At 41.1% G+C, this 134,144-nt stretch overlaps 2 protein-coding genes across 2 annotated transcripts; both read right to left on the bottom strand.

Annotated features, from left to right (window-relative positions):
* Positions 1 to 9,440: 9,440 nt before the first annotated feature.
* Positions 9,441 to 14,768, bottom strand: CTSL (cathepsin L). Its single transcript, XM_080363078.1, has 8 exons — positions 14,747 to 14,768; positions 14,163 to 14,298; positions 13,686 to 13,808; positions 13,445 to 13,600; positions 12,891 to 13,115; positions 11,190 to 11,358; positions 10,713 to 10,830; positions 9,441 to 9,882 (listed from the first exon to the last, which is right to left on the bottom strand). The coding sequence occupies exons 2-8, from the start codon at positions 14,286 to 14,288 to the stop codon at positions 9,783 to 9,785; spliced, it is 1,017 nt and encodes a 338-aa protein (XP_080219204.1). The 5' UTR covers positions 14,289 to 14,298; positions 14,747 to 14,768; the 3' UTR covers positions 9,441 to 9,782.
* A 28,781-nt stretch (positions 14,769 to 43,549) lies between these two features.
* DAPK1 (death associated protein kinase 1) lies at positions 43,550 to 132,801 on the bottom strand (the record flags this gene model as incomplete). The annotated part of the gene is made up of 25 exons (XM_080362361.1): positions 43,550 to 44,782; positions 45,408 to 45,596; positions 47,105 to 47,225; positions 49,560 to 49,695; positions 51,919 to 52,116; positions 53,898 to 54,086; positions 56,021 to 56,243; positions 59,005 to 59,082; positions 62,881 to 62,979; positions 66,199 to 66,396; positions 67,349 to 67,546; positions 69,062 to 69,160; positions 70,322 to 70,420; positions 71,224 to 71,322; positions 72,698 to 72,817; positions 74,349 to 74,441; positions 75,651 to 75,740; positions 77,308 to 77,353; positions 77,498 to 77,650; positions 78,073 to 78,099; positions 78,245 to 78,293; positions 78,565 to 78,694; positions 79,922 to 80,060; positions 89,771 to 89,992; positions 132,740 to 132,801. The coding sequence occupies 25 exons, from the start codon at positions 132,799 to 132,801 to the stop codon at positions 43,550 to 43,552; spliced, it is 4,290 nt and encodes a 1,429-aa protein (XP_080218487.1).
* Between the last annotated feature and the right edge of the window lie 1,343 nt (positions 132,802 to 134,144).

Below are 134,144 nucleotides of genomic sequence, written 5' to 3'. Positions count from 1 at the left end.
GGATCAGAAAGTACAGTGTGTACTTGCTTATTCTGTTCCTTGTCATGTGCTTCCCCAGTCTCTGCAATCAACAGCAAAACACAAGCAATGCTTAAATACTGGAGAATGAAGAGGAAGCAGAAAAAACTGTGAGGTTTTAGGTAATAGGCAATGTTATGCTGGAGAATGCAATTGTGCACTCTATGAAAGCTAGTACATCAGTTTTCCTGCAAACAAAATATATACACAGTGTATGTGTGCATATATATATATATTTATATATATATTTTATACATATATAGTCACTCTCTCTCTCTCCCACAATCTCCATATAAGAACACAAGCAGTTGCTGTCACCAATTTATTGAGAAACTCTATTGCACTTTTAAAATCAGAAACCTAAAAACTAGCATAATTTGAGGCTAGTCTAGTAAGCTAACTATACCAGTACTATATCAGAAGAAATATCTCTTGTAACCTGGTCCTGTTGCCAAAGGGCCAATGGAGATGATTAAGAACAGAGCAACAACCGGCACTTGGTACTCCCCAGTGTAACTACAGGGCCTCTAAAAACAACCACTTTATAGGGACATGTGGAAAGAAAGTTTGCATTGTGGTGGGTATACACCCTAGCGACTAAGACCTGTGTTCCTGTGCTGGCAGTTCTATATCTGTGTACTGCAATGTGTCAGTCACTCACTGCCCTACTGCCAGCACAACAGCACCTTATTCGCTTCCATTTAAGTATGATTTCACAGCAAAACCTGCATATAAACCCAGCTGCTACTTTTCCCATGGTGTGGTTTAGGGTGCAGTGGTGTTTCTTTTATGTTTTTGCTTTTGTGGTGTTTTTTTTGTGTGTGGTGGGTTTTTTTGTTTTGTTTTGTTTGGTGGTTGGTTTTGGTTTTGTTTTGTTTGATCGGTTGGTTGGGTTGGGTTGGGTTTTTTTTGTTTTGGTTTGGTTCAGTACGTTGTTTGTTTTGGTTTTTTTCACCAGAAGTATCTGTTAAAGGAGCTGGTGCTGGGTCACCAACCTCACAAACAACTGCAGTTTGGGTGCCCATTGATGCTTAAATGATAACACCCACAGTCTGTGGGCTGCTGGGTGTCTGGTATCTACAAAGGGGTCACTATCTTCCCTGTATAAACAACCCATGCAAACCCCCAACACAGATTAAGAAAGCAGTGACTTTCACCGGTGTGAACACTGGATGTTCTTTGGCAGAGTCCCATTTTGAACTGCTGTGCTTACACTGTTTTCCTACGTACTTAAATGTCCTCTGCTACATTTAGCACAATCCTGCGACCAGACTGCTCTACAAAGTGCTTCTTAAACCCTCGGGACAGAGTCTAAACTTTCCCTTCCCAGAGTGATACCAGTTCAGACGACATCTTGAGAGCTCTCTGACACAAACCACAGGGTGTCTGTGGTGGAGTGGTGACCACCTATGAAGTCCTCATGATACCAGGCCACAATTTCCATCCACTGTCAGCTGCCAGGGCATCTGAGGGCATTCAGACAGCTGAGAAAAGAAGATGTAGTAGTTGTTTTTGTTTGTTTGTGGTTTTTTTTTATTTTTTTTTAAGAATCCAGAGGCTGTAATTAGTGGTTGGAGTGACAAGGAAGGGGACACACCACGAGGTGCTGTCAGTGCCACTGGGAGGAGCAGGGAAGCTGGTGTGGACCAGCACTCACGACAGACTCTGCCTCCACTTACAGAAGAAGGTGATGCCTGATACTGTTCCTCAGATACTCATCAGCATGATACAAAATTGCAAATACCTGGAAACATCAAGTACATGAAGGAAAGGATATGTGTTCAAATATTAGTTCACATGTGTGCCTTTGTATCAGTATTTACTGGTTTCTTGACATAAAATTATATATAAACCAACGTGAGCTTGATTTCCTATTACTTGTAGAGAAGGATGTGGAAAGGAAAGCGTACCAGTTGTATTGTACCAGGTATATAACAAACATGACTGTTCCTAAAGCACTGGTTTCCCACTTGTTGCGAAACCTAATTCTTATTTCCTATCTCAAGGCACCTTAGCACCTATTTCAGAAGTAAAATAAAAGCAAACTACCTAAACCTGTTGGTACCCAACAACACAAGAACACACAGAAACCCCACCAGTCTCTAATAAACAAGGAGCTGCTCGCTAATTACCTTGTCTGGAAATGAAGTTAGGCTGAAGAGCCAGTCGCAGAGAGCTGGCCTTGTGACTGCAGTCACAAGACGAGGGATGGGAGAACAGGTTGGGGCTGGCAGGCTGCCCAGCAGCCCCGCGGGGAGCTGGTCCCGGGCCCTCTGCCGCGGGAGCTCACCCTGCCCTGACATGCTGGCGCGGAGATGCTGTTCCAAGTGTCGGGTCAAATGTGTCTTTGAGCGTTCAAATCCAAAGTCTGTACTTCATTTTGTTTTCCGCAAAATGTACACACAGGGAGTTTTGTTAGTTTCTTAATAAAGCCAACTCGTATTTCTGGAAAAATCAGGCAAGACTTTTCTTAATTTGTAACATGGAAGCAGTACCCTCCAGGCTAATTACAGACAGAGTAAAAGAAAGAGCTCTTAGTTTACATGGATTATACTACAGTTAGGCTCCTTGTGACAAAAGGGTGGTTGGTAGCGAGGGGAACAGAGCAGAGAGATTAACAAAAGGAAAGATGATAAAATCATTAAGTCCTGCAAGACTCCAAAGATAAATGTATCAATTTTCCAGATATGGAAGGCCCAGATATGAGTAAAGCAATGAACAAAATGAACACAGAGAGGATCTGCACACAAACAGTTACCCAGAAGTACAGAGCCCCACAAGTTTTGAGGAGACGGTCCCTACTATTGAGGCTTCATGTCATCATGGACAATACACACAAACCTCAAGCACTGCTACTGAAAACACTTTCAGGTTTTGTTACCAGCTTTCTGCAAATACAGATGTGGTTTCAGACAACAAAAATTAAACACTCAAACCAAGCATGTGATCTGATGCCACTGAACTGATTTTAATACTTTGTGGAGAGAGATGACAGATAGGTTTCCCACTGAGATCTGCCTGGGGCAGCGCGGGAGGGTTGCTCTCAATTGGTGCAATTATTTGCATCGTGGTTTTGCAGGATCCTGCTCATCAGGAGCTGAGCAGGTTTCTGGAGGCAGCTTTTGCCATTCTGGCCACTACAACTGATGAAGGGAGTTTGGTGTTGCAGCTTGCAGCGGGTGTTGGCCAGGACAGCTACGTACTCACACATCAATAAATGGAGCTTGGCGTAAGCGTTCTTGTCAGCTGCTGAGCAGATCACCCTGTGAATATTTTATCACTTTTGAAGAGAAGCCTCCACAGAGGAGACAACACATCTGCTCAGTCACCTGGTCAGCTCTGCTCGGGCTAAACGTGTGAGGCCAGCCAAATCCCAGCCCAGGGCACAACCGTTCGTGACGTCTCATCAATCCAGCGTTACACCCAAATGCGCTGTCAGCACCTGCCCAGGAAAGAAATAAATCACCTTGTCCCCACACCCAGCTGCTGCAGCACCGGCCTCGAGATCACGTGCTGCCAAAAGCACAACTGGGAGAGACTGGTGTGCCCAGCACTTACGCACCTGGTGATGCATCATCTGGACTTTGCCCTTCCGATCGCCCGGTTTCCTGTTTTGCTCCTGCATGGTCAATTTTCTCTGTTTTTTAACAACCCGGTGTGATTTATTATTCCAGCACAGGAAGAGAAAAAGGAGACAGCTCAAACGAAAAGAAAGCAGGGAGGGTAAATGGAATGGAAAGGGCCATGCAGGCAAATGCAGACCTGAAATTTAAACTCAATGGAAGGAAAAAAGCAGGGATGTTCACCTTTCAGCTCTGTTGGAGCTACACTGGGAGAAAACAAAGCCAGAGGAGGAGGCCAGCCCTCTCTCAGACCTACGCGCACAGCTGCTCATCAGCTGCACAGCCTCTGGCAGGCAGCCTTGCTGCTCTCGCGTTTTTTCCTCTCCCGCTCCTCAGCTGTCTGTCAGTTCAGATTAAAAACCTCTTGCTTTTTGGTTTACACAGCACCTAACAAAAGGGGACTACAGAGTTTGTTCAAATACCTGGAAATACTGCAACCACTTCATAATAATCCTGGTGACCACAAGTTTGCTTTTGAAATGCTCTATTATGTTGTGAGAGAAATGTGATCAGATCTCACAGAAGCACTGAATCAGAAAACACAGATCCCCTTCAATTTTTCCTGTGACTAGCGAGCAACTAATAGCAAAACAGCAGCAGTATTTATTCTTAACCTTTGCACAAGGCATTTTATTTTCTATACAAACACTGAAGTTTCTTTCAAGTACAGGATAGTATTATGATAAATATCCAAAAGCCAATGCAATTTCACATCACAGTTGATGTTTTCAGTATATATTTCCTATGCCAAAAAAATCCCCTGCTCTCAGCCAGCGCTTCATGCTTGAATGAGGAAAGCAAAGTGCAATCCTAGTGAACACGGCTGAGCAGAAGGAATGTTAAGAGGGCTATTGAGAAGAGCCGGCATTCACAATGCTTGCATTGCTGTGCTGTTGTGGTAAAAGCTTGTGGTATGCGCTTGGTCATATGCGTATCTTGCAAAACTGGGCACCTGTATATGCAGCAATGAACTGTTCAGAGAGCTCTGTGGGCAACACTATCTAGGTTTTTTTTTCTGTGACTTGTTACCAGCCTCATAAACCAATATATTACAGAGATACCATTTAGATATGTACTTCCTTTCTAAGTGGGAAAAACCACCTGTGACTCAGTAGCTCTGAAGCCACATTTATTTAATTTGATTTTTGGATTTTAAGCAAAAGGAAGTGTGTTCCAAGATGTGCTACAGCCTCAAGGAGTTCTCAACATCCTGTTTCAGCACCAGCTTCCCAGACACCCTAAGCTGGTTTGTGTCTAACAGCCCAGCGTTTATTTTAATCAGTTCTATGCCACTGCATTCATGCTGTGCAGGAAGATTTCATTAGTAATTAAAACAAAAAAAAAGGAAAAAAAAAAGGACTTCATCATTAAAATCAGAATTTAGGACATTTTTGCTAGCAGACACATAAAGTAATAGCTGTAATAGCTTCAGAGGACCCTTGGTGGCACCCCAGGAGAGAACACCTAAGCCATGCTCACCCTGGAGGAACACACATTAACATAGACTTTGAAATACAAAGCTACTTCCAAATGAATGTCCAAAGTGGGTCAGATGTCACTAAGCATATGCACAATCCTCACTAGGCTGGAAAATCACCTCCTCCTTGCCCAGATCTCAGCCCAACCAATCTTGCCCTGCAGGCCCTCACAAAGCCAGCCTTGCCCAGAACCATCTTCTGAAGGTGGCTGGGGAAGGGAACAGCTCATTCTTTGACTTACTCCATCTTTGACCCCTTCTTCCCAAACCAGAAGGACTGCAGAAGGTAAGGGAGCTGCAGCACTACACCTGACAACACACATTGATACTTCTAAAATGTGTTTCCCAGGATCACGTTATGGGAAAATGCTATTAGATTTTACTTGGGAGCAGGTTTTGGATCTCATGGAGATGATGAGAACTGTAAATGAATATAACGAGGAAGAAGCATTTTAAAAAGAACCCAGTATATATTTCATAAATGCCTGCTTTCATGTTTTCTTTACCCTTTTACTCATAAAGGCTGGCAGTAGCTCTTCAACAGACACTAGCATGATGGAAATAAAAACTGCTGCACTGCAGGAGTCAAATTTTAAAAATACCAGACACTAAATTTTCATGCACCTTAGCATGAAAAAAAAAAGAAATACAGCATAGTCACGTTCCCTGTGAATGCAAATGAAGGCGGCTTCATCTGAGGCCTCTAATACATTTAATCAGTCCATGGATCAGGTCTGCACCATGTGGCCAAGTCTTCTCCACCCCAAAGTGAAGTTTTAAATTGGGTTCCTTTGCTGTTTTCAGATGAGCCTTACTGAATGTCATCTGGGTTTGGTTTTGTAAACTGAATTATTTTTTAATGAAATTTTGCATCTGATGATAGCCTTTCTTCCAAATGCTTTAAGTTCCCCTGTACTTGCCCGAAATTTCACTAATGATTCGATAAAGCCTTGATTACAGTATGACAAAAACTATCTCCATTAGTAATTCATCTTAAACAATCCTCCCTTCAAAACAGTATATTATTTAAGTCTTAGTGTCTCCTGCTATGACCTCCCAACAAGAGGGAAGGGTATTGGGATGGACTGCAATTAAAAATGGACTCTCAATCTGTCATATACACCTTCATAAACTGCAAAGAGAACTAGAAAGCAGAAGTATCAATGTACATTATCACAGACATTGGGGTATGCTCAATTCCTTGGTTAACAGCCAGAAATTACAGTTAATCTCTAATATGTAAAAACTGGTTAATTCATTTAAGCTTAAGAGATACACAGCAGGCCTTTTTATTTCATCAAGAAGATTAATTAAATAGTTAATACTGCATAACTGATGTTCTGAAGCTAGTCTTTATTGTCTTGTTTTTTTGAAGTGGATATTCCCACTTTCCTATACCTCCAGTTGTCTCAGAATTATGTGTTTGCTGGGTGCCCTTATGCAAACTACCAGTTAATCTTTCACTTTAGTAAAACTTCACTGATGCAACTTGTCATGTTTGCTTCCCTGTAAGGTTTCAACAGAGTAGGATGACAAATATTTTGTCACTGTAGCCCTTCAAAATATTTTGAAAATTACTTTCCTGCATGGATTGTGTAGGGGGATAATAAGCTTATTATTCCAGTGTTAATCTTCAGAAACTGATTTAACATTAGCAAAGATGACAAATACCACACATTAAAAAACAAACACAAAAAATTCCATTCTACTTTGCAGTCACAGATAGGATGAGAAAATTAATTTTTAAAGGGAAAAGAAAGTTTCCTACATGACAGTTAAATTAATTTCTCACTGGAGTTTAAAAAGGAAGTGCTTCATGTTTAAGTGGAATAATTTCATTTCATGGTTTTCCTTGCCTCCAGAGTACTTGTCTTTAGAAACTCATGACAACTACTGATAAATAGCATTATTCATCAGGCAGGTCGAAGAAACAGTTATTCTTAAGAGACCTTTAGGACAACCACAGCCAATTTAAGAAGCACCAGCACATACAAACCAAACGCAAAACCTTTTTCTTCCTAAATTTAAATAAACTGCTCATTTTCACAATGAAAGCAAGCAATGACTGCAGAGCGTTATCACTGTACAGAACTGCCATATACCATGTGTATAACATAGTGCCCAAATCACATATTTAGATATGCATAAGCCCCATTAACAAGACCAGTAGCTGTAATTTAGGCAGGGCCTAAACACGGCAGTATAGATCGGATATTTACTGAAAATACATGTGCACTAGTATCTTTAAAAATAATACATCTTGTAATAAGTGCAACATCAGCTATGAGCAGGAATGTAAAACCAAAGAACGCTTGGAAAAAAATACTGGAATGCAGTCATGAAGAGCTTTAATTACCCACAGCTTTCCTGGGAATTACTCAGGAGCTTTTTGTGTGCACATGCATAATATACATTTGCTCTGTCTTCACAAAGGAACAGCTTCAGAGATGACGCTTCCCACAACAGGACATTTACCACTGTGGAATAATTCAATACTTACTAGTAGTATTTCTAAAGTAAAGAAGAAACAGCTCTATAGAAGATAGGGCTGCTGCAGTAGAATCACAGAACCAGATTTAATATAATTCTTGAAGTGTAACAGGTTTTAAATTTCTACTGGTGTGCCTAGCTGCAACTTGCACAAAATTTTAATGTTTACAGTATCATGTAAGGCAATTCAGGGTGAAGCTGTTACTTAAGAAGACTGTGTAAATACTGAGTTATCTGCATGACCTGACTTACCCTATCCCCTTCTTGATATTTCACTCAGAGAGGATGTTCAGCCAGAACAGTCAGTAAGTTTTACCACACACAAACAGCTGTGTTATCACATCTTATTTCTGAAAAAGTCAGAGGCTTGTATCTCTTTTGTGAGCTACATTCCCATTCATAGGCATTGGAAAGTTATTTCCTATCTGTTCATAAAAAGTATCTTGTTTTCCCAGCAACTTTTATTAACCTTGGCCTTAGTCACCAAACACCCTTCCCAGCTGCCCATTTTTTGCTGCAGTTCAAGTCCCAGCAGGCTTCGTACCAGTCTGACCCTGCACTGGATATTCTCACTGTCTTGTTTGAATCAATACAGAAAACCAGCAACACCTTAAGTGCTGCTAAGCTCACAGTAATGTCATCTTCCAGGATTCAAAACTGTTTAGAGAGACAGGTCTCTCCCTTGGGCAGCGAGAACAAAAAGCAGCTATGGCACAAGGAGCTTATGTAGTCATTTCCCTGGCAGCAGTATCACCTTGCCTTCCATTTTGAACGTACAGACCACTGTCACTTCCTTCTGAACATATGCCTTTAGAGGACCACCAGTTGAGCTCCACATTCACTTCCTCCAAGCAGTGTGGATGCTCTCCATAACAGCCTTAGCAAGTCAGCTTAATAGCTAAATTCTAACCAGTATTTCTGCTTTGTGGCTTGTGAAATGGCCACTGGAATGAGTGAGGCGCTTCCTTTAGAAAAAGAGTTTGTCAGGAAATTCAAGTTAAAAGAATTTACCTATAAGCAGCACATGAACAGACTCACAACTGAACTATAGTTAAGTTTTGGTTATTCTAGCAACCTCATCTTGTTTTTCTTTCAAAAAAGCGTTTATGAAATGCAAGCTTAGACTTATCTCCAACAAGAAAATCCAGCTTCTGTAACTTCTAGTCAAAGTGTTCCCTTGCATGTATGGCTATCAGACTCAGAAAGATACTGTGCATAAAAACTTATGTGTCTATAAACTCTGAGCCAGTGCTAGTTCAGCTGCAGAACTACCTTCCTATCCCTCCAGCCCAAATGCAAGGGTGGGGGGTAGGGGGGTGCGTAAAGTACAGTCAGCCATCAAGTATCCAGGGATTAACAGACTGACCCAACTTCACTTTCCACAGGAAGAGCATTCCTTTATTTCTCCAGCAAAGGCTAGTATAGGAGGAAAACATTAAGTGGGCTATGCTGAGTAGAGATCAGATGCTGCATGTAGCACATGGAAAGACTAAAGATCTTTGTTATGGAGTACAAAGCAGCAGAGAGGGTATTGCCCCTGGGTCACAGGACTAAGCCAAAAATTCACTTACAGACACATTCTGGGGAGCAAGTAGCTTTAAAGAACGAAGGTCAGATTTTCAGTCACTTCTACTTCAGCCAATAAACACACCTTTACACTTCTCATTTTAAATTAGTTGTGTCACAAACACTACATTTCATTTTGTAACAGATCTTAGTCATTCCCAGGTAGAGTTGCATTTTAGCAACTAATGAAAAGAGGCATACATATTAAGCTTCAATTAGTAATATAATTTAGGATGCCTATTTGATAAAATTTTCAAGTGGAAAAAACAGACCAAAAAGCCAAGTCATCTATACACACTAGAATTCAGGTGTTTATTTAAAAAGTAAACCTTTGGGCACATTGCAATTTAAAAAAGGAAAAAATACAAAGAAGAATCTATTAGATTAAGCAGTCATAAGATAGCAATATTACAAGCTGTTTACATACCAACATTTACATTAATTTAAAGCAAGTGGCATGTCACCAATATGTAAAACATACTTCAAAAGTTTAAAAAAAAAAAAAATCAAGTTGGCTTTTAAAGGATATAAGTCTACCACATGTGTGGACATCGGTTTGGTCATTCAGTTTAAATCCCCATCTTGTACTGAAATGTTCAGTCTTCAAATTATACGAGTGGATAGCTAGCAGCTGTTGCTATTCCACAGTGGTTCTTCCTGTCCTTGGCCATGTAGATATATCCTTTGTCACCCCACTTCTCGCCCCAGCTGAAAACAGAAGTAAAGGGCTTGTTTCCATATTCAGAAGATACTTATTTATCCCTGAAAGAACTGTTTGCATTGAAAACTGCTGCCTTCCACATTTGTGGAGAGAAACCAAGATAGCTGCAGCCAAACTGAAGTGCTTTCCAGTAATTACATGCATGTTACAGAAAAGGAACCCCAAGCCTACAGAAATAAAGGGTGCAGCCATCCTCTCACTCTGAAGATCTTGATGTGCAACCCTGGATTATAGGTGCCTGAAGCTCAGACACTGCTCCCAGCCAACTTTAAGGGAGGACTAAAACTTCAAAGCATTTAAGGGTGGTTCCCCAGTAATGCAGCAAACATGAGACAAACTCATGTGATGTGCCCTTTGGCATTAATTTATTATTTTCCCTCCAGCATAGGAGGCAATACCATGTTTAGAACTCTAGTGTTACCCTATTTCACACAAGTGAACAGCACTCTGCTTCCAAAAAAACAAAAAAAACCCCATTACAGTCCCACAAGCTGGCTTCCCTGGTTTCCTTTCCCCTCTGCCCCACCACTTTAACATCTACTATCTTCATGGGCTGCTCCAGTACAAACCTCCCTTGAATTAACTAAAAAAAAAAAAAAAGCATCATCTAGTGTTCACTGCTCTGGGCCTCGTCTATTAAGCTGCCAGCAGCATGAGTTGGGTTTAACTTTTGTCATACAATACAATCGGAGAACAGTCTCCATATTTTCCATCAAAAGACTTCACTTACTCTTGTCTCCCCACCCCCCACTACAGGTGACAAACTACCTTCCTTTCTCCCTGCCCTCAAAAGCTACAAGGCAAAGAGAAATCTTACCTGTTCTTAACAATCCAGTATTTCTTCCCATCTACATCTTCCCCCTCAAAGCCATAACCCACAACCAGAACACCATGGTCCAGGTCTTCGCTGCTGCAGTCTGGCTCATAGTAGATACCTGCAGAAGCAAAAGTTCATACGTGAACACACTTATCTGCAGGAAACCATCCTCCCCCACCAAAACCTTTGTGTCAAATTAAATTTTGCACAGCTTCCTGAAAGTCAGAGAAAGGAATCATAAGTGAAGTGTAACATGGCAGAAACTGAAGAACAAATACATACATATGCAAGAGTACTAAATGTGAAGAACCTGGACTAAAATTAAAAGGACTCCTGGTTATATTCTATATCACACAGTTTTTTGTTTATTTGTTTTTTTGTTTTGTGCTCATTTTTCGTGGGTTTTTTCCACCTATTAAACTGAAGGCTAATGAATAATGAGTATTCCAAAAAAAAAAGAAAGTTATCAATCCCCACCTGACTGATAGAACTGAAACGAAGAGTGACCTGCATCAATAGCAACTGACACAGGACCCACAGCTGCCACTGCCTTCATGAGTGCTCTTTCATGTCCTTGAGGGATGTCAACAAAGCCAGTATCATTAGCAGCATTGTACTCTGCCTTGTAGCGACAGTCTTCATCATCCTAGGCAAAGGAAACTGCAGTTATTACCTAGTTTTCCACTTAACACACAGGTGAGCACAGGAACTACCAGGCATTGTCACTTTGCTGCCTTAAAAGCAAGGGTCTGAGGAGGATCCAATTGCTTCAGCTGTGCTTTGAAAGGAAAAGAGCTGAGGGAGATCACAGAGCCTGCTTTTGAGTTTCTTAAAGGTACAGAAAAAGCAACCGAGAGTGGGGCCCAAAAGGAAAGCTTTACTGGGATGCAAAGGACTACCACATCCTGGGACCCTGCCTTCTTTGGTGAGCAGGACAAGTCTCTTTTCAGGGAGGAAAGAAGCCCAGAATGCATTAACAGGCAATGGAAGAGAGCCAAGTATTCATTAATTACAAAGCAATCCAGAAACTTCCCAGTGAGCAAGCACTTGAAATCTAGAAGTTTAGCCTCCCATAGTTTGAAAAACTGTACAGAATGACTTGGAAGTTAATATTTTGTATTATATGACTTTACATATCACATTAACGTATTTTGTGCTTCTTCACATTATACTTTTTTTTGTGCCACAGGCATTAACCTCAGGAGAGAGGCCTAGTTTCAAAGTCAGGACATGTCAAACTGAAACAGACCTAAGTAAGCTCATCCTTCCCTTACCTCTGTAGATGAGTGCAGTACTGAAGTTGCCTCCCCCCAACTAAAAGAGCACAGAGCATACCTCAGCTGCTTACTTTGTGTACTCAACACGTTTGGCACTTTCTACAACCAACCTAGATCTTCCGAAGACCCAAGATTTGAAAAAAATGAATTTACAGGGATGCAGTTGAACAGGAACCCCAAACCAAAGGCTTCTGCATTGCTCACAACAAATGGCATTGCTATTGCACATTCCATCAACACAAAATAAGCTGCAAGGAAAGATACTCTATAGCCAACAGAACTTCAAGTGGTGAAAAACACAAACCATAGGCTCTCAAATGATACCACAGTAATCACTGCTGTTTTGTCCTCTTATGCCTGTTAACTTCTTATAGATTATTGGAGGTATTTTAGAAAGCTGCCCATTATCTGCATTTATGCACATTTAGTCAAGAAATAGAACTTAGAAGCACTGCTGCCAACTACCATTAAAAAAAAAAATCATCACACTAGCTGCAAGAATTAGCTGGTCTATGGGTAGCAAGTCCATAACAGCTCAGTTACAGGAAGCTGAATGGCACCCCTATAACTAAGTAGCACTGTTGACAAGGGCTGGGTCCTCATTTGCTGAGTCAAGCAAGATGAGGCATGACATATGACAGGAGGGCAGCAATGACATGGAGGAATAAAAATATTTGCTCAAGTTTTTCCAACTGGTCCGGTAAGATTTTGACCTCAAACACCAGTGCAGTATGCAACTTCTACTGGGCCTAGCAGTCATTCCAGTTTTCTTAAGAAAGATGCAACAGGAAGAACAGACTTACTGATCACTGCTTATACATTTTCCTTTCTAGGTATCCGTTTCCCAACACATAGGTTAGTCCACACAGAAGACATGACACCTGCAATACAAGTTCAGTACCTTTGCAGTGTATGGGTACGATTCCTCTGAGTCAATTCCCCCATTATCCTGCACATACTGGAATGCCTGGTCCATGAGACCACCATTGCAGCCTTGATTCCCTTCTGGGCGAGAGCAGTCCACCAAATTCTGTTCACTCAGCGAAACAAGTTTGCCAGTTTTTCTGAAGTGCTGCCCTTCGAGAGCTCCCGTTGTGCTGAAAGCCCAGCATGAGCCACACTGACCCTGAAGAAACAAAATCACAAGTTACAAATCCAGACGGATGAGGCAATTATAGCTCCCTTACCACCGACCTAAACAAGTAAAACACAAAAGCCACAAGACCAACTTCAGTTCCACACTCGAAGCATGTACAAGTGAAGGTACTACAGTATTTTGAGTTCTTAGGAGTTCTGTACTAAATGTCTAAAAAATCCTAAAGTGGTACAGATATTTTATCAAACTAGCACTAGGCTTTACTAAACAAATCCACAGTGTTTCTCCTATGCGGAACTGCAGGTAGCCTTCAAGAAACTGGACCTATAACTGGATAAAAATCCACTATCAGAGAATACCTGGTCTTTAACTGGAGTTACATATCCCTTCTCTCTCCAGTCTACTGATCGCGGTGCTTCCAGGAAGCTGGGCTCAAGAAACTGGGATCCTCTGTATTTCCTTTCTGACTTCTTGTGCGCATAGCCATTCATCAGCTGTCTGAACTCCTCAGTCGTCTGAAAAAAAAAAATTAAAGACATGCAGTCTCCATCTATTACACACCGCTGTTTAGAGCAGCATGTTTCAGGTCTCTTTACATACCATGTCACCAAACTGATTCATTCCCAACTTGTAGCTGTGTTTTCCTAATGTGTGGTCCAGATTATGAAGTTCAATCATTTTCAGATTTTTCTCCCACACCACTCTCCTCCAGCTTTCCTCTCTCTGAAGAACCAGAAAAAAAACATACTTCAAGGAGGCAGATCAAACAAACTACACTTGCAGGATAATGCGCTTTGTTAAGACTTGTATAGTCAGGAAAACGTAGGCTACTCAAATGGGAAGTATGAGCACGGTTCAAGAGTGGTCTTTCTGCTGCCCCTTTAACAAAACCAAGGAGCACAGTACAGCCCAGTCGATGCAAAAGGGCAGGAAAGGGACCACGGGAGAGGGGGTGATTATCCTTTCCAAGTGCAGACCATAGCCAGCATTAAAGCAAGCAGACATGACTCAGCTGGCAGGGCCCAGCCGAGTGCGCTCAGCGCTTGCTGAGCCCAGCACGTATCGCGGGCAGCTCACCTCATGGTAGTCCTTGTTGTGCCACGACTTCCACAGCTGCCAGTGCCCGTCCAGCTCGGGATCCACGCTGGGAGCGCCGCAGGCCAGCCCCAGGCAGAGGCACAGCGCGGTCAGACGCAGGCTCATGCTGGCGGATCTGCCGGGAGCGGAGCAGCGGGGTCAGGCGGCGCCGGGCGCGGGCAGGCCGCCCCGCGCCCTGACAGACTCCAAACGAGCTCGTCTGCCGAGACACGGCTCGTATCCCCGCTCCTCCACAAGCCGATCGCAAGAGAGAAAGGCGAGCCGCACGCCCCTAAGCCCCCGGGGCGACTGAGCGCCCCCAGTCCCGCAGAGCCCTTCCCGGCGGGGCCCACGGACCGACCCGGCCCCTGCCCGTCCCCCTCCGCGGAGCGGGGCCTCCAGCCGCCGATGTAAACAAGCTCGAGTGGCGGGGCGAGGGCGGCCAGCAGCCTCTCGGGAAAGCGGCTGGAATGGCGGCGCCTTCCCGGCGGGAGCCGCTCCGGCACACGGCAAGGACGGAGCCGAGGCTGGCCCGCCCGCCCCCGCGCTCTCCCGCCTCGCAGCCCCCGCCGTGCCGCGCTCACCTCGCTAAGACCTCTCCAAACCTCCTCCGTCTCCCCGACTCGACGGCGCTCCGTCCCCGCGGCCCCTCTTATAGCCGCCGCGGCCGTGCCCGCCTCGCCGCCGCGATTGGCCGCCGCGATTGGCGGCCGCGCACCCCGGGCCGCGCCTCCCGCCAGCGCCCGGGCCGCGGCGGAGGGCGGGGGTCTGGCGGGGCCGCTCCGCGCCCTGCGGCTGCCAGCGCCCACCGGGGGGGCGTCGGGATCGCCGCCCCACGGTCCAGCCCCCGCAGCGCCGGCGGCCGCAGCGCCCGAAGACGATGTGGGGCCGCCCTGGGGGCATCCCGCACCGGCGGAGCCGCTATGTTGGGCAATGTTTGTCTAAATGTTTATTGTGAGTGCAGGCAGGTTGGAGATAGTGGCAGCGCGCTAAGCCGGCTGGAATTTAACCTAGAGAGAACTTAAAGCTGGCAACTGGCAGACTAAAGGAAAACAAAATCTGGAGCAAAAAGAGGGCTCTCGCTCAGGCCGGGTCGGGGCCGAGGGAGCATCTCCCACTGGGCAGGGTCATGATGCTTTCACTGGGACAAGAAACATTTCCACGATGGTCTCTCTTATTCCCCTGTAATTTAATATCTGAAAACTGCTTTTTCCTGCGTTTGGACCTGAACCTGGTAAGAGTAGCAGATTTTACCACCAGTGTGGCTAGTGTCTTTATGCATAGCATCCTGTAGTATCTACTGGAAAACAGTGTTTGTGACACCAAGAGCTGCAGCACAGGTGAGATATTAAAAGATTTACACACAGACTTGGTCTGCATCTGACCAGGAGTAGACAGACTTTGATTTTTAACAGAGAACTTGCCTCCAGTAGTAGGATAACTTTAAGACCTAGGTAAGGTTCCTCTTAAACTCTTTAACTCTTAACTCTAAAGCCAGCATCACTAATGGCTTTAGCTTGCAAACGTGAAAGCACATATTTAGAGTAAAAAACAGGGTTTGTAGACTGTTGCACAACAGTAAAAAGGAAGAAATCATATGATACGTGCTTCTCCCTTTTTTGATGTCTTAAGACACACAGTGTGTCGTTAAAACAAGCAAGACATGTTTGCTTACCCAGATTATCCCAGGAGCAGTCTTTGGCCTGAGGAAGCCCCACAGAGCCAAATACATAAAGAGAAGTCAGATGGGTTGTCTTGTCTTTTCGAAGTACCTGTGCAAATCTCCTGCCACTGAACTAGTGTACTGCTTTCAGAAAAACTCTGTAAATACACACAACAATGGTGCTCCTTGGTTAGTCAATAATCATAAGCAAGCTTTGTAAACCTCTTAGAAAATAAGGCATTTTAAAGCAAAACTACTTTAGTAAAAGCTTGCATATGAACACCTAGGACTGATCTATCAGGATAGTTTATACATGTGCAGCCTTGCCAGTTTGTGCAGGAATGTAAAACATGTAAAGGACTTCTTCAAAACAGGACTGCAGCAAAAGCACACTGGATGCATTACAAATTTTAGGAATTACTTGCTTAACATTTTAATATTTAGTTCCGTTTTGTGTGTGTGTGTGTGTTGTTTTTTTGTTTTGTTTTGTTTTGTTTTTTAATGGTGGTGTTTGTGGCTGAAGTTTCTGGAAGTTCTTCTTTTGCCTTAAGTTGTTATATGGCTAGTGGCTGACCGACTGTACATACACCATCATGGAAACACCTTCTGAAAGGAAGAAGAGTGTGAAAGAGTGTGACATGCACTGCAACAATCAACACTACGTGTGTATGTGTACATTTGAAAAATGAAGCTAGATAGCCTTGTACTTTCTGTTCAATCGTTTATACTTCCAGTTGTCAAACAACAGTTCCAAACCCAGCCTTTTCCAAGGGAAAGAAGTCATTTCCTTATTTGTAAATGAAAATGAAAATGCATGCACTGAGTAAGACTACACATTTGTATCCTTCCACCATGAAACTTTTCACTACCTAAACAACTCACATAGAAATACCTCATGAGAGTTAGATGAACTTCATATAGTTTGACGATATAGTTGGTTTTGTTTGGTTGGTTTTGTGGTTTTTTTTGGGGGGTGGGTGTGGTTTTTTTGAGTTCTGTGGGATTTGGAAAGTTTTTACTTAGCAGCTTTTTCCTGATACTTTCTGTGCAATGGGACATCCCAGTACTATTTATGTTAGTTTTGTTTCTGTAACTGTATCTAGTATCAGCTGAGCATTGAGAGGCTACAATTAAGTTCTCAATGAATTATGGATGAGAACTTCTATATTAAAAGGGCAAGATGTTAAGCTGGCTTGACAGGAGTTAAGGTCAAAATTACAGAAGATCTTGCACCATAAATCACGTCTGCTGCTCTGTAATGCGCCCTGAGATGCACGAAGACAAACCAATGCTTTTCTAAATGGTCTGAGGTCCTATCTCTTTGGGGAAGTCACCATGTAGTCAGCTAGCATGTGCTACCACCGTGTTACTTCTGCTCGTGAATAGTCTTGGTGCATATACACACACAGAAACACCAGGTGCCATTTTTACTAAGAAGATCAATTCACCCTACAAGTTTATTTAATTACTGTACATAGGGAAATGTTAACTGAGAATTTGTTGAAATTCTTGAAGGACACCAGAATACTTTCACCTTCAGCACATTGACTTTTTGCTTGCACTGAGTCATGACTGTTATGTGGACATTATCAGCTTCCCAGTATTTGGGGAAGGAAGTCTAGGAGCCCAGGTGCAGAAACATAAACATGTGCAAGAGAGATCAACTATGGTCAAAACCTGGTCATCACAAGAGTGCCATTTAGAAACCTGTGATAGGAGACTGGCCTAGGACTACCTCCAACTCCTGGATGAAAATTTCCTTTTCAAGAGCTGTATTATATTGACGTCACTGTGAAGACTGCCGGTTGTGCTGCAGAGACTATTAGCGACCTTGGTCAAGGTAAAAATGCCATACTGCACAGCCACGAGACACCCCTCTGTCCCAGGACTGTTCCTACTGCTCCTGTGTTCACACCATGATGTATTCACATGCCAAACTGCGAGCCCAACGTGGTGGTGGCATGCTGAAGTGAAGAGGTTCAGCGGCAAAAGTTAGCGGTAATGCCTGGGCAGATACTGCTAGAAATAATTTTCCATCAAACTGTAGAACTTTGTGATGCCCTGCTGCAGCCACACCAGTCTTGACTCTGTTGAAGACATCTCTGGGGGGACTAGAAACTGTGTGGGGGTCTTGTGTGCAGAGAATTCCTTCAAGGTTAGCAGAGAGAAAAGGTGAAATCAAGAGCTCCTTCAGTTCCTTCCTCTGCTTAAAAGCTCAACTGAAGCCATGCCATTCAGTCCAGAAGAGATCTAGATAGCCTTACTAACTTAAGTAACCTAAAGATCAGAACTTTGATGGAAGAAAACCCTTGTCCATTAATACCTCATTTTTGGAGGGTAACTTCCCAAATTGCTTTGGAAAAAACAGCTTTTGAGGAACTCTAAATATGCAAAACTCCAACTGTTTTGCCAAAGGCATAGCACTCTTCTAAGACATGGGAACAACAACTTTTAATAAGTGGTCATGTTTCCATTGCAACAGCCAAAAGTTTGCCAACCACCCTGTAGCTATCTGGCCCTACAAGTTTCCAGGTGACAGAGGCCAAGCATTTCTCAATAGTCCCAAGAACTTGCATAGCAGTATGTTGCCTCTGCAGTTGGAGGAGTGAACTCAGCATTGATCTCCAGAGAAGCGTCTCATCAATATGAAAATCACCTGCCGCTGCACAGACCAGGAGATATGCAGCACAATCCTGCCCCTCCGAAACCACTCTACTTAATTGAATCCTGAATTTCTGAAACTTTTTTTTGTACTTTTAAATCCTTTTTCTCATTTGATCTCCTGGTAAAAATGCACAGAGGAAAGGGCCAACCTGTATCTGCCAGACAAAAAGACACATAAATCAGAAAAGCAAAGCTCCTTTTTAATTGTAGTTGACTTGCAAAGCTACAGCAAGCTGGCAATGTACCAGAAACATCTGTGCAATGTAAACAGAATAAGCTCTGTCAAGTTTAACTGTGACAAGGGTGTGGCACAAGCAGATCAGCTGTCTCAGGGTAACCCACATGCTGTGATGCTTCCTGAAGTAAAACCAAGCAATTTGTTTGGGTGCCATTTCTCAAAACAGCAAAGGAAGGACATTTTATTTAGCCAAACATTGATTTTTGCATAACTATGAAGACTAAATTCAGAATCTTTGTTCCTGGAATAGAAAGAGCTGAGCTGGCTTCCTTAAAAGGGCCTGGCTGTGAACATGTTTATGCTGTGTTAAAGTCCTCTGGCTTAAATCTGGTTTTTATGTTACTATACCATGGCTTAAGACTGGGCTTCTATAGCAGCATGGTCTTAGTCAAGGAGTATCTTAAAGTGTCATCTACCCTCGAATGCAAATTACTGCATTTCATAGCAGATTTTCACTGACCAACTTTTATTAAATGGTACAAAAAAAAAAGTCACATATGAATTTCTCTTCAGCCAAACATTGATCCAGTTCAGAAAAGCACATGTATATTCAGAGAGCACTATGCTGATTTTACACGCCAGAGTCTGATTTATGTGTCAGAAATGCCAGAGCCATTTGCATGTAGGAAAAGGAAACTTAAAAAAAAAAAACTAGGTCAACTTTCTTTTTATTTTGTTTTTCAGAAAAATAATCATGTTTTTCTTCTGGTTTGTGGTAAAGATTCTCCTTACAGAAAAAAGGCACACTAAATTTCCGACACCGGAGTGACTGTGTCAGAAAGCTACAAGGTTGTGAAAAGACAATTATAGAATGGATATCCCTATTTCATCTTAAGAAATGCTACTCACTTCAATGCTAAGTTGATTGTCAGTTTCAGAAAAGTTTTAGGAACTGCAGATAATTTTAACCTAACTTGATTTGAATGTGGCTGGTAAAAAGGCTACCAAAAATCCATGAGCCATTTCTCTTCTTCCTTGCAGCTCCATGAAAAGTAACCAGACTTGCTCCACAACCTGGCTATTCTTCACCAAAGACCTGAGGTGGCTCTGGAATTCATGATGTCCTTCTGAAATTAACGACATTTGTAAGTACCCACTTAAGAATCTTTGTTTTGGATTCTCCCTAGTAAAATATCAGATTCAAACCGTGCTTCAGCTGGAGCACCCACACTGAAGTTAGTTGCCTTATTATTAGTTTAGAAAAGGAAGCAGCATCTGCTCCAAGGGAACACAGACAGTGTTCTGTGAGTTTTCTGAAGACTTGGGAAATGGCTGGGGAGCAGTGATACAAGCTTTCTGAAACATCTCTTTGTTTTCAGCAGTCTTGTGATCTCCCAGAACCATCATTTCCTCACCCAAATGTCTGATAAGAAACTGCATTCCAGCTTCTCTGCTGACCCACAAAGCAAAGGCAACTTCGTTTGCATCTCAATGTCTCACCTGGTCACAGGAGCTGGGGATGATGCAAGGGGTTGCTTGCTTTGCAAGAAAGACAGGGGTGGGGGTCCTCCTATCACTGCTACTTCAGGGTTAGGTTTTCCAAAAAGCAATATTATTTTCCTGTGAGGTTTTCTGATGAGGTGGGTTTTTTTGTTTGTTTTTGTTTTGGTTTGGTTTTATTTATACGCATGGAAAAAATGAGTTGTTTTGATTTCTTTTTTTCTTTTACCTTAACTTGTATTTTATTTTTTTTTTAGAGAGGCTAAGAACTGAGTCATACTTGAAGTCAGCTTTGAAGCTTTGATCATGGTCTAACTCACGTCCTTAACATTTAAAGCCTCAATTTGATAGATTCCTCATTCTTTACTCAGTGTCTCCTCCTGATTTCTGGTGGATAGTAATTTCTGAGTTTTGGGAGATTTGTGATTTTAAAAGCTAACTTGGGGAAATGTGGGTGGACATGGGGAAGTATCATGTTAAATTGCTGATGCAGATATTCATGAATATAGAATAATTTCCACATTATATTGATGTTTCTCTAAAATTTAAATGACATTGGTGGTGTTTTTCCTCATACTAAAAAGGATTTTTTTTTCATTTTTTACACAAAAGTAGTTACTATTTCCTGAATCTCTTAATTTAACATTCTGTTGTAACAAGTTGGAAGTTGCAAATCCTGCCTGCATTGTGACGTTCCTCTGACCAAGGCCAATTTTTTCACTGCCCATCTCTACCCCAGAGATCACTGTGAAGGTATTTTAACAGAACTAAAAAAAGGCTTTGGGGAGTATTCAATATATTATTTGATATTTGAAATCACATTTTGATTTAAAAAAACAATGACCCAACATTTCTGTTTTGAAACGGAAACCGTAACAAAGTTCAGAGAAGTATAAATCTCAAAGTGCTTGAGTGCAATGTTGGTGCTTGTTCAAGCTGTTGTAAACAGTTGCAGAGCATGAAAGAAAAACCTGTTTGTCTGTCTCCTGTTGTTCTTGGAGCAGTGGTGTCTAAAGGGCAAGCTGACATGCTGGAAAGCATTTCCTATGATAAAGTTAGAGTCTGAGAGTGATATGAGGAATTATTTTTAAACCTTAAAGTCACAGGCTGGGCTTCATTAACAGATCATGTGAGGGAAGGTTAAACAAAAGCTGCTTGCAGAAGAGGAGAGAGGCAATTGAAACAATCACATACTGGTTTAAAGTTTGTTTTCCTGGAAATCAGGTAAGAGGAAAAAGAGAGGAGTGCATGTGCTTTTTGGATAAGAACAGTGGTGGCTCACAGCTGCTGTTATTCCTGCTTTACAAATGAGAAGACTGAAGCAAAAAGAGGCAGTACTATGCTGTTGTGGCCATTGAAATCAAATGAATCACCTGGGGATATATCACTCTAGGCTCTTCCAAAACAGAGGCTAGTCGTGGTAAATCACAATGCATCTTTTTTCTTCTGCTGCTAATCAAAATAAATGCAAAGATTAGCTCGTTTTGGGAATAAGAGCAGATGTGGCATAAATAAGTGCAATATGCATTGCCTGGCCTGTCTCTGAGAGCCAGTTGGAGCACACTCACCCATTGAACACGAGGATGCTGGTAATTGCTGTCAGATTTACATAATGATTTCAAATGTTTTAATAACTCTTTAATCACTGTGGCAGACACACACTACAGCAGGTCTTTTGTAGGACCTTTCTGGCCACCAAGGAGCTGCTTGTTTGGAATCTTCTCACCATCAGTAGAGCAGAATTTCTTTTGATCTTTTCCTCTTTGATCACCCTCAACCCATGGAGCACCCTAATTGTGCACACTGAAGCTTCAGGACAGCACAGCAGAAGGAAAAGGGCTTCTGTGCTGGCTCCTCATGGGGCACTGGCAGTGAGCGTGCACAAGGGGACAGTTGTCTGGATGCGAGATGAAGCTGGTTCAGTCAGTGGCCAGCATCAAACAAGATATTTTAGGAAACTGTTTCACATTGCTGCAGTGTCTTGGACTCCACAACAAGGCCAGACATAGCACAGCAGCTGCAGAGCTGAGAACCAAGTGCTGCTTCTCAGACTTGTCCCATGAGCAGCTATAAGCTTGTGCAACTTCCTCTTGCACCATATGGGAACATCCACAGGGATTTTGCTAGGCCTTACCCTTAGACTTGCAGAAGTGCACAGTGTGTGACTGACACAACGTTCATACAATCATTTCTCATCCTTATCACCTGTGTCTCTGTCTGCTTTTACAGTGGGTGATCTGCTGATTTGTGGTCACGTAGTGCTAGCAAAGCAGGTTGGAGTGGGGTGATCGCTGTGGTGCCCGCGGTGGCATGCAGCTGTGCTGGACTGTGGCCAGGCTGCATAAGATTCGGACCTGCTCAAGTTCAAGTCTCACCATGCACATGTCAGTGTCCTTTACTTGCAGATTCCTCTTTCCCTGAGCAGTATTGCTGCAAGTCAGAGACTCAGGCGTCAGCCAAGTAAGCTATACCTTGCACACTGGCTTGCAAACAACTGATTTGCTACAATAACCCACGATTTAATGCAAAAATATGACCTTTTCCCACTTCTGGAAAGTTGGTGTTGAAACCCCATTGCCCTGTGTGCCTGGGTTGGCTTCTGCCCCCTGACACGGATCCCAAATGCCTGCCATGAGCAGGAGGAGCAGACAGCTGAGCACATGCTGGAATCCACACACAGCACTGGCTCTTTCCTCTCCAACAGTTAACTTTTTTTTTTTTTTTAAATTTTGAAATGATTTTGTATTTGACTAAGCAAATACCTGTTCAAAACATAGTTTTGGCTCTTTTTGTCTTGCTTTATTTGGCCATGGCTGGGGCAGACATGCTGGAGAGGCACAGGAGCTGCTGGCTGAAGTGTCCCTCCTCTGCTCCGTGGGAACTGGTTTGCCTGGGTGAATGCAGGAGGCTCCAGCTGCCATCTCTGCTGACAGAGGCTTTCCTTGCTGCAGGTTTCAGTGCAAATGTACACAGGTCCTCAGTCCTACCACTCAGATCTACAACTAGGTACATTCACAGCCTGGCTGCGAAAGGTTAATTCCCAAATAGTGTGATGGAGACAGACAGAAGGGAAGAAAGAGAGAAAGAAAGGAAGAAACATATGAAAGATTGAACACACTAGCAGTCTAGAGTTTACCTCTAAAACCTTACTTTGTGACTATTTTGACTGTATATACAGTGGCAAATGTCAACATATTAATAAATGTTAAAATATTTTTCTAATTATTCTTTTTTTCCTAGCAAGAAGAGTATTTTTAGGTTTTTTATTACCAATAATTGTTTCATGAAATAACATATCTGTAACAAATATAACATCACACAGTTTTGTGTATTGTATACAATGTTCTGCATTTAGTATGCTACAATCATTTCCATTAAAATGCTCCTTAAAATACTAGATTAGAATTAGTTGGGCTGGCTAGAAAGATTTCTCATTCCACCTAGAAAGCTGATTTCCCCTCCTCTTCTTTGCTTCTCACTGAAAGGAAAGCCAAGCAGAACTGACAAAGTCAAGCTGAGATTGGACCTTTCAGTGTTTGGCTACATTTAAAAACTACATAAAACACTGCTCATTGCCCAGTATTCAAGTCTTCAGTTGCCTGGTTTGTCTGAAGGAGACTGAAAACACTAAATCAACTTCTAAAGACCTATCAAAAAAAGGCTGGTAGGTTCAGATTTTCTTTAAAAAATAGTTTAGAAACTTCAGACTCAGATAACTGGCTGGCTTTCCGTGCTTGCTTTTCAACAGGAATTGGTATGCACATGTTTTGAAATGATACCAGAATGGCTAGCACAACATGCATGTGTTAGCTCTGGCCAGAACATGCCGTCTTCACTCGGTCTTGGGGAGGATTTTGTGGCTTGCAGATGATCCCGTACATCCCCAGCGCCGCCAAGGTTGTTTGCTCCTTCTATGGTAACCTTGGCTAGGCAGAAGTCCTCTTCCTCAGCCAGAGGCCCCTCTGCCGCCAGTTATCTGTCCCTTAACCTTTCCTCATGTGACAAGTTGTGTGCTGAGGGCTTCTCTTGCAGAGTGAAAATGAAGACAAACAAAGGACAGAGTTGCCAGAAGTGACTAGTAGTTGGCTTAAGTAGAATCCGTGAGAGTTCTCAACATTTTCCCTGGCTTTTTCTCTTCCACCCATCAGGTCAGTTGGTAGTCCTTTATAGCAGTCTTTTATACCTCAACTTCCTCAAAACAAAAAAGAGCAAAACTAAGTTCTTTCTCCCTCCTGCACCCAACCTTTATCAGCAAGACCATTCACTCTGTAAAACTCAGTTTCATTAATTGTCAGCCTTACCTTATCGCTACTGTTTGAGAGAAGCAGAGGGCAGCAACCACTCTAGATAGTGTGTTAATGCACATTGTATGTTTTTGGCTAAATCTTGATTGAAGATAAACAGAACAAAGAAAAAGGAGATAATAAAATACCTCACTGTAGTAGTATCACTACTAAATATAATGCCTTGCATTGATTGAATTATAGAATCATAGAATCACAGAATCATTGAATTACAGAATCATAGAATGGTTTGGGTTGGAATGGACCTGATCTAGTCCAACCCCCTTGCCATGGTCAGGGAAATGTTCCACTAGACCAGGTTGCTAAAAGCCCCATCCAGCCTGGTCTTGAACACTTACAGTGATGGGGCATCCACAGCTTCTCTGGGCAGCCTGTTCCAGTGCCTCACCACCCTCATGGTGAAGAATTTATTCCTAATATCTAATCTCAATCTACTGTCTTTCAGTTTAAAGCCATTACCCCTTGTCCTATCACTACATGCCATTGTAAAAAGTCCCTCTCCATCTTCCTTGTAGGTCCTCTTTAGGTACTGGATAGCTGTTATAAGGTCTCCCTGGAGTGTTCTCCTATCCAGCCCGAACAAGCCCAACTGTCTTGACCTGTCTTCACAGGAGAGGTGCTTCAGCTCCTGATCATCTTTGTGGCCCTTCTATGGATCCTCTCCAACAGGTGAATGTCTTTTTCTGCATTGATGACTCCAGAGCTGGATGCACTACTCCAGGTGGACTCTCATGGAAGCAGAGCAGAGGAGGAGAGTCACTTCCCTCGACCTGCTGATCCTGCTTCTTTTGATGCAGCCCAGGATCGGGTTGGCTTTCTGGGCTGCAAGTGCACATTGACAGGTCATGTTGAGCTTCTCATCAACCAACACCCCCAAATCCTTCTCCTCAGAGCTGCTCTCAATCCATTCTCTGCCCAGCTTGTATTTGTGCTTGGGATTGCCCTGACTCATATGCAGGACCTTGCACTTGGCCTTGTTGAACTGGATGAGGGTTGCATAGGCCAACTTATCAAATCTGTCAAGGTCCCTCTGGATGGCACCCAGTGTGGCGACTGCACCACACAGCTTGGTGTCATTGGCACACTTGCTGAGGGTGCACATGATCCCACTGTCCATGTCACTGAGAAAGATGTTAAAACAGTGCTGGTGCCAATACCGACCCCTGAGGAACGCCACTCATCACTGATCTCTGCTTGGACATCAAGCCATTGACAAGTCTTTGAGTGCAACCATCCAGGCAATTCCATATCCACAGAGTGGTTCATCAAGCAAATCCATGTCTCTCTAATATAGAGACAAGGATGTTGTGCAGGACAGTGTCAAATGCTTTGCACAAGTCCACATAAAATGCCTTCCTCTTCCATGAACATTAACTAACAGTGCTTTGTTAATTAAGTTCTGTGGAGAATTAGGGGATCAATCGTGAAAATAATTTGGGACTTGTGTCTCTATAAAATCTCCACTCAGCTTTACTATCTATTGTCCTAGCTAAAGCCTGGATGCAGAAACAAATACCTTGTGCTGCGAAGTTGGCTTATGTGTCACTGCAAGGTTGGCTAAACTTTAGGGGCAGAAGATGAAAGCCAATTAAGCTGATTTTTCTTTTTTTTTTTTCTATTTTTTTTTTAAGGTAAAATGTTAACATGTTATTTGAAAAAGTCCCAGAACCGTTTGTTTCATGCAAAATATTGGAAAGACTACAAGAAATTAGCTCAGATGGAATTCTGCATCCTGAATTCACTGCAGGCCAGGAGGAGGAAACAACAGAATGGAAATATCACAGTCCAGTGAGGTCTTGGCTGTGCCATTGCTGTTCTCCTCCTCAAGCAGAGGAAATCAGAAGGATGCTTGTTACCTGTTCTCACATTCAACAGCAAAGGTACATTCCTAGAAACCCAGCTGCAGTGTTCAGTGTTTTTTACTTCTGATAAGACTGCAGATAGTGGGGCTGTGGCTGGCTCTTTTTGAATGCTGAGTAGGTGAGACATATCATAGGAGAACAGTTTATCCTCAAGTTCCTGGACAACCTTCTCCTCACCTTTGGTTTTGTACTTGCAGTCGTGCACCTGCATCATTCACCTGCCTGTTGCCCGTTGTTTTTCCCCCAAGTTTCCATTTTGTTCCTCCCTCCCACTGGTTCTGGGAACAGTCAGGGTTACCTCATTTCTCCAACAGCTTTTTAAGGTTACAAACCCCACTGTTTTTCTCACTAAATTGCTGAGTGCGACACAAAGCAGGATCTTCTTATGAACAGAGGGTGCGAACAGAAATTCAACACAACTAGTTTTTTCCATTTTCCTGTTTCAGAAAGACAAGAAAATAAGCAGTTTTGTGTCAACCACAGCAAAGTGCACAGTGCCTTATTCTGCATCCTTACGTAGGCTGAACTTGAAGAGCATCTGTAAGAATTTTACTAGGTAGGCAATGCAGACATTCTCCCTTAGTCAGACCATCGGTACCTTTTGTGCTTTTTCCCCCTAAGAGTATGAGACCTAGGGCATCACATCATCCGTGTGTCTGTTTCCCTGCTCCTGTATCTTTTGAGCACATTGGTCATTGCAAGTGAGGTGTGAAAGGGAAGAGAAATCTCTGACCTGCCTGGAAGGCGGCAGTTTGGTAGGAGAGAAGAAAAGCAAAGCAAGCCTCCACTGGGGGAAAGCTAGGCAGACCACAGCTACTAGAAAACAGTGCTCGGCAGCTGCTGGTGCTCCCCCATCCGAGCAGGCACAGCTCCAGACTGTCTGTGGCACACCTCTCTCTTCCTCATTGGGGATGGGAAGAGTTATGAAGAAGAAAGGAGGAAAAGGAGACAAAAGAGAGATCCAGCGATAATGAGAATCTATGTTGACCAGCTGTCTCCACAGCTAGTTCTCTCATTTGCTTGCAGAAGATCCTAGTGCTGCCTTTGTGTCGTTACTGAAGGCAGACAGATTATTGAAATGATGAATTGTAGCTATAAAGAACCAGAGGGAACACATTTCTACCTGTGCTTATTTTGTAAAGAAACTGAAGCATCTTGAAGGAAAAGAGCAGTGCAGTTTTCTTGGCTAGGAAGACCAAGCCTTGTCATGGCAAGCAGGCAGATTGCAGACAAAGGAGGAGGCAAAGGCAGGATGAGTTTTGGTTTTCCATTTGACTGGTTTTGATTATGTGAAGTCTTGGGGTAAGTGAAATCACTGTAAAGGTTGAACACCCTCTGAGTGCCAAGGGTGATTTGACAATGTAGCAGAAACCAACAATGCGAACAATGAGAATAAACATCAATAATTTTTCTAACCAAACATCTTAGAAAAGCAGTTGCACTGGAAGGATTAGCACTAAAGCTCAACATATTACATTAAGAATCCATTATTTAATATGAATTTTAAAAACAGACCACTGCCACTTCTAAAACACTTGACAGGAACATCCAGCCATCCCAGTTCCTAAGAGAGTGAAAAAACATGCCATGTAATATTATCCACAAAGGTGATTTCATAAAATTCTGTGAATTCACTCACATGAATAAACTACACACGTATTTAAATGTTTGCAGGGTTGAGCCCTAAATACCTAACTGTCTGCTTCTGTGGGATGGCGAAATGAATTCTTTTTGCTCAGGGAATAGCTGACAACACTAAGTCTTTTGTCCACTAGTAATGCAGTGCCTCTGTTTTTTTTTTTTCAGCACTGTAGTTCTAAATTTTATGAAGACTGCAAAGTAAAAACTAATTACAGGGCACATATACTCAGCCTCACTGAAGAATGAGTGTTTTGAACAGCATGTAATATAAGATGGTATTTTTCAGACGACTAGATGGAGAGTAACCTGACTTTTTTTTTTTGCTGTGGAAACACCTAACTTGAGAAATTAGCAACTTCCTACGAGTTGTGTAAGCATATTGTATGCTATGGAGGCCAAGTGGAACTAGTGAGAAGAAATTTTCTCCCTGCCCCAAAGCCGCTGTTGAGTTTGTGCAGCAGTTTTTGCAGGTGTTACTCTCTGCAATACAGAGTATAAGAATCGCTAGTGTTTTTTTTCCAACCTGTACAAGTGTTACAACAATATTTAATAGTTACAAACATCCAAAGAGTCCAAAGTGAGGGCTTGAATGTGGTGAATCAATGTTGGTGGCGTTGCTGTTTGTGGACAACGTGTTTTATGCTGGAGGGATGCTCCTCACTCTGTGTTCCAAACCCTCCTGGTTTTCTTCCCTCAGAACTTATTTGCAGGGAGGAGAAGGCTCTGAGCATTATGAACTGAGCATTTTCTTTAGGTAGAATTGATGAAGCAATGCCACTTACAGAACGGGTTAGTGCTCGCTCACATTACATGGAGGTAGGCAAGGTGAGAACAGAAGATCAGAGTTGCTGTTTTACATGGACCTTGTTACAGCCTTTTTTCACTTGTCTTTGAGCCTTACTTTATGTGCTATCTTCTTCTATAGCCTCCGTAGGGTTTTCTTTTGTCAGTGGAAGGACTTGTTTTCTTCTGAGCTTCCTCAGGCTGGAATAGATGTTTCATTTTTTTTTCTTTTTCTCTATTTGACTAAATAAGTCACCTGCTGTGCTGCAAACATCCTTGCAAACTCTTGTTTTCTTACATTTCAAGTTGTTTCCCCTGTCAGAAAAGCCCAGCTGTCTATCGACATGGAGAGACTAACTGAAAGGACAGCATGAGGCAGCAAATAGTGTGGAGGACAAGACTTCTCTATAGGGCTGCCTTCAGCATGGACCCTGAGCAGAACAGGGTAAATTCACACCCACTAGCACGAGTGCTGGAGAAAGTAAGGCATTATGCTTTCCCTTTGAAAGACAGAACAACTCCCAGACTCTTTGTAGTACTCTGCAGGAGTACCATGTGCCTAAGTACAGTCCCGTCAAGCCAGGCATTTTACAGACATACACAGAGTGTGTTGAGTAGGGCCCTACTAGCTTGGTGACTTCAAACTCCAGTGTCCACACATGACTTATGTGGCTAGCAGCTATAGCAATTAAACAAGTTCTGGCAGTAGCTTGGGTTGACATGGTCTTTTTCCCATTAAATAGGTCACAAGGTACATAATTTTTTGATTTGTGCTCCTGTTTACCAGATTCTTACCCTGGCCGACATAGGCTGAAGACATCATGTTGCAAAGGGACAGTGAGATGACTGTAGGTCCTCTGATGAGAGAGATACGTCCCTCCTGCTGAGGCACAGAACTCCTGCAGCAATGCCCTTCGTACTTCTACAGGAGCCCCTACACAGACAGACAGAGGTCAGTGAGGGGAGGACAAGGGGTCTGGGCACATTGTGGTCTGTGTTTTGATGGTTGTGCAATGCAATGTCCCCAGGCAGAGACTTAGGTCAATGCAGCAGTGCATTCGAGTGTCTCCCTGCACCTGATACCTCCCCTTATTTTACCACAATGCATCACATACAGGCTGTGCAGGAAATTGGATGTAATAGATATGTGGTTATGTTGCGAAAAAACCTGACCATGTGAAATCACCACAGTTGTTTATCTTGCAGAATGGTCAGATGAGAGACCCCTCACCTTCTTTTACAGGTGAATTGAACAGATTGTGCCTACAAGGGTGACCAGGGGTGAGATGAGACCCTCTCTCTCACCTCCCAGAGACAAGTGTGCTGACAGGAGTTGAGGAAGGATTGTAAAACAACCAAACAAAGCAGGAATGTTGCAACAGTCATTTTGAAATAAACCACCTTGTGGTGAGCAGTGACTGTGGTGATATTTATGCTATGATTCACACTGAAATGCAGCACCTGCAGTTTTAGTCTGTGTGACTTTTAGGATAAAAGCAACGCCAAATACTATTCTAACATTTAAGAATGAGAAAACAAGCAATGGGGGTGCTCCTGGCTCTGGGACTGCATTAACCTAGAGTAGGGTTTGTGTAAGAGGTGGCTGGAGCATCTTACCTCTGCAAGGTGCAGCTTGCTTATAATTGAATAACGACGAACAGGGGTTTGCATAGTTGTACTCTTGCAGCCTTTCTTCTCTTTAATGTGCTAATGACAATTACATTGCACTCTTACCTGGTGTATATTATGTCACATGAGAGCTCTTTGAGGATGCCCTCAGAAAGTCCCTTACACCACCTCCTGCTCCTTCTTGTTGACAAGTCTGAACTTTCTTATCTGTGTCTGTGCTAGATTGCCGGCCACAGCGTCTGCCTCTGTGTCTGTAGGCTGCAGGCACCTCCTTACAGCAGTCCTTGCTGAGAGACATGCCTGTTATTCTCTCAGCGCTACTGATAAGCAAACTCTTACAGCTGGGAAGAGGCCAGAGGTGGTCACTGCTTTGTTGTTGATGGTCACTGCCTGGTTGTTGATGCTGTCAGAAGGCAGCTTGGGTATCTGCTTTTAGAAACTCATGATATTCCTGTGAGCACCTTAAAGGCCTGCATGTGATAACACTGGAAAAACAGCTCTTCTCAGGGAACCAAAAAAATCAGGGTCCCATTTCTCTACAGAAACACAGCATGGAGGCTTCAGAGTATGGGACTGCACTCCCACTCCTTCATTCACACCCCTGCTAAATATCACGTTAGTGAAAATGTCTGTCTCACTGCCTATATTACCAAGAGAAAATGAGATTGGGAAGGGAAGTGTCCAAAGATTATTTCCTCTAAGAAGATCTTTGCTTCCAACAAAATTCCCAATGCACACACTTCTCAGATCAGTCCTCAAGGGTATTCAGTGTTTTTTTTTTTCCCTACAAGTGCTTAAAATACTTGAAAGTGCAGTGAAAAATCTTTATACAGGTTGAGTGGATGACTCCTCTTTTTACCACTACACATGTTCTCTTGTTGGTTTTTTCCTTGTACTCAACTACCAGAGCTAGTTTTGAACAGCTTAAACAAAACAACCTTAAACACTTAGGAAAAAAAAAGGAAAAAATAATAAAAACCCACCAGTTTGTTCAAATACTAAAGCCTGGAAGAACTACTTCCCGTGGGAAAACTTCTTGCTGACATTTTGCCCTTCTCACCTGATTTTCTCACTTGAAGGAGTTTTTGTTTCTTTTTATTTCCACTTCAGACAAGGTAGATGAATTTCAGTCTCCTAAGTCTAGGAAGATGTATCTCAGATCCTAGCCAGTGTATTTTTTTTTTTCCTGCTGAAAAGGTGAGGTTTGTACCTCTGCACTTTGGAACCCAGTGTGTGAAAGCCAGTGTTATCCACACCTGAAGCAATGACAGATTCATTGCTTGTCCTAAACTAAACTCTGTAGCAGTAGTCCTTCCTACTTATTTATTTTCATGGGTTCTTACATTTGCTTTCTAAGTGAAGAGGAAAATAATTTGCAAATACAGATTCCCAAAGCCCTGCTAAATTAATTACTTTTTCCACACCTAATAAACAAAAGACAAAACCTACAGGTAAATAGAACCAGAAACAGCTTTCTGTACTCCCTTTTATTACATATACAGGCTACTTAGAGACAGGTAGACTCTGGAAGTTGCACAAAGGGACATCCTCTCCCGTTCACAGGCAGTGCGACCTTCCCAATCTGCAAACCTTTACAATCATTGAGAGCCAATGCAGAAAACACCACAGGTCAAGGAGAGCCGAGAGGAAGCTGCATGATTGGCGTATATTCAGCTGATGCTGTAACACAAGGAAAACTCTCTTCCCTACAAGCAGGATTGGGGGGCGAGAGACACTGTAACTTCTTTACTGAGAAAACACGGACCACTTGGGGAAAACTCACCCAAATCTATGGAATGGTTTAGCTGTGATGCTGTCCAGAGTCTGGTATCCAACTGCAATACCTGGGGAACTCACTGTCCAAAAGCAATACCCTAATCCTTAGTCACAGCTGACCTGGCACTGGGGACCAAGTTATCCCCTGCTCTAGCCCTTGGGGTGGTGCCATCCTAGGAAGGCTGGTCCGGGACTGTGGCCCCTGTGCACAACCTGTGCCATGTGTCAGGCACAGTGCTGCAGTCTCTGCTGCTTTGAGGGTGCAGAATGGATTAAATGAATGCTGATCTTCAGAAGCAGGATCATAGACCATCCTGTAAATTTGTCAGTGCTTGTTGAACTATTAGGCAAAGTGCTTCACAATTAATTTACAGAATCAGCATTGTTTGTTGGTTTGTTTTTTTAGTGCTTTCCCAGGCAGAGTGATCTAGACTCAGGTCCTGGACTCAATGGTAATATTTGGTGTGCAAGAAACAGAACATTGAGCCTTGTTTTGTAACAGTGTTTTGATTTTTAATTCAATTTGCTCATTATGTTGTTTATGAAGCAGCATTTACAGTACCTGCTGCGTATCTGTAAAACCATTTTTTTAAATCTCTTCTGACTGAAAGGAAAACAACACATCAGAATTCCAGTAGACTAAAAATGTCTGCTGGGTATAATGCAAGAAATTAAAGGGGTCAGATGACACACAAATGGGTTTTACTCATAAATGTTTAATGGCAAGTAGTACTGTATTTTTTCTTCATGTCCTATGTTTTACCATCCACATCTCCAGCTAGCCTCTCTCCTCCTAGCATTTGTTTAGTTATGGCATGTAACGCCCAGGTCCCAATGAGCCAGGGTGGTACAGCCCACCTCTGCGTCTCTGTGACAGCGCTGTGGGACTGCAGTATGCCCTGCACAGCTCTAAGGAGTTTAGCAAAACCAATGGCGATCTGCAGGCATGCAGCTCCTGCAGCACTGAGACATCAGCCGCTTTCAGGAACATGCCCTGTGCTGAGCCCCAGCCCAGCACTCGCAGGCAGGGCAGCGCTATGCTCTGCTTGCACACCGCAGGGGGCTGAGTCAAGGATAAACTCTGTGACTTCAGCTGTGCCACAGGAATCCCTTTTGCATGATTCAGTACTAACCTTGCCTTCATCACCAGATGCATTAGAATTAGTTGAACTCTAAGGGAAGCTGAGGAGAGAAGGAAAGGGCTACGGTTAGCATTCTTCATTCACTCACAGGAGTAAAACAAATGGCAATTGTCAGTACTTCAGGGATGGCCATTGGTGAGGAGTGCTCACTCCATCCCACAGCATTGCGTTTGCAGTACTGGCCTCACCTCCACAGAAGAGCAGCTGTGGTCATTCCTCAGGGCTGGCTTTCCTGGTTAAACACCCCCCAGGGCAGAGGCTCTGACCTCTCCTGTTTGCTGGTGTTTTGGCCTTTGGGATCCTTGCTTATTCTGTAGAAGCGGGTAAACTACTATTTTAGCTTAGTGCAATCTTTTAAAAGCATCTTTTCTGCCAAGGGCCACTGATATCTGTCCAGAGTTTTATCAGAGCTTGAAAATGCTTTTAACTAAAACAAATAATGAAGTCAAATCTTTACAGTGTTTGAAACTACTTATGGGTGTGGTTTCTCAAGTAGCTGAGGTAGATTTGAATAAGCATTACTGGTGAAAAAAGGCAGCCTGGCCCTTCCCCTCACCTGTGACTACTCATTCCTGCTCTAAGCCATAGCAGCAAGCTCCTAAGGCTGCAAAGCCTACAACACATAGTGATAGCTTCCCGCTGGATGAGTGAGCTGAACTGTCTGAGCATACAACCACATGGGTACCAGTGCAAGCCCAGAAGGCTGCAGTGCAAGGGTGGAGAGGGCAGAACTTCCCCTTTCAGAGGAACACAGCTTTAGATTAGCTTATAATAATACTTAGGAAAATGCATCATCAAATCTTGCATTGTCAAGACCAGAGTGCTGATTTGAGACATAGCAGAACTTGGTTACCACGTCTCTTCTGTGTCAAACTGAGCAGGGGTGCAGACCAGCCAGCATCAAATTCACCTACCTTATGTACACAAATTCTTTGTTTATATCTCTCTCCATTGTTGCAAAAATATTCTAGATTAAAGATAAAAAGAAGACAAAGCAAAACACAGAAGTTGTTGCAGCAGCTCATCTAACTCCCATCAGCTGTCCTGGGTGCGGTTACATACGCACCACCTGCATGCACCAACTACCCATAAATAAGAGATGTCAGCCTTGGACAGATTTGGTTAACAGTTGCCAGCAGCCTCCTGACCAAAATACTTGGATTAAGGCTTTGAGCTGTGGCCATCAGCCAGGAGAGCACCTGCTCGTCTCTCTCTGCCCCAAACACGTGGTTACATTAGCTGCTGCACATGGAGTTTGTTTACTGTTTCCCACTAACCTCTACTGTGTTTCTTTTCCAATACAGTTTAGATAAAGCTGAACACGGCACTTAGGAAGCTGGCAGAATTGGACTCCCTCTCGCAATTTATGCAAATGGGCTCTGGCAGAACTGGACGTACAGGGCTCTCCAGGAACATGTACCAGAACATGGACTGGCTTTTGAAAGTGTTTAATCTTATTTCTGAGGTGCATTCTTGTTTACTATGACTACGGATGAACCAGGACCTCTCTCTCCTATGACCCTGTTTGTGTCACGGGGGGTAATGCAGAGGATTTGTCATTGTCTCCTGCTGCTGTTTTAAAAAACTGTTTCTGCTCCCTACAGCAAGCAGTGTAGATGTTTTGCAAAGGTGAATGCCATCAATAGACTTTCTAATCTGTCTTTTTAAACACTTAATTATTACATTCCCATTCCTTCTAATATTTAATTTACTTGGCTCCTCAGAGCTGGCAGTGACAGATAGGTTCGAGGTAGCAGAGGTTAGGAGGACCACATCTGGCTTGTCATACCTGCAGTAGTCCCTGAAGTTTGTTGCCTCAGTGGACTAAGAAAGGACTGTAGCTATTCGTGATACCACAAAGCCAGATAGCTTGTGCAACTTGTTCCTTGTGCAAGAACACCAACCTTTTTTTGACTCTAGCCTCTATTTTCAGTCCCTGGCTTTTGAACACTGCATCTTAAATCAACAGCTGTACTTAACATCCACAACCATAGGGCAAGGTCAAGAAGCCACTGATTTCACAGATGTCATTATTTTTTACATTTCTATTCTACTCTCATCACCAGTCCCCTTTCATATAATTAATAGAAATAGCCCAAGGTGACAATACTCAGTAAAGTCTCTCTCACTCATGGCTTACACTGCAGGCCTCATCTCTTCGCAGGGGAGTCCAGGACAGTCCCTAGGCCACAACAACTACCACATCTCTTCCCATCAGGAAAAAGATGGTGCCACCTCTGGCTAACGCTGGGAAACATGAGGAGACAACGTGTCAAGAATCTGAACCTGGCTCTACCATAACACTATGGCTGTAAATAACTTTTACTGTAACATAATTTGAACAACATCCCTCATCAACAGTAGGACTGATTCAAAGGCCAAGAGGAAGGACATCCTCATAATTAAGCATGTGTCAGATGAAAACTAAGTGGCAGAGGCAGTTTAATAACCTACCACCACACCCTGCCTGATGGCAACATCAAGAAGTTGCTGTTGTTGGTAGTGCTAATGGAGGCCTTGTCTGAATGACAAAAATGTGCACCTGCACAGTATGTCTCTGGCTGAGATTTTTAAGTATTGGGGAGCACCCTCAGGCATTGATAGTGACCCAGAGCCACATGTGATAATAATATTTGTGAAGAGATAAATGTATCTGCTGGTTATGCTGTTGACAGTTGTCCAATGTAGAGACCCTTCTGCTGGGCAAAGACAAGAAACATTTCTACCAAGCAGAGGAGAGAGACATCAGACTCCTGCTTCGAGAGAGACAGTGCTCTTGGATGTTTCCAGTGAGCAATTTCAGGTCAATTTATTAACAGTCGTATTTCAGAATATAGCCCATATCTCTTACACTACAAACTTTATAGAGTTTGCAACGTTCCCTATATTAAAAAAAGACCAATTATTTTACTTGGCAGTTGCAAAAAGAGAATTAAACCATCTTGGATTTGCAACTGAAATGACTTTACTGGTCTTATAGCTGATCTTAAAGCTTCTCAAAATCATTGCTTGTGCTGTTTGCACACCTTATGTTTTGAGGCTTACCTCAGATGGATAAACACGTAGAGTTGCAGGCAGATAACAGGAGTAAAAGGATAAGCAGAGACATGCAAGCCCTTGAGTAAGACTGAGACCAGGTCTGCAGGTCAGTTCCTCCAAGCTATAAAGGAAAATCTTAATTTCAGTTTAGACAAAATGTGGCTCTAGGCCTGATGGATATTAACAATATGGTTGCAATGGTGTAAGTGGTGCTTGTAGGTCTGACCACCAATAGAAAGAACCACAAGTTTCTCTATTAGTAGCTTCAATGAATAGAAAATTGCTGCCAAAGGGTTTGTTTCTCCGTCAAGGAAATTTTTTCTTTTAGAAGTTTCATTGAAACCATATCCTAGAAACAATGTGGACCAGACATGGAGATGATAAATGCTTGCTGAAAACAAGTGTGTTCCAGCACTTGTATAGAAACCAGCTTCACTTTTGAGAATAAAAATGTGGAGCTGAACAAACAGGGCACGAGGCAAGAATGTCCTTACCGCTTAATGCAGTGGTGCAGTGCTTTGTACAAACACACACAAATGTCAAACCTGAGTTTCGGGTGCCCACAATGCCTCTTCCTGAGATTGCAGGTGGAATATTAATGATGCTTCAAGTCAGTCACACCATAAAGAAAAGAGTAAGACAGTCTCCCCACTGTTCTTCTTAATACATGTGTTTGCTGCTAATGCCACAAGAAATTCAGAGAGATCACCATCCACACCGCACAGCTGAATTGTGGTGTAGTCAGGAACACGGTGTTACTGACAGTCAAGACACGCCCTGTGACTATAACAAAAATACAGATCTATCTGGGCAGCGAGAGGAGCCACCACGTCCACTGGCTTTGACCTGTGCTCTTCCTCCACAAACAGCCGGCGTGCCTGGCGCTGCAGACAGCATTTCAGGTCAGGGATGCAGCACTTTGTGCTGATATGAGTGATTTAAAGCAGAAAGGTGTGTCTGGTAGGGGAGTTATGAAACTACTGCACTACTATGGAAGACTGGACTATTTAAATTACTGAATATCCTTAGTGGAGTAAAATATACAAAGCAAGCCACAATTTCTCCTTATGACTCACACCTTTCTTTGGTGGCTACCGCAGTTCCTGCAGAGCTTTCCTAGCCATGATAGTAAGAAATAAGATAACTGTGTAGCACGAAATCACAGCTGGGGAAGTGGTTCATCCTGTAACATACGCTGACCTTCTGCCACTCTTGGGAAGATGCTCTCCCTATTTCATTGAGTACAAACAAACATTGGTCCTTGGAGAATGAATGGCAAATGGGGAGGTCACTTGGTGGCTTTGTGCTCATTCTTTACACCCATTCTGTACATCCAAACTGACACACCAGTGGATTAGGTTCCTTCTTGTAGTTTCCTGAGAAGGCAGCAAAGCATTTCTCACAAAGAATTTCTCAGCCAGCTAATAGTACCTGGGACAAAAAGGTCAGAAAGTCTCCTCGGTAGAACTTTCAAGCTCTGGGCCTCGATTCACTTCCTGAAGCACACATGGAAACTGTATTAATCCATCAGCTTAAACGCTCTATAAGCAGACAGGTACTGCAGGTGTGCTGCAGGCCTCAGGCTTCCTCCAAGACCTTAGCTGGCCCTTGACTGCCAGGTCTGACAGCTGCAAACGATATTTCCTTCTGACTGTGAGCAACCCAGGAATTTTAGCCCATCCTATCTGTTGCTAATTTGGTTACGGTGACTCACCACCTTCCATGATTTCCAGGCTCACTGCTACAACATTCTCCAGCTGTCAACACAATCCCCAGGGGTCTGCAGAAAGTTTTGATTCGAAGTGTTCTGGTTGTAGAGGATGATGGTTTAACTCCTCATATATAACCAAATCAACAAATCTAACCCTAACTAGGAAAGCCTGTAGTGGGTGGGAACACCTCCAAAGTAATCTCTTTCCTGCTTCTTCTGCCAATATGTACTTTAGGAATGACGAAATAATACACACTATAGGCTCAAGAAAGTAGGACCTGGTTCTGTCCCGCAACTCATCTGGGTTTGGCTCTGGCTTTCATGTGCAATGACACATTGCCTTCAGCACAAAATTCAAGACCACCTGTTTTCCATAGTACTGAGAGCTTTGGGTTAGCAGCACTTGGTTGCACTCAGCACTCTGCAGATTTTTTTTTCCACATTTGCAACCAACAGAAAGAACTAAAAAAAGATGTCAGTGCTACAAAGTCGTAGTGCTTTGTAAGTAAATTTAGTGATAGCAGGATTTGCTGTTGTTATCCCAATGTTCCCAGCAGATAACTCTTTTCTCTGCACACCCTTTGCTTAGCTGATTCACTCTGCTACATGTATTTTGGCTTATAAGCAGTCCTGTGTAGGGGTGTGCAGATGAGTCTACTTAATTTCTAGGGAAAACCAGAATCTAATGATAAAAGTATGCTTATTTGTGGCCAGGCTTAAGTTGCAGATTTTACAACGCAATGGCCAGCTCAAAAAGTGAAGCCCACAGTGACTCAAAGGAGTCACACACATGTGATCTTTTAGCAGCACATCAGCAGTCTAACCCCCCTGATGCAAGAGCCCTGCCTTCTCTCCCATGTTCCTCTGAGAACAGTTTTGCAAAGCACAACTTTACTATCCCCTCTCCGTGCACCATGTGCTGATGTCTCTCCCACCCAGCCCTTACGCACTCATGCCCATGTGCAGGTGACCTCCACTTAGTGGCAGCAGGACCCAGAGTTTTGGCAAGAGAGGCTAAGTTTGCCATGTCTCAGGGCAGGGCTGTGAATTTTGAGGCATATCCAGCTGACTCAGCAGCCTAGTTGGATCCTGAAGAACGATCTTTAAATATGCACATTTTGGATCTGGGCCTCACCCAGGGTATTCTGGCTAGTGCAGATATGCTAAATCAATTTGGTTAATGCAAACCTGAAGCGGCTCCACTGAGATCCTCACCTGGCTTTGAGGCAGCATCATCTGCTCGCCCCACTGTTCCTGTAAAGCTTGTTATGATAAACAGCATAGCTACACAAAGGAATACCATCAGTCCTCTTCTATCTACAGCTCACTGGACTTTTGGAGACCCAAACACTTCTACCTGCAAAGTCCCAGTGGCTTGACTGTAACCAAGTACCTCGGGCATTGTTAAAACTGATTTTCTTCCTCTTTTCTACCCACTTCCTTGTTTTGCAAGTCAGACAAAGACTGAAAGGATGGGAGTGAATCTGTGGTTCTGTTTAATGCTGTGACCCACTGGACAGAATTTAACAAACAAAAAGACAAATAGAAATAAATTTTAATATTCTACATAGTGCTTTAAGGCCACCTTCAAAGAAGACGCTGCACTGCTCCATCTCTTCTGGCCTAAAGAGAGGTTTCAGCCAACAGCACGCTTGATTTGTTTGGAGTTACGACTTGGGTAGGACTCCTCTGTTTCATTAGCAAAGCTGGAACAGTGATGTGATTGAAATCGAGGTGACTTTTAAACAATGGAATGGAATACAAAGGTTGCAATGCACTAACAGGCGACTTCTCCTTGGAGTGGGCCACACACCCAGCACAGGTTTAGGCCCTGGGGCTGGCTCCAGCACAGCCAGCTCTGACAGCTTCACCGCTGCTCTCTCTAGAAACCTGACCATTTAGGAGACGGTGCTCTGGCTCCTTTCTAGGCCTCTTTGCACTGTCAGTCTTTTGACACTTGGGAGTTGCTAAACCCTTGTAGTTTCATAACTGTTTCTCAATCTCCTGAATAACAAGGATCCGCAAACCTGTGGCTGTCTCCAGTTTACATCCTCTTAAGGCAAGAAGAATCACATAGATACACCTCCACCTAAGGTCACCTCTGGATGTCCTTCTTGTACCATCCTCAAAATCATTTGCACGTAGCCACTGATCTCTTGTGCCTTTCCAAACTCACCAGTCAGGTCAGAAGCAAAACTTCCACAGAGAGTAAAACCAGTAAAACCTCATACAAAGAGCGTATGAAGCACTTTCCCATCCCATGGATGCTGCTGCATGCCAGAGAGAAAAGACTTGGAAAAATGGTTTGCACTAAATTGTTTGCTTCCTCCCTATCTTTTTCAGAAAATTTCTCCAGAGTTTGAGTCCAGGTGTCTGTAATGTAACATTTTTAAACTCATCTGTAATGCACCTTGGCCTTGAGCAACTGTGCTGCAAGCTTCAGTTTGTCTGCATTATGGATTTTGAGGACAAAATGAACGCTGGGGCTAATCTGAGTTATCCTCAAAATGATGTTTCAGAAGGTCTGCTCTGAAGCTACAAGAAGCACAACGAAGAGTCTCCTAATGGTTAGTATCCAGCTCCACTTATTTCAAAGGCAGGAGCTGAGCTTAGCGTGTTTCTTGCACCAACTGTACATGATTTACATTTATGGCTAAACTTCTTTGATCTTGCAAAGACTTGGCATTTCCTCAGTTTCTGGAGTGAGTCAGGCAGGATCAGTGCATTTTAAACACAGTTCTAAGAAAGTGGAATAAAGCTCTGATCCTAGTTACATTCACAAAACAAAACAGAAAATCAATAGAAGTGAAGCAACTGAAGTGATGCCCGCTTGTATCACTTTGCTAACCATTTTTGGGTCAAAATTGTCATTTAGGACAACCTTTTGGTTTGCTTTGTTTTTCAGTGGCATATGATTTATAGGAAAGCAATCCAAGACTATCCTATGACTGTGATTCACTTTCCTGAACCTATTGCCATGAAAACTGTAAACGATACAATAGGCTGTGACTGCCAAAGATCCGTCATAGTATCTGCTAAGTAATTTGTACACCCAGGGCTGTATTTTACAGTAAATGGGAGTAGAGAATTGTCAGGAACATGCTCTTGGGAGTAAAAAAGAAAAAAAGAAGAAAAAAAAGAGAAAAAAACAAGAGAACCACCCCCCCCAAACCTCAAACCAACACCAAGCCAAACCAAAACAAACACAAAAAAAGCCAAAGAAAAATACTGTTACATCAATGTTGGTTAAGTGAATGATGCATCTTGAGCACACATAAAGCATTTGAGGAGGCAGGCCCGGGAGGAGCTACCTGGTATCTCCAAATCTTGCCACTCCACCACAAGCAGCACCCTGGTGAATTAAATCCCAGACAGACACCACTGACAGCCCTGCATGGGAAAAGCACCTCACAGGACTTGTGATACCAAGTCCCTCTCCACTGCAGTTGCACAAACTGAGTGAAGGTGACTCCAAGTTTGATGCCTGAGGAACAGGCCTGAAGAAACCAGCTAGAAAACCAGAAAGTTTCACCTCCACGGCTTAGAGGGTGAGCAACTTCAAGCAGCAGTGGGAGACACAGAACTTGGATCATCAGAGGCAGAATATCAGAGCAGAGACACGTCAGGGTAGGACCGCTCATCAACCACACTTCTCACTAAGGACTAGACTTCTGAAAAATATTTAACAAAGGAGCCCAGCGATGCCCAGGGAAAGATTTAATAAAACAAGGGTAAAATATGCAAAGAAAGAGAGCGGGAAAAGGCAACTGGCATTTTAGAGAAGAGTCTGCTTAATTCTTTTGCAGCACACACACAGAGAGGAGGCACTGAGCAGCGCTGCCTGCATGGAGTGCTGTGCAGAGGCTGTGCAGCCATCTGTGAGGGACACTGGGGCTTCAAACAAGCAGCAGTAACAACAGCAGCAGCACAGTCCTCGTGTGACGAGGGGAGGGGATTGTCAACGCAAAGGACCATTACCCAGCACCGGCTCTAAGGCAGCGTTCTCCCCTCTGCAGCACAGCATCATCTGGAGGATTCCCAATGGCAGTCTTGCATCTGCTGTGGAAAAAAACATGTAGAAAACTGCTTTGGCTCGCCAGTTGTGAATGAATGCAAATCCCTCTGCCGCAGGGGGACCACCTCTGCAGTAAACAGATAAATATTCTTGCAGCATACTGAGAAATCCTCCTGAAGTGAAACAGGAGGTTCCCAGAACTTCAGAAGCCAGGCACTGCCTCTCCATGATTGCAACCATACGGAAAAAGGAAGTTTTGGTGTTTTTCAGGTATAGAATATTAATGACAAGGATGCAACAAGCAACAGTTTATTTGTAGAAAAATTGTTTAAAATTTTACTACATTGTAAGATTAAGGAAAAAAAATAGTATTAATATATGTACATACAATATATATAAACAAACACACATCGCACCATTAAAATTACATGCTTTTTTTTTTTTTTTAAACAGAGAAAGGGTCATATTCCCTCATATCAATTTCAAAATTATCACTGCAAGAAACCTTGCTTCCTTTTTGTTTTTATCCCCATCAAAGTTTTCAAGTACAGGAAGTAAGTAATGCAGGATCTAATAGTAGAAAACCTTTGTTATACACAAATTACAACTGACAGCTATACAATATTATTCTGCAGTATTCAACACTTGTTTTTTGAACTCTATAATGATATGAACTTTTACCTGAGGTGCATGGAAATAATGAAGCATGATAATTGGCAAGTTTAAGAGATTTTTCACATTATGATTTGACTGTAATTGAAGCTGATTAGGTATCACATGTCTATACCCATATTACTGGCACAAGAATGCTCTGCGTGAGTCATCACCAATGTCTTAGAAGTGCAGGAAAAATTAAAAGGCAAGCACCACTTGCAATAAGCATGCAGACAATTTAAGTGAAACAGAGGTAGCATGTTCTTGTAACTCCAGCAGGGTCATTCAAATCAGCTGCACCCTCCCTTCTGCAAAAGGCACTCGCTTTTTCAGCTATAAACTGGGTTTAAATTCAGTCAGGTTGACCACAAATGGTGGGTTTCTCTCCTTACAAATATATTTTAAAAAAAATTAACCAGAGGACACAATGCAAAGAAAAAAAAATAGGTGTAAGAAACACACATTTCAGGTAATATGTGCTACTCCTCTCCCCCTACCTTTTATAGAGAGAATCTAAATATTTTATAAAACAGTTGCAGTATGTAATCCAAAAGTTAAGACTTTCCAGTTAAAATGGCATTATTAAGCAGCACATTATGTATCAGGAATAATTTTAAAACACTAGAAGTACACCAGCCTTTTTAATAGATAAAGAGCAACAATTCACAGTTAGAAGTAGAAAGTTTATGCACAAAAAGGTGGTGCTGGAGAAGGATAAAGATCCCTTGGTGTAAAACCCCATATGTGAAAACGCACAGAAACTCCTGTATGGTATTGTTTTATCGTTTCTGCAGTTTGAAAAGACGTCCATGCAAAACACCTGCTCTTACCGTGACACTACAGAGCTAATGGAGTTGTAAGATGTGCCACTGTTGCAACTGGAAGCATATGCCTCTTGACCATTAGCATCTAAATTTATTTTGAATACAGAAGATGCTTTCAGTAAAAAGTCTGCTGCGTCTCTGCGACCCAGTTCCCTCAGCTTAGACATTAGGATACCTACAGTGCTCTCAGGAGCATTACTCCACTCCTGCAGAAGAGCATGGACTGGGCTTGAGACAAAGTCATTTTGTGTTCCATTATTTGTATTGTACTTTGCAACAAGATCAGGGAGGCCCAGGTTCATGGCCAGAAGGCACCAATCTTTGCCCATAGGATCAGGTGGATCCAGAAGTCGACTTAGTTTTCTTCTGGTAAGCAGATTCAGATCAGAAACATGAATATCCATCCCTAGGCTTCCCTGGGAGTAGACATCAAGACACCCAAAACACAGTATACTGCTAAAGCTCTCTTTATATCCCCCCATAGTGTTGGTCAGTGATGTCTCCTTTTGACTCTGTGCACGGAAAAAGTCTCTAGGCTGGTAGACCATCACTGGTTCATGATGTTCCCTCAGCTGCTGAGGACTAAGGTAGTATTTCCCAGTCAGAAGGCCTGGTAAGGTTGTGGCCATTAAATTATCGATAGTGCTGCATACAGAATCCAGGAGTAAGCAGCACTTGATCCTCTCTGTTTCCAGTCCTCTAACTTGAACCTCTATACCCTGACCATGGTTGACCAGCAGCACTAAAAGCTCAGTTCCACGATTCATAATCTTTGATCCATTTACCCACAGACGTATATCAGCATCTCCCTCTGTGCTTTGCTGATGAATCCACCTGCAGAGATTCACCTGAACTTTATGAAAAATTCCACAAGGAAATGGGGTAAGATGTTCCACAGGAACGATTCTAACGCCACCATAAATCATCACCTCATCCTCCTCATCTGTCCAAGACCTGTGGAGATTGTCAGTCTTTATGAGAGCAGGAATATCCACCATTGCTCCACTGCTAAGGTCCCTTGCACAAATATCCATGGCATCCAAAATCTGTATCAGTTCTTCCACATCACTATCTGTCACCAGACGCTGGATGTCGTCTATGGTGTAGCGACCTCTATAGTGATGCAGGGCTTTTGGGTTCTCTACAGACAGGATTTTTCCAAGGACATTTGAACAGAGCCAGCGAGGATCCAGAAGCACAACATCTTGGACAGTTTCACTCTGCATAATGTTAATCTGTTTATAAATAAGAAAGTTACTATTTACATCTCATGAAGTACATAATGACATCCCATTTTCTCTCCTTCCTAACTTACCAACATAATCATTTAATTAGCACTGCTGACAAGAGAAAAAACAAACAGTGCATTTTGATTTGCAAGTATTCAGAACAAAGAACAGATCTTGTTCTTGATTTCCACTGCTAACAAAGCCATTAAAGCCCAACAGCTGTAAAGCCCAGCCATGCCCTGCAAGCTATTTAGCAAGCTATTTATGCAAAGGTGTTATTCTATGATTCCATTTCTGATGAATACACACAAATTTCTGTGTGAATACACACAAATTTCTCATATGAAGATGATAGCATACTTATCCTTTCTGGGTATCTTATATTCCTACAAGTATAGCAATAAACTAATTCTTCCTGTCTCAAAGAAATAATCTTGAATGAAATAGGAGCCACAAGACAATAAAGATAACAAAAAACTTTATTAATCAGTCCTTTCTTCTTATGATAAAACTACGAGGGAGGAGAAAAAAAAGTAACTGCAGGCACTTGCTTAAATCCCCAATTAAGCAATACTCTATGAAAGCAGTGCCTTGGTAATAAAGGTATGCAAATTCAGATAGAAACACTTACTTCTCCTATGCTATGCAACTGCTGTGCAATATGCCGTAGATCATCTTCACTTGCTAGGGGATTAAGCTGTTCCTGTACATCGTACACAAACTGCTGCAAGGACATCAGCTGGTTGGGTCCATTCATTTTTCTCCATGAAGGCAGTGTGGAGATTATTTTTTCACACAGGTGAGTCATAGCTGGGCAAGTCTTAAAAAAACCACAGAAAACATTCATTTGTAATTCTGCTCTGCTGAGAATAATGGCACTGTTGCGTTTTTTGGTTGGTTTGTTTGAATGGAGATTACAAGGTCTAATGCATTCATGATGTACATCCACATGTAAAGAGTTTCACATGTGACGGACCCTTAATCTTCTATCTAGCATTTACTCGCTGTAAGATCTAACTTTTCTTCATGAAGTGAATTCCAGAAACAATTTTTTCACTGAAATAAGCAGATTTTCCAAAGATCGACATGATTAGCAAGGGAATCCTGACATGCGGAACAAATCTGGGTTTATATAATCCTGCCTTGTCAAATGTGTTGACCACCTGAAACAGTGACTGCAAGACATATCAATTGACTTCATGCATCTAGAAATTAAACTTTATTTCAGATATTATCAACATTTAATTAAAATCTGTACTCATCACTATCTGTACAGGACCAATTTACTTCAACAAGTGAGACAGCAGAGTACCAGAGAAGAGGTAAAGATGGTACTTTCATCTGTTGATTGTCTTGGACATCACTGATGTCTTCATCCTAAACTCTCAAGCCACAACACACAATTCTTATGCAGCAAGGCCCTCTAAATTTTGAGCTGGTGACCACAGCTATGACAGTTTTGACAGAGAAGAAAAGCTTATTCAATCAGGAGACCATTTGGAATGTAAAATAGGCTGAATTTTGTATAAAACCAAAACATTTTCCTCATTCTACAGAATGAACTCAGTAATAAATTCACTTTTAATTAATTAAAGGAAAAAAACAGTAGCTGCAGAAAGCCTTGCTGGTGTGCCACACAAGTAAGAGGGCCTTTGGTATGAAGAAATGTAAATCTATTTCGCACAGGCTACAAAACAACTTGACTTGGGTCACCCCCAGTATGGAAGTCTTGTAGATTGATGCTGATGACATCAAAACATGCCTGTTTTACCTTTAGTCTCATATACATATACCTACACACATAAATGCAACTCCAAGCATATATTTCTCAGTAAAAAACTGCAATAAAAAGTGAACAGATATTCAGTTCACAGATCTATATCGGGAATTATCTTTCTAACAGTTGAGGGAACTGTTCTAACTCCGGTGTTCCTTCAACGAAAAACTTATTTGCCTGAAATATATTCTGTTTCTCTGTAATAATACATTGATAAAAAAGGATTAAAAATAAAAAAAAAAATGAAGGGTCAACACGAGAATTCAATTACTGTCAATTCAAAATACAAAACTGTACCTTTGAACTGAAATTCTCAAAGTGTTTCCTTTCAAGAGAGATCATTTTGGTGACCTGTGCGACATTTTGAAAATGCTGACTGAATCTTTGATGTCAGGAGTTTGTTTATCACCAGGTCTGTCATGCATGCTCCCATGCACTAATAGCACTAATTTCTTTATGTTTCACAACGTAAGTGCTTAATTTACAGTAAATTATTACATACAATTTTCAGATTTTTGCTGGCCCAAACCAGACCATTGGACATTACTTACAGAAATTATCTGGCCTCTTATTTCTTGCAAGTGATTTCGGAGAAGCTTCATATCTTTAGACCCAGATGCTCCAGCATCCAAGACAAATAACTTGTCTGAAATCTGCAGATCATTTCCAAACCTAAAAGAGAAAAGGTAAACAATTATTTACTTGGTCCCAAATTCAGTCTTATTTCTTAATCCAGCTGTACTTCAGTCTTATATAACACAAGAGGTATTTTTCTTCAAAGAATAATGAAAAAATTTTGATTATGCTATGAAATTCAGTCTTATTTCTTAATCCAGCTGTACTTCAGTCTTAAATAACACAAGAGGTATTTTTCTTCAAAGAATAATGAAAAAATTTTGATTATGCTATGATGTTTTACTATGATAGACAGTACAGAATCACAGAATCATAGAACAGTTTGGGTTAGAAGGGACCTTCAAAGTTCATCTCATCCAACCCCCGTGCCATGAGTAGGGCCATCTTCAACTAGATCAGGTTGCTCAGAGCTCCATCCAGCCTGGCCTTGGATGTTTCCAGGAATGGGGCACCTACCACCTCTCTGGGCAACCTGGGCCAGTGTTTCATCACCCTTATAGTAAAAAACTTCTTCCTCATGTCTAGCCTGAATCTCCCCTCCTTTAGTTTAAAACCATCACTCCTTGTCCTGTCGTAACAGGCCCTGCTAAAAAGTCTGTCCCCATCTTTCTCATAGGCACCTTTCAAGTACTGAAAGGCCACAACAAGGTCTCCCTGGAGCCTTTTCTTCTGCAGGCCGCACAACCACAACTCTCTCAGCCTGTCCTCATAGGAGGGAGGCAGAATCACCTCCCTTGACCTGCTGGTCACACTACTTTTGATGCAGCCCAGGATACAACTGGCCTTCTGGGTTGCAAGTGCACATTGCTGGCTCACGTTCAATTTTTCATCTACTAGTGCCCCCCAAGTCCTTCTCTGCAGGGCTGCTCTCAATCCCTTCATCCCCCAGCCTGTATTGATACTGGGGGTTCCCCCAACCCAGGTACAGGACCTTGCACTTGGCCTTGTTGAACCTCATGAGGTTCCATCGGCCCACTTCTTGAGCTTGTCCAGGTCCCTCTGGATGGCACCCTGTTCCTCGGGCACGTCAACTACACCCCTCAGCTTCGTGTCATCCACAAACTTGCTGAGGGTTCACTTGATCCCACTGTCTGTGTCATTGATCAAGATATTAAACAGTACTCATCCCAGTATGGAGTCCTGAGGGACACCCCTTGTCACTGGTGTCCATTCAGACATTTTGCAATTGACTGCTACTCTCTGGGTGTGACGAATCAGCCAGTTCCTCAACCACTAAACATTCCACCCATCAAATCCATACCTCTCCAATTTAGAGAGAAGGATGTTGTGGGGGACCATGTCAAAGGCTTTACAGAAGTCCAGACAGACATCAGCCATAGCTCTTCCTTTGTCCACTGATGTAGCTACTCCACTGTAGAAGGCCACTAGGTTGGTCAGGCAGGACTTGCCCTTGGTGAAGCCATCATGGCTGTCTCAAATCACCTCCCTGCCCTCCATGTGCCTTAGCACAGCTTCTAGGAGGATCTGTTCCATGATCTTCCCAGGCACGGAGTGGGGTGGACAGGTCAGTAGATCCCAATGTCCTCCTTTCTACCCTTTTTAAAAATAGTTGCTATGTTTCCCTCTTTCCAGTCACCAGGGACTTCACCTGACTGCCGTGGCTTCTCAAATATCATGGAGAGTGGCTTGGCAGCTACATCAGCCAATTGCCTCAGGACTCTGTTGTTACCAGTTTTCCAGTCTTGCTCATCTTGGGGGGTTACGTCTCCTTTGACCTTTTCTGGTTGACACACTTGTAGGAGCCCTTCTTGCTATTCTTGTTCAGCTCCAGCTGCACCTTGGCCTTCCCGACCCCATCTCTGCACAACCAGGCAGTGTCTCTATGTTCTTCCCAGGACAGCTGTCCCTGCTTCCACCGCCTCTGCATTTCCTTCTTGCTCTTTAGTTTGACCAGCAGGTCTCCACTCAGCCACGTTGGCCTCTTGCCCTCCTTACCCCATTCCTTACACCTGGGGATCGAGAGCTCTTGTGCTGGATGGAAAACATGTTTTTATATCTGCCAGATCTGCTTCTTTGTCTCTTTCCTAGGGGGTCGTACTGACTAACTCCTTGAAGAGATGGAAGTTTGTTTTCTTAAAATTCAGGGTCTTGACTTTACTCTTTGCCTGTCCCATATCCCTCAGTGTAGCTGCTCTCAAATTTAGCTTGCTTAAGGCAGCTTGCTAACTGTAATATTTGTAATTTTTTGCAATTCTTCCATAATATAAGCTTGCTGAACATACTCAATGTATCACAATATCATAAAACTTAAGCCACATAAAAACCTTTTACTTGTTTCTATGTCTTTTAGCACTTCCTCTTTCCAACTGACATGTTTAAACACTACGTATAAATAAACTCCCCACTCACCTGTTCCTGATTTCTTTCAACAAGGACATGTCCTTGTCATACCAAAACTCTCCAACAGGGCGAGGAAGATTCACTATGTCAGCATGTGTGGCGACCAAAACGACACGCAGGGGACTTTTCAGCTTTCCACCAAATGCTAGAAGAGAAACAAGAGCACTCCATCACTAAGAGACAAGCCTGCGGAGATGGCTGTCTTACCGAGCCAGGAAAGCAGCAGTACATTTTACATTCTTCATACCAATTCCTTTTGCAGTGCATTTACCAACTCTAAGCATAGCCATACTGTGCTTATACACCTGGTGGTTTGGCTGTCTGCCTATAGCCTTATCTATATCATGTCCAATTTGAACAGCTAGATTCTTTGATTATTATCAGATACATCGATATTATATCACTTCATTGTTTTAACAAAAAATTAATCAGGAACACTAATGATATATCTATTAACTACAAACTATAATAGTGCAAATAACAGCATCTTAAAAGGGTTTCTCATTATCTTTGGATGGTCCTTAATACTACAGGTGCAAAGCAGAGGATTATAAGGGGAACACAAAATGTCTACAACATTCATATGTTGGTATGAATGCTATTTTGCCGTACTTACACAAACAATGACCTCTCACTTAGGTGAGAGTTAAGTAGGAAAGCCTGGCAGAAACCATGAAAAAGAATGAGAAAAAAAGATACAAATGGCATGAATGAGGTGACAGTATGGAACACACACTTTTCAATCTTTTCTCAAACTGCTCTTCTAGAAAAGAGGAGACATTGTCAAACTGTTTTTTAAGAAGACAGTACATATAATCTTGCTGGTTTTGCCTGACGAAACGTCACATGGGTGAAATATGCTTACGTCACTGAAGTTATCAACAATTAAGAGCTAAAGAATCTTGATTCATTCATAAAATGCCACATCTTCCCAAATCTCTGCATAGCACTTCAAGATAAATATTTCAAGGTAGTAATATTTTTTTTTTTTGGCAGCTGAAGGACTTAAAACAAAATGACTGGAAATTCCAAAAGTTTAAGTTTTCTGCTAAATAAGTTACTACGTATTACTTGAGATATTTGTAATAGTACAAAACTGAGCTGAGCAGTATATACACTAATTTAAGCAAATCATTTAAATAATGCTGATAATTAGATCAGCAAGAACAATTAACTCAAATTCTAACTTGGTCAAATCAAGAACTAAGTTTCCTTGCTTGACTGAGGAGCCATGAAATGCTTTCAGCAATTGCAAATCAGCCTGATTTTCAGCCTTGATACTTTAATGCAAATTTCTGTGCTTTTACTTCCAGAAGAAATTTCATGTTGGTTAGATCCAAATGCTCATATTGTTAACCTTGTGATTTGACCTAAAATGGAAAATGAAAGACATGCAGATGCTTTAAGTGCAAACTGAAAGCCTTGGCTCATCATTATCTGGCTGAGATAAGGCATATAGAATCGAGCAGACAAAAAGAGAGGGAAAATACTCCATGCACTATGTAAGTATTTGATATGCTCGTCTGCGGAGTCCTTAGCAGCATTATAAATGTCCATGAATGCTGAGTTAGATCCACTGGCTGGAATAACATTTCAGTTGATAGCACCAAGATGTGTCAGAGCGTGGTTCACCCATGAAAGAGTCACCGTCTGCAGACCAAGGCTCAGCTACAAACACGAACAAGTTACATGGTATCTACACCTAGATCTACAGATCTTTTAATGAAAAACAAGGTATGTAATTTGTTTGCCTGCCAAGTAACTTTCAGTTAGAAAGCTTGAATATAAAACAAGTAAACTTACTTAAAACCTGTGCAAAATCTGAGAATATACAAAGTGAAATTTACTAATTTTTTTGTGCACCCTGATGCACCGAAGGTTAATATGTCTGAAGTTCAAATACAGCTCTGGTTAAACATATTGAAGTGGCATGCACTGAGAGGTAATGTCGCTGCACAAAATCATTCTGTCCTGTTCTTACTGACAAGACTAATTTATGCTGGCAAACTGTTAACTGGGGTTAGACATAGCACAATTTAAGCAGTGTGTCTAAACTTGTTTTTAAATGCATCCAACCCTCTGAAACATTTTTCCACGCAGCTTATCTGACAAAAAACCTTCATCTGCCATTTACAGATGTAAATCCCAGTGCCACAAGGATGCACTGTACATCATGACCCTTTCCAGTTTGACTAAGTGGTGTGTACAGCTCTTCAGACTTGTTCCACAGATAAAATTCCCTTTCTCTAAGAAACGCTGTGTAGTTTGTTTGAATGCATGAGGATGAAGACACATAACAGCACTCAACACAGGGGCTGTACGAAGTTGAGAGAGAAACACAAGAACATTAATAGGCAGAAGAACATACCTATTGGATCCTCAACTGGCACTAATGATTTCAGGAAACTAAGCCAAAAGGTCACTTGGTTTAACTGGATTTCATAAGGCTCCTCAAGACTAAAAAGTACTATGTGAATTGCAGTGGGATCATTCGCAGCAAAATAATCGTAACAGCAGAAATATACAGGATTCCCAGAGAATTCCCAGATGCTGAAATCACCAACTCCTGAAAAACAGACAAACAGATTAAGAGATCACACTTTGTCAGTAAGCACAAAGCATCTTTCCACCACGGAAAGACAAACAAAGAAGTTAATTTGATTTAAACTTCACAAAAATAACCTTTATGCATAGGAGAAAACAAGACTGAAAATGCAATCATGAATAAAGAGAAGTTGGGTCCTCAGAATCTGTTGTTCCTCTCTCACATTCACTTCTCTAGGACATCCAGGTGGATGCCACAAGGAAGCACCTGTGTGTCAAATGCATGCAGCTTCACAGATTAAATTGGCCTTTGCCTTGCACAAGAGCAACAGATCTTCTAATTTCCTTGAAAAACAACAATAACGTCCCCCATTCTTTTCCTGCTTACCTGTAAAACCTCAACATTTTTCAAAATTTTTCTCCTTAACTTGCCACCACTGGTATTAAAAACAGCTGAAGGGTGTTCTCAAAGAAGCCACTTTGCTTTACAGAATTGTAGCATTCACATTACATTGTCAAATCAGGACTGAAGAATCAGCACGTTAATGATCCCAACAGCACCATGCTGCTTTTTGCCATCTCCTTTAGCTTCAGGTGAGAAGAGTATGAGTGTGTTGCACTGTATGGCACTTCCCAGACTCACCATCTGATTAGGGCAAGTCTGATGTACTTGTACTACCTCTATTTAAATGAATGCTGATTAAGATGCATCTCAGACTTCTAGAAGAAAAGAAGCCAGAAACCTCAAATTTGCTGTTACGAGTACAGCTATTTAGAGTATATGCACACTTTCCTTCTGTATTGAGACAGGACAGAAAAGAAACCTCTCCTGACAGTCTGTTGCACAACTCTGTTTCACTGCAGAATCTGACTTGGTTTCAAATTACACTAAAAGAGGAAATAAGCCTGGAGAAACAAGCAGCTTTAGCTACATGCCAAACCCTTCAGCATCTAGGACAAATGGTTGTCACTGCATGTGCTAGTGTGCATATACTGCATTCATAAACAGGTTTTTCTCTATAAAGTAAAATCTTGATTAATCCTAACTTGGCCTCAAAATTGCAGCGAAGGCATGCAAAACATTTTCTGTATTAAGACGGGATCCTACTAGGAGAGACCTTAAAATCTGTATAACTATTAGGATGCCTGGTGGTGTATATACACCATTTTATATGGTCTTCATAGTCAAACACCACATACGTACTTGTGACAACTTCTCCTGACTGACCTTTCTTACTGCTAACTTGTTTCAAGTGCAAAGCAGTTAGCTTCCTTGCAAAAAGAAAAAACTAAATCAGAAGTTCCACTCATGATGTTTGGTGAGCTCCAGGACTCATCAAACATGCTCCAGCCATGTCATGGGGTGAGAATGGTAGGTCCTTCATACAGCTGGGAACCACTTACATGGTGCGGACACTTGGGTATAGGAGAATAGATTAAATCTGATAAGACTGCCAAACAACATACGGTATAGGTGAAGGAGCCTTCATGCTAGCAGCCAGTCTGCCAACTCACTCCTATTACACCAAATCCCTCTTTCCTCCTGTCCCGCTTACTCATCTCAAGAGCATTTATATGTGATATTGTAAGGATCTGACACGTGATTCCTATGTGTATTACAGGTACAGAACCTCATGCAGATTTACTTTCTGCTCAAACAAACTAAACCCCACCAGTGCTGGATTCTCAACAACAGTCACTACCATATTAAGTCAGATTTTTAAAAATTTATTTTTAGAAACAAGCAACATGGCATTAACTGTCCCGCAGCATTAAGGCATGCCGTCCCAGGGCTCTGCTTACCGTGCAAGTAGGCATTTTGAATGTCAATGGCCTTGGTGGACTGGTCATCAGCAGAGAAGTGAGAGTGATGAGCAGGTGAAACGAAAGCTTCTAACACCCCTTTGGTCAGGCCTGGCTCAAACATCATACTACGGCTTCTCACGCTGACATTCTCACAACCAGGATAAAGATTCGTAATGCTCACTGAAACTGGGTCAGCGAAAGGAAAATGAGATTACAAACCATATGAAAATCACAACCCGGTCACTTCAAAATAAGTATGCAAGGCGTTAAAGCTGATTAAGAAAACCAAAGTGCTTTCAAAGAAAGGAGATGATTACCAAGCTGTGAGCATACACAACTACATCCTTATTCTGAATGATGAAAACGAAAATTAATTAGAGTGACCCCATCTAGCACTTCTTGCCTTTTAGCAGATATATCTCAGGGTCAGAAGCCGAGAAGATAAATGCATTATTTGAGAATGAAAGCTTTCATTAGTTAAAGTTCTTCAATGTGGCAAAGATATACTGCTTTTTTAGCTAAGAGCTGTGTTTTTATAACATGGTTATTTTTATTGGCATGGAAATACTACATTTTCATACAATTGATTCTTGTACGTAAGGATAAAAACATCACTGTGAAACAATTGTTTCTCATGAGGTGGGGGAGAAGAGCAGGCCCATAACCAAAACGATTTTTCTAATAAGCAATCTGTTTAGTTCACGTGTGATTCAGATTCCCTAAAAGCGAAATGAAAGGGTTTTTAATGCACTTGCACCATCTAGTGGAGAAAGTAAACACTTCTTTCCTTCACTGGAAGCCGAAGTCCAATATTTCGGTTCTAATACACAAAGAAACTACCTGTCAGCTGTAAAACTATCATGTTTGATCTTCTAGTGCAACATTTAAATTTTTAGGCTCTTCTAAATAAATACATGGTGACTTGACACACTTGTTTTTACAAAATTTAAACAATCCTCAGCACATAATCAAGTTTAGACCAAACTGTACTGGTTTAATGTTTATCTGATTATGTCATTCAACTCCCAACAGTATTTACATGTTATATGCTGATTTTCATCCAAAAAGAACAGATACTGAAACAAATAAAAACAAAAAAATTCAAACATTAAAACAATGCCATACTGGCTTTGTTTGCATAGAACTGCACAAGTTTCTGGCTTTATATCTAGGTAAGCTGCATGCTTCAAAATCACCATTATTTCTATAATTATTTGCCAATATGACTGGCAGTCCTGTTTGATTTTATGATGGTATGAACACATTACACCTATCCTCTGGTTATAGTACCAACCAATATATATTAAAAAAACCCCAAACCTGTCTTTAGTCAAAACTTTCTTGCACCTGCCTCCAGGAAGTGCCTTGAGTGACTTATCTCCCCTTGTGTGGCACAGTAATGTAAGATAAATAAATCAATGGCTCATGTAGTAAATTTCTTTATTCTTTTGTCACAGATGTGAGCCCCTTGTTCTAGGTGAAGAGCAACTGCAAAAACAATCCCTGTGCCAGCTATCTCTTGTCAAGTCACTCCCCAAGTATCTTGTACCTTTGTAAGGTGACATGAATTCTACTACTAGCCATGTTCTGACATTACTAAAAAATGAAGGACACCTAAACCTGCAAGTACTATCCAAATGTTTCTAAGTAACGAGGTAATCCTGACCCCACCTAAAACTGAAGTAGTAAGGCTACTTCTAAACATCAGTTTAAAGTTGAGCTTCTGAAAGCGATAAGTTAGCTTGTGTGACAAAACAATCCCCAAAATCATGATAGTAGAATCTGACGACAGTGGCATTTCTAGCCTAAGACTTCTTGTGAAAAATAAACGACACTGTTCAGAAGTCCTGTCCTCCACTGTTCAAGTTCACTTACGCAGCATATGAGTAAACAAAACCTTAACTACTCCTACACCCCTCCACACCCATGTTTTTCTTTGCTCTTATTTTAGGTACGAGCCTGCACACAGAGAAGTCAATACCCTCTCTGCTTTGCCTCGTTTTCTTACAAACTAAGCCTGTCCTGCCTTTTGTAGCGTACCAAACAGCTCTTCCTTAGGAGCTACACAGATTAAGAGGAAAATGTTTCCTCATTCAAATGTTACATCTTTGAAGATATACCTGAAGGTTTGGAAGACAAAGGAGATGGGGGAAATCTCGTTGAGTTTGTTGAGGAAAGTCTAGGCCTACGTCTTCGGAAAAAGCTTCGTATCAAGCCACACTTGAGAGACTCCACAAGGGTTGTCTTCCCAGCACCAGAGTATCCGAACAGCTTCAGTTTGATCCGAGGCTGTGGATTCTGCGTGTGCCGCAGCTGCTGGATGAAAAGCCCCCGGTGCGTATCCTAAAATTCAAAGTGAAGAAGAAATTAACATGTGACAGGGAACTTCTGCCTCACAGCAAACTCAAAACCTAAGGTTTAGATAACTCTTTCTTGCCAGGCTGGTGTTCATCTGGATTAGTTCCTTCATCTGCCTCATCATTCAAGTTATCAGCTACTGGCAGAAGGGAATGGACAGGCAGACAAGGCACAGCTGACTGCTTGCTCTCTAGAGTCACCTTGAGTCTCATGGAAGTCACATGTGACTTCAGGCTCAATATCAGCGAATGGGATCATTTTGACCTCTGATGGAGAGAGCAAAGGTAGAAAAGCTAGCCTTTTTCAGCAGCAATTCTCCTTACCTGTCAGTCACAGTAGCATAAGCAATATCCAGAATTCTATATAATATACATGAAGCATTTAAGAATTTTGCAGTCATGGCTACCACCTGAGCAATCTGAAAACTCAATGTGCATTTCCCTCCTTCATGTTAACCTTTCTGTAATTCTTCTATTTAGGAGAATTGTACTCTTCCCATTCCCTCCACCAAGTTCTCTTTATTTCCACTTCAGTTCTTTGCAAGATAAATACTGCTTTTCCCAAATCACTCTTGCCTCTCCTTTCCCCACACGATTACTCTTTTTTACCTTAAAATACTTCTCGCGTACTATCCACTTTCCATTTTTCTACCCCTCTACTACAAGTGTACACCCTCCAGGCTGGTTTCCCTCTTTACTCTCAGGCCTAAATAGATCTGCCTCCCTACTTATTTTTCCTCTCACATTTCACCCTATGTGCATTCACTGTCTCTTCCACAGCTGCAGTCTCACCCTCCTACACGGGCCTTCCTCAAACCCAATCACATCTCCTACAGAAAAGCTTTCCACTTTGGGCTCCCACATTACCCCTCTGTATCTTGTCTTGTGGTATCTGAAGGATACTCCTTCTCTTCCAGCTGGAAACAGAATTGAAGATGAACAAATAAAATCTGTCGTTACTCTTTGCCCAATAAGAAGCAATCAGACATGGATGCTCTTATTTCCCATACAAGCTGAGTTTGGAAGATCAACTCAACAAAGGGATGCAGTGCTGGACAGTGAACTATCAAGTGTCTCTCACCACAGAAAGACCTGTTTTAAGGAAACATGAAAATAGCAGAAAGGTGGAAGGGCAAAGGCATCATCCTTCATTCCCTCATTTGGAGATGAGAGAGTAGATGTGTTCTACATTTGTACTGAGTTTAAACTGTAGGATGAGTCATTGAATGAGCACCTACAGTCCCCCCAAATTATAAGCATGCAGCAATTAAGCTGAGAAATTTGACACAAATAGTAGCGCATATAATTTAGTTCCTTCCTCACTAACAGGCATTTATTAAATAAGTTAGTCACAATGTAAATACTGCACACCCTCATAGCTCATACTGAATCCTTTCCAAGAGTCACTGTGACAGGACATTCTTCATGTGTGTCCTATAAGGGACAAAACCCTCCACAGATATTGAAAATAAAACAAGCGTCAGGTACATTCTCTACTAGATGATATTGACTAATTTGAGCTGTACTACAATATTTTCAATGGTTCGATGTAGTTTATTAATTCCAAGTCATCAGATTCTCAGTTGCAAACTATACTCTGATGAAGTATATAATTGTCATACAGTTTTCCCACATATATAGGTCTTCAATAATTAAGTAGACTCTGCTATCAAGAAGACAGCTACATCTACTAACGTCTCTTTCAGAAGAGATTTATCTGATCTCCTCCCTTTTGTTCTAGGTCAATTCATATTAATTCCGTATTTATATAATGACTAAAACACAAACTTATCCACCTGCGTGCAGGAACAGGCAAGGGTTTGGTATAGGGATAATTGTGCAAACAGAACCTGTTACAACAAACATTTATAAAAGATACCATTGCAAAGGAAATCAGAACTCTGGCACTTTCTGACACTTCACCAATACATTTCACAATCTTACAATTATAGATTCACTGAATGACTAAAGGACATGATTCTACTTTACCTTGGAAACGTCTGGTACACACCATATTCTATTGCAGCTCCTAAGTGGTCATTTATTTCAGTTTTCCACAGACCCATTAGCATAGTTAAAACAAGACTGTTTTAATTTATCTGCTTGCTACCTGGATTCTCCAGGCAAGTGGTTCCTGAACCTTCGTGGCAGGAGTGATGCTGCCTATCCAAAATAATCAATGCATATCAGATGTGTCAGATTTGCTGCCTTACAACAAGACCAGATCAGCTTTGTGTTCTGGTTGTAAGGGGATTTGGAGATACTGAAACAGCAGAATTAGAAAAAGACACTGAGAACTTAGGTAACTATGCCACATGGTATTACAGTTTCCAGAAGGGGCACAAATCCCTCATACTTCATAAACCCAGTCTAAATAAAATGGTGATGGTGAGGACATAAGTCCTCTTGTGGGATGCACTAATTCTTACTAATTTACTTTCAAGTTTCTTCTAAATACTTTGCTAGGCATTGTCAGAGACAGGATAAAATAAATCAAAGGTGCAGACAGGATTAGCCATTTTTCCTAATATGTACATAATAGCTTTAACTGAGGGCATTATTTCATCCTAAAAATGAAGAGGGGGGGACAGGGATGGGGAAAGACATCATTCCAGCATTCCACTACTTTTGCTACAGCTATTTAAAATGGCTTTGATGAACATCTTATTGTACGATTTTCCATGGTCAAACTTTTCTTGGCACCTCAGAAACACAAACACATCAGTTATAATTAATGTATTCCCAACCTTTTTAAGTCTTGCAAGCAGACTGGCTACATGTTCATGCTGCTCTGCTCTGGCGAGATCTTCTGCTGTTTTCCCATCCTGTTAAAACACAAATTTTTAGCAGCAGTTCCTTCCTTTTGCCCACAATAAAAAAAATCATGTGCAACACAGCTCAGCTGCTCAAGGCAGTAACAGAATTGCCGTCAGATGCAAGTAATTGCTAGCTATTACATGCTGAACAGATCTAGAAGTTTAAACAGTTCACAGAAAGGGGACACATCAGCATATTCACTCACATGAATAACAGGTAACTGTTGTTTATTAATGGATAAAGAATGGCAGTGGCGTGCGAGCCACTGGAGGTTTCCAGAAAGCAAGAACATTGTAAGGGATGTGGTTTAAATTGCATCAGCAAATATAAAAGAAGCAAAGCTGCCTTCAGCATTCTGGTCTTGCCATTCAATTACCCATGTTTCAAAGGTCAGCAGTTTACTATTAAACAGTCTGAAAGAAAAATTGCTCACTACTTTCACTCTTACAACATTAATGCTATTGTTATATATTTTGGTAACAGGCAACTAATTTATGAACGCTTTGCTTCTTTTGCTCCCTCAGATAAGAGCTTTCTCTTATTAAGAAGTAGTACTGGAAAACTAATATATTTTTCTTGAGTTTCTATCTTTGATTTTACTAGCTTTTCATGTGAAACCTGAAGTCTTAAGTAGTCCCTGAGGTTTCTGTAATTATTATCTCTACATATGAAATTATTATCTTTGACAATGGAGTGTCCACCTACAGAAGCACTAGAAGTATTCCAGCAGTTCCCCTGATGGCATGCTAGCTGCCCAGCCAGGAGACCACTCTTCTCATACAGCAGGAACCTGGGATTAAATGGGATTGGGAGGTTAGGGTCAGCACATCTACTTTGTCCTTGGTCCTCACCTGAGCAATATTACAGCTACATGCCTCAATATGGCCATGTATCCCACTGAACAGGTCCCTGACTTCCTTTAATCTGTTTCTTCACTATGGACTTGACTCATGATCACTATACTCTTGGCTGATCATGGTCAGCGAGCCCAATTCCTGACTTTGACTTAACCTCAGACCTGCTTAATTGTTATGGAGTTGTCTGGTGACCCAGACTCTTGGCTGAAGCTGGTGGCCATCACTGGATCTGCCCTGCTTGCCTTGCTTGGGTACTGTGGGACCAGGCCCTTGTTGGTGAGGACAATGTCACTGCTTGTCTTCTTGTCTGCTCCCCGCTCCGAGCTCACCTTCCCTGATGGAGCAATACCATAGCAAGGGTGTTGCCTGACAAGCATCATTTTTGAAGTCCATGGTCATCAGACCACACAGTAAACATGACAGGCAGAAAGGCCTGTGAGTAGGTGAAGGATACCCCAGAGCATTAGCAACAAGCACCAAGTACAGCAGAAAGAACTCTAGGTCAATCTACCCCCAAAAAAGCATTTTGAAATGTTGACAATTGACACATGCTAGCAGCTCAGCTCACATGTCTGTTGAAAATTAGGCTCAGATCTGGAAGATCAATTTATTGATTGAGAGAACAAGTAGAAAATGCATTTGCTTCCATGAAAAAGATATTAACAGAACAAAGTTCCCTTTTTTGTCCAAAACTGTGAAGAAGATGAGGCTTTTTAATTCTCTGGATGTCCACTGCAGAACTGTAGAGCACAAGTAATATAATTTGTATACACAAGCAATATAGAAAATGAGTTTCAGTAAGTTATTTTCCTATTCAAGCCTTCTTGAAAAGTACACGGTATCTATACACTGGAATGGCAGTGTGCAAGCATAGCTGGTATTTATTTGAAAAGGGCTTGGTTATAGGATCCATGAAAGCATATTTCACACCTGGTGGTAATATTTTGTTGCAATTGCTGACTGGATCCTTTGTTGCAAATCAGACAGCTGTGCCTGCAAGAGCTGGTCATGAGTTTAACTGGCCATTTGCAAGCATCATCATTCAACATTTTTAAGCAATCTGACAATTTTGAACTTGGTACAATTTTAGAAACTTCTGTGAGGAGAAGCCAAGAATGTGATGCCAGGTAGCATGTGAGCACAACATAATTTTTAGGGAATATGGAACACTGGAAATGATTGTATACGCCCAGAACACAAGGCTTCCTAAGGTCACTTAATAACATTCGTCCAATCAAATTAAAAATCAAACTAGTCATAAAATGTGCTTTAGCCTGGGCAGGAGGCAGGGAAATCATACTGCAGCCCAGTTACCGAACAGTGCTGAAAAAATTAGCTCCTAAGAAATTGCATTCAGAGAGAAGAAAAAGGTAATTAACTCTACTGCAGTGGCTCAGAAAGAGCAGTTAATAAGACTTTTCAGAACAGCTTAAATGGACCTAGCAAACTAATGCAAAACTGAAATGCTTTTAAAATCACCACATACACTTCCCCTCTTCCTCCTTTTCCCTTCTCTCTGCCATAACACAGCCAGAGTAATGGGTAGTTATGTATATTCAGTTTGCCAGATTTAGTATCAGCACAATTTACTTCAATATCTCCTTCAAACTCATCTAAACTAAAGAGATAAAAAGTACTTTTATCTTGGAAGGACAGTGTCCACAAAGGTAATTATACCAACAAAGCCATCATAGTGTAAATGAACAGACACAGCTCCAGAACTGTCCCATCAGCTATTCGTTCTATCTTATCTCTAGAGTACATAGTACTGAAAATATGGATACACAATGGGACATAGAGGAAAAAAAAAAAAAGAAAAAAAAAAAGAAAAAAGGGACTAAAGACTAAACTAGGTGACAAACAAAAATCTCTATAACTTCCCACAAAGTCCACTGCATGCATATTTCTTTATTACCAATAGGGGACACAGGAATTCAGTAGTTATCAAAAAGTCATTTTTAGATGCTAAGCTTGTTCAGGCCTCCTGTTGCATGAGATTCACAGTGGAAAAAAACACAGTGCTAAATGTACAGAAAAACAAAAAAAATGTTCGTATTTTCTATCAAATGGGTAAGGAAATGGAACAGAAGTTTTCTCCTACTTCCCTCCATTTCAGCCATCTCAGGGATACCTTGTAAGGAAGAGCTTTGAAAAACTTGGACTCAACTAAAATCTAATAAGAACATAATTTGAATAGAGAAATAGTTACTTCTGAGCAAAATTCATTTGTTGTGGTGATAGCAATGTAAACTGATTCAATGCGTCTGAAAATAAAACACAGGTAATGGTGTGTATGATGCCTATAATGTATGTATGAGGTGTGCATAACAAAAACCACTTAATTCCTGCTGTGGATATGCCAGCTGGGAGAAGCACATTTCTCACCTTAGTGAGAAGGAAAAATACCTTCAGTGGTGCTAACTGGAGGCAGTGGTGCTGACTGATCTGTCATAAATTATTTGTTTTACAAGGACAGTTACATGCTAGTTCACTCATCCATGCACCCACAGATCTCTCACAATGAAAACAAAGCTTTTTAATTCCCTGAAAGCAAGAAAAATATTTAAGATATATACGATACATTTGTATGGTAACCTTATGTGATGTGAAATGATGTACATCTTAATGACAGTGGTGCACTGCGTCTACAGAAAGCACAGCGCTACCAGTAGTTCTTGGGTGAAGAAATTCTTAATTGTAGGTGACGTGGTAGCTGTACTGTGCTTTAATCAGTTTCAAATGTAGTTGTAAGAAGGGAACAAGTGGACAACAGGGAATGTTTTTCACGCTATGGACATACAACTGCCTAACATTTTTTTTTTCTTAAATTTCAAAATGTAATTATATTAAACAATTCTCCTTTTTTCCTTCTCCTCTAAGAGATGAATTAGTTTCCTACTATCATACATCAAAGAAGCAAGAAGCGTAACAGCGTCTCTCAATACTTACACAGGTTAAAGCTTCTACATTGGCACCAGTAAGACACAGGAACCGGACAACATCAAGAATGCCATTGTTTGCTGCCAGATGTAAAGGTGTTCTTCCATACTAGCATGGGGAAAAAAGTGTCATCACGTTAGCCAAAGAACTTCACTCCAAATTTCATGACTAATAATCAAACTTATTGTACAATTACATATAAGCAAAGGTCTTGCAAAAACCGTAAGAAAAAATACTTTTGATTACAGCTTAAGCACAAGTGCTCAAACCTCATTTAAAAACAACGGTTAGATCAGCTACTTAAAAAATGGGAAATACTTTTATAGGAAAATCCCCAACAACTGTGGAGGAATCTTTTAAAGTTTTTTGGCTATATTTGAGAATGTCTTTCTAATTACCAATACATTTAATTGCATTTTGCTTAATTAAATATGAACCAGTTAAGCAACACTAAGTCTTTAACCTTTAAAGCTCTGGATTCTATTTCAATCTAAGTATTGCTGAAGATTACGCATCTGCAGACTCCTCCCTTCCACCAAAGGAATGAAAGGGACGAATGCAGTAAGTCAGCCTGAAAGAATCTGTGCTTTCAGTGACACAGGGAAAGTGCTGTAAGTATTGCTTCCCAATATTTGCTTTTCCCCCTGAGTATTTCCAGTGACAACAGGTCCTCATGGCATCCACTTCTTGTCTTCCATGATCAGAGCTACTGTTGTAAATAGCACTACCATGTATTCTCTGTTTACAGCTCCTCTTACTCCGCGTATTTTCATGCTTTCAGTACCGCTCCCCCCATTTCAATCCTACGTTCAGAAGCAAACTCACAAAATTATTTAATGAAAGAGTACTTGAAAGCAAAGCTAACTTTCAGACAGCTGGAAACTGAAAAGATGTCCCAGCGCCTCAAAACTCTACACCTCAATGTAAATAGCATCCTGTTGTGTATCAGGGATAGTGCGGCCAGCAGGACCAGGGCAGTGATCGTCCCCCAGGAAAGACACTGAGGTGCTGGAGAGAGTTCAGAGAGAAGCAATGAAGCTGGTGAAGGGTCTGGAGCACAAGTTTGTTGAGGAGCGGCTGAGGGAGCTGGGGCTGTTTAACCTGGAGAAAAGGAGGCTGAGGGGAGACCTTATCACTGTCTGCAACTACCTGACAGGAGGTTGTAGCATGGAGGCTGTTGGTCTCTTCTCCCAAGTAGCAAGTGATAGGACAAGAGGAAATGGCCTCAAGTTGCGCCAGGGGAGGTTTATGTTGGATATGAGGAAAAATTTGTTCATGGAAAGGGTTGTCAGGCATTGGAACAGGCTGCCCAGGGAAGTGGTGGAGTCACCATCCCAGGAGGTATTTAAAAGGTGTGCAGATGTGGCACTTAGGGACAAAGTTTAGTTGTGGACTTGGCAGTGTTAGGTTTACACTTGGACTTCATGATCTTGAGGGTCTTTTCCAACCTAAATGATTCTGGGATTCTATGATGCTAAATAAATGTGTATAATCTTCTACTGCAGTCTGTGGAAGAAATAAATGGTGCCTCCAATTCATATTATGTATATATGGGACAACGCCAGATGTGAGTACCAAGGATAAGCTGTTGTGTTAACGCACTTCCATTACAGGGCTGAAGAGGACCAGCAGAAATACAGATTCTTTATTTTATTAGACCCTTTCAGATAAAGAACGTTCTAAAAATCACTTTAGTATAAATGACTCCTAAAAAAATAATGGGACACAGACTTTAACCACAGCTTCTGTGGCCACAGCACTCTCCATTATGAAGAGAGATGCTAACCCAGACTTGTGCTGCTTTAACTCACCTTCCTCAAAATGCATTCTTATCTGTGGATCTGGATTTAATTGCCTAGTCAATGAGGTTTAAGGCCAGAGGAAGGACTGGGGAGCTCATTATTGCAAGTTTTTTCACTTAGCACCTGATGATTTTAATTATTAAAATAAAAACTGATTGCACTGGACAACCGTCAAGACAAAAAGCCTCACAATTTTTTTCAGGTGGATACTACAGGGAAGGTCAATGCTTTGGTAATTAATCAAAGTGTTAGTTCGAAATGTTATTGCCAGCATATGTACTTTTCCACAAAAACAAAGAAGCTAGAACATCTGAATGAAACATGCTGCAGATAGCAACCTAAATACTTCTATGAATAAAGTCTAAAGTTTGTAGTATATAAAAATTAAGTAGGGCAGAGAAAGACCCTCAGAGCTAAATATCAACCCTAAGACCCACTGCCTGTCAGCAGAACCTGAAGGCTGAACTTAACCTGTTCAAACTAACCAAAGCAAAGTTTCCTGAAACAGTTTACTTTTCTCTTAAAGACCTCTAGGAGGTAAGCCAGAATGTTAAACCTGTAAAGCGTCACATTTCATTATCTCCTACACTGCAGCACTAGCACAACAGAAGAAGCAAACATGTCACCAGTATGTCAAAGTTTACAGACCGGCTATTACACATTCTCTTTGGAAAAGCACTTACAACAATTTTGGACAGTTCACATTTTTAGCAGTAACCCAAGATATGTACTGGAATCAACATTTCTAGGGTTATAATGTTTACCAAGTGTTTCTGCAATTGTCACGTGTCTGTGAAATGATGATCAACAAGAAGGCTCCCAAAAAGCATCTTACTCAGATTGCTGACTTCAACTTTTGAAAATAATTTTACGTTTAACGTTTTCATTCTGAGGTTTCCTGTACCCTGCCAGTGACACTTTGTTTATTAGATAAATTAAAGCTATTCTACTTTGAGATAAATGATTGATTGGGATTTATTTTAATAAGTCAACTCAATGAAGATAAACATAAACCAGCCAATACGACATTTATTTTTATAACAGAGAATAAAATCTGCCGTTGAGTTAAATCCCTTGTTAGATGACAGTGCAGATCTTTCCACATAATTTGGAAGAATTCAAAGCAGATTTTTCACAAAAATGTACCAGTCTTCATTTCTGTATATAAATCACTGTTACTAAATCATATCAAACCAAGACCAGCAGCAATGCATTTCACCTGTTGTTCAGTGCCTCGATGTAATCTGCACAAAGCAAATCTATACAGCTAGGGAAGAATGCTGGCATATATGTCAACATTAGATTTGAGTGGCAAAATTCACTCGGGCTCTTTCTTCATGTATCTTTAACCACCTATTCAACTGAAACAGGTAAATTTGTGAGGTGAGTCATTTAATACTTCGCCTTTGGCCACTCCAAGAGGTAAAAAAAGGAAACACATTTTTCATACCAGAGAACTGGAAAAGGTCATCTGATCAACAGGTGAGCTATTAAACAAAGTAGTTCAGCACCCGTATTCATTTACCTTATTAGTGACGTCCAAATTACAACTTGCTTCACAGAGTGCCATCACAATAGGAACATTCCCATCTTTGCAGGCCACGTGCAAGGGGGTGTTGCCATGTCTGTCTTGGAAATCTACAAAACATCCTTGACTGATGAGAGTTTTAACTACTTCTATTTGACATCTTCGCACAGCAAGGTGGAGGGCTATATGACCATCCTGAAATCACAAGATAGCTTGTGAGATACAAAAATGCTAAACATCAAAGCGTGTTGCAGAGTCACAGTCATTTCATGTAAATGGGTGCATCTCCTTGCCTCAAGAATCGCAATGTTTTCTATCTTTATTTTGAGGGTGGAGGCAGGAGGAAGCACAGTATTTGTCAGAACAAATCAGCTATGGGATGAAAGCAAATTTCTGTTAAGCCACTGGGCTTTGCAGTGGAATGGATGAAATGTAAATACACATTCTCTACTGATGACTTCCCTAGGAGGTGGGAGAGTGAACAACTCTAACAACCAGCTGCATAGTGTAAACTTCTCTAGCGTTTATTGACAGAAGTCAGTGATGCAAAAGTCATGCAATCTGTTCAGTGATCAGTAACTTCAGAGACTGAGCTTTCTTTCTTTGTGGAACAATTTAAAGAGACAATGTGACTGGAAAAAAACAATTTAACTCTTTTAGAAGCGAAAGTATTTTTCTGAATTTGCTCTAATAACTATTTAGTAACTATCAGCAATAAAGGTGGCTTAAAGGACAAGCATACCAGAAGTCCAAGCAATAAAAGAGAAATAGATGGAAATAGGTGTGATTTATCCAACCCATAAGAATCAAAGGCAAACAGCAAATTTATCCTTTTTCTTTGAAGTTAATAGTTTGCTGCCAATTACAGAACCCAATGTTCCTGACATTTTCAGATAGTGTTACTCATAAGGTGATAATTGATAAGGTGATAATGAATCAGCAAAAACCCAAATGTGGAAGAATAATCCGTGGGCAACTTTAAAGACTTAGTGGTGTCATAAATAGCCTCTGTGTGAACTGCTCAGAAAACCCACATCATGGAAACAATGCTGGCTTGCAGCATTCAAATGGAGCAATTCAGAGATACTGCTCTGTGACATCTATGATCTCTGGACGTAATTTGCGATCAAAACCAACTCAAACTAACCTTGTCTGTTGCATCAAGGTCAGCCCCGTGTTCTGCCAAGCATTCGACAATATCGTGGTAACCCCTAGCAGATGCTGTCAGGAGCGGAGTCTCCCCTTCTTTGTTTTTAATGTTCACATTGCAACCTGCTTCACAGAGTGCTTTGGCAACAGAGTAGTAGCCATGCCAAGCAGCACAGTGCAGTGGGGTTTCTTCTTCCTATCAAACAGAAAATAAAAAAAACCACAACAGACCTGAACCAAACGCCAGGAGGAAGAATTCCCCAGCTTAACTTAGAAAGACAGAAAGATGACATGAAAGAAGAGAAGACAGTCTATGAGGTAAGACCTTTAAAAAGATGTTGTGATTTCTAATACTGACATTCTCAAAGCAAGGATAACTCAAGCCAATACACCAAGCACTAGACTTTCAGCATTACCTGGATCCTGAGAGTCAGTATTTCTCACCATAAAACTAACTACCAACAAACACCTTGGATGTCAGCAACCTTAGTTTAAATGCCTCCATGCTCTTGAAGCTAACTACCTTGGTTCTCTCACCTGAAAACTGATCCTTATTCACATGCAACTTCTACATACTGCGTGCTGAGGGACTAATCCAGTATTTAAAACAGATCGCTCACCAAGGAGATGCATATCGCACTAGACTTGCAGTTTGAGGCAGATCACTCTGACTACCTTGTTCAAAAGACACATCCTAATGAGTCAGGAGTATAGGCAGAGACCTGGGTACTTAGAAACCCAAGTCCTTTAAATGCATAACGCAATAAGCCTTTGAAATGGCAACCATTTTGAGTTTAGTTATGACTAGAGTTCTAATTTGCTTTTTGCTTGAACCCAGGAGGCTTCAAAATATTCACCTTCAATCTCCTTGCACTTTGTAACAGTTATGTGGAACATCATTAAGAAGTCAAATGTTTTACAAAAATACGCCATTGAAAGTAGCCCACTGAAGAGCAGAGAAGATTAAAACCCACCAAAAAAAGTAATTCTGTCAGAGTCTGAGAAATGGGATACCTTTCTGTACCTGGCAAATATACACCAGGAGACAATCCATGCTAATATGATAATATCAGAGCACTTGAACTGTATTCAAGATTTCTGTAAAAACTGAGGAAAAAGAAATAGTCAAATAGCACGTCCTGTGGTCCCTCAGCCTGCTGCTGCTCGAACAATATAAAGGTAGTCCTAAAGGATGCAGCACTTGGGAAGGGTTGTGGAACCCACACACACAGTTAAATTTGGGTCAAATGGATTTTTTTTTCTGTTAAGTCTTTTCTTTCCTGTTTTCTTACAAGAGTTCAGAGCTCTAAAGAAGCCCTCCTGAGCCCTCCTCTCATTTCCAAAAATGAGTGCTTAACACTTCAGAGAAGTCCTGTGATGACTAAACCCAAGATGACGTCAAGGCAGAAACTAATAAAAACCTTTAGCTGAACTCATAGAGCATATACCACCACCCATACCTTTGTGATGTTGAGTTTCTTCATCTTAAAGCTTTCATTTTCAAGAGAACCTGTGTTTTATAACAGTAGTTGGTTCATGGCACACTTTTTTTTTGCATAGTCTTCATCTATTAAGAGGTATCGAAACCTCCATAATTCTGCTACTTTTTTCAAATGCAAACATGCCAGAGGCTGCAAGGCAACACGAAGAGTTTTGACCACTCATACTAAAGCCTTAGGTATTGAAGGAAAAGAGAGTGCCCATGACTCACCTTGTCTTGAATGTTTGGATTGGATCCAATGCTACAGAGAAACTGAACCACATCCACATGCCCATACCGAGCTGCGACGTGGAGAGCGGTCTCCCCAGACTGCAATTACAGAAGAATATGCTGGTGTAATTCCGTATGTCCCCCCAAGACACGTGCCACTGTGTACAGCATGAATGCCTGTGTGCTGCAAGAGGTCTCCTCCCTCCCCACAACCTGGCAGCACAGCTGCGGTCAGCAGAGATCTCCCACGGACCAACCATAGCTGAACGTGACAGACAAACCACCACCTGACAAGCTATGTCTTCAAAGACTTTCCTTTTTCAGAACTTGTGTTCCTACTTAGTTTGTTCCAGGTCACAGACACAATGGGATTCCTGAGCAATAAGAGGAGGCAGCTGCATGTGCAGCCAGTGTTGAAACAGATGTCCTATTTCTATTTACACTATTCCCATATACCCTCCAGCACCCTGTGCACACAAATGTAAGTAGTTGTCCTAACACCTTGGTATATCCTGACATATTTTGGTGATTACATGTTATTATTTGCAACCTCTTGTTGACATTATATGAAAAAGAAATGGTATTTTTATTAAGAGAGTAACCTCTTTCCTAGCAGCCCTATCATGAGTCGAACACTACTTCTGCTGATGTGCATCGCTTTGCACTAGTTCCCTCAATAAAGCAAACTGTATTTCACAAGTATAACTGCCTCTGTACTGGAACTTTGGCTAGGATAAAAACATCACTACAGTATGAGATTTTAACAGCAACTAGTTTCTAGGGCAGATGTTGCTCAAGTAACACTGATAGAGACAAGGTAAGTGCTCATCAGCTATAAATTGTTAGGCTTCATTATATTCAATAACAGTCAAATTTACTTGTCAGGCAAAAGTGATTTTCAATCAAGAGGAATGAAAAAACAGAATCACGATTTTACCCTGAGTTCCAATGAGAAATCTCATCTTCAAGTGAAAATTAATTTAGATTTGTACTTCCCCACCTACCCACCATGTACTCACCACATTTAATATGCACGCGCGGTTAACATTTGTCAGGAAAATAATCAGTACACCCAGCTACTTTAAAGCTGTGTTATCACAGCCCTATATGTCAGCTTATACAACCACACTAAATCCAGTCACAAACTTGGAATTATGGCACGGCTGAAAACCATTTAAATTGAAAGACCTCTATCTTTGCTGAGATGAAGTTATAAAGAAAGATTCTCTGCATGAAAAATTAAAATATTTTTTTTCTTACCTTATCCTTAACATCCAAAGGACATTTATTGTCACTGAGAAATTTCAGCGTTTCTACATGACCATGCCGAGAAGCCCAATAGATTGCATTAGATCCAGCCTGTCAAAAATATGGGATTACAGATGTTATTGATCAATACAGAATCCTAATTATAGATTTTCAGCTGAGGTATATATGCGCTTAGATGTACACAGATATATTGAACAGCTACTCAAGCATATATGTACATATTTACCTTTTTTTAAAAAAAACCTTAAAATTGGTTCTACAATCCCACATACCAACAACGACAATGCAAAGATGATTAACAGGATCACTAACTGTCTGCAAGGATAATCCACTTCCCCTTGGTAAGGGAGTTTTTTGGAAAGAACAGTCCTGAGATAAAAACCTTTCTGCTGCTTACTTTACCATCTGTTAGACACAGAAGCAGAAAGTACTTCCAAGTTTGCTCTAAATGAATCCCAGATTGTTAGAACACATTTGGAAAAAAAACTTATTGCAAAGCACACCCTCCATCACATATGAGTTCTAGTTGTAACATTCTGATTCTATGATTCCCCATCATTAAAATGTACATTTAGCATTCCATATTAAAGAAAGTTCTCTACTGTCTTTTAGGGCAATCACTAATTCAAACTAATTGAGGCAATTTTCTAAGCACGAATTACATTTTAAGATTAGTATCATTCAATTACTTCAGCTAATAAAGTGATCAAAATCTGCACTGGTAATAAATGACATTATTAATTAATTGCTTTTATCTTTTTGCTGTGGAAGACAGAAAATGGGCTCTACAGCCCAGATTTTTTCATTTCCAATAAAACTTGGTCTGAACTGTTTCTCCTCTGCTAACTGTACTGAAAAAATTATTCAGAATGGTGATAAAGCAGAACGCTGACCTTATCTTGAACATCAATACGGGAACCACGCTTTAAAAGCAACTGAAGCATCTGAATGTTTCCACAGCCAGCAGCAATCAGCAGGGGAGGTGTACCATGCTAACAATGAAATACAAGCAAAAACAATACATTTAATTTTTGAAGGATTAAGAAAAGAGAGTGGAATACAAGACAGGCATTGACGCCAGAGGGATTTACTCTGGACTTCCAGTTTCTAATTAAGCCTTCAGGGAATATGATATAGAGATTCATTTGTCCCTTTGTCCAAAGAAATTTATTGCACAGCAATCGTCCATATTTTTGAGGTGAATTCACATTTAATGAATGATACACCACACACTAAAGGCATGCTTTTAAAATTAGGACTATTAACGTTAAGCTCTCATTAGCCCAGTTTGGCAAGGATGTTTCTCTTTGCAATTTCTTTATATCTACATTTTAAGCCAGGTTACATAAAGTGTTTGTCGCAACACCTCAAAGACACAAGCCACCAGCCTCATATGGGGAAGTTAAACAGAACCGCACCATTACAACAAAAACTACAGGGATTTCTTGGAAGGTTCAAGATTCACCACAGTAAAATAAGAGATGCTTCACTTTCGTAATGCTCTTCAATAATATCTACCAAAGTACAGGGTATTTTAAAAAAATGAACCCAATTTCATGATGGCAACATGTTACAATTATACAAAAATCTACAGAGAGTTTAATGAGTTACCAGGTTTTAGTAACCTTTTTATAAAAGCTCTGTGTTCTCTCCACATGCTGTAAGGACAACACTGAGACAATAGTTGAATTTGTATATAGTGATTTCAAATTGGGTCCATCTTTTTGAAACATCCTATACTTTATAATGAAAGTCAATATAACTATACAAAAGAGTGAAAAATTAGAGCAGAGATTATTTATCCAAGGTTAAACAGCAGAACCAGCAATAGAACTTCAGTCTTTTGGTCTCAGTTCCATTACTGCAGCAGCAGTGCACTGAAATGCTCTAGTAGGCAAGTCATTTCATTATGAAAATGAACTACACCATCTAACTTTATGTTTACGTAACCAGCTTCTGCAATATGGGACTTTTGTTTCTAACAGTGCTTTGCAAAGTCAGTTTTGGCAGTCTGTTTATTCCTACTTATTCTGCCATCTTCATCTGCCACAAGAAAAAAACAATTGCAAACAAAAGCAAAGGCTGATAAACCACAGCTCTTGACAATAAATTTAATTAATAGTTTTTCAAAGGCCTAGACAAAAGAAGAAGACACAAAAGCCCCACAACATGTTGGGCTCCATTTTCAGGTAGTTTGAGAAGCCTGAACACAGAATACATTAAAACTTCTCCTAAAGAAAGGCAGAATTATTTTGCATCCACTTGTCTTTTCATTTCAGGTGTAACATTTCTATTTTACAACCACATTGCTCTTTTCAACAGGGTGATAGCTAGTCCCCCACGCACCTCAACATAGACCCACACTACCTTGTTGGGTTGATTGACATCGTAATTTGTCAGAGATCCCAGAAGGTGCTGTAACCCAGGAACATTGTCATCATTGATGGCATGAATAATAGCTTTCATCACAAAAGAATCTTCTTCATCCTTATAATTAAAGGAGAAAGAAGAAAAATTGTTATCTTCAAAGAAAAAATCCTTATCTCAACAGCTGCCAAGACATCTAAAAAAAAATTTAAAGTAAAATTTTCAGTCTTTTAGAGTGCTTCAGCTGCAAATTGTAATCTTTCATGAAGCATACGGTTAACACATATGCATATTATTTGAAAACCCACACCAAAGACCCCTGCACTTCTTCTAGCACAATATACTTCCCTCTTCTTACACACAAACCCATTACACACTGAGGGTGCAAACAGGTTTCTTTTATTAGATGTATTTTCTTTTTCCTCCTAGGACTTTCAATAGATGCGATACTTGCATGAAATGAAACTAATTCCATACATATATGTGAACATCGAAAAAACCCAAATTGGAGTATCAGGTTTCACACCATCCAGGAATAGGACACAGTAGATGTAATTTGGACCAAACTTTTTTCTATTTGAATGGACCAGTTAAAATCTAGAACACAAGTAATGAGCCTAGATGCCTTTGCAGGTGTAACTTTATTTTCCTCTCATGCACTAAAATGTGAAAGAACTGAAATTCAGTGAGCTAAATTTTTGGATCATTCCTACCTCCCCTCTCTCAAGGTTTCAGAGAACATTAACATCAGTACAATCCTTGCTGGTGCAACACTGGTGTGAAGTGCTGATCCAGTGTTAAAAGGCATACTTGTAGCTGGGATTTGGGAAGGAGGAAAAGGAGGGAGAAACCAAGAGAACAAAGAGCATAGGAGCAAAACAGTAAGAGGAGGGTAAGTGGAAAAAAGAGTGCAGAGTTGCACAGGATGGACTGAGGGCAGGTAATATGGATAAAAAGGGCTTTACAGAATTTTTGAAGTTTGAGCCTATTACTGTACAGAAAAGATGATGTTACTCGGCTCTAAACATATTAACATACCTACTTTGCTGATTACAGGGAATTTGTGAAGCGTATATTAAAACCTGGAGAATAAGCTAAATAAGAATGCTTTTGGATTTACAAGCACTTGTAATTACAAAGCATACAGCAATTGCTCTTGATTACTTAAATCTAGTAAGACACATATAATACCACAAACTGAATACTGGCCAACTTTAAAATTTCTTCCTTAAACAACTGCTTGTTGTGATACTACTGTCTAGCATTCATCAGATCTAACAGGATCCCAATGATTTTGAATATTCTGTTAAAAAATGGATTATTATTTTACACTACAGAGAGCCATGAGAAATTCAGAAGCAACTTTTTCACATTATAATAGCTACAGTACAAAAAATCCTCCTGAATCACACTTCAAAACCAAGATAGACAGCTTTCTGGAACGAGCTATCAGCTTCACCATGGTAATTAATAAATTACATTTCAAGGTTTGTGTCATGCAGAAGATCAGGCTATGGATAACTGATCCCTGGTGCCTTCCGAAAGTAATGACACACATTTTCCATAGCCCAATATTTCTGTTAGAATCATTTCAGAAAATGTTACGTTTCAGATGTAGTAAAGCATTCTAAGCATGTAAATACACACTTACCAGAGTATCATCACTCCTAGCGACACTCATGTTACTTCTGGACAAGAAAGATCTTGATAATCTTTGGCACAAGGATATCAAGCGTACTGATTGCTTTTTAAAAATAAAAAGAAAAAAGCTATATGTAAAGAAAAAAAAATCAAACCAGAATACTTGTGACAAGATGCTGTTGCAGCGATTTTAATGGAATACCGTCATATTAGCAAAACAAATTGGTGTTTGTCTTCAATACTCTCCATCTCTTTTTTATATTGCATTTGAACCTTCAATCTCTTTTAACATTTATAATCCAAATAGGCTATTCATACATACTAAGCAAAGCTACATAACGTTTTTGGATTGCTACTATTTCACCAAGCTGTTCAAATACAAAGCAAAATAGATTTGTATTATATGCTGTTGTTTGCATTGAAAACATTTAAAGATACATAATTTAAAGTATGTACACACAGAAAACCTAAACTCAGTGTACATTAGCTGACAGCATTCCTTTAAATGACATGTTACAAAACAGTTTAAGAAATTCCTAGACTCATCATTTCATTCTAGGACAGCAGACTAGTACTTAAATTTTGTTAATACCATAGATGTTCACCTAATGAAGACTAACCTGCAGCAAAGAAATTGTACTGCATAGCTGTGTATTTTGTTCCTTGGTCCACAGCTTAGCAAAATCATCCTATTTCTTGGTATTTCTAGTAGTAGTGACTTTTGTTGTCTCGTGTTTCAGCTCATGATAAACAGATTCCTCATACTGCAGTACTGCCCTTGCTAAGCTTCAGTGTGAATTCCCCAATATGCACACTGATGCACATCTTGATGGCTCCTTGCACAGATCAAAGCTTTCAGCTAATACCTTGCCCCAGTTCCGGAAAGGTTAAGTGATCCCAACCTTCTAAACAGTTCGGTAGTCTCGGACCAGAAATCCTTTGCAAAAGAGACTACTGTTTCCTTCCTACTCTGTGGAGTGTTGGCATTAACTACTGGAAGAGTTAATTCTGCAAGGCCTGCTTAAGGGATGTTTGATTTACTGGCATTCCTGTACATGTACCTACACTCAGAAATGCCTTTTCTCTGAAACACTGCCAGGACAGATGATGACAGCATACAGCTAGATGCATAAAACAAACAATCTACGCACAAGCATTTGTATGCAGATCACTAACGAAGAAGCCTCCAATACTGAAATACTCAAGCACCTAATTTATTCCAAATGACAGAGGCACTGATGTTTCCATGGAGCAGGTAACGCTACTGAATTTGTGTGCCACCAATGTTTTGTAGAAGTATTGAATGACTTACTTTCCATTTTCGTCGTGCTGCAAACTTTTTGAATTTCTCCATATTCACTGCAGATGCTTTTCTGCTAAGTGCTTGCTGGGTGTCTTTAGGCTATGTGCAAAAAAAAATAAAGCTGTTGTGAAATATCCCACAATTACTACCAGAACCTTCAGAAAGCATCTTCCTGTATGCCTGTCCTTCAGTGATGACTTCCAGTTACATTATAATAGTATAATAGTACTCTAATCATACTGTAATAATAAAGTAATTTTAAGCATGATTTTAACATTTACAGCCTAGTGGGCCATACAGGTAGAATTTACTGAGAAAATGCCCTAAAGGAAATCAGACCTTAGACTATTTCATGCAACACTAAAATATTTTTTTTCATTTTAAACAAAAAAGCCAACAGAACATTCAGCTTTGTCCTTCAACTCCCTGTGGCGGAGGCATTGGAGAAGTCCTGTCTTCTAGGAGTATTTCCTGGCTGATTTTAAATGCAGCCAAACAGGCTCATTTCAGGCTCAGTGTAATCAGCTGGATTGCTTCTGGAATCACAGAAATTCGCAAACCCCTGCCCGTGCAGCAGGCCGTAAGGCTGCACCCTTTGAACTTTCACATAGACTAATACTAAGCATCCGTTACCAGTGGTTTATAGCAAAATTTACATTATCTGACCCCACACTTGAAGTAATTTTTATGGAGAAATGCTGGTAAAAGTAGTGATGGGAAGGAGGAAAAGAGGATATGACCAGTGTGGTAGCGGGGGAGAATGCCCCCAAAGTTAAGATATAAAGGAACATAACACTGTACAAAACAACATGGCTTGTTGCAGGAGCGAATACCTTGGTCCCTGGGAGACAAACTTGGACAATGATTGCTTCAACAGTTTAAAAAGATCATTTCAACATGTTAAGCATTTTTCAACAGTTTAAGATTACCCCATCAAAAGGTCAGCAAAGCACATCAGGTATCAATACTTCTTCCAGCCGAATTTGTACTTTGGCCTATCGGTGTAGAAATGTCTGACCTGGGATGCTAAAACTGTAAACTGGAGCAGCTGTGGCATGGATAAATATTCTGCTAACTGGTTCTCTGGGAAGTGGAATGGGATCAAACACCCACTGTGCATCCCCAAGACCCAGGGAATCAAGGCCACTGAAGAGGTTTACTATTCACCATCAGAATACGATATGGAATTGCTCTCTCTCAACCTAGTAGCACCACAACAGCTCAATCCAAACCAAACACGGTGGGACACTGAAAGAAGAAGCAGACCACCACCCCACATCAACTGATTTCTTCAGTCTAAAGAGGAAGGATGGGATGGAGATGACCCTTTTTTCCAATCTAAATAAGAAGATTAAAAATGTGATAGAAAATTGGTCTGGGTTCAAAGAATGTATCTTCATCAGTCCAGTGCTCCCTGGAGATTAGCTTCTCTGCCTGAGCATGGTTTTAATCTCAATATTGGGCTACTTTGTTATTGCTGACTCGTACAGAAGATATGTTAATAAAGTCCGCACTCTGCATGTGTTAGTTTTCATACAGATAGCTTTCCAAAACAGTAAGTTAAACAAATATGCCAGTTTTCCTTGTTAAGGAACTTGAAAAGTGAAAGCTAAGTATGAAATGAAGAATGATTAAAAACGAGACAGAGAATGAATTACATGCTAACCTTGATCCAAGGATGCAGCAAACTGTCTTGAATAGTCATTCTCTTCCTTTAATAGAATAAAAGAACTATTTCAGATAGTAAAAAATACATACTGCTATATGTTTCTTAAACTAACATCTCAAAATATCACACATTATGAAATACTAGAGACATAGGCTGCAACAATGCATACACAAGCGAAACAACTCACTTTGGATCCTTTACTAGAAGTCTTCGTATAAAATCTTTAGCTAGGGCACTAGTATTACTGAAGAACTCTTCTTCGAATTCATAATTCACAGCAGACACATTTGCTAATGTTTCCTGTTTGGTTTCTCCAAGAAATGGTGATGCACCACTTAGACTGCAAGACAGAATATTCCTCTCATTACCTGTTGTAAAACTGCTGTTTCAACCCCCTCTGATCAAGTAACAGCAGAAAGTGAACATTTTTCTTTTGTGCTTTAAGACTGCAAACATGCTTTCATGAAGATGTGATCTAGCAGGGCAAAAAGCTTTGCTGTACTTTCAGAGAATATTGATTAAGATAAAGCCACTGTGGAAAATCACCTACAGCTTTGAAGACAGCTTCCCATGCTATCTAAATTCTCATTAATGGTCATTCTGTCAGTAATTATATTACTGTTTTTTATGATCATTCAACCTGAATCATGATATGCAATCAAAATGGTTTGACTTGTACAGGCACCACCAAAAACCCAGAAGACAGAATCAGTATTAAAAAACCAGCATTTTTAAGAATCACCCATAGATTTTGGTACTTACAGAATGTAAGTTATTACACCAATGCTCCTGGAGTGAAGAGGGGAAACAAAAAAAAAGGGGGGCATGAGAGAAAGGGAAGAGAAACGGAGGGAGAGAGAGGAGAGAAAAAAAAAAGGTTAGAACATAAGAATAATTATGAGTTATTTATTTCAAGTAAGATCCAATAACTTACCACATATCTGCTTCAAGACCAAGAGGCTCATAATTTACTATTTCAGGAGCTAAAGGAGAAAGCAGGAAGGTCAGTACCTAGTCAAAGAACAGACCTATGTCATTCTGAGCCTATATAAGTCAGAGATAATAAGCTAAGATGCTGATAGACAAAAACACCTTAATGTAAGTCTTAACTTGGAACGGAATGCTACAAATCGCTTACTTAAATTTCAAAATGTTGTGAATGACAAACAAACTACACAATCTCTAGCTCAGCCAAACCAAGCTCAGCCACATACACTGTTTCGCAGACTGAGAAAGAAACAACAGTTTTCTCACCAACAAACTCTGGCGTTCCGAAGATATTTTTGAATTCATTTCCGAAGTCAATTTTGTGTGCTAAACCAAAGTCAATAATCTTGATTCGAGGCTTTGGTACATTCCTGTCCAACAGCATTATGTTTTCAGGCTTTGACAAGGAGGAAGGGAGAGAGAAAAAGAGATTATACACAGATATGAAATGTCTGACACATACCAGCATTCTTTAACACTGAACACTCCTCTTTACCTTCTCTTAAGCTGATTGAATTGTGTCTTCAGCATAAAAGTCTTGTATTTTCCTATTATGAGCTAACATGCCCTAAAAATTAACTATAGTAAATTAGGATTTCATTTTCTTCCTTTGCTCCCTACATTTCAACTGTGTACTTCTATTGTTCTGCATACTTTAATTCTTGCTGGATACTTCAATTCACATATTTTTGGTACTCAGCATATTTTGTTTTATTATAAGAACACTAGCAAAAATTTACATTTCATATTCTAGGAAATGTATTTCTTACTAGATTCATAATTATTTTCCCTTGCTGACTGTCATACAATGACCAAATATATTACTGTAGGTAATGAGGATAAGACTGGAAAATGTATGCTTACACTGAAAACCATTCCCTTCCCCACCTCATCCCCAGGACACAACACCTCTTTCAGAACTGCATCGCATTATAATAATTATGCTTGCTTTTCCTATTATAGATATAGCTGCTAACTTGAGCAGACTTCAAGCATGTTCAGCTCCCTGCCCCTGAAAAAAAGATCTTACAGAGGAAAACATTTTGCAATCGAAACATTAAAAAGCAATAACTGAGTTTAGATACAAAAGCTCTCTTTTCATTACCAAAAGGACACAATGAACAGTTTTTCTAAAAACAAAGTTCCAAAAGCAAAAAAAGAATAAGACATTATCTGCTCTGTCTCCTCTACAAGAGTCTTTGTACTTAACTCCGTACAGTTTAAATTTAGTACCTATAAATAATGTTAATGTAAACATAAAATATGTACAACAGAAAAAACAAAACCCAACAAGAGGTTGAAAAAAGGTACCCTCTTCAGAACATTTCATCCAGGTCCCACTTGCGTTCCATAAAATCATAATCATAATTTTTATTTCAAGACTGCTTGGTTTAATTTCATCAGACGTTGCCATTTTCCACAAAGAATCTTACATTAAATGCAGATGGGGTCTATTTACAGTTCAGTAATTTCTTCTCAATGGCTGAGCTCTCTCCTGTCTACACAAGCTAGCAAAACAGAGCTATGGCCAAGATCTGCATGGTGGCAGATTTGTGGCTGATGTTACAAAGGACTTTAATGGATGTTGCTTACAGTTGTCGAAGTTTCTATCTGCTCAACACACCTTAAGATCAAAGTGGGCAATTTGCAGAGAGTGGAGATACTGAACACCATTAAGTATCTGTTTGAGAAATTCTGTGGCTTCCTCCTCCGTGAGAGATTCCTTCTCAGCCAGGAAGTCGAAGAGCTCTCCACCTGCAACACTTGGAAAGCAGAAGCAGAGTTACTGAGGAGCTCACTTTAACCAACAGGTTCCTTTAGCATGTATGTTATATTTGTACTCTAACATTACAGCCCATTTGCTACTAGGAAAAGCCACCAGTGTACTTCAGACTACTTCCAGCATGTGTTTTAGTTGCACGGGCAGAAAGAAGAGAGGAAAGAAACGAGGAAGGTACATAAGCACAACTAGACTTTTGCATTTGAGGCAGAGAAATTGAAGACGACCCTTTTCTCAGCTCAGTCAGCAGTCTGGCAGGAGTGATGATAATTGTCAACAGAAAAAGAGATACTGAAGTGAACAGGCAACACAAACTACAGCTATTCTTAAAACACAACCAATCATCTCCTCTCAGTTTAAGGACATATATTGAGATGACTGTCCACTGCAGCGAACTGTTTTTCTTGTATATAAAAGCAGCATTATTACCTAGAAATGTCTTAGAGACCACAGAGGTGGTCATATTATCCCCCATATTTTGTATTGCATTTATATTAAAAAAAATCTGGAATTACACCCTAATTTATGTTGCCTTTCCACATGGAAAATACTATTTAAAGTTCTGATTATGAAAACTAAGGAGATTGACATATAACAATACCTAAACAGTCTGGGTAAATTTCTGGAAATACATTTGACTTCTTTATCATGTCTACTTTTCAAGACACTTAATCTGCATTATTGTAATGCAAATTGCATAAAAAGTGTATTTTAATGAGTCCTTGGAGCTTTCACTGAGCTGCCTAGATGATAATGAGAGTATTGTTTTGGGTATTATTTATGTTGTAATATTTTCTGCTTGAAAGCAACTATTGAAACTAAGTGCCACTAGATATAAGAATTATAGAATGGATGGAAGAGGTCATTTTTGTTGTTGTTGCAGAGACATTAAAATGAAATTCCTAAAGATTAAATGCAGTTCATTATTTTATAGAGGCTGGGCAGAAACATTTTACAAATTTATACACATGCATATTCTGATGGGAAAAAATAGCAAAGGGTTTTCAAGCTAAGGTCTGTACCTCTGCAGCACTTTGCAATGAAGGACAGAAACGTGGATGGTGATGCAATGGTGGCATTTATTTTCATTTCCAGCTACGGGGCTAAGGGCCTTTCCCATGACATAGAACTTGTTTTCATGTGTTTCCACGTGGATGTTTGCTGCGGTTGCCGGGAGGCTGTTAACCAGTGTGCAGCCTTGCCAGCAGAGCAGACAGGCTCACCCCAGCTCCCTTCCCAGCCCTGGCAGCAAAACCCAGCACCTTTACCCACTCCACATGGTTTGGCCCTGGGATAGCTGGCACAGTTCGGTGAGCCAGTGGGCCAGACCCTTGGCTGAGGAAGAGGCTGGAAGACCACACCAAACACACAGTTTTCCTGTCTGCTTTTCAAGCAGATCACTCACTCTGTCAAACAGTGAAAGAAAGCACCTGCTGATGCAGAAAGTGTTCATCAGCCATCACACGTGTAACAGAGGCGCTCAGAGCCTGCACTTTTTGCAGTGCCAACTTGCAATGCTGCTGCCCACTCTGCAGTCTGAAACAGACCGAGGCAGCATCACACAGGTACAGGTATGTTTTACGGTGGCTACAGCTTGCTCTTAGTCTTGTTGGCATCGTAAAGATACACAGCCTCTGTGAAAGTCACTTGTCATCTATGAACTCCAGCACTGATTATACACGTTTCTTTTAGATTCAAAAGAAAGATTTAGTTGCCAAAATTTACTTATTTTTGAGATATCTAACAAAGAAATGCATCTATATTTGTGTAAAACAGAAGCAGCCTCTTCATCTTTAGCAGCTTCTTATCTGCAATCATTCCATTTTCTGCAATTTCATACCCTGAAAGCTTAGACCGCATGAAATTACAAGTTTGATGTACATGTGTTTTTATGCAACTCAAAGATGTCACATTTGTGAATAGTTAATTGCATGAGATTGTATACAGCTCTTCTCCAGCACTGCTGAGTAATATCCTCTTGTCTTTGCCACAGGTTAGTTGTAGTGAGATTTCTTTTATATCATAGGCCTTATAATAGCATGAAATAAAATGCTACTTGCATTTCATACATAATATACTTAAGCCTACCAGTATTCAAGAAGAGAGTGGACAATGCCCTCAGACATTTGGTGTGAACTGTGGAGTTGTCATATGATGATCCTTGTGAGTCCCTTCCAACTCAGGACATTCTATGATATACACCTAGTACTTGCAAATCTTGAAACTGAGGTCAAGAGAAGCTAATGGGTTAAAAAAAAGTGCATAATTTTCTTACAATTGCAAGTTAATTAGCAAACATGGTAGATTTTTCCAAAGCAGTGTGTGCTTAAGTACTGTCGCCGTAAGTGACTTGGCAGCCCTTGCTTAAGGAGTAGGTGAGCGAGCAGGGATTGGATGTATTAATAACACACTCCAAGCTTTGTTCCAGAAGCAGCTGTACCTCTGGTCTATGGGATTTTAGTGCCCCTTTACATTAGACATGTCACCCCTAACCGCCTAGGGTGAGATCCTGTGGGGGTTCACCTCGAGACTGGGGCACTGTGTTGTCTCCTGTTGGTATCAGGTCAGCTGCAGGGGTGAGCTCAGAAGCCTGTGTTCTGCCTCTGGGCACTGCCATGGCTGGCAAGCACAAGCCTGGCTTCCTGGAAAGGTCCCTCTGCTTCAGGTGGCCTCCAGTGCCCTTCCAAAACGAGAAGGGCTGTGACCCACATCCCCGCAGGAGCTCAGTAATGCAGGCCATGTTTCTTAGCCTCCTCTTCATGCTCGTCAGAAGGCTGTGTATCGTTCTGCTGACTCTGGCAGGTCTCGTATTAAGCTGTACCACAACGGGTACAGAGAAAATCATGGTATCACTGCAAGGCAACTACTTCAAGCAAGTAATAGAGAGCAAGCTAATGAAGTCTTCACGAATCTCCTAAAATGCTGTTTGGTTTTCAATGCTAGCCCCGTGCCTCAGCCAGGATAACACAGTCTCACAGTAAACACCGCACATTTTACTGTCCCATAGTACTGTTCAGAGGTGGTGTCAGAAGCCAAGCCAAAAGGCGCATTCCACCAATGAACCTGTGCATATCCCCTCATGCTGAGAGCAGAAGGGGCAGAGAACTCCATACATCAGCTTCCACAGCTCATCTTTTTGAACATCACCTGCTCCCAAGAAGTACATTGGTTCTATCTCCATTACAATGTCCTAGCTTTGTTTTTAAGTTGGTTTTGGGGTTGCTGGTGCACAACCTCTGTTGCAATCTGGCAGAAACCAGATCATCGTGTGTGTTTCCAGAGCTGTGCAAAATCAACCCCAGTCTGCCTTTCGGGTCTGCAGAGGGGTCTGGGCAGCCAGTGTCTAACAGGCTGGATACAGATTGTCTCCTGAAGGGAGGAAGAGCAAGAGGTTCACCAAGCACTGCTGTTTCTTCTGCAGAGCACTTCTGGGTATCCATAGCTAGTATCCTCTGGAAGCAGAGAGATTCTTCCCATTCAGCTTCCTGGCTGTGAAGCTGGTATGAAAAGAGCATGAGGACTCACTGATGTTTTGGCTGTTGGCAAGGAGACCAAAGACTTTTTCAACTTTCCAACTGCAGGTGTGCATAGAACCTGGGAGGGAGAATAGTAGGACAGCACCCAGACTGACACCAAGGTTGGCCAATGAGCTATTCCCTACCATTAAGGTCATGCTCAGTACACAGCCAGAGATGGCTTTTCCAATTTTTTCTCTTTTTTTTTCCAGGACCAGTTGTTTGGCATGATTGTGTTCGACTGCAAAGTGCAGTCCGGGTCTCTGCTCTTTCAGGATCAGCTGCACAGGACTGATGCTCATGATCGCTGCTCGGGAGTGGATTGGGTATCAGTTTTCCAGTTTGGCGACTGATTACATGGTATATCCCTCACTTCGTATATTCTTCTGCTGTTATTATTGTCGTTTTTTTAATCTTCCTTCGCTGTTCTGTTAAACTGGTTTTAACCTGACCCACGAGTTTCACCTTGTTTTTCCCAATTCTTTCCCCCATCCCATCAGGGAAGGGAGGAATGACAAATTGGCTGTGTGGTTCTAGTTGCTGGCCGGGGCTAAACCATGATACACAGCTAAATTCCTTTACAGCTGCAAAGCCTCTGTGTTTGACTTCACATACCATTTTCCTTTAAAGCACTAATTATTTAATGTTCCTGTATAAAACCTTTCTGTTTACCTTTAAACTAAGTGAAAATTTTGCAGTCATAATAGGTTGTACAAATATTTTGCTCAATAAAATAATAATTTGTGACTGATGGAGGTCACATATTAACCCTAAAGGACACATTATTTTATTGACTATAGTATAACACAGAAAATCATAAGGGCTAAGTAAATACATTTTCAGTGTCACGACATGACTACATTTTATATTGCTTTCAAACAGCAGAGCACGTTTTTAGAAATATTTTTTATAAACATTTTCACTAACAGCAAAGCTGGTATGTGTTGCCTCCTTGATATTTCTAGGCTGAGGTGCTAGCTTTCCGAAAGTGACACAGTAAAATAAAGCTTCAGGTCTACTGCATTCTTCCTTATAAAAAGCAGTAGTGACAAAACCATTTCCCAGCCTTCCCAAAGGCAGGCTGACAGATGCATCTGCAACCCACATATCTCCCTCTGGGAAAGAAAACACATCACACCTGTGGAAAAAGGATTTTTGCATTGTGCTTTTGCAAGTTGCCAGGCTTTCTTAAATATGCTTAACCATGAAATGGAACTGATCACCACATCTCAGAGGAAGTCATTATGGGAACCTACACAGGGAACTTAGAGCCAATTAACCTTCAAAGTCAGTGTGGTCACCTTGTAATGACTCAGTCACACGCCATGTTGATCACACTGCTCATATTGTAACAGATTAATCTAAATTATCATTAATGATTATCTAAGGATTTCTGATTATGTTAAAAAAACACAAACTCCAAAACCTAAGCCCAAACACCTTGTTTGAAGAATCTTAACCTAGTAAGTTGACGCTTACAAGGTATAATTTACCTTGCTTAGATTTCCAAAAAACAAACTAGTAAAGTCAAATAAGAATTGCAGAACCAATTTATTCAATTTCATAAAGCAGATTCAATTTGATAAATTATCTGAATTCTTCTCTAATACAAACATTTCTTCTGTCAACTTGCAAAAGAAGTATTTTCCCTAAGGTTTCTGTGGTCAAATGTCTCTTGTGTGATTCCTCGCATTATTTCGAAACAGAAGTTGTCAGCCAAAGACTAGACTGAAACATTGCTACTTCTGTTTTATTTAAGGTTAAGGGGTTTTACATTCACTTCATTTCACAGCCTTTATGAATTGTGCAGTTTTGAACCCAAAAGATGGCACAGCATCTACAACTTAGCACTGCAGATCTTGCTTACCTGCTGTTACATCTCAGTAAGCACCAAAGATTCGATCCTCCTTTCAAAATTCAGTACAAGGTCACTCGAGAACAACTTTCTTATGACTTGTAGGTAAAATGAACAAAACCCTCAGAGCTATTTTTATCAAAAGGCAACTAAAAATTGAACAAACTCTGTGCAGATTTCAAGCTTCTCTGAAAACCAGGCTATTATATATGTAAAGAACTAAATTAACTCCCCAACAAGACAGGAGTTTGAAGAGTTCACCATTGATAATGCTCTTATCTACTTTTCAATGAGCAACTCATGACATCCTCGGAATTTTTGTACAAGGGTCTCTCATCCTCTCCTTGCTTTGTTCTGTTTTGCTTATTATTATGAAGGTACCAATAAGGTGGCAACTCTCTCTGAGACAGTGGGATGCACAGGACTAAGTTTTAAAGGATGTACACAGAAACTAACTTTTAAAAAAGCATAAAATCTAGTATTTAATGTATGATCACTTGTAGGTGAATGTCTTTCCTGTCTTTCTGAGCTAAGACTTTCAAAGCTTTCTTCTCCTTTTTTTTTTTTAATTTTTTAAAAACAGATATTAATCACTCAGAACTATGCTACAAGAGCTAATGGTCTTCAATTAAGCTTTCTAATGCAGAAATGAAGGTATGTTTTTTGCAGAGAAAATGATGAAAAGTTAATTCCAGCCATAGCTTCCCACTGAAAAGAGTCAGCTATTGCTAACAAGCTATTTTAAAAGGCAAGACCATCTGCATTACTTTCGAGCATTCTAAGGAACTACTATATAATTTAGGATAAGGATATTTATTCTCTGCAGCTGTGCTGAGAAACCATAAGCAAGGCTTTACAAAGTACCATACACTGAGTATATTTTGTAGGTCTGCAGTCTCAACTAAGACGTAATAAAGTGGAAGGAAAAACAAAACAGAAGAGACGGAGATTATGTATCCAATGCCAGCAAAGCGGGAAACAAGTAGGTGCAAAACATGCCTGAGGAAAGAAAATAATTGTCACTGCGCGACAGAGGCGTCTGTTTTCTAGTCTGTGAAGTCTGATAAAATGATGGCTTCAGCAGAGTTCACTGGGAATAGCTCAGCATTACTAACATCTAAAACAGACTTTGCTGCAGCTGGAAAAAAAGCACTATAAAACTCTGACTAATTATTTGTGTGATAGGAGGAAAAAAAACCCAAACTATTAGATTTTTAAGTTAGATGAGGAAGAGGCAGTGTCTTCCAGTTCATATGTAATATGCACAGCATTCTTTGCAAGATGAAGAAAGAGTTCAGAGAGTGGGAATTTCAAAGGTTATTTCCAAACCAAGGAGACACTTGCCACTAAGAAAGACCTAGAAATACAAAAATATGCCTGATTTCTCTAAATATACCAAAAGCCTGTAATAAAGTAAGGCTCTTCAAGGATACGTCATGCTTGTGTGTGACTGCTGAATATTTTAAGGAAGCATTTTATTTTTAAAGTTTCAGAAATTAAAGGGTTTGTAATTTTTTTTTTTGTGGGTCAGTTTCCTGACAAAGTAGTTGAGAGAAAAACCTCCAAACACCTATGTGGATAAAGCTTTTAATAAGCAGCTTTGATTTCCATTCAGTGTTGTGAGGACCTTGCCACTGCATTAATTAGCTAACTACGCACATATTACCGCATACAAATCACCACCTTGAATACATTGCTGGCTGACATAGCATTTGCTGCAGGGGAATTAACTGAAGGCTTCTGCAGTCTGTGGTTCACCTCTGAGAAACAGCTGATTGATAACGCAAAAAAAAGCTTAGGAAGCTGCATGCTGTACTGCAAACCTCTTGCTGAACCAAGAGAGAAAAATTAATAGTGAACAAGCAACAGACGCCGTTGCCCTGAGACTTAGAATGGTAAAATCTGGCAGGCAGAGGGCAGCTGCAATGGCTGGACGGACACCTGTGGGCTGCAGCTTCTGTCAAGAGAAACCAGAGATACTTTTCCTCACCACTGCTTGTGTTAATACACTTGCTTACTCATACAAAATCAGTGCTTCTTCTGGGTTTTTGTTTTGTTATGAATTTCTCATACATAGCTGGAATGTTGATTTTTAGTTTTCTAAATGCTGGAAAAATTAAGTTACACAAACCCCTGTCTGCATGAGGTGTACTGCCTCATCTTGTAGTCATAAAGGAACGCAAGTCCTACGAAAAGTGCTATGTTCTAAACAGAAAGTAAAATGGTCACTTGGGATGGAATCTGAGGACAGCAAAACAGGTTATTTTATGAGCTTTCAGCTTTCTGTTTGTTTGAAATTCTTCTGTAAGAAAAAAAGAATGTCAAGGGAGTAGCTCCCTAGGCAAAATGTGAATATCAGAACATCAGAAAAAAGGGATTACATATTTAAGTGTCTAAGCATGAGATTAAAACTCCTATCTTTTGCCTCTACAATAGCTTTACATAATATCACAGTGATTTTGAGAATTACGAGACTTTACAGCAATTAGTTTATTCAGTTTACAAAGGGATTGCTAACATGTCATCTTTTCATCTTCTGCCCTCTAACTAAATAAATGCATTATCTTTGTGATACCCCAAACAGTGCTGCTTTGACTTGTAAGATCTGCAGAGCAGTTTGGAAAAGTGAAAAAAACCAAAACAAAACAAAACTCCAACTGCAATGACATGGGCAAAACAATTAGCTACACTGGAACACAAGTCGTTTGCTGAGCTTATAACAAAAACACTAAAACACACTGTCAGAAGGATTATCTGCTTCCATTTGATGAACGTTAGTGGGTACACACAGACACACACAGCAATCTTGCTGCCAAAAGGGCTCCTATCCCATGTCCAAGGGGAAAAACGAGTCCATTTCTCCTACCACTGTCCAGCTTTCAAGTCCAGACACTGGCCTGACTTAGTCTGCACCAACTACAGAGCAGAAAGCAAGCACAGCAGAAGCAGCAATACACTGACAGTAAGGTCACAGACAGCAAGGATGTGAGAGCTAGTACCAAATGGGGAGAGAAAGCAGCATCACAGTAATTTTGCTGTGTATTCACGACATGTTTAAACAGTTCTGAACAAAAACCAGGAGTAGCAGATACTCTGACAGGAATTTAATGAAGCTTTACTTCATAAAGGATGATAATTTAGCTTTTTAAAAAAATATTAGCTTAAGTTATACAAAGCTGACAAACTACTTTAAGTGTATACTCCTAGAACTAAAACAAACTCAACCCAGACTACAACAACTATTAGAGCAAACCATCACATGCTGGACTAAGGAGTGTAAAAGTATGTTGTAATGTAACAAAGCAGTGTCATGCATGTATAAACCATAGAAAAGATGAAACTCCAAAAGCTATTTCCCAGTTTTCTTTTCACTCTATACTGTAAATCTACATGTTACTGAAAGCATGCAACACTAAAGTAACCTTATAAGGTAACTGGAAATATCACTTACGAAAGCTAGCATACAGGAAGACAAACTACATAAGAAAAATCACAAAAACAGGCAAGGAAATGACAAAAGTGTTGCCCAGCATTCTGGTACCAAATTATCTGTTTGCACAAAATATTCATTCTAAAGCACATAGCACATATAACTGATACAGAGCAAGTATGGCAACATACGGTGCCAGGCATGCAAACTATGTAAAGACATGCACGTCCCACCAGCAGATGCTGCCAAACTATAATGGGTGAGTAATGCTTAAACTGTAAACTTGCAACCTTTGAGGAACTTGAAGTCAGATTTGAAACAATGCAGAAGTATTTTCTTCTGACATATTTACCTCAATCCATTAGCATTAACCTTGGATGAAAAATGTGAACTAAAACAAGGATATGAAAGTTATTTACAGTTCAACAGGACAGAACTGGGAAAATTCTGTTCTCTGTTACGTGGGTTAAGAAAAGAGAAGAAGCATTCAGTGATGCTACTTTACTTTACACCAACATATAAGACAGAAAAAGTCACTGAACTCCACTTAGAATCTCTGTTTCCCTCTGCTCTTGTTTTAAAACCAGTTTATCTAGCTCCAGGCTATTCTTCTGGACCAATAACATCAACAGTGTTTAAAGTAACAAGGAGGAAACAATTCCTAAATAAGCTGGATTTTTTTTTTAACCTTCATAGCGCATTTACAGTGAAAAATATGTGTAGAAATCAGGAAGTTACAACTCTGACTTAAAGAATTCTCAGGCTATTATCTATCTCCTTTTGAGGTGGTTAAACAACAGACATTAAATCACTCTCAGAGAAACTGTCTATTTTTTAAAAAACAAACAAACATACATTCTGTTACTCCTTCTCAGGTCTCTAGAGCTACTTACAGTTCCAGAATAAGAATGACATCAGTTTTGTTCTCATAAACATCATGCAGGGTGATCACATTAGGATGTCGAATCTCTTTCAGTATGCCAACTTCGCGCTCGATATCTTCCCGGCTCACTCCACGCCGGCTTGATTTCGTTCTCCGTTTCTTGATGAATTTTGCTGCAAATTGTTGACCGGTGCTTTTCTCACGGCATTTTTTCACTACTGCAAACTGCCCACTGAAAAGAAGAAAAAAAGAAAGGAGGGAAAGAATGAAGATGAGTGTTCAGTTCAAGGAAGTTTAGAGTTAAGAGTAGCCTCTATTTCCTATGCTGGGGGAAAACAGCTGTACCTCTGAATTATCAACTCGGCTAAAGTAGATCACTGCCTTTTAGGCAACCTAGAATAATACTTGAAGAGAAATATAGCAGAAGCAGAAAAGGTAAGTTAAGAAACGGCTTTTACATCACACAAACGTACATACATACAGCTTTCAGCATATCCATACGTAAAAGATAACACCTGTGTAGACCAGTGGATTTTGGCCAAATATGTGCTCAGGGATTTCTCCTTCTGTATGAATGCTGAAGGTGGGTTTTTTTTGTTGTTCTGCAGGATAGACAGACCTTAGTTTCTTCCAATCTACATGATCTATCAGTATTGACATTATTCTATCCTCAAGTTTGTTTTTTTAGAAGTTTTAAAACAACACTGGGTTTCAAGACACTGCTTTGTTTTTTAAAGCACTAACTAAATACAGTAATAAAAAGAATTACAGTTATTGTATCATCTTGCTAAGCAGAATGAGTTTGAAGGTAAAAAAAATACAGAGGCACTGAGGAAGAAAATCCTGTGACTGTGTTATAAACCAGAAGAAACTCCAGGAAGCTGCTGACTCCAGTACGTTATCATTGACGTATACGGCTGTGGCTACCAGACGTATACACCGACTCAGATCAGAAATCTCCAGGAAACTAATGCTGAGTTGAGGAAATAATTTGTATATACTGCAGAGTTTTCCTTTTAAGTTTTTCACATCTCTTGAGGAGGATCCTCTAGCAATTCTGTTCTTGGTTTATTTCACTATATGAAGAATTCACAGAAATAGAGAATGATACCAATGCAAAAATTTTCTGATCTTAGCCTATTCTGTTAACTGCATAAGTGGTGTCCTCTAAAGTAGACACAGAATAGCGGTCAAATCAAAGCTAAGCCTAATAGGCTTGACTATCTACACAGCAATTTAACATGTAGGCACATGTAATTCTACCCAGTACCTGGAAGAGGCTAACCTGTACTACTGGTTAATTAATTACAACTGACAGAGAGATCAATAGGAAGATGCATCACCCACAAAAAGGGCATCACATAATGACAAAGTGCCAAGTGGGAATCACTCAAAGCTACACATCTCATGCATGAACTCAACGCACAATACTACTTTATGACTCGAGAATGAACATGTGCCAAATACACCAAAGTAATTAAGTAATTAAGGAATGCATGACAGACAGAAAATAGAAGATGATAACTGATCAGCAACAGTGTTATGCAACAAACAAAGATAATAAAATGATGTAAGGGAAAACCACACTCATGATTTTTGAATTTAGAGGGATGATCAGCTAGGAATACTTTACGCTCTTGGGTTACCGCTGCCACAATTACTATGCTGACCCCACACAGAAACCTGAGTGGCAAATTGTCTGGAACAGGGACATGCAGTTGGGCAGGGCTAAATGACTGTCACCTTCAGAAGACAGTGCAGAGATGGATCCTCTCCTAAGGACTCCTAGAAAGGGACTCTAGAATAGCCACCATGAGCTGGGACACCTCTGAATGAAGCCACAGGCGGCAAGAGAAGTAAACGGAGAGAAGCAGCCTTTTAAGTTTTGAGGTTTGATTTCAATGTCATGATTGCCATTTAAGTTTCATTCTTCATTATTTCATGAAATTGCATTAAGAACGTGTGTCACAACTTGATACTGCATGAAAAAAAACCCCTTGCCTTAAATTCCCACCCACCACTCGCTACTTTGCACAAAGCTGTCACGGTCACCAGACAGGGCCCAACATATTATTACTAACTGCAGTGGAGAGAGCAGTGCTGTAGGCTGGACCACATCCTACTCCCCATCAGACATAGGCTGGAAGACCTTCTTCAGTTGCCTAGACTTGGTCACCTACTGCTATCTCAGATGCTCTTCGATACCAAAGACATTCATATGGGACTGGCAGATAAGGCACAAGACATCTGGAAGATCTGTGTTATCCTAAACTGGCAGCAGAGGGCTAGACAAGGTACATCAGCCCCTCTGCCTGGTTCAGTTCAACTCTCCAACATGGTCTCCAAGGCCTGAACAGTTCTGCACGGTGGGACAGCCAGCCAGAGCAAAGCACGCACCCAGGCATTCGCACTGCTGCAGAAAGGTGCAAACAGCGCCTTCTGGCCCTTGTCTGACAGAGGCAGAAAGGAGTGATGTTCTCGCTCTCCTCCCCACAACACGCCCATGTCCACAGAGATATTCAGCTTTATTTAAAGAGCAATCGGCTTTTCCAAAAGTTCACAGTCCCAGGGAAACTGCAAAGTCAGGCAGCACACAGACTCTGTGGCATTGCCACAACTCTGAACAGCTATGCGAGTTCACGCACCAGAAGGAAGCACAAAGCCATTGCTTGCCTTTTGGTCACCTGCCTGGCTTCCAGACTGGGAGCCTAAACTGCCTGATAGAGTAAGAAAAATATTTCTGCTTATAATTCATCCATGGGCCTGTTTGGTATGTGGGTAACGACTTTCTTATTGATGCTCACCTTGTAAGTTTGGCAAAAGCTACTGCTTCATTTAAAAACAAAACAAAATGCACAATGCAAAACAAAACAAGCTGCAACAAAACCCAGAAGACCAAAAAACAAAAACCAAAAGACTAAAATCAGCTCTGGAGAGGCTGGGACTATAAAGTAACTCTGAAGTATGGTGACATACAATACATTTTGATATCCAAGAGGTTTTAATTATAAAAGTTTGCTAGGATTAGGAGTTTCACTGAGAACTGTTGACTTTTGGTAAACTCTGATAGTTGAACTTCTCATCTTTAGCCCATAATAGATATTTTCCCTTAGCACTTCTCTGAATTTTAGTCACACTTCTAAATGAAAAACATTCTGCACTTTTAAACACGCACTGGCTGTGAACCTATAAGCTAAAGAAAGATGATTTTTCCACAGTATTATCTGTATTTGAATCACACTATTCCTCAAAGCCACTTGCTACTTCCAATGTCTTGAAGGCTAAGGCTGTTTAATCTGATTTTGCCAATGGGTCAACTATGACGTTACAGTACTAGGCTGACTGAAACAAAGGGAACCAGGTAAGACAAGTAGATCTTCTCTCTCCTCCTCTTCTGAGCTATGTAGCTTAATTTTTTCAGTCTTCTCCTTTTTTCTCCAAGTACAACCACCTGTTTGAAAGACGACCTTATCTATCACAACTCAATATGGTAGTGTTATTAGAAGACATTGTTTAAAACCACCTGACTTCATAGATTGGTCCCATCCATGGCTTACTACAATCTCAGGCTCTAGAAATCTTTGACATTGCTCAAGACTGCAAGAAAGTTATCAACTAACAGGTATCTAGAGTACGTGTCAGTTATACACCAAACAACCTTCTTATTGTTGCTGTTGCAGTACTCAGTGCATAACCCCACAATTAGCTGTTTGTTATTAAATGCGGTACAGGCAGATCACACCTAAGCTGCAATCAAAGGGGCTATTCTGTGCCTCAGATCCCTAAGCCACACCATCTTACAACTCTGTTAAACTCCTGTTCTAAAAGCAGTGGAGAGGTGTAAATAAAAGGGTATTTACTAGGCTTTAACCCGTAGAACTGCAGTAAAGAGCTCTTGTAGGTCAGCTCTGTATGGGCTAACACATTGATATCCAGTAATATTCTCCCACAGATCCTACAGTTTCGGGTCCCAAACTCATTCATGCAGCATCCTCAAAGCCAGAAAAGCCCCTTAGGTTTTTAAGTTCTCTTGCTTTTGTAGGTTTGATTTAAAATGAGTGGGGTCAAAATAATTATTGCCATTTTAGAAGACACTGAAAAAAAAGGTAAATCATAAACTCAGACTTAATAAAGTATCTGACATTAGTTTTTTTCCACATGGCAGAATCATATTAAACAGCAGGATGACAGCTTGATGTGAGAACAAATACTTCTGCTAATAACTGTAATTCGTTTTGTGATCTTGTAATTCTTACTCAACTAGCAGATAATTAATATCCTAAATACATGCTTTTTGGGACAATTGACATGGTATCACCACATCCAGTGATTTTTCAGACTTGTTTCAGAAAAAATGCTTATCCCATTACCTAATCATTACATTTCTCCATCTTTTTTTTAAATAATAAGATGACACATGCTGCTTTTTACAATATATAGATACATATGTATATGTAAAAATTATGCAGAGAGGTGATGGAATCACCAATGAAGCTCCTATACTCCACTTTTTATCAGTCCTGGCTTAGGATCCCAAAACTCACTGGCAGAGACTGACATTTTAGAATCGAAGGGCAAAAAACAAAAAGTCCTTTCATTTTCTTCCAGAAGGCTGATCACAGTGATTAGGGGTGGCAGATACCCTGTATTCCTCTCAGCTCCCAGTGCTCTGCACCAGCTAGCTCCTTCTGTTTGAAATTAAACTCTTACCCAAAGAACCCTCCAAAAGAGGCCCAAGCTGGACACACACATGCTCAAGTGGGGCAGATGCACTCCCCTGCCCCAAAAGCAACAGGGACTTCTAGGCTGATGGACCACTGTGGTCATGCATGTACCCCTTGGTCAACAGACAGGGCCCTGGATCAATTAAATGCCTTGGCTGAGAGAAGTTTCTGGACCACGACCATAAATTACCGCTGCTCAGATTTAACTAGGGTAAAAATGGAGCCCACCAGAGGCCACCATTGAGTTGGTCTTCCTCACAGCAGTGGGTGTGCAGTCAAGACTCTTCTCCTTAGACTGGCCATCTAAGGCATGTTGCCTGAGGACTAAGACACATTGCCTTATTGGTAAGTAATTACCTGGGTACCCTTGTGTGATGGACACAGTGTGCACCTTGTTACATCTTAAAGAGCTGGTTTTGCAACTTCTGCCAGGGAGGGAGAGATAAGTGCTGCTGGAGGCAGGATGGTATCTTTTCCTTGAGGCCTACTTACTATTTACAAAACAAAGGCATCAATCTTTGAGATAAAGGCATTAACGGTATCGCTTCCTTGAGGCCTGCCTCATTAATTGGCCTTGCATAAAAGCAGGGTCATGGAGCGATCACTGACCTGGTGGTACTGGAAACCACAAATCACCAGTTACCCTTAGAGGACCAATCAACTCAGTTCTGGGATCAATGATCAATTTCTGGAACAATCTCCTTAAGTAGCGTGAGGAGTGAGCAGAGGGAGGAAATGAGCTGCCCTCTTCTACCAAATGAACTAAAGTTTAAAAAAACTTCTCACTTGGGACACGAGGTGTGCGGCGTTGTGTGAAGTTTCATTGCACCAGCCACCTTGAGAAGTGCAGAGATCGTTGCTGGATCGACTGACCTTTGGAGTGGTGAAATCTCACCTCTCTTCTGATAGCTTAATCTATCTGTCTCTCTTTCTAACTTTATTTTGGGAACATAAGGGTAATATTGTTGTGAGTTTTGTTGTTGATGTCTTGTTAAGTTTTATGATATAGTTACAAACTTTACCCAAGCCACTACTCACTGTAATTCTGCCGAATTTTAAGTAAATTCATGATTTAATTTAAATTCTCAAGTAATTGTCATTATTCTCGGTTCCAGCACCGAGTATTTAAAAGTTAACTCTGCCCTCACTCCACTGAGTGGGACAGTACACCTTGAGAGTCCCCACTTTGTAGGAGTGGGAAGATCTGACTTGGAATTGTCACTCTAGAGTTTTCAGATCTGATGACTTGAGTTTGAATCGGCTATGTAGCAACCAAACTCAAAACCAGCATCCAAACCTGCATTTTACAATGTTGTGAGAGTGCTGAATAGTTTTTGATAAACCCTGTTTCTAGGTGGTTCTCCACCCAACAGTTCTGGTTAGAATGAAACCTGTTTGGAGCTTATTGCCTGTTTAAACTGACTTTTGGGGTCCCTCTATGACATTTAAATTGGAATAGTTGGCTGAATGAAAAAAATTAAGAAATTGTGGAGTTGAAGCTGTAATCCTTCCTTCCCTGTATACAATGGGTGAAAGAAAGATGGTCTGATCCAAGTGTGGTCACAACTACTTGTGCTGTCCTTTGTGTTTGTTTAGAACAGGGACGGGACCTGTATTAATACCATGAGCAACTGGAACAGGATAATTCTAACAGACATGCAGAGATAGACCAGGTAAAGGTAGAAACGCAAAGAGGGAGTGGGCAGACATGCTGGAACAAAGGACTGCAATCGTGCTGGTGCATACAAAATCCACCTGTGCACGTGCACATGCTCATAAGGGCAGGGACATAATTTAATATAGTTCCCCACGGGCGTGCAAAGTAATGGGATGATGCGGGTGGCACAGACAGGGTAGCAGGATCCAGCAGCCCAGCTGCGAGCTCCACGCTGGGTGGCAATCCCCATCCTGGGTACCTGAACCCTTGCATGGCTGGTCAGACTGGACCAGCAGCCCAGAGCCAGGTAACCTGTGGTGTGAAGCATTAGCCTTAGGGGTACCTCAAGAGCTGCTGCACGGATGGCGCCCTCTGCTACTGGGAACACAGAGGAAGCACATTTTCCATTATTCCCCTAAGGGAGGTAGGCAAACCCCAGTCTGCCTTTACCTGGGAAGTGTCACAATACACTTTCAACCAGCTTGCACAATGGTACAGACACTTTCCCCCTATTGCCCACAACACGCTAGTTCCACTCCTTAACACTATGAAAATAACCTGGGGCGTTCACATATATCAATATATGGATGACATCTTGGTGGGCAGAGACAAGGTAGCTGAGATTATCTGGAACCTATTGACAAAAAATGAATTAGATATTCCGTCTTGTGAATACCAAGGTCCTGGGCAGGAAGCTAAATTCCTAAGGGCTTGGAGGATAGTGGGATCTATTGCAGCACCAAGTGATGCCCTATCTGCTGTTGAGAAGGAGCAGACAACACATAGCAAAGCAGAGCTGCAACACCTACTGGAGTACTGGAGAAAACACACACACACAGAAAAGGATCAGCCTCCACTAAAAATACACGTGGGACAACCTGTTATGGCAAAGCCCCCCTCTGTCAGCTTTGTGCCAATGACCCTGACAAAACCCAGAGGCTTATATGCCTAGGAAGCTCTGGAGCGGAGTGGGAAAACTCACATTAGTGTCCGGTAGATAATCTAAGACTTCTGACCTAAAGGCCCGTTTCAAAGCCCAAGGCAAGTTTTGTGTTTTGTAACAGAATAATAGAGAAATGGATCACCCTTCAACACTCCTCCTAGAAGTGGTGACAGCAGCAAACACAGACATGCTGAAGTACGACAAAAGCCCTGATACTGCAGCGAAGGCTGGAAATATTAATTGCCAAATCCAGAGATGACATGGTTTTCTGAAGAAGTCATAGGTAGCTATTGTAACTGTCCACATAAAGAAACTCTCAGACAACCACTGAAACAAGTTTAAGGTTATTAATGTGCACAGTGATGGTAATGAACTGGGTTCTGACATAATGGAACTTACAGATACAGACCTAACCTTGTACAGCCATAAATAGAATTGTGTAAAATTATACTACCTCTGTTTTTGTCAGTACTGCTATGACTCAAATCTTTTCCGAAAGTGACAACGTATCAAACTGGACAAGGAATCTTTGCCTTCAAATGTATCCATGAGGAGGAGCTATTTAATGTGTTGCAAGAGATAATGCAGAATAAAAAATGTGGTAGAAGAACCAGTAGTAGCCAGATGCAACTACATGATTATGCAAAGTCTTGGACGTGTCAATAGAAAAGAGATGCGTCCACATCTCAACTGTATCAATGCCACTGCAGGACCAAATTAACAAGATGAAGACAGAAGCAAAGGTTTCAGAAGCAATTGTTACCACACTGGGGACTAACTAGTTGGGGAAAGTTTTTATGTGTTTGGTTTTTCCTTGTCTAGAGGGCCAACCAGCCTTCTACAACCACAGGATGATGCTTCCTATAGGCATTGGTGATTGTTGTTATAATTCTATTGTTGATTAACTATTGATTGATATTGTATTATTGATGACTGATAGTATGTGTAATAGTTGGAAGATAAGTGAGAAATCATGATTTGCAGTGGGCAGTAAGACTCACTGAAACTGTGCTCCCTTCTAACTTTGAAGGCAAGACATGACTACATCACCACTCCAGAGAGATCAGCTCAATAGTGGCTGTGGTCATGAGGTGGATGTGTAGCAGAAGCACTGCCCCCCTCCTCTATTGTCACCCCCTGCTCCTGCCATGCCCCGAAAGCAACAGGAACTTCTAGGCTGATGGACCACAGGTCAATGGACAGAGCCATGGACCACTGAAATGCCTCAGTTGAGAGAAGTTTCTGGACCACTACTGTAAATTACCACAGCTCAGATTGAACTAGGCCACCAGATTAAATGGAGCCCACCAGAGGCCCCCATTCAGTTGGTCTTCCTCAAAGCAGTGGGTCTGCAGTCAAAGATTTTCCTCCTTAGACTGGCCACCTAAGGAACATCCCTTGAGGACTGAAGCACCTTGACGAACTCATAAGTGATCTTCTGGGCACCCTTGAGAGACCTCACTTTGTAAGAGTGAAAAGATGCACATTTGGAATAATCACTCCAGGGTTTTGGGAATCTGATTCCTAAAGTTTGAATCACTGCGTAATAACTGAACTCCTAACTGGTATCTGAACCTGTCTTTTACCATGTGTTGGAGTGCTAAATAATTCTGGATAAACCCTGTTTCTAGATGGTTCTCTGCTAAACAGTTCTGGTTAGAATAAAATCTGTTGGGAACTTATCACCTGTCTAAATTGACTTTTGGGGTGCCTCTCTAACATCAAGTAACCTGCAGAGACCAATTTTCTAGTATTTATTGCCACAACAGAGCAAGAACAGGGAAATTCTCCATGCCATCTTTTGAGGAATATATTAAAAAGAAAGTTTAATAGGGGCAGGGATAGGACCAGGGAAAATAGCATGCCGACATCAGAGTAATAAGATGTCTTGGTATGTCTCTGACTCTTAGGCCCTTTTTTTTTCTGTTTTAAAAATTTCTCAACTCTGAAAATTTATTAAGGTACACAACTGCTTTTACTATTTTTGTTTGACTGCTTTCCTTTTTAGAAATACACTAATCCAAGAGGGGAAAAAAAAAAACCAAACCCACACAACAAAACCTTACATAGTACTATTAGATTAGCCAGTGAAACAAACTGCAATTGAGTCACAGAGCCATTTGTCTCCCCCCTCAAAAAGCAGACTGTGGGCACCTCTGTCTTTCCATAAGAGATCTGCAGTGGGGAAGGCCAACTGAGCAGGTGATTTCCACCCCCAGCACCATCTCATGTGCAGTCAGCTCCATCAGTCACCATCATCACCCACATACCACTGCCTGTCATCAAGGGTTATCTGAGCCTCTTCTGCTAATGAAGTTAACCCTCACAAAATCTCCTGGTGAAGCAGCAGTACCTAAGTGACTTCTCCACAAACTATGAAGGCTTATAGCTACCTTAAATTCCTCTTCACCTTCCAAATCACGCGAAACTTCATTTGCTGTTCAGTTGCAATGCCAATTTGGAGGCAACCTCTTTCCCCTCCTTCCTCTCTCCCTATTTATGGTCTTGCAAAAGACAGTAATTTCATGAGGCACTTGAGATCTTCTCTTGCATGTATAATGCTTACAGTACCACAGCTGGGAGTAACTACCACACACCATTACAGTTACATTGAGGAAATAAGCTATTACCAGCATTAGCAGGGTGGGGTAAGCCATGGTTAAGAGAGCACTCCATGCAGATGTGACTGGGCAGCACTAGTGTTTCATGTGTACCATGCTCAAAATATAAAACATTCCACAGAAGAGCAGCTGTAGCACTAGCTACCAGCATTACACCTGCAAAGAAAAATCTTCATCTGTCTTGACAGATAAAGAAACCGGGATACTCCAAGACAAAGTATCTTGCCAGGCAGATTTTTTTTCTAAGCATGCTTGCACATCTTTTCCCTGCACAGGGCACATTAGAGAACAGAAGTGCCCTTTCCCCAAACCATATTTTTAATTTTGCAGTTAACCTAAGAGCATAGGCCAACAGGGAATGAAAGCAGGACTGACTGATAAGCTCACACTACATTTATTTAGGTTCTAAAAGTCAGAAATACTTGTATAGTGCTCACAAATTTTGTGCTCCTTCCCTTGCCCTGCAACATTTAGTTCTCCAGGACAGATGCTGAGAGAATGCCAGAAGTACTGTGTAGCTGCAAGCCCTCCAAGTACTGGAGAGCTTTGAAAATAAATGGGAAACAACATGAAGAAGATGAGAACATTGCAGGACAGCTGTAGCCAAAGGACACACAGATCCTAGATAGATGATTAGGCTACTTATTTTTAAACAGCTCTGGCAAAACAGTTTTCAATGCAAGTAACAAGTTTACACTACAAGTGGTGACAGAGACACACATCTCCCAGTTGACAATGGAGCTGTCTCCTTTGCGGTGATGGTGGAGAAACGCATTTTCATTGTCTGCAGAGAGTCTAAGCAGCAGCACTCGAAGTATGTGACCACTCTGTGACATGAAGGAACAGCAGCTAATTCCTCGGTAGAAGAAAGAGCTACAAGCACCTGAAGCCTATCGATTACCATAAACACGTTTCAGCTGCACATTAGTAATTGTTTTAGGAAAGGGCACATTGGACATAGCACAATTGAAGTAGTAACTTTGGGAGACACACAGAAAAAGCAGTAATAAAGGAAAGAGGCAAAAGAGGAGTTAAATGAGACACAGCTTTTAAGTAGGAGAACAAGCCAGCTGAAATCTGATGGTGCATCAGAGTTCACTGTTAGGACCGGCCTTTTTCAACAACTACTAATACACAAAAACAAATACAAGGACTTAATTCAACTTGACCATGAATAGTAGAGAGCTAAAAGTACAAAACAAGAAGAGTAACATACATTATGCAGTTGTGTAGTACATTTCCAACATGTACAGAGTTTAAATCAAGTTGGAATTTATACCCATCAGTAAAATGTATGCTGATACACCTTCCTTAGAAGTATTTTGGAAAAGCAGCAAAGCCAAAAAGAGCAAGGACTGCAAGGAATGGGGAGCAGAAGGGAATATCAGACAGATTTATAAAGCAAAGACTAACGAATGTACTGACAACCCCTATTTCCTAACTCCTGGGTTCTTTGTTACACATGGATGTGTTTATACACTTATGAACTCTGTGTCTCTTAAACTCTCTTTCCGAATTTGTGACTTAGACCATCTTTTGGTATAAAATTATCAAGTTTCAGAATTATCCTGATCCCAATATAGTGACTCAATGTATGTGATAAAAGAGGTTGATTATCTTTAAGAATAAATACATCAAATACTTAAACAAAACATCCAAAGTATAAAAAGCCTTCTTTCCTTATGTAATATTTAAAAAAAGAAAAACCCTTTCAGAATAATCTGGGTTATTACTCCATGAAATACTTCCCGTGAGAAAAAATGCTGCATTATCAGATATCATGTTTTGTCTGTATAAATGAACCAAAACCTCTGCCGTACTACCTATTCAAATACAGTTTGAACAATATAACTGTAAAATTATTAATGAAATATATATAAACACTCTGATAGTATCTATAACAAATGGTATCACAAGATGAAGCAGTCAGAATCTGTGGTTTCAAACACTTTAAGAAGTAGGTGGGCTAAGTTAACTTTTTAAACATATGCACAGATTTAAGTACCTACCATAACTTTGTATAACTGAAATCAGGTTGCAGGATGGGCCAGAAAGTGAAGAATCACAGAAGCAGGGAATTTGTCCAATTTGCTCTTTTCTCCCCATAAGCTCATGCCTCATATTTTTGGTTTTTGGTTATTGTAAAAGCAACTTGCTCTGCATTTCAGCTATGTATTTATGTCCTACAGAAATGCTCTCATGCTGTCAATCTCAGCACATTATGCTGATGAAACTGGAGGTCTCTGTTGCTCTGCTGCTTTCTGCCATTTCATTAGGTTGCTAACAGACTTCTCTAGATGTTTACCAAGCTTACAGAAAAGTGACTTTTCAGTCCCAGAGGAGCCACTAGTCCCCAGGGAGGACATAACAGAATAGACATTAATAGACATTAAGAACTTTATCTATGACAGAGCACAAGAAAGATAGCACATTGTTTATACTGTTTGTGCTTACATGCTTCGAATCACATCTGAAAAAAAAAAACAACAGAGGAATAATTACATGGCATGATGGATTAGAAAGGTGGAAACAGAGAAGACTACTTCTTTACCTGTGTACAGGTATGCATGTGTATCCAGTACTGAATGGAAGATTACGCTACAAGGTGTCTTCGTGATTCCAGTTGATTATAGTATTACATCACTTATTATAGTATTACATCACTTTCTGGGCCATACATTTAGAAAGGCAAGCGGCCACTTGACAGACCACTACACAGACCTAATATTATCCACGTACAGATTCGGTCAAGATCGCATCTCACTGAATACAGCTGCCCAGAACAGTAATTACTGTTAAGCATGAGCAGATTAATCAGATGGCTCTGGCTGGCTCAAAGGGGATGAAGAAAACACAGCCAGATTTGGAATGTTTTTAGCATCCTATGCCCACATGTTGAAAGACACAGCACACCAGCAGACCTTCCCATCGCCCTTCCCAAACACCCTCACCTAAAGAAAAGGGCTGACCTGCTTAGGATTTTCCTATTCTACTCACAGAACAATTACAAAGTTTTTCCAACATAGTTAATGCTAAGCAAGTTAAACTGCTGGAGCATACACGCGTGCACTCACCTGCGCATACATTTGCTGGGTTTAATAGCACTTATTAACTAGTACAGTTCATCATGCAGAGATGAAGTGGGTCCTACATGTCAACTATCTGACTATAAACTTAAACTGCAAATGACTGAAGAACTGTTCACATTTAGAAACAACAAGTTTAGAAAAAAACGTAATCTTGTGATCATTAGGCTTAATTTTGTCAAGTTGAACAAAGGACTAGTTAAAAAAAAACCAAACCAAAACAACAGCTCTTTCTTTCCTGTTTACTTGCAATACAGGTAAATGCTTTCACCCACTCTGTGTACGTATAAATATGTCAGTATCTCTCTATACATAAACAAGAGCATTGTAAAAAAAGGATACAAAAATAAAATGCTACTGCATGGTATTTTGCTCATAATTTGTTTTATATACAGTATACCATGGAGTGAGTAGATAGATATTCTATCTTTGTAAGCAATAATTTAGTTTCTGTCCTTGAAATGGGTTTAAGTAGAAACAGCACTCTGAAAAAGAAATCAAGAGGCAAAAAGCATGCAACATTCTCATCTGCACTCTCTCTTATCCGAGGAGAGCGCCTTTACATTTTTTCCCTTTAAGGAAGGCTTTGTTTCAAGTCAGGGCTCTCAACAGAACAGGATTTCAGCATGCAGAATGTGTTCTGACTGGGTAATACCAGGTTTCCCCCATGAAGCTGCAATAAATCTGCTATGCGCGATTCCCGAGTGCTAGCATATGACCTCGGAGCGGGGAGGAGAGTGGAAGGAATTACAAAAAGCAAAGTCAGAGAAGCTTTATTGTGTGATTAAATGTGAAAACTGTTATGAAAACACTTGGGGGAAAAAAAAAAAACCACCAAAACCAAAACCAACAAACAGCATAGGTTCTGTTTGAAACAGAATTTTCCTTACGTAGTCTGCCTCCTCAATATTTAGTTAGATTTAACTGAACTCTGGTTCACTTCACCACTTTAAAGGGAAATTTAGATAAGTACTTGAGTCATGATGCATCACACATTACTGTATAGGAAAAAGTAAATGTTGTTCAAGAACATTTTAATTACCCAAAATAAAGGCAAATATATTAAGTTATAACCAAGCATTAAAACAGAAACATGTATGGCAAATTTAACACAAACAAATCATACTAAGAACATCACCTCCGGTGACTTTATCTGAACAAGAATTTGTCTCTTTGAAGATACCATTGGTGTTAGTTCAAAATAATGAGGAAGAAGAATATGGGAATTACAGCAAAGAACTGAAAGCTCTGTAAAAACCAAACAGGAGTCTCTTGTATATACAATACTTCAACAAATATTTATTATCTAAACTCAACTGCCACACAAAGCATATAATTGTCAGGCACTGTCAAAGCTTATCACAGCATTTCATCATTGTTTAAAAACATTAAATAAAAAAGTACACACAGGACTTGACATAATAGTTAACATCCGTAAACTCAAATTGGCAGATAACTCAGTGGTGTAATAGAGCTTTCAGTAAGTCATTCAAAAGCTGCCTGCTTAGAAGAAAATGCTCTGTAAGAAAAATACATCTTAAAGCCTCTGCACAGTCCTTAAGCTTAACCTCTGAAGCTGCCTAAGTTGTGTGTTTCTATATCCTACACTAAAAATGATAACCTGAATTTAAGACTATTGATTTTTCATCTTTTTTAAGGGAAAAAAAATTATTGTGACTCAATTTCCCTCAGTTTAGGTAATTGTAAAATTAATTTCTGTTTTCCCAGGCTGTCTTCAATTTCTTAAATTAAATTAATTAATTAACTAAATTAAAATAACCCTTATAACTTTCTTTTTCATAGCAAATAAAAGATGGATTTACACAATTCAAATGAAAAATAACTGAAAAAACCACACACATTAAATCACTATTTTATCATCGAGATATGATGCAGAACAATCTCATACAAAACGTGTAAATGTGTCACCTTAATACTGATGGCTACGTTGGAAGATTTAAGCACTCACACGGAAGTCTTCAAACTTTTTCTCTGGGTACTATTTATCTTTTCAGTACCTATGCAACCATTTTGGGAAACATTTGAAGACTCCTGGAAATAGCTCCCATTTGTTAAATGTAATACTGCATCTGCTTTCGAGTCAAGACTTTTGAATAAAATGTTTCATGGCTTTAAACATAGAGCTGCAACCGCCTCATGAATTTACTCCACATTCTGACTAGGAATAACGGCAGGAGCAACAAAACTGACAAGTCGAATACCTAAGAGAGTTTGGAGCATGGCAACTCCTACTACTCATCTTCTTTTCCTTTCTTTCACCTCAACCATGAATTGATTTCCTGGTTACAACACATGTGATTAACGAGGGTTGCTGTCACTGGGTGGCCCGCTGTGGCAACGCTGTGCAACATGCACCGCTCGTTTGGCTGCGTCACCCCAGGTCTTTCTTGGCCAAAGTTTCGCAATGCACACGAAATGCTGCTTGTGTGACTTTTGCCTTTTTTAAAATACTGATTATTTTTTTTTTTAATCAGTTGCATGGATTCATAGGCTTTTTATCTCTATTCTTTACCACCTTTAGTACTCTTCATCCCATTCGCTGTGCGCTTTTAATATATTTGAAAGGTGTTCTTCTCATTCTCTCTCACTATTTTCACAACTCTCAGCACACTGTATTTATTTTCCTCACTGAGCACCCTCAAATCCAGATTTTTAAGATCTCCACCTTAGCCTCCAGGCTCATCAGTCTCCGGTCCACCTCTCCTGTACTTCACTAGATCCAGCCATTTAAGCCACAGTGCCCATAACTTGGGAAAACTACAAATTTCTCCTCACTCCTTCCAACTCTGTTCACTTCTTTATTGCTTTTCCCTGTCCTTCCATATTCACTTGACTCCAGTGGGATGGCCAGGTACTCAGGCCTCTTCCTGAGGCACAATTAAAGAAATTAATCAGCGCTCCCCACAAAGTCTCCCCTAGGAGAGACACCCTTCTCCAAACGCCCTCTTGCTGCATAATACTGAGCCCTGACCACAACACTTCGTTTCTTTCCAACTTGCCTAGCTTACCTTTGCAATAAAATGGCAAAGCACAATGAAGAAACATACCTGGGAAAAGGAAAAAAACCAACCCTGACCATTATGTTTCCTTTCTGGATGAAACAGAAAGCTGCACCCCACACATGGCGTTCACACTTTCCAAGTACCTTTAACATTCAGTAGAGCTTACTTATTACATAGGGAGAAACAACTAGTCAGAAACTATTAAGTTTTCAACTACGGATGTATGAAACAGGTGCACTCATAGTATGTTCAAGTCAAAACACTGTCTCAAATTCTTTACTATAATCTAAATAAAGGAATAAGGAGTAAAATGTAAGTTATATTTTTAAAGTAGCTACATACCTCATTAAAAATACAAATCTGCTTTCAAAGCTATTTACTCGTTTATTTGGATAGCTGAGTAACACTTGCAACAATTGTTTTAAGGAATAAAAAATAAAAACATATATGCACAAAAATCTAAATTTAACTTAACAGCTAAGTGGCAGATGGTACATCACGTGGTTACCCATCAATCTGCAGCATTGGCAAAAGGATTAATTTACAAATCCTGCTACACAACCAACATCAATATAGAAAGTATCTGCCTTCCTGCCCACCCTTGTATTCTTCCCTCCTCCCCATCTCAAATGCACACACAAAAAATCTGTTCCTTAGGGAATGGTATTTCAGTAGGAAATTCTTGGACATTTACCCATCCATTTGCTTTTGGGCTCAGGACAGTCCATTTTTAAGTATTGCCCCATTTGAAGTACAAACCATCTGAAGTTCCTGTATTTGACAAGATGTTTCACTTCCAGGAATTCTGTTATGCATGAAGTTTCACATCTCTTTCCCAGTTTCAATCCACTACTCTTCCAAAGATGTAAACATAATTTCTATTGGTTTTCTTCAGATATTTTACTTCCTTTCTTTCTCACTCCCAGTCATTCTAGGTATTGGTATCAACAGTCTCACCATAACTGAACTACACCGAATAATTATCTGAAAACACAGCAAATTAATTTTTATTTGGGTTACTGCATATAGCTCTAACTTACAGCACCTAGATATTTTTTAGAAGTTACTCCAAAGACAGAAAGGGCTGGAGACAAATTTGAGTGCACAGTACAGATTCAATAGCTGGATGGATAAAATGGTGACAAGCTTTTTTTTTTATAAGCATTTCTACACAAACCTCCATGACACTCTAACATAACACAAAACTCTCCAACCCCCTTCCTTCCAGGGGAAATAAAACCTGTGAACTAGCAACTCAATCTATGCATTTTTGTGTGGAAACATAGAAATATGCCAAACAGATTGCTGCTCTTTGTTATTTTGGTATTGGTTTTGTTCAACATGGAAATATTTTGGTTTAGGATTTTGTGCTACAACAACAATCACAGTGTACTTGCCGAAGCAATGGATGAAAACCGCTGGTGACAAAACCAGCTGCTTTGCTCCCTTCATTAAAAACACAGTGTTTTCTCTCTTTGGTAGGATTTGAAAGTGCTGTTGTGCAGCACTAGAGACTCCAAATTTGGAGCATGACTGCTGAATAATTACACAGGCTCACGTTAAGTGTGCATTTTATTTGCATGAGTGCTCCTCGTGGAACAAGAATGAGGATTCCAGTCAGACTTACAGACGGAATTTGAGAAGAGGGAAAAAGTCAAGTCTTTGGAGGTCTGATTGGCTAACTTTTACAGAACCTAAAAATGAGAAATAACAAAAGATCTCTGAAAATTAAAAAGCTTGTATCAAATTAATAAGAGAGTCAGGTGCATCATCATTTTATTCATCTGTGGGCTCTCTTAAATCGTCTAAAAGTGTTCCACATTCTTAATGGCATCCACTTCCTCTCAAAAAACATCTTTTTCCTTGCATGATTTCTAACATGTTTCCTGCCTACAAGCACTTAATTTGACCCATCATGAAAAAGCCAGCAATATGCATTTAGTTAAGAAAAGAGCATTAAAAGCTTCATTTTCAGTGTTAGCGCTGCTATGCTGAGCCTAAACATTTTTTCTACACTTACAGGCAGTTGAGTTAATCTTCTTTTGAAACAGAGAAATGGATTAAGTGATTTCTAGATATGTCATCATGTTATAGCTTTATACCTCATATAAACCAGCTCATTTTAAAAAATGCATGTTTTTCCAAATGCTTTAAATCTGTATTTTACTCAATGTAGGTAGAAAAATTACTGTGCCTTAAGGAGGATTAGGCAAGATGTAGGGATCCAGATTTAAGGTCATCTGAACTAAACAATCTCTGGAGACAGCAGTACTCTGTAACAGCCAGAACTTACCTCAAACGCATGATTTGGGGCTCTTTCGTGCTTCTAATATTAATACAACTTACTTGTGGGCTAAGGTTCCTTGAGTTGGCAAGTGGTGCCTTACTTTCACTCCAAGTTGGACTTGGGATGAAATACTTATCTACTGCACAGCTCCTAAGCTTAAATTTGCTAGAGAAAGCACCATGGACTGAGGCCATGCTGCAAGGCAATGTCAGTGCAGGCAGCCGCCTGTTCCAAGCAGTAGCTATCTCTCAGTGATCTTCTCCAGGTGTGGAACACCTCCTCTACTTCAGCCATGCATCTGCAAGTGGATGTTGCACACAGAAACCCGCTCCTGTAAGCTCTGACCCAATAACAGCTCGATTTCTTACTTCAGCAGTCAGTATTTTGAAGCAGTCCAAGGTCCACATGCCTACTTTGATGATCTTCGTGAAAGCTATGAAAACTATTACATTGAAGGAAAATTCAGAGACTGTTTTAAGATATGCAGCGCATATACTCAAGTTAATACAAGTAGTATGCTCAATTAATATCGACAACAAGAATACAATGGGGGGCGAAAAAAAAAAAGAAAAAAGAAGAGTTCCAACTCCATATCAGCATTACTAAAAAGATTTGTTTGTTAAAATTCAGCTGCTGTGCCAAAATGAAGAGCTTTTTTCTAAGTTTGTTTTTAACTAACAGGATGCCAGGAGATTTGTTATTCAAAGCAGTTGTGTATTTATAATCACTAACATTGCACTGGAAAAGTTTCACTTTCTACAATAATTTAGCCAGTCTACAAAAGACTCACATGCATCAGTTCCATCTTTCAGTGACGCAGCTCTTTACGCAGATGAATCAGAATAAAAATGCAGTTGCACGGACATCAGCATAATAGTCACTGCAAGCTGCACTTGAAATCCTTTTTTTCAGCTACAACGGCTGAGAGCAAAGGAGTGAGCAAACTGCAGGAAACATTTTAGAAATTATGGTCTTAATCAAGAGGCATTTCTGCAGACTTTTGCACTGCAGAACTGGAAACAGTCATACATAACCTGGCCTTGCCCCTCTCCACCCTCTTGCTTTATGTATTATAGATATGCAATGCTACACCAGAAATAAAACAAGTGGTATAACCTGGGGACACCTGGTTAAGGGATGAAGCATGTCTAAACACAGCCCCAAAATAAAGTAACTCTTTTTGAATTCACAAATGACTTTGTAAACAAAGCTTTTACAAGAGTACTCTTCCAGAAAGCTGGTATTGTCCAGTTCAAGCTGGCAAAAGAGACGGTAGCACCCTGACAGAGAGAAGTATCCGAGTCCACCCCTTAGCTGTGCTCTGCTCTGGAGAGTTACAAACAAGCAAGTAGGGCATCTGTGCTTCTTCCCCACTGCTACCACCAGCAGTGGGCTCCCCAGATTCAGTTCCCCATCTCACCTCTACTTGGGGCCTCCCTGCATCCCAGCTGAACACGGGCAGGGCCCTGGGAAAAAGCAGAACCAGTCGCCCAGCGCCATTTCAGCATTTCCAATGAACCTCCTCTGCATAGCACTTCTCCCTCCATCCTTCAAGAGGTATTTTCTGCCATGACTTCCTCAAAAATACCACAAGAAATTCACTTCCCAAAAGTGCTAACTCTAATAGATCTCACAAGCTTAGGGAGGAGTGCTCTTGACATGCTGGAGGGGTACGAAGAGCTTTTGATTAATTTTGAACTCTTTTGAATTAATTTCCAAGCTCTCCTTGGAAAGTTCTGGTCAGATGTTTCTGTATTACATGGTATTCTAATACAACAAGTTGCCCTCAAGGGACAGCCTGCCTTATGGAAGATATATTTGTTCTAGTTACTACAAATTTTTGCACACGGAAAAAATGACAGACAATCCTGAAGTATTTCAGTTCACAAGCCACAGCTTACTTTGATCTTTGATTTTCTAGATACAGACTTTTCAAGTAAAGACTTCAAATATTACACAACACTAATTCCTGAATTTTTCTTGTATCTATTGCCATCTTGACGAAGGTGTATTCCCCAAGGAAAAGGACAGAAATGATTCACGCTCTGGTATTGAAAGCAGAGCTGAAACTGATTTTTGCAAAGCCAGTTCACAGAGGCATTTTATTTTGGCCTCAAGAACACATTCCATTTATGCATTTACTTCCTTTTTTCTGTCATAGAGCAGCATTCATCTGCATAAGTTGCATCTACTTGAAATGTTACATGGAATAAGGTTTCTTTAGCACTGACTGGTTTCTTGTAGCAGGGACTGCTATTGTTTCTTTCACAGAAGCACAAATCTGTAAAAAGCTTTATGTTTGATGACCACGCACCTCGACAGCTCTGTGCACGTACCCCCATGCCACGGAGCTGAACGCAGCCTGCCCTTCCTGCCGCCAGCTCCTCAGCTGAATACAAATTGTCTCAGGAAGGCCAGCACAATGCACTCTCCCCCAGTGTCATGCTTCATTTTGTTCTTTTTCATGTTAAAGTGTCAGACAAAGAAAAATCGCTCTGATGGGGGGCTTCTCTCAGCTCTTTACAAGGGGAAAAAGTGTCAATGAGGAACTACAAGAAAGCAAGAGATCAGCGTGGTGGTGCATTCGCTACAGCTGACCTTGCAGAATAGTTTGATGAAGAACAACAAATTTTAATTGTCCTTTTTTGTTGTGGGGAAAGAGGTCTTTTAAGATGGCCTTGTTGTACTTGGCAAGAAAACCTGTGCTGCCGGAGGCAGAGTCTGGTGAGCAGCATTTTCTTGTTTAACCTCCCGTAAAGGTCTCATGCCCAGACAGAGAATGCAGCAGTGGCTGCCCCATAGGTCAGCACTTGGGTGCAGATCTGTGAACCTGGGGGACAGCCCGGTGTTTCGTAGGATGGCTCCCTCCCTATTCATGCCATCTCAGCAACCTGCCTCAGGAAAACCTCGTGTTTCTGCTTCTCAGTTGCTCAGGGTGCAAAACTCTCCCTGCTATCCCTCTACCCCACAGTGTTCCCAAAACTGCTTTGGCTGCTCAGTCAATTTCACCAAGTGCCAAAATGATGGATGCCAGAAAATGCTGCCCTTTTTTGGTGTGGATGGAGAGCTGCGGGAGCCAGTGTCACCCCTGGGGGTCCTGCAGCAGGCCCCTCCACCAGCAGCAAGGAGGTGGCACACAGATAGGGTTGGTACTGGCCCCAAATTGCTCCCTCCTGCTGGGGTGACCACAGAGAGCACTGGGGAATGCAGTGTGTGTCTCATGGGCAGGTCTCCACTGTCACGGCTGCTCTGGTGAGACTGTGGCCCTTGGCCCCGGGGCAGCATGCACCTCCCACAACAGGGACAACCACTCTATTGTTGGAAAGCAAAATGTGGGAAAGCAAGATGTGCGGTTCCAGCCACCTGGATGATAAAGGAAGATCAATACAAACATGACCATCTGGATGGTCAAAGACATAATACTAACATAACAATATATAAGGGCCTTGGAGAGATTACTTTGAAGTACGTTTCTTGTAATTGTAAAAAGTTATAGCCCAGACTCGTGAGAATGGTATCTCGGGCCAGATAACCGCCTCCAAGTGCATGGGATGTGTGAATGTCCTTGGGCCTGGTCTGTGAGTGAGTGGAAAAACAAGTGAGACAAACATCACATGAGTTTAGTGTGTTCTTAATGACAATTAGTGGAAGAGCACCTTTTTGTAAACATCTTAGTCCAGGCCCGTACCTGTAAATCCTATAAATTGCCAATGGTGAATAAAGAAGGTAGGCTAGGCCTAGGTCAGCTCTCGGCTTGGCCAGGCTCTGCGCTCCTTCCTGAACAAGATCTCTGCCTCTGCGTGAATTTCTGTTTACGTCCTGGTATGCGCGGTTCCTAACTGCCACACTCTTATCGCTACGTAGTTCAAGGGTATGGGGCCAAAAACCAAACCACATTTGCCCAAAGAGATCAAGCAAGATCAGGTCCCCAGAAAGTCTTGGTATCTTCTACTGCCCTCAGCTGTCTCATGCTTGGGGGTGAAACGCCTCACATGTCAAGGCAAGAGTGATGGTGTGCAAACAGCATTCTGGATGGACTGTCACTGCTTTGTTATGGAAACCTGTACAGTACATCCACTGTGCCAAGATACGAGCAAACATATGTGGCACACTCCTCAGCAGTCACAAAAAAATTAACGAAAGCCAGCCATGGTGTTGGTAGCCTATCCAGAAAATGTGGTGGCACCTGAGTTTGCACTGGCAGAGAAACAGTTTTATGTCAAGTCCACCTTCCCGCACAGCTCAGGTGTTTCTCTCATACTCTCAGCAAGAGCTGGTTTAGTGCCACAGCTTCCTCACAGCTGAACACCAACAATGTGCCAGAAGCAACACGAGTTTTAGGGAAATAAAAAGAAAGTAAAAACTAAGAAGGATTGCCAGAAGTAGAAAAGCACTAGCTCGCCAAATAAAGACAGCTCTCTTTCTTTTTCCTAGAGTGACACTGGTGAAATTTTTCTTGCAATTAAGGAGTTTGCACAGGTGTTACTCCAAGAGTAATTGTAAGGATTTCTAGCTGGCAGGAACGAAATTGAAGTGACAGCATGTTGGTGGTGACAGAGACCGAGAGCAGAGCTCAGCTGCCATAGCACACAGCAACTACTGTGGGGTTGGCAGTCAAAAATCAACTTGTAGGCTTGACATGGAAGTCTTGTCAAATGAACACGGAATCCCCAAACACCTTCCCATCTGGAACTGTACAATCACAGCCAAAGACTCAGAAAAGCTTCCAAATTGCTTTTCATGACCTTGGCAACAACAACAGACACACCAGTGAACCTCACGTCTTTTATAACACCTCCGAGGCTTAAATTCACTGTCACTCTCACTAGGTTCAACCTAAGATATTTATTGCTCTTTTTGAAAGCTTTCTCAAAGCACAGAAATAAAAACCCCTTCAGCATCAGAGGAAGTTTATCTTGAGCTTTGTCTCAAAGAATATTTGAGTAAACAAGGTGAAATCCTGATAGGTGTGTGAGTTTCAGGCTTACACTTGGTAGCGAACAGGAAAAGCACAGGCATTGCTGCAAGTGTCCAGACACAACTTTTGCCACGGATGCAGACACAAACTGTCTTCACCGCAAGTACAAACCCCTCTCAACAAAAGGTTCCTCAAAAATCCATGTCCTTTTGGAAGATGCAACACAGCAGCAGTTTTACAGGAAGCTGAAAATTTACCACGCAGCTGTAAACAACCCTGCACACAAACATTTCACAGTGGTGCTGAAAGAAGACAGTGAGAAAGTGACGATAAGATGAAACCAGATGACAAGAACGGCTTGAAGCTGCACCCACGTGAAAAACATGATCTTTGCTCAGCAGGCTATAGATGCTACCGCTAGCAATAGCTGTGTTTCTGCATATATTTCTCATGACCACAAGAACAAAGGGTAATGGAATTACAGTGAGCACAAGGGACACAGCCCTCTTCTGAAGATGTTACAGAAAACCCACAACCACGTGGAAAGAAGACCACTACCAAGAAATAGTCACTCTTCTTCTAGCCTCACATGATTTTTTGTGCTATAATGCTGTAACTCTTTTCCTTGTCTGCCACATGACCAGCAGAAGAAATAACCTTCAGTCAGCACCACCAAGGCAACACAAAACAGGCCAACACTGGAACTCCAAAGACGAAAGCAGGGCAAGTAGTAGCTGTTTTGACTTCTAAAGCTCTGCTCTAAAGATGGAGTTTATGTAGGCCACGCATTAAACAAACATCTTCAGTAAATCAGGAGAGGACATAAAATTAGTTTAAAAAGCAGTACTATGGAGAACAACAACAGGAAACTAGTCTATGCAATTTATCATCATCTTCCCATCATAGTATTTTTCCATAATTCAGTTTAACTAATCTTCACAGTAACATCATACACTTTACATGTCTGTTGGGCTGGACTGCTAGCACAGCGACAATTCTGCAGCATACAGGACTGCAGAAGGGGTCTCCAACATGTTCCTCCTCTATCTCATGGTGAAACTGGTGCAAAAACGTTTTGGTACACCTTATCTATCCATCTGCACGCCCAACTACTTGTTCCTGTTGTCACACCTCTTCTTCAACTGATCTTATAAAAATCACAATTTACTTCTAACCATTAATGCCCAATGATCTGGTTTAAAAGACAGTTTTCAAGAAAAGTGTTCGCCCAAGTCATGGAGGAAAGTGCTACCACAAGTTCTAGGATGAAGTAACAGTGAGCTGAAATTTGTCAAGCCAACATTGCCCCGTATCCTGCAACTAGACTTGGAAAGACAGTACTTCAAAAGAGGCAGAAGAGATTAAAAGAGGCAGAAGAGACCTTGGAAAAGTAGGCAGACGAGAACATACATATATCCAATATTGTCTTCAACTTATTTTATACTATTAAAAAAAACAACAAACCAACAAGAAAAGGTTGCTTACAAATATTTATGGAGTTCTCATTTTCTTTTCAGTTTTCATTCATGATAGCAAAACCTCTAACACAAGTCTTCTGCTTGGCCAGTCATATCCTAATCATTAACACTAGAGAGAGAAGTCAGAGGAGATATTTTGGAGGTGGCATATGAGCTCCCCCGAAGCCAAAGGTGAGGTTTTTTGTCATGCGATATGATGTGACTAAGGAGAGATTTACTAAGAGTTACATGGAGTTCAGTCGGAAGCTCCAGTACTATTCCATAGTGCTCAGTTTCTTCCAACTACAGAAATTTAATTACTGTCAGATTAAGAAATAAAACTGAAATAAGTTATAGCTAGTTCATTACATTTGGGATACTATTTTGGAAACATCAAATTTTATTTTTATGTAGGGCATTTCAAGATATGGATTACCTAAAACTAAATATAAGCTGTTTTGAATTAATACAGATCAAAAAAACCCCAAAGATGTCTGAAAATTTTCCCTGCAGATGACTTCCTCTCTGAATTATGAGGCTGAGAGGACAGAATTGAAAACACTGCACTTTGCTAGACTAACTTTCCAGCAGTAGCACCAAACTACATATGTTAAGAAGTGCAGTTAATATCAAACATTTTCAGCAGCTTTCATTGCTGGCAAACTACATCCAAATTCCACAGAAAACAAAAGGGTCACATTGCTATGGCTGTGGAGGCCACTTCAAGTGAGGAGAATGGTCAAAACCTACATTTGTCCCTATAACCTAAAACCCAGCAGAAATGCATAATATAACAAATATCTAGTTGTTAACTACGCAGTTTTCTTGTCCCAGAAAAGTATTGTTGTGCAGCTTGGGGTCTTGGGAATTTCAGCAGGAAGTTTTGTATGGACAACAGTGAGATTGTATGCAGGACCAACTTTGGTGTCTTCAAAGAAAGAGATTAATTCAATAGTTGCTCCATTATAATCAGATAATTAGGCCACGTTACAGACCCATCTGTGAAAGAGTTCTTCAACCACATTCAGAGTAACCTCCTCTAACGTAAAACGCAAAAGACTGCACATCCTAAACACCTAAAAAAGAGCTTGAAAGCTATGCAGCTATTGAAAATAGCAAGAGACAGTAAACTGACCTTCAATGGCCTCTCAAAAGTACCTGCAGATAAAAAATGTTAAGACAATTATGCTAATTCTTTTCTCAACATCTTCTTACCCTATTTAAAAAAAGTTACCACACGATTTTCAGAATAAAAAATCTGAATGGCTACAGAGCAATGAAACTTTCTATCGCAGTTACATATGCATAAGCAAGATAAATACTAAAAATTAGCAATGTTAACTAAGATGGATGCAAGAATTCACTGTAAGATGTCTTCTGATACTAATGATCCCAGCATCACTGTTGTTTCAACAGCTTTTTAAGCCAAAGTAATGGTATTCCAGTAACATTCTGCTAAAACAGCCATGACTGCACAAAAAAAAACACCAGAAAAACCAATTTATGAGAGTTCACCATGTATCAAGGTGCGCCTGGAACCACAGAAGACAACTTTCTGAGGCAGATGGTACAGTCAGGATGCTGGACAAAGGCTAAGAGCAGATCACAAATTGAGACACTTGTAGACTGAAACTGAAGACGTTGCCATCCTTTTATGACTATGAATATCCTGAAAAATCCAAACTTCTGCGTGTTTAAGTGAATAAGCACAGCATGGTAGATTTTGAGGCGTGGAGATAAAATCCAGGAAAAAAAAATCCAACAGGCAGCAGGAAGCAAGACACAAGCTGGCAAAGCGTGAAGGACAAAAAAACCAAATGCAAACCAAGATAACAGCCAAGACACAGGCCAGAATGCAGTGATGTGTTGTTTCTAATACCTTACAGAAACAACTGAACCTTGATACAATGAGGAAGAAAGAGAATGGAGAAGAAAGGGTAGAAAACAATTGATCCAAATAAAACTACACATATAAACAAGCTGTCAAATACACTTAACAACGTGGTCTAAGCTTTCCAAAGATTAACTAGCCTCTCTTTGTGCAGCCTTGAAACACAGGGAAGCGACTGAAAAGGTGGGGGGAGCAGCAGCAACAGCTCTGCTTCAGTTTTGTCAGAGCAAGCGCCCTGTTCCACACTGCACAAGCACACAGCCATCACATACACCTACTGTAAAACCAGAGTAAACCTGCTCTCCAGCATAAGGCTACCTGGTGCATGTGAAAAATGTGCATTATCTGCTACCTTCATGCAGGTACCTGCCACCCAAACACATGCATGCACATTTTATAACCACCAGAGTGATATTAAGTACCATATTAATAAAGCTCATCCGTTTACCTAAAGAATGGATTCAATTCTCAGCTCAAGAAGTGTCACATTATCTTATTTTTTCCAGTGTTTCAGCTGTAACTGTAGCTGAGAAACTGTATCTATGCGGTACCTCTTTTGTCAGCAGAGTTTGTCATTCTTGAGAATCCACAAAAAGCACATAAACGTTATTAAAGATAACATCACTTAGTAGATGTAAGAAAGCTGCATTCGAATGGGACAGCTTCAAAGGCTTTTAAAAATTCATAATCCCCCAAAATGAGAAAGAGAATTGGATGAGGGAACAGAACTTTATTATTAAGCCATTTTATGCAGCTGACTAAACACAAGACCTCTTGAAACACGCCAATTATAATACAATCTATGTGTGGGGTAAAAATGGAAGAAAAAACAAGTACAGGAACCCAAAGACCATACATCCTGTATGTCTCCACAAACAGGCACACCAAGTCTTTTTCCTCTTCCCCTCCACCCTTGTTTTTAAGAAGAAAATGAGTAAGATCCCACACAAATATATTCTCATTTACCTTTAACTCTCATTACCTCCAAAAGACCTTACCTAATACAGGAGGGCTTAAGGTTGTATAGTCAAGGATTGTGGGCTGTAAAACCTTACAGTATAAATTACAGGCCCATAAAATTGCATAAAAAGAATATTAATTTGAAACGCATCCTTCACAACACATGGCATACAGTTCACATGTGACATCTGAAGGATCCGTCACCTTCCCTCCCGCCCTCAATATATATATATTTAAAGTAGTTACAAAAAAAGACAGAAAAAATGGGATTACTAATACTGGAACACAAACAAACAAACAACAACAACAAAAAAATCATTGTAGTTTGCTTTCTAATTTTTAACTGAAAATGACAGTCAGAAGAGCTCCCCCACCTCAGCTTGCTTTCTTGAGGCATAAAGCATGAAAGATACTACCAAATGCTGGAACAGACAAGCTCTGAATTCAGCAGGAGATGCACAGTGATAGAGAAGTCTGCTACAGGTGCACAATTGGTCCTCCCTGAAAAGGTAAAAATTAATAGCTCACAATTAACTTATTTAGCTATGGAATCCAACAGCAGCTAGGAAACACTGATGTTCTTCCTTGCACCATACTCTGCATACTATTAACTTAAATGATCCTTAAAAAATTCACACTTGATGCTGAAGTTCTTTCTTATTAGCAAGTGAATTTTACTGTCACTATGCTGTTCCACAGGCTAGAAAAACTCCTGCATCTCCACTTAATTTGGGACTTGTTTCAGTACCGGTAGACACATGCAAGGAATTCAGAACTTACTTCCATCTGCCTCACAAAGGAGTCAGAGAAAACATCTCTTGACTTGACTCTCATTTATGTTGCCATTATGCTGAGCTTGAACGAGAAGCATGTTAAGAGTTTTCACAGTGCAGACCCACATTCATCACTGTGACCAGCAGTAGCAGGAAATGCATGTTTCAACAGATGAAGGATTTGCTCTGAGGCAGCCTATGGCTTTGGGGTTTTTTTAGAGATGGCCCTGATAGCTATAGAGAAAGTGCCACCAGTACTGAAAAGATGGCTGAAGGTTTCAACGACGTGCAGGTAAGGATGGCACCACATGGACAGGAGCCAGTTGCGCTCCCTCTCTTCCCACCACTTCTGCTTGTTGCTGTGCTTTGAAGTTTTCCAGGACAAAGGACTTAACAGATACCACTCCATCTCCTCTTCACTTTGTCTTACGTTCTCTTACTATTTATCTGTTTCCAAATCATCAGAGCATTTCGAATTTCCGCTGTGCCTGCACGTAAGCCTTTTAAGGAACAACATGCAGGAATGCACAACCAGGTATTTTTCATTTGGAGAAAATGCGGATTCATGATTCAACCAGGCACAGATTCAAGAGTTGCTGCCTTCTTTCTTAAGTGCCATGCAGCATGAAGCATAAGGGTTTTCAAGAAGAAAAGGTGGCACTAACAATGGGATTTCAGACAATGGAAGAAAGAGAAAGGAGAGATCTTGCAGCTAGCTGCTAAATCCTCCTCAGAGAGTGCCAGCACACCGCCTTTCCTTCCATCAATGTGGTCGTCTTCTCTCAAAGGAGCACATGAATTTAAACAAGTTATGATCACAGGGTTAGCAGGCAATATATGTGATTTCGCCATGATCATACTCTGCTAAGCAATTAGGTCAAATCGTGCTCTTGAAAATTAGTTATAGTGCAGCTGAAGGTCAAGGAATGAAAGCTTGCAGGGGAGGAGATGAGGCAGAAAAGGAGTAGAATGATTTATTTTAATTCTCAACCATGTACAAAGCCCTTGCCAGACCGAGGAGCTGCACCGTTGCTAGAACTTTTATAGTGTATGAAAGAGACATTCTTGGCTCTGAAAAACTAGCATCGGTGTACAAATAGAAAAAATGTTGTTCCAAGTTACAAGCTGCAACTAGGAAAAAAAAAGGAACTACTGTACATCAATGTGCTCACCAGTACTGTCTTGTTCACTCTGAATTACGCTTTTATCAATGGATTGATGTGGCTTAATAGTCTGGAAAATAAGCAGATTTTTGTTGCTGTTAACCAGAACACAGAGATATTACATGCTTTTACAGAGTTCTGTAATTCTGTTTTTTTTTTAAAAAACCGTTTCTCTTGCATGAGCAGGAATTCTGATGTCAGATTTTTTTCTCCTATTCAGATCTTGGTTTTGGAATGCAAATTTGAATGAATAAAGTACTCTGGGCCTATGCTGGCAGCAGATGTTCAGAAGAGAAGGCACACTGAAAAAGCTGGAAGCTTTACTGAAGGTTTCATGATCCATTCTAGCCTATGGAATAGCATAGTGACAGTAAAATTCACTTGCTAATAAGAAAGAACTTCAGCATCAAGTGTGAATTTTTTAAGGATTATTTAAGGTAATAGTACGCAGAGTATGGTGCAAGGAAGAACATCAGTGTTTCCTAGCTGCTGTTGGATTTCCTCCTGAAAACCCACAAATTACTGTAGACACAAAACAAAGACATACTAACAATTTTACAGATTGCTATAAGAAGTTGACCGAACTATTTAAGTCTGAAAGTAGCTGAAGAACTCAATTCTCTTTCCTGCATTTTATAGTGCTTTGAACGGTTAGAATAGTTGGGTGAGAGGCAAACACCAGACAGGCACAGACAAAACCTTCCCTGCTTCCTGTGTGTATATAAACAATTCAGCTCTGTCTTCAGTTTCATATTATCTATCCAGCATTCACTTGTACAGTCCGGGTAACACCAGACATGCGTGCTTGTCACTGTGCCAGTAGACGAGACAAGAAATGCAAGTTATCAACATCACTGAAACTTTATACAAGAGGCTGAGCAATGGCCAGACACTATTTTTTTTTTCCTGCTCTCTGATGCAGTTATTGCCTAGGCAGGAACAGCAATTACAACGTTATTGGGGGAGGGAAGGGAAAGCTGTTGGCTCTTCCTTTGTAAGCAAAAGCATAACATCTAAGTGCTATGACTTGGTCTCTTTAAGAGCTGTAAAACTCCTCACTTCTTGAGAGAGAAAAAAAATTTCATAGGTCCTTGTTGAAAACTCATTTTACCATATGATTACTTTTCAGTGAGATGGCCTAAGTGTACAGGTATTATACATACAGTTTGAACACTTAAATTTATACACAGTCTTCTCCATGGTATGTTCAATCTCCCTTTTTTTTTCTATTTTAATTTGTATTTTTAATACAAAACTAAACCATACTGCAAAGCTCAAGAGCTCTCCGCTTCCTAGCACGTAGGTGACAGCAGTGCTCAACCACACTTTCACATTCTCACTGTCTCTCCACAGGTCACAAAATACACAAGTGTAGTGTCAGATTGACTAAACCTTGGTATTCTGTAGATCCCCTGCCAGAACACTTCCAAGTAACTGAGCTTTGACCTGTGCATTGATAACACTGTAACAAAAGGGGAAAGGTAGTAACCTGCTCTAGAGGACTTTGGAGCTGGTCCTTTGTCAATACACCTATGTGGTGTCAGTTATATTGTGACAAACGTAAGATGTATACAACCAGCATGAAAGTTAATTCAGTCTATGCACACACATATCATCCCTGTAAAATGTGGAGATGGTAAAAACAGTAACAACAGAAAAGTGAAAACGTGAAAAGGTCCCATGCTCCAAGTCCCTCAACACAAGCACTTAAGTGATTAATGAAACTACAGAATATGAAGAACTAGGTATTATCCTATTTACTCAAGCAATTACTCAAGAAAATGCTTCACACAGAAGTCTACTCATAGATAGGATGGTCTGAAATACCAACATGAAGTCTGTGCTGAGATGTAGTGGTATTTATTTTATAAGCTGGGGGAATATGTATGGCTGTGAAACTTCCAAGGCAGCTGGATGCCAGCCATTTCCTATTAATGATGCTTGGGCTGGAGCTTGCTGAAAACCATTTGGTCTGTACACATCTACATCTGCTAAAGCCTTTTCAGAAAACATTTTATAATATGAATAGCAGAGTGCTCACACTTGTAAACAGTTCAAGTAATAACTACATCTATGATGGAAAAGAAAAAGCCAGAAAGAAGGTGGGACAATGCAGAGAAATGCAGATTTTCAAAGCAAGTGCTACCCTTACTGCCATTTACGGTACTAAAAAGCAGCTTGCACGTACAGGTACTTAATGATCAATGCCTAAGTACATACCCATATAAATAAAGAACATAATATACCATGCCAGTGCTTAATGTCAGAGTTCGAGTCTTACTGCTTCTGTTGTTCTTTAGTACTTCATTTTCCCCTTCATTTGGGCTTTTCATGAGATTCGTGAACCAGCTCAGCAATTAACATTAAATCACAAGCCAGTCTTGCTAAATGTTAAAAGATGTATGTGATGTACATCTGACTCAGAACTGAACATAAAAGCTCCGTTACCACTTGCTCAAAATTCTTAAACCAGGAGTCTGGGCTGAATATTAAAACAAAAGAACAAACATTCAGTTTTGGTAATGCCAGAGACTGGTTTTGCTACTGTTTCATAAATAGAATGTTTTGAGCTTTCTGCTTCTCTTCTGCACCACACTCAAAGAGGGTGTTTGTTCTTCAGCTTGTGGAGGAAGAGTCCAGTGATAATGCTTATCAGATCTCAGTTATGCCATTCACTCTTTCATCATAATGAGCAACTTCTCTTTATTTCACCTTTTCAGAACCTCCCTGTTTTATAGCATATGACCTATGATCTTAATAAGCAATAACAGTGTGCCTCTAGGCAGCATTTCTATGCAGATTGCCACTCTAGAAAATAACTACATTGAATGGCCACAAATACAAAATACACAAATGTATGACATTCACAGCACAGCTGCACCTGTTAGACACATTAAATGATGCTAATGGAAGAAAATGTTGCTTTTTCAGTATATTAGAAAAAACATTTAATGTGGTAATGGAGTATTCATCAAACACTTGCTAGAAAAAGGGTAAAATCTAACCACTGAAAAGTAGAAGCAGAGCCCCAAACTAGTCGTGATTCAGCTTTCCCAAGAAACGATACAGTTAAAGATGTGGAATGGATTTCATCACATTTCATTACTTCCCATCAGGTATGAACAATCACTGTGAAGTCCACAAGCATCTCACTAACCTTCCAGTACCGGAGCACATGGAGAAACGTACAACCTTAAGCTTGTACTCCATAGAAGACAGCAAAGTCACTTTTTGTGTGAGGAAATTTCCAGGTTTTTGTCCTCCAATTATTAATTTGATGCTAGCTAAATACATGAGAAATTCACCAAGCAACACAATCTATAAACACATGATTTAAGCCAGAAAGATTGAGCCAGTGATGAAAATACTGCTTTCCCTTAACCAGAGACAGCTTTTTAAGGAGACGCAGCATTACAAACAAAGCACGGTTTGTATGATATACATAAATCTCATACCAAGCGCCTTAGCAACTGTCCATATACTTTGTGGTTTTATGAGCTGCTACTCACAGCCAAATAATTGTCCGCTTCCTCAGCTCTTCAGCCTTTATTCACAACTACTCACTCTTGCAGACAAGCTTGGGCACTTAGGAATTTAGAGCACTTTAAAAAAAATTATCCCAGGGTGCACTCTATGACCTCCACGCAAAGAATGGCTTGTCTGGCTACCCCACGGCTGCGGCCGCGGGAAAACATACTCAGACTGTGCAGTCACCAGTCTTGTTGTCCAGGGTTGATGGACAGTCAGGTTTTGCATCCCAGTTCAGAGCAGCTCTTCCACATGGTCCCAGCCAGCCACCCCTGCCCGGCACCGAGCACACGGGCTGGCGCCTCGAGTCAGCACCCAGCACAACCGGACCAGCTGTGTAAGATATAATTTGGAATGGTTCGTCCTCCAGTTAATGTTATAACTGGCAACAAAAGAAGGAAAAGCGATCCTTCTTTTAGGCAGGAATGTGAAGTAAATAGTATCCGAAGGCCCTTTCAAATAAAAAGCAATGAGAAAAGATGAGACATAAGGAACTAAGCCATTCCCTGATGTGCTTTCCTTCCTCAAGGAATCAACAGTAGTTCTGCGCAGATGGCCGTGCTCATGGAGATCAGGAAATAATGCCAGACAGACAATATACCAAACAAGTCCTAACTACCATACCAAAGTGTTTGAAATACATGCTAGCAGGACCCGCCCCTCCCCAAACCAATCAATCAAAAAACACCAACACACACACACACACACACACACAAACAAAAAAAAGGTAAAGAAAGCAGAATGTGACAAGGTGAAATATCCATCCCTGGGATTACATCTACATCATCTTCATTAAACCTAACAGGAGACAAGTGTCCCAACGAAGGAATCAGAGTCAGCAAGAAGAAAGATATCAAAAGAAAGCTAAAATGTACTGCTATTCAAGACTCCCATGAAAAACAGTCTCCTTAGGAAATCATAAACAGCCAGTTTTGTTGAAAGTGCTGAGTTCTTAGCCACAACTTTGTTAGACTCAAGTAAAACACTCACTAATATTATTTTCCTCTGTGGATGAAGAAGAAAAAAGCCCACACCTCAAACTCTGTTAAACTTGGCAGAACAATTTAGGTGTAAACCATGCCAGAATAGAATACAATATTATCAACATAAAAGTTAGCTCCACCTAGTTATGCCTACATAACTAAGCAAAGTAAGGGCAGTACCAAATAACACATGACACACGAAGTACATAAGATTCTAAATTTTAAGGACTGGCTTTCTTAGTCTCATTTAGAGATACAGGATTACGAAGGACAATCTCAGCAATGAAGCTAAATCCTCTTAAGCTGTAGACAACACGACTAAAAATTTCAGAAAACAGAGAAATAAGAGATAGAGAGACCGCTTCTATGTAATCACAAGACAGTTAAAAGTCAAAGCCTCCAGAAAATGAACGTCTTTTCTGTGTCCTGTAAGAATAACAATTTCAAACGACCACAGCCTCAACAGACTGTGTGACCCGGGGAAAACGTCCCTCCACGAGCAGTTCCCATGGCACATGAGCAGGTACTCAGCAAACACTTCTACAGGCACATCTACCCAGTACCTCAACAACTACTTACTGATACTTGAGAGAACACCAAGAAAAGACACAAGAGCCCAGAGGCCTGTCTACATACCAGACAGAAAGCAAGGCTCAAGTGACTCGTGAAAACTTAGAAACACAGCATAATTGCTCACAAATAAAGTGGAAATCAAATATTTCCAGTACGCCAGTTTGGTTACAGGCTAACTTAGCACCCTGTTTCAGCAAGAAGCACATAGACAGAACGTTGCTGCCCAAAGCAATCTTCTTCCTTTCCAAAGGCTCACTCCTCTGCATAGTTTAACAGAAAATTCAATTTAACTATACACTTCAATCATGTTGCACCCACAATTATAATTTGCACTGACTGTGACATATCCAAACTTTGGATATGTCCTCTTATGTTTGTGACCACTCAGTAAGAGATATTTTCCTTTATGTTAACATACAGGGAAGACCATCTAAGCTTCCTAACAAACAAATGGACTCGCACCTGCAGGCAGATGGTACTGGGGAGGACTTGCTCCAGTGAAGAGTGGTCCACCACTGCACTGCAAGGGCCCTGCTGCTGGTGCTCAACACATGCACATGGTCTGGGCAGCCCTGCAATGATGTTTCCTCCTGAGCAATATTGCCTCTTGAAGCAGAAACTCTGTCACATCTGCTTGTGTAATCGAGAAGGAATAAGGGGAAGGAAATAAAGCATCAAACCCAAGAGTATAACATTGCAAGCCATCATGTGAATTACTCATTGTTTTAAAGCAATCTTAAACCATGTGAACTATTCTGGATTTGGGTGAAACACATCTGTTACAAGACACTGTTCCCAACATCCATGTGTGCCACAACCAAATAGCCCACCAAACACACTAAAAATATAATACTTTTAGTACAAAATGACAACATCCTCAAGGACTAGAATATGCCTGAAAACTCTGAGAGAGTTGAAATGGATCAAAGGTATTTACAATGAGTGTATCCTTACCGGCTTCCTCCTTCCCCAGGACAGTAGCATGCAATCCTTTCCTTTAATTTTACAACTCAGTCTCGATACAATTTAGGTTCCCTGCTCACATTGGCTTCATTTCAAAGACAAGTCCCTAAGTTCACTCTTCTGGAGGCAAGAAACCTTTCTATTTCCAGCCTGCAGATGTATCTGTGAACGTAAGTGCTAAGTCTCCTCTCTTAAAAAGCTTCTTCCCACAGCTTCACCACCTTGGCATCTCTTCTTCACTTTAAACAGTTCCAATCTCTTTGAATTGAAAGGATGAGCACTGTGAGTATCGTGTAAAGGAAGACATAGCAACATACTGCAGAAGATAATAGGAAGATGCCTGCCTCTGTAATTCATCTCTGATATTAGCCTGCTCCATAACAGGAATGCTGCCCAACAACTGACCACAACATGTGCAGGTTCCACTTGTGCTGTGTCACTCCCTAAGTGATGAGATCTCAGAGTTTAACGACACTACCCGCGCTAGACTCCTTCACGCAGCCCCTTGTGCCCAGTTCTACTAAATTTCACACCATTTATGTCACTCCAAAATTCATTGCATAATGAAGACACGCAATGAAATAGTTTAGGCTTGAAAACCTTTAGGCTTTGTCCACACTTCTATCAGCTTCTGCCTAGCTCAGCCACGAAATAGGGATGGTTAAATAGGATCTACTGCACTGCGCAGTAATTTGATGAACACTTTTCAGGTGTGCTGGATAATCCTCCTTTGTGTCACCTACCTTCCTGCAGTGGGGTAAAAATACAGTTTGAGAAACAAGAGTGTTATTTGAGACAGAGCTCCTGGGCAAGCCACTACCATCCAGGAAACAGAAACCACCGAGCCACTTCTTTAACTGGCACATTCTCTTTGGAACATAAATTTGTACCAACAAGTCGCACAGGTTCGACAATCAAGCCAGTTAAAAACAGGACACCCAGCTGTAAAGCCCAGCTGTGGGTGTCACAGGAAATACGCAATTTCCTCCAAAAACTGACACACCGTTGAATGCCTGTGATCAACTGGAACGACAATTCATCAAGGTTATTCTAGAACAACTGCACCATCCATCGTTCTCCCAATTTCCACCTTAACTTCCTTGTTGTCAGTTTATAGTCTTCGGCCTTTGTAGTAATGTGACTCTTTATCTGTGTCCCTTCTATATATTTGACTTGAGGCCGATTTATGGAAGCAATCACAACGGCACACAGGCTGAGATTTCACACTACTTTCAGCTGATCTCAGTGTGCACTGCTGCCATAAATTAGATATAAGGTATATTTTTTTCCCTTTGACAGCACCGCTGCATCAGAAAGCAAAAACAACCAACAACACTATATACAGAGACAGCAGGGGAAAGTCTTACTGCTTCTTTCAGCCAACAGCGTGGACTGAGCTTGGCACACGGCTCTCATAAAAACGCAGCCTTGGCCTCCCTTTTCCTAAGCTAAAGAGGCCAGTTTCTGTCCAGTATGCACAGCTCCAGCAGAGCAAATGACGTATTTTAACATCTGTAAAGGGAGATAATGGGAAGGAAAAAAACCCCAACCATTAAAAAAAAAAAAACCAAAAAACAACAAAAAAACCCCCCACGCAAAAACAAACAAACAAACAAACAAACAAAACCCAAAAAAATTAACAAACAAAGAGGACAAAGAAGCAAAGCATGGAAAGATGGAATTAAAGTTTCAGCACACCCCTAACATAGCAGCTCCAGTACTGAGCATGCCTTACTGAGCCTGGCTGGAAGGGAAATCAAAGACGAGCATTTTTATCTGCTTCCTGATGAGTTTAGATTTACAAAGATCCATGCATTTAAACTGAAGGCACAGAATAATCAGCAAGCTCTAGTTTTAATTACACATCGTTTTAAAAGACCTACAAAGCAGGCATTATTCTCCCCCAGAGTGAGAAATAAACTACACAGGACCAAGCAGTTATACCCAAAAAACATCTGCACCCCTTGTGCTTTACATGCGGCGCACCTCTCAGCACATTTTATAAGGCAGTAATTGTCACCAGTGGCACTGTGTGGTGACAGCCTCTTGCAGCCTGCGCAATCAGCAGCTTGCAGGTTATTATGCGTTTCAAAAAGGAGGCATTTTGAGGCACGGCTGGGAGGTAAAGTGACTTGAGAGACAGAAGAATAATTCCTCCCACCATGCTTTTCAGTTAAGAACCTTTTTCAGTACCCACGCAACCACCAGGGCCAGGACTTGCAGAACAAGCATGGAATAACCAACTTCTCTGAGAGTGGACACAACTGAACATTTACATTGCTAACAAACAGCACAGAAAGGGTGCTTTGCTATATCTGAATTTCATAACTTTCAACTCTGGGGGAAAAAAAAAAAGCACACAAACCCACCAACCAACAAAGTTTCCTGCTCAAACAGTGACTTTGTGGCCAGCATTTTCAGGGTTCCTTCCCAGGTCCTTGTCCCTGAAAATCTCAACTTACTGTAATTAATTATGTCCTAATGGAATTTGCATACATGTAGTTATAGAAACAGTGAGTTCTGTACTTGCAGTATTTATTGTTCTCCCGGTACAAATAACGCAGGAAATGCTACCGCAGAGTTTCTGCATCTTCAGTACTTAACCATTTTACCCCTATATGAAAAAGGTTAACACATGCCTTTTAATGGAGCAATGGAGATGAGGCAAGGGAAACAAAAACTGGAAATTTCAATGTATCACAGTTAAAAATTTTATAACTTACATGCAATACTTTTAGCCCTACCAGACCATCTTTCACATTGTTCCTTCCTCCCCCATACGACTTTCTAATCTGATAATTCATAGTAAGAAGTGTTACATTAAAACATTAATAAGGACTGTTGGCAGGGGTTTTAAATGTGGCCATTTTGAAAGGAAGTATCACCTCAAAAGAATTTCACGTCCTATAGATCTCACCACAGAGCTTGACAACACTCACACAAATTTTATTACATTGGCTAGCCAGCAAGATTACTTTAGATTGTCAAGCCTGCAAAGTGCCACAATGGTAAAATTCTAGTTGCCATCCAAGTATTTTTTTGTTCAGGGTTTTTATCTTCCTCCCAATACAGAAGCGCAATGTAGTTACAGTTGCAAACGTGTGGACGGATGATGGACAGTCTTTGCAGTTCTAAAAAGCAGCATTTCTGAAAACTGATACGTGAATAACGTGTGCACATATATATATATATCTCATATATACATATATATGTATGTGCTGCCTACGTACTCCCTGCTTACTACAGAAATCAGTTTCCAGTGTCTGGGGTGGAAAAAAAGTGTCTAATTTCAGTAAACACTCAAAGGTAAAAGAACATTTTTCAGATTGTAAATACATATTGGCACAACTCCTTCTTCTTTCTTATCAGTATCTTCAGCATGTTTCCCTATGCATTTTTCTCTCACAACTGATAAAGCGATTAGATATCTTAGATAGCAGGGTTAACTTACTGCTTTTTACTGTTAGCGTCTCTGCTTAGTGAGCTACCAAACAGAAAAAGACCGGTTTCAAAAATTTACAAGATTCATCACAGCTTTTATTCAACCAGTTGCAAGTGTTTCCCTGTTGAGTCAAACAGGTCCAAATAAGCTTGAAGTTTAAAACTGTTAGACACCTCTTCCTACTTTTTGAATCAGCAGGAATCTAAAAATCGCAAACCACAGGGCAATGCAAATACCATTCTTCAATTATAAAACTTTATTTCAACAATCCGCACATATTGTAGAAAGCCCATAAAAGTTTAAAGAAATAAACAAAACAACAAATGGGGTTAGGGAGCTGTTTGTAAGAATAGGAACTAAATCCCTTCAGTTCATACAAACAGACACAGTATGTATCTATATCATAGCTTTGTTTGGGTACCTCTCCCCATAATCATTTAAGCTATGCTGCATTTCTCACAGTACTGTGGCAACTCTCAAGGCCAGTCACAGTAGGGTGAAAAAATATTTTGATTAGTTTGATCTGTTTCCAAGGTCTTTACTTGCGTGCTCACCGTGGTGAGGTTTTTAATACTAATGAACCTGAATTCCCGTCTTTTGGGCGGACTGAAGTAAACGCACTGCAGCAGGGTATTTAAAATGCACAGTCACACCACCTGCAACTGCAGGCAGAATGAAAATGAACAAAATAGCTTTAATAGATTTGTTGCTCTTTCATTATGATCTCTACCACCCCTTGAAATTTCATGGTTAGGTGATTCCCTAACACATCTGCACGTAGCCTGCATCTGAACAATGCAAGTAAGACACATCACTTGAAAAACGTAAGGCAGAAAAAAAACATGTATGCAGTGCAAAGTGCATGATGATCAAGAGCAGAATCTTCTTGTATGTTCTGTGTTGAAAACAACACTTGATCCACAAGTATTACAAGACTGTTTTGGTACAAAAGCTTAAGATAAACCAACCTGATCAGCCATGAATGTGTCAGAAGATATCACATACAGGCAAGACAAATAAGGGTGATCCTGTCAGTATTCACAATTCCAAGTTCCTTTTTTCTTGTTCTCCTCAAGCGTAAATCGAAACAAACCAAAGAATGGAATGAAACATTTTGGTAAAAACACGAGGATTATTTGTTACTTTTTGTGCAAAAGCACTGTGAAACACCAGAAAAAGAAGAAGTGCATTTTTTTTTTCAGCCCAGGCACACCGTTATCCCTTCTCCTTATTTCCAACGAGTCTAGGTTTTATGTCAAGCAATATTTAAACCACCTTCATCGGTTTTAAATAAAACTTTAATTTACACAACCCAAAGTTGTCTTTCGGCAATAAACCTTTCTTAGACCACTTTCTTATTCAAATGATTTGTTATTCCTGTTACTGACAGATTATAAGGTAATAAAGAGCGCTAAATCATTTACAAGGGAAAATAGTGAAGATTATTAAGATTTCTGAGTATTTGCATCTTTACTGAGTCTTCTCAAAAGGCAAGTTGGCCTAGGAACTTCAGGATTTATTCACACACACCGCTCTGTCAATAAAAAATAATCTGTTCATTTATTCAGCTTGTTTGCTGCACAGCTGCAGCTAAGTAAGAGGAAATAGAAGCATTATTCCTTCAGAAGGGGAAAAATAATTTGACTTTGCAAAATGAAACCTTTCATCATTACTTACCTAAAGTATCAAATCACAGTTCAGGTTCCCAAATAAATACAAAAAAATTTAAAGTCAAAGGTGTTTTAAATATTCACTGCTTTCTGAGTTTGAGCCTCAGGGTTGACATTTGCAACTACATTTATATGCAAACACAACGGTGAGAAACCTACCTAAGGGGTAAAAGAGGAATGGAAAGTGATGGGATTTACAAGAGAGTATTTCATCAACCCTGGAGATTTAAGTTTAAAAAAATGTTAAAACCACCACTGAACTAAACCATACAACAACTATCCAGAGATTTGCTTACTCTTATGCTTTTATGGCAACAACTGGCAGTGGCATAATCCTGTTTTCTCAAAGTGATGCTGAAGTGAAAGCTTTGGCCCTTTTAAATAACTGCATTCCATTTTTAAAGCAAAAGCCCTGACAAACATTTCACAATGTTTTACCATCCAGTTTTCTCTACTTTTTTTTTTTTCAAGAAAAAAACAAGGGTAGAGATCAACGCTTTTAAATTCTTAAAATGTTATAGGTTTAGATTGCATGCCAAGTTTACATAGCATTAAGACGAATAAAAACAAACTCTGTACTGTAATACTTTGTCTGTAACTGATCACATTAATATACCTGGTTTTTACTGAACTCCACTACTTAATATTCTGGCAAATTGATTTTATTTTTTCCTTTGGTGTTTTTTACTATATAACATTATTCAGTGTTTGCACTACCCTATACTGTAAAAATGAAACACTTCGTCTTCACTACAGTGTTCTGAAGCTAACATGTGACTTCCAAAGCTCGTTTGTTCGGAAATTCCCCATATATTTAAATATTTCTTATGTAATTGGTCTAGGGGCAATTGTTCTATTTCACAAATATGTACTGGGGACCTAACACTGCGTTGACCCTTTAAAATAAATAGAAGAGAGGTTATATAAACCTTAACACTTTCTAAATTACCATACTAACATCATCTTTTCCCTGAAGAATCTTAAGAAAAAAAACCACAACAGGTGACTTCTAGATCTGTATTTTTTTCTATTAAGTAAATCACATATCATCGTCCATAAGCATAAGTATAGTTCTGTGTTGAAGAATCCAGAAACCTACAACTGAATTTCAGAACACTTCACATGTTGTTGCCTAAAAGAATGGAAATCAAATCCAACAATTTTATGCATCCAAACAAAATATTGAGACCACACAACCTAAACTTAAGAGTTTAGCATGATAACATGTCTTTTTTACAAGACATTCAATAAGTTAACATAACTTCACTGTCCAACACAGCCTGTCATTCCAGATGTATGAGAACGCCAACCCAGAACACTAAGTGAAAATGATACATCCGTCACGTACCTGTAAGAGTAATGGCAACAAGCTTGTACATAAATGGTGCAAAGTTTATTTTAAACACAGTCCAATAAACTTTCTGATAATGTGTTGGTTTTGTTTTTAATAAGAAACAGTGTTGTATTTTTAAGTTCCTGTCTATGACAGTAACATGTTTACAATGCTTTCTGCTACCGGACCCTTCAACAGAAAGGGACACCCAAGTAGACATGAGATGATTTGCCACACATACACTGCGCGGTGGTAATTAAACACTGATCCTAAGCTTTGAAATCGCCGAGATGAACACTAGAAAAGGATTCTGCCATACTGGTGTGCTCAAATGCCATCAGATTCCCCTGTAAAGAGGGAGAAGGAAGATAAAAGGACTCGCACGTAACACAATTCAGTGTTAAACTAACAGGTTTAAAACACGGAAAGCACTAAAAAAACAAGCTTGAGGTCGGAAGAGATCACCACACAGCACTCAAGAACCAAGGTTCAGGCAGGCAGCACTTCATCTGCAGCGCCTGAAACACATCCCCGAGCCGACTGCAGCTCCGACGGCGATCTTGGCCACTGGCGAAACACAGAGTTTCTCCCACTTCTTTAATCGTGTTACCAAAGCAAAACCGACACGTAACACAGAACGGAGCCCCTCGCCACCAACACAAAGCAAACTTCTGTCCTACAAACGCACCACGTTCTCAACCACCCGCCCGGGTGCAGCAGCCGGCGTTCCCATCCGCCGCGGCCCGGCGCAGCAGGTACCGCCGCACCACACCCGGACGGGCACCACGCCGAGAAAGTACCAGTTCGGAACCGCCCAAATCCACAACCCCCTCAGACCCGTATTAAAAGCGCAAACACGCCGTAGCTTAAAAACCAACTCCCTTTCCCGTCTTCGGGCCCCTCGGACGGGTGGAAAGGCAACGCGAGGACATCTCCAGCGGCGGCGGCTCCTCCCGCCCAAACCCGCCGCCGGCCCGCACCCACCTGCCGAGGTCCTCGCCCGTCTCGTAGTGCTCCTCCAGGTTCTCCTGCCTGAACACCGTCATGGTTGCCGCCTCGCCGCCGCCGGCTTCAGTCCCTGCTCGGCGCCCTCATCACCAGCGCCTCGGAGCCGCCCCGCGCTCGGCTGCGCGCCCTGCGGAGGAGCGCGGAGATGAACGCCCGGTGCCGCGGTCGGGCGGCGTCCCCCCTGCTGCCGCGGCCGCCCCTCGCCCTTCCCCCCGCGGAGGAAGCGGCACCGCGGGCCGGAGGGCGCCTCCCTGCCCCCGCCCGGGCGGCGGGAGAAGAAAGCGGCGCCCCCCGCCCCTTCCCCGGCAGCCGCACCGCCGCCCAGTCGCCGTCACGGCCGCCAGCGCCCAGCCGCCCGCCCGCCGCATTCCTCCGTGGCTCCGTTGCCCGGTGAACCGGGACGGGCGGCCGGGGCTGCGGCAAGAGCCCCCGGGCATCCCCGCACCTGACCCCGAGCGGGGGCAGGATGCCGAGGCGGGGATTCCTCCCCCCAACGTGGGGCCGCTCCCCCCGCCCGCTCCCTCGCCCCTCACCCGCTGCTGCCGCCGCGGCGCCGCGGACACTCCGCGACCTGTGAGGCGGCGACAGCGCCGCGGCCGCTCCCGGCCGGCGCGCAGGCACTGCGAGACGCCGCCGCGCGGGGCTCCGCCGCCCGGCCAATGGGAAGCCGCCCGCCACCCCCGCCCTCCGCCGCGGCCCGCCCGGCCCTGCCCCGGCCCTGCCCCGGCCCTGCCCCGCCGCCGGCCGCCGCCGCCAGGTGCGCCCCGCCCCGCCCGGCAGCGGGCCTGGGGCGTGTCCCGGCGCCGCCATTGTGCGCGCTCCCGCCGGCCGCGCCCGCCCGCTGCCCGCGCCTTCCCCCCGGCCCCAGGCAGGGTGAAGCGGGGCTGCGGGCAGCCCGGGGACAGGCGGCCCCTGCTCGCCTGACCCCGCCGCTGGCGCCCTGCTCTGCCAAAAAGCGGCCTCTGCGGGACAGAGCGGGGCGGTGGCGCCCCGCACCGGCACCCGCCGCAGGCCCCGCGGCCGCCACGGCAGGACCTGCTCTGGGCGCCGTGGGCAGCGGCGGGTGCGTGGGGCCGCTGCAGCCGTGCGGACGTGCTGCCCCGGGCGCAGCAGGGGCTCCCGGCCCCACGGGAGCGTGTCCGCCGCGGGAAGCCCCGGGCACCGGCCGTGCTTGCAGGCGCTTCTCGAAGTAAGCGATGAAATAGAGTTTGCAGGTATTCTCTTTGCACCAGCGAACAATAATGATCATTTATTTAAAAATACAAAGTATATTAAATTCTTAATTAATGTGTAACCTCATCTAGCTGTTCCTGCTTGGGTGGGGGGATTGGACTAGATGATCTTTCAAGGTCCTTTCCAATCCCTGACGTTCTGTGATTCT

Source organism: Nesoenas mayeri (genome assembly GCF_963082525.1).
Source record: "Nesoenas mayeri genome assembly, chromosome: Z".
Lineage (NCBI taxonomy): Eukaryota > Metazoa > Chordata > Aves > Columbiformes > Columbidae > Nesoenas > Nesoenas mayeri.
Note: the sequence above shows the minus strand (reverse complement) of the source record. Positions and strands in the feature narration are given on the sequence as shown.

Excerpts from the sequence above, each read along its gene's own strand:
- CTSL (XM_080363078.1), bottom strand. The coding sequence starts at position 14,288 with ATGAGCCTGCGTCTGACCGCGCTGTGCCTCTGCCTGGGGCTGGCCTGC. Across the intron at positions 11,359-12,890 it reads CGTACCCATACACTGCAAAG|GATGATGAAGACTGTCGCTA; the intron begins GTACTGAACTTG and ends TCCTTTGCCTAG. Across the intron at positions 10,831-11,189 it reads GTTTCAGTTCTATCAGTCAG|GTATCTACTATGAGCCAGAC; the intron begins GTGGGGATTGAT and ends TTGCTTCTGCAG.